Source organism: Euleptes europaea, chromosome 18 (assembly GCF_029931775.1).
Source record: "Euleptes europaea isolate rEulEur1 chromosome 18, rEulEur1.hap1, whole genome shotgun sequence".
In the NCBI taxonomy this organism is placed as follows: domain Eukaryota; kingdom Metazoa; phylum Chordata; class Lepidosauria; order Squamata; family Sphaerodactylidae; genus Euleptes; species Euleptes europaea.
In genome coordinates, this window is record NC_079329.1 from 17,828,741 (window position 1) to 17,955,438 (window position 126,698).

The following is a 126,698-nucleotide window of genomic DNA, read 5'->3' on the forward strand; positions in this document are numbered from 1 at the left end:
GACAGGGGTCCAGTTCCCCGTGCCCTGATAGGCTAAACTGCCAAATTGGAGGAGACAGTGGACTAATGTGGGTTAGATCAGCCTCTGGCCACACTACCAAGCTACAAGAAGTAATGGAAGAACCTCTTCATATAGAATTGTATGTGTCTTTGTATCTATAAAATAATCTACCAGTGTATCATGCATTTCTACCTATTCTGATAGCTCATGACACATTTAATAGGACTGTGGCTCAGTGGTAGAGCATCTGCTTGGCATGCAGAAGGTCCCAGGTTCAATCCCCGGCATCTCCAGTTAAAAGGACTAGGCAAGTAGGCGACGTGAAAGAACTCTACCTGAGACCCCGGAGAGCCGCTGACAGTCTGAGTAGACATTAATTACTTTGATGGACCAAGGGTCGGATTCAGTATAAGGCAGCTTCATGCATTCATGTGTTATGACACAATAGGTTAACTTCAAGTGGAAAGCTGAGTTGAGAAGAAACTGCATCACAAGTTGTCAGAAATGAAGAACTGAGTAAGTGCTGCTTAATTATATTGTTTTATCACAAATGAGCGGACTTTTTTTCTTTCGGCCACTCACTTGACTTTACTGGCCTAAGATCACCCAGCAGGTTTCATGTGGAGGAGTGGGGAATCAAACCTGGTTCTGCAAATTAGAGTCTGCTGCTCTTAACCTCTGCACCACATTGGTTCTCAATAATCCTCTTTAATTCAGTCCCTGTTTCCGTCCATCAGGTCTTAATTATGTCCAGCATAGACTTTTTGAATGGCCAAAGCGGATCCCTTCCTTCCTTTTTCTTCCGCAGAAAAGCTGGAGGATCCCACACCGGGGTGGGGGTGGGATCCCCGTGTTGTATTTGGCTTGGTTTTTATGTATCGCTATTTTTAAAAGGTAATATTACAATTAAGTTTCGGTGCCTTTAAATAGGGAAAGATGTGTGCTAACTTGCAAAACTGCAGTTCAGAAATTCCTACCATAAAAAGCACATCTGCTTTCTTGGATCATTATCCCAAATACTTTTCAGCAAAAGTAGAAATATCCAAGAGTGTAATAAATGGAATGTGCTGTTTATCTTATTTAATAATAATTTCATATTAAAATAAATGCAGAAACATTACATTTTAAAAGTGTAAGGATTAAAAACATTATTACAGCCTAATATTCAGGGATAAAGTTTAGCTTAATAAGCTGACTAAAATGTATTGTGTATGTGTGGTATGTGTATGGGAAGGTTTGAAAAGGATCTACCCTTTTTATTTATTTATTTATTCCAACCAGCTCCTGCCCTCTGTCCACCAGGTTTTGAGAGAGGCAGCCATCCCAATGTTCTTGTTCTATGCCTGGGTGGCAATGCCTTGTTATGGACGAAAAGAACAGTCTTAACATGGAGGATCCTCAGGGACTTAAAAAGGGTAAAGATCTTTTCCTGGTGACCATTATTGCGTGGTGAGGTTTTTAGCAGAGAAGAGTTCTGGAGAGGAGCTAGGAAGCCAGCCTGCATAGAGTTGGCTAGGGCCAACATGAATAAAGCAATCCACACTTTGCTCTTGGAAGATGGAGGATATGTAGACCACATTATTCCATCAAGCACGATATACCCCACCTGTATAGGGATGACAATGTGCATCTTTCTACTGAAGGATGCGATGCCTATTTAGCTGATCTGCGTCAGTGCCTGCAGGACAAGATAGCCTGCAGGTGGGGCAAGGGGTGTTATGCTAGGCTAACCCACCTGCGTGGCAGGGTTTGGTTGGGCTGAGTGATCACAATAAGTAGGGATGATCAGCAAGCACCTGGAGACATCCAAAGTGGTGGATGTCCGGAACAGCACATCACTCACTGTGCAGTGGGATGTGGCTGGAAAGGAGTGGCCCTTGGCGCTAAGAAACATCTTACTGAACCTGGTAGTGGCTGTGCAGGTGAGGGGCTGGAGCTGAATACCTTTTGGCATATTGCGTGCAGGCAATGATACACAAAGCCCACAGAAGACACTGGCTGTGTTTGGAGCCAGAGTGGCTCTGCCGGAAAAGGCAGCCAAGGGCAGGCTGCCTTAGCACAGCCCGCCTATTTGAACATGTTAGAATATTTCAATGATGCAGATCAGTTCAATTCATTAAACCCAAGCTGTTGTATTGTGTCTTCTTTGAACGGGTGCCTGGAGCAAATAGATTCAGGATGGACAAAGGGAAGTACTTCTTGTGTGTGTAAAGGGCCGTCAAGTTGCAGCTGACTTATGGTGACCCCAGCAAGGCAAGTGAGCAGCAGAGGTGGTTTTCCATTGCCTTCCTCTGCAGAGTCTTCCTTGGTGGTCTAACTTCCAAGTATTGACCCTGCTTAGCTTCCAAGAGTTCAGGCTATACCCTGCTCTCTTCCCTCTGGAGTACTTCTTACTCCATGAGGAATTAAAATGTGGAATCCACTCCCAGAAGATGTAGTGATAGCCACAAGCATAGACAGGTTTAAAAGGTGATTAGACATATTCATGGAGGAGAGGTCCCTCAATGGCTACTAGCCATGGCGACTGAAGGGTACCTCCACATTCAGAGGCAGTAAACCTCTGAATACCAGTGCCAGGAAGGCCTTGGCCTCTATCTTCTGTCATTTGCTTTGCTTAGCAACTGGTAGGCCACTGTGTGAGACAAGATTCTACAGTGGATGGACCACTGACCTGACCTGATTGTGTTCTTACTAAACATAATAAATGTATCTCTGTTCCCTAGATATAACTACTGTCAGATGTTTTCAGGAAGCCAAACCTTGAACGACTTCAGTCCAAAACTAATTGTTTTAAGACACTCAAGCTGTGTGCGATCCACAAACTACGTAAACTGTGAAGGTACTTCTGGAATTTTTAATATAATAAATGTACAGTTACTCCTTTGTTACAGGTGAATGAGATATCTTTTTACCAGATAGTGGCTGGTGTGCTTTCCCCAGCAGATACTACAATATTTTATCAGTGGGAAGAGGCAAATTTCCTATCTGTTGTGTTCCCAGATGATATGTATAAAGTGATTGCATGCATGTTATAGCTACTGTCCTATTTTATTTTGAAAGCTTGGTTTAGTTTGCACGGTAGCTAAGAACATACGTTGAAAAAAATCAAAACTTCAAATAACCTCATCTCAGCCCTCAACTCACTAGGCTCATGCTACAATTACTATGGGCCTTCGTCACTTCTAGGGAATATTGCAGTAGGTTAAATTAGTTTGTGGTCTTTTAATTTGAATACGCATGTCCCACCTTTTATTCTCTCATAGATGGATGCAACACATCAAATGCTGCAGAATGCCACTGTTGTCACTGAATTTATACTTCTGGGACTCTCCAGCAACCCTGAAACCCAGCTCATTCTTTTTGGTCTCTTTCTGCTCATCTACTTGGTGGTCCTGATTGGGAACACCCTTCTTCTTCTCATCATCAGTTCCAGCAAGAGACTCCACAAACCCATGTACTTCTTCCTGGGGAATCTCTCTGTGGTAGACATTGGGTATACAACTTCCACTGTCCCCAAGATGCTGATGAATTACTTCTCCCAGGACAAGGCTATCTCCATAGCTGGTTGCTTCTCCCAGATGTACTTCTTCATCTCTTTTGGCGGCATTGAATGCCTCCTGCTGGGTGTCATGGCATACGACAGATATGCTGCCATTTGCCACCCATTGCATTACAGCGTGCTCATGAGACCCAAAGTTTGTGTCAGGTTAGCGGCCGCTGCTTGGATCTTAGGCTTGGCTAACTCGGGTGTGCACAGTGGCATGATGTCTCTTTTGTCCTTCTGTCGGGACAATGTCATCCAGCACTTTTTCTGTGACATCCCACCCCTTTTCAAGCTCTCTTGTTCTGACACCCAGGCCAATCAAATTGCTACCTTTGTGGTGGGCGGAGGGGTAATCATGGGTTCCTTTCTGGCTACCCTGGTGTCTTACATCTACATCATCTCGGCCATCCTCAGGATCCGCACCAAAGAGGGGCGTCTCAAGGCTTTCTCGACCTGTGCTTCTCACCTCACTGTAGTCAGCATCTACTTTGGCACCATAATCTTCACATACATTAAGCCCAACTCCACATATTCCCAGGAGCAGGACCGAGCCTTGCCTGTTCTGTATGGGATCCTTGTACCTATGCTTAATCCAATCATATACAGTTTAAGGAACAAGGATGTGAAAGGGACACTTTGGAAAGCCATGGGTAGGGCTTGACAGGATAAAGCAGTCAATTTGTAAACCACAGTTAGTTGTGGGTAACCTGCTTGACCACTAGAATTGAAGCATGAGTACTGCATGTGTGTACTGAATATATTTTTCAAAAGTCTCATGATACCTTAAAGACTAATTTATTATGATATAAGGTTTCATTAGAAGAAGAAGATTTGGTTTTTATACACTGATTTTCTCTACCTTTTTGAGGAGACTCAAACCTGCTTACAATTGCCTTCCCTTCCCCTCCCACAGCAGACACCTTGTGAGGTAGGTGGGGCTGAGAGAGTTCTGAGAAAACTGGGACTAGCCCAAGGTTGCACAGCAGGCTTCATGTGTAGGAGGGAGGAATCAAACCTGGTTCTCCAGATTAGAGTCTGCTGCTCTTAAACACTACACCACGCTGGCACTGTTCATCTCTGTTTGAAGAAACAGGAAGAGTGGCATTCAACAGAGAGATTTATACCAAGATCTACAAATGAAAGAGAGTGGGAGAGGTGTTAGAATTCTTGATTTTAAGCACTACACAGTTAGTTGTTTCAGGCATGCCCAAGTGTTTCTGCATAGTGGGTGGTACTAAATATATATATATATACAGCAGGGTCCCTCTGCTGTATCATAAATCATTTTTGAATTGCCCTGTTATAGAAATGGTGGTCTGGGTGCTAGTGTTTGAGGCACAATGGGCAGGCTTTGGGATTCCTATAGACTCTGGCCTCTGCCTACAAGTTTAGCTCTAAAGCATTTGGAATGCCTAAAAAGTTGGTCGATGGGAGCAAATACAAATTCCCCACCCATTACCCTGCATATGACAATATTAATTGCTAGGTCTGTTGGGCTAGAGTAATGTAGAACTGCTGCTCAGAATGTCTAGGCTCTGTCCATAGTACTGAAATAGGAACATTGAGTGAACATTCTTGAAGTTTCATCCCCAGTTATAGGATGTGAATAGTCTTTTTGGAATAGATAATTAAAATAAAGGCTAGTAGAATAAGAATTCTGCTTAATAGTTCCCATGTCTGAATTTTGGATAGAAAGTAGGCATTTCTAAAAGGCAGAATTTTTCCCCTCCTGAATTACAAATTTGTGCAACTGTTCATGCCTTCTCTCCCCCCCCCCCCCAATATTGTGTTTAGCACCATAGTTTCCCTGGCTTTAGTGGACTCAAGAAAACATTGAGTGTGATAAGGTGTGACACCACACAACTCATTTAATTAAACAGTGCTTGGATGTATGGGGAGGAGGCATGGAGTAACTGCAGCCGTGCATTTAAAATGATGCAGGATTTATTATTCGTCCAGTCCACACTTCACTGTAACTCTAAGGAACAATTGATGGAACACCTAGCATCACAAACATACATGGCTTTGAAAAGGTATTATTTCTGTTATTTTACCCTCTCCCACCCTAACTGCATCCGAGAGACTGTGTTAATGACCCTAGGGAGTTCTTTTCTTCATGTTAGCAACTTCCTTCACCCCCAGAGAAAAGTATCTGCATACAGATGACTGCAAATATTTGTTCCTGTCTTGTTAAAGGTTCAGTTGCAACAGAGATGACATGGAAGTTCTTAGGTGAGGGATAAAGATTACCCCTAAAAAGCTCCAACTGAGATACACAGAACTTGGACTGTTGATCAGATGGAGATATGAGTGCAGCTCCAAGAAAGAAGATCTCATTGCCAATGATGGGCAATCTCAACAGTGTTCTTGGGTCTTGAATCAATCAATATGCCTAGCATACAACAAATGGGTTCTTAATGGTTTTTGATCACAGAGCTATTGTAATAGTTTTCTGGATAGTCGAAGCTTTTCAGAGGACATCTTGAAGGAGCTTTTCTTCTCTTGTTTCAACTGTCAGGTGAGGCAACAGATGTCCTTAACTGGTATGTAACATGGATGACGGCTGCATGAGGTCCTGTAACTTAACACTCAGTCCTGGTAGCTCTTCCCTACCTCCCTACTACCTTCTTCTGGGCATTCTACTCCAATGCCATATGAATGGCAAGGCAAACCACCCACTGGGTTGGAGCTAGTCATCTTTCTGCTGCTGAACAAGGGAAGGGACGTCCTCATTGACCACCAATGTAGGCTAAACTGGGAATCATGTGACATGGAAGGACCAAAATCCTGTAGGACAGGAGTTTTGAGAACTGGATGCGATTGAAGGAAAAACTGCCTGCATCCAACCCACTGCCAATACTGCAAAACCTTTCAGATGACATCTGTAGCTGTTCATTAGTCTGACTATCCACTGAAAGCAAAGAAGCCACATTTGCTCTTCTAGCTTTTTATGAAATGCAGAAAGCATTATTTCAGCACTGTAGTCTAATAATGTAGATCCTGTAAGTAATAGTGGCTTCATTAATTGTTATTGAGGTTTTATGCTTCCATTTCTAGTTCAAAGCATCTCTGGTACATTAAATACTTTAATTCTCTAGTAATACGGATTATCAACGGCAGTTGTCATGACATATCTTGCAACCAACTTGTCCCCAGCATTTAATCCCCCCCCCTCCTCTCTGATGGGCAAACTTTATTTTTAGGTTCACATAGGTGGTTGTTACATTTGCAATTTTTAAATCTTTTGTTATATGTAATGACATGATCATAGCCTCCACTTCAGTTAGGATTCCTGGTTGGGTTAGGAGGTCATCTTTGTTCATAGACAAGGGTAAGCTAAAATTAGTCTTGCCTGATTTATTTCCAAATACTAGGATTCCTACCAAAGTTCATTTAAATTTACAAAAGCAAGTGTGACTACTCATAAAAATAAAGAGATAATGGCCATTTGTTGAATAAGTCTGAGAATACACTCTTGCTTAAGTACAGAAGAAGTACCTTTTAAAATCTAGTCAAGGCCAATTTGGTCCTTGACTTCCAGCATCAGGAGGACTAAGTGGTCCACTGGAAATAAGACACTGGCCCACCAATAATCTCCCTTCCCCCTCAGCCTACATGATGCTGTCTAAATGTAAAATTGAATTGAAAAAGTGGGCAGACCATGGACAATGAATAATAAAAGCTGACTGCTGACTTTCTCTTATTTGTTGTCTTTATGAAACTGCTGACATTCATAGATCAAACTGCCATGCCCATGTCTGTCAAAGAAGCCCCACTGTCCTGCATGAAGACGGCATTCATCAAGCCTCTGGAAAGACAGAACCAGACCAATATCATGGAATTTGTCCTCTTGGGATTCTCTGTTGACCCAAAGAAACAGACTCTTCTCTTTGTTCTTGGCTTATTAATCTATCTGTTAACGTTGGCAGGGAATTTAGCCATCATTACATTGATCAGGATAGATCAGTGCCTTCAAACTCCCATGTACTTCCTATTGGGCAATCTATCCTTTATTGAGATCTGCTATACTTCCACCACTGTCCCAAAGATGTTGTGGGACCTCTTGCTGGGAGACAAGACCATCTCTTTCATAGGATGTGCACTCCAAATGTATTTCTTTGTCACATTAGGGGGCACGGAGTGTGTGCTTCTCTCAGCTATGGCATATGACCGCTATGCAGCTATCTGTCACCCGCTGCGCTATACCATTCTCATGAGCCAGAAAACACGTTGGGGACTCCTGGCATCTTCTTGGGCTATTGGACATTTCAATTCCATCGTCAACACAGCCTTGGTCTTTTCCCTCGACTTCTGCCACTCCAATGAAATTGACCACTTCTTCTGTGACATTCCTCCCCTCCTGCAACTCTCTTTCTCTGATACCTTGGTTAGCCAGTTGGTGACCTTTACCATCTCTGGGTGTGTCATCATTGTGCCTTTCTGCCTGACCCTTCTCTCCTACATCCTCATTATATCCTCAGTGCTGAAAATCCGTACAGCTCAGGGCAGGATGAAGGCGTTTTCCACCTGTGCTTCCCATCTCACCGTGGTGAGCATCTTCTATGGCACCATCATATACACCTACATACGCCCTTCTTCTAGTCACTCCATGGAGCAGGATCGCTTGGTTGCTGTGCTATATGCCATCATCACTCCAATGCTCAATCCCCTGATCTACAGTTTCAGGAATAAGGAAGTGCAGGGAGCGGTTCGGCGAGCTCTTAGTAAGAGCAGGTAGTAGGTATGGAGTTGGCAACTTCAAGAGAAGAAGACCCCTCAAATAAAATATAATTGATTGAAAAGGCCTCCTAGTTTTTTCTTCTCTTTTAACCTGAATGTGGTTTGCATAAGTTGTAACAAACCTTCTAACATAGGTTTATAAAAATCAGTTTTCATACCATCTAAAGCTGGCATTTTGTGCAATTTAACATTAGTATCAATCAATCAAGTTTTATTTCGATACAATATCAGCTCTGAATAAAAATCAAAATTAGGTTAAAATAATAAAATAAAATAATAAAAGTTTATGATTCTGGGAGGGATGATTTGAAGAAGAGGAGGAAAGATTTTCAATTAGCCATTTACGAATCCCACTAGATGAGCCCTTCATAAGAACAGGTGGTAGTATGGAGCATTTTAAGTTTTTCTTTTGTCAATTCTTTAAATACACAATACTCTGGAAGTCTTTCCCCAGTGAGATTTGCCTGTCACCTTCTGTTGCCGTCTTCTGGTAGTGGGTGATGATTTTCTTGTTTTGTTTGGCATAGTTTCAGTGATCTTTCCTTTCTGATGAATGTTTTTGTTTCAATTATGTGTGTTGGGGGTCATTTTAATGTTTTTAAAATATGATTTTATCATGATTGTTGAGTTAGTCACCTTGGTGGCCATTTTGAGGTCAGAAAGGCAGGATACAGATTTTGTAAACAAATAAAACAATTACGTGTCCCCCATGCTACTTTTCTTATATCAGTTTTAAAGATTTATTTATTTAAACTTCTACTCCACCCTCAATCCCTGGCCAAAGATAAGGATTTTAATTGAGGATTTCCATTTCCCTAGCAAGTATATAAGAATTACCTGTGTAGCGATGAGGTGGAGAGGGGCCCTTTCAATGTACATGAACACAGTACAATACCATTGAACTCTACTTTAGTTTTATTGAGAATAGTTCACAAGGTATTGGCATCAGTTCACCTAATGAAAACTCGCAGGTGAACTTTCAAAGTAAGCTAGAATGGCAGGAACTAAACTGAAGGAGTCCGAGTCGTCTAAAAAAATGTCAAAGCATTAAGTTATATATAAACACACACATATACTGCACTTTCACACATGCTGAATAATGCACTTTCAATGCACTTTAACAATCATTTGCAAGTGGATGTTGCCATTTTACACAGTAACATCCAATTAGAAAGTGGATTGAAAGTGCGTTATTTGGCATGTGTGAAAGCACCCTTACAGAACCAGTGTAGAGTAGGACCCAGAAGACTGACGTCCAAATCCCACTCAATAATGAAGCTGATTGGTTGACACTGGGCAGTCGCTTTCTCTCAACCTAATCTATGTGCTGTTGTTATGGAAGGAAAAAACTGCACTGTGCTTCTATCATTTTATCTCCTCCCGCCCTCACTTCATCCAAGAGACAGTGCTAATGACCCTAGAGAGTTCTTTCCTTCAGGCTAGTTACTTCCATCACCTCCAGAGAAAAGAGGCTGCATTCAGAAAATGACTACAAATATCTGTTCCTGTTAAAGGCTCAGTAACAGCAGAGATGACATGAAGGTTCTCAGGTGGTGGCTAAAGATCACCCCCAAAAGCTCCAGCTGAGAGGCACAGAATGTAGGCTTGTCCCAGATGGAGACATGAGTGCAGCTCCAAGAAAGAAGATCTCATGGCCAGTGACTGGCTGTTCCAACAGCATTCTTAGATCTTGACTCAATCAATAGCAGATAACAAATTGGTTGCCATTGCATTTTAATCACAGAACCATTTTTTCAGGATTGTGAAAGCACTTCAGAGGACCACTTGAAGGAGCTTTTCTTCCTATGTTTCAACTATCAGGTGAGGCAGCAGATGTCCTGAACTGGTATGTAATGTGGATGATGGCTGGATGAGGGCCAAAAAAATCCCTTAGTTTTCAGGCTTCCATTTTTGGTTCAAAGCATCTGTGGTGTTTTTAATAGTTTAATTTTCTAGTAATTCAGATTATCTATGATTGAGGCCAAGACATACCATGCTACCAATTTGTACACAGCATTTAATGTTTTTCTTCCTCTCTGATGGGCAAACTGTATTTTTATGTTCATCTAGGTAGTTGCCACGCTTGAAAATTTTAAGTATTTTGTTATATGTGATCATAGCCTCCACTCCAGTGAGGCTTCCTAGCTGGATTAGGAGTTCATCTTTGTTCTTAGACAAGAGTAGGCTAATACCAGTCTTGGCTGATTTATTTCCTGTTACTAGGATTCCAATGGCCTACCAATGTGTGTTTAAATTTACAAAGCAAGTGTCTACTCATAAACTTGTAAAAATAAAGAGATTGTTACTATTTGTTAAATGAGTCTGTGTCTCTTCCATTTGCTTCCAAAGAAGGAGGAACTGCCTGATCCAGACCCTATAAGTCCCCTTTTTCTTGGGCCCACCTCTCTTCATAGGATGAAGGCCAAAGGATGAAGGGAGACTGGCTCTCTGTTCCCACCACTGGCAGCCAAAATCCACCCCTCCCTTCACTTCTTTGAAAGGGGGATGGGGCGGTCAACTTTCAAGATCCAGGCAATGTTGACTTGGTTCAAAAATTTCACTGTCAGAAGGTCTACGTTTTCCACTGGAAATAGGTCACTGGCCCTCCAATAGACTGTGGTCTAACTTCTTCGTCAGCCTACAGGAGACATGTCTGCTGACTGAATGTAAAATTGAATTTAAAAAAATGTACTGATCATGAAAAGAGAATAGCAAGATAATGACTGCTGACTGTTTCTTATTTGTTGTCTTTATGAAGCTGCCCACATTCACAGATCAGACTGCCATATCCCTTTCTACCAAAGAAGCCCTGTCCTGCATAAAGATGGACTTCATCAAGCCTCTGGGAAGACAGAACAAGACCAGTATCATGGAATTTGTCCTCTTGGGATTCTCTGTTGACCCAAAGATACAGACTGTTCTCTTTGTTCTTGGCTTATTAGTCTATCTGTTAACTTTGTCAGGGAATTTAGCCATCATTACATTAATCTGGATAGATCAGTGCCTCCAAACTCCCATGTACTTCCTGCTGGGCAACCTGTCTTTTATTGAGATCTGCTACACTTCCACTACTGTTCCAAAGATGTTGTGGGACTTCTTGCTGGGAGACAAGACCATCTCTTTTGTAGGATGTAAACTCCAGTTGTATTTCTTTGGCACATTAGGGAGCACAGAGTGTGTGCTTCTCTCAGCTATGGCATACGACCGCTATGCAGCTATCTGCCACCCGCTACGCTACACCATTCTCATGAGCCAGAAAACATGCTGGGGACTCCTGGCATCTTCCTGGGCTATTGGAAATGTCAATTCCATCGTCAACACAGCCTTGGTCTTTTCCCTCGACTTCTGCCACTCCAATGAAATTGACCACTTCTTCTGTGACATTCCTCCCCTCCTGCAACTCTCTTGCTCTGATACCTTGGTTAGCCAGTTGGTGACTTTTACCATTTCTGGTGGTATCATGATTGTGGCTTTCAGCCTGATCCTTCTTTCCTATATCCTCATTGTCTCCTCAGTGCTGAAAATCAGTACAGCTGAGGGTAGGATGAAGGCGTTTTCCACCTGTGCTTCCCATCTCACTGTGGTGAGCATCTTCTATGGCACCCTCATGTACATGTACATACGCCCTTCTTCTAGCCATTCCATGGAACAGGACCGCCTGGTTTCTGTGCTATATGCCATCATCACTCCAATGCTCAATCCCCTGATCTACAGTTTCAGGAATAAGGAAGTGCAGGGAGCGGTTCGGCGAGCTCTTAGTAAGGACAGATGGTAGGTATGCAATTGGCACCTTAAAAAGGTGACTCCCCCCAAATAAAATAAAGTTGATTGAAAAGGGCTACTTGGTTTTTTATCTGTTTTTTCCCCCACCACAATGTGGTTTACACAGGGTGTAACAAAACTTTCACTGCAGAACCATCTAAAGCGGGTGTTTTGTGAGGTTTAAGATTAATACGTCCCCCCCACAACTTTGCCTCAGTATTAAAACAGCTGAACTTTGCTGACATTCTAAAATCTCTGGAGTTTTAACCCGCTTAAGGAAACCTTTAGTCTTAACAATGGCAGGCTGTTACTTTTGATATAGAAGTGTTTTAAATGAACTAATAAAATGATAGGCACTCTCCAGCCAATGTTAATTACAATTGTGTTCCGCTGATGCCAATGAGATCATTTAGCACCTGTTTAACAATACAGTCATAAACAAAGCCCATTGACTTCAATAGATTTAGAAAGATGTAACTGCTTGAACTGTAAATCTTTCACATTTAAATCAATCTGATGTCAAATGCCACAGAAGTGTGTGTGGATCATACCCAGTATTTTAGAAATATGGCTCTGAAATCTCTAGGCATTCTTTGCTCTTGTCATTTTAAATACTCCTCACCAACTTAAAAAAGGAAGTGGTTCACATCCCACTTCATAAGGAGAACCAATAAGAGAGTTGGTGAGAAATAAAGGTCATCAATAAAGAAAATATGGGGTTAGAAGACTACATATAGCAACTATTAGTGAATGGACTGGACATTCTGTAGCCAATAGACAAACTAGTGATTGAAATTCCAATCTGACTTTCTCTGCCCCCCTGCCATTTGCAATAGGTCAATAACAATAATCAGTGTTCTTCAAGAATTTGCAGGTTGTCAGTGTATTAAGCAGCATTTAGAAAAACATTCCAACTCCAAATCTCACAAACAACCAATAAGGTTGACTGAAGACATCGCCAAATCGTGTAGCACATCTTCCACTAGGAACCATTTATTAGGAAAAAGAATTGGTTTTTATGTGCTGATTTTCTCTACTTTTTTTAAAAAAGGAAAATCAAACTGCCTTACAATCTCCTTCCCTTCCTCTCCCCACAACAGACACCCTGTGAGGTAGTTGAGGCTGACAGAGCTCTAACAGAACTGTGACTGGCCCAAGGTCACGTAGCTGGTTTCATATGTAGGAGTGTGGAAACCGACCCGGTTCACCAGATTAGAGTCCGCAGCTCATGTGGAGGAGTGGGTGAATGTGGAATCAAACCCAGTTCTCCAGATTACAGTCCACTGCTCTTAACCACTACACCACACTGGCTCTAGAGTATTTATTATCCCTCCTAAAGTAGAGTTTGAAGCTGCATCTTCCTCAAAGCACACACTAAAGAATTGCCAAGTTTAGTGGGTGATGTTGAAGACATCTTCTTTATCAAGGTCTTTTCCATAACAGAACTACAGAAAAAAAGACAGCTATCAATAAATGATACGGGTAAACTGCATTGCAAAGGAGAGCTTAGCTATTATAAGTGTTTAGGTGGTTAGCATTTATGGGTGTTTTCTTTTCTGTCAGTAACACAAAACTCTGGAAGTCTCTCCCCAGTGAGCTTCATCTGTCCCCTTCTGTTGCAATCTTCTGCGAGAGGGTTAGGACTTCTTTGTTTCATTTGGCCTTCCCGCAGTGATCTCTCTTTCCTGACCAATGTTTTAATTGACGTTTTTCTGTCTTTGTACATATATTAACGCTTTAAAAAGTTGTTTTAATGATGTGTGTTGGGGGATTTAATTTCAATGTTTTTAAAATGTGATTTTATCATTTGTGTTTTAAATTGTTAGCTGCCTTGGTAGCCCTTATGAGGGCAAAAAGGCAGGATACAAGTTTTGTCAATAAATTTTTAAAAAATGATCTGTCCCCCATATCGGTTTTTCAGATAAGGATTATAACAGAGAATTTCCATTTTCTTAGCAAGTAAATGACATTTACCAGTGAAGGGATGAGGTGGGAAGGGCTCTTTATATATGGATGAACACGGTACAATATTATACTGTTCAACATAGATACAGTTTTATTGACAATAGTTCACAAAAATATTGACATCAGTGTAGCTCATGGACTCGAGCAGCCCAATCCTAAGGGGGACGTGTGTGTGGTTAAGTTGCGCCCAGGGAAAGCCCGTGCACGCCGCCTTCAGAGAAGCTTGCTGCTGAGCTCAGCAAGCCGAAAATACAATTTAGAAAGAAACCCTGTGTAACTCTCCATAGAGTTTCATGGGCTATGCCTGCCTTTTTGCAGGTGTAACTCTTTGCATGCAAAAAGGGATGTTACTGGGCTTAAATAGTTGACTAATGTCAGCTCTGCCCCCAGGAACCCTCTGGGAATGCCCCCATCTGTGCCAGCGCAAGACCTTATGCTGGAAGAACGCTGATGGCAAGGCAGTGTAAGCGGCAGAGGTTTGCTATGCTGTGCAGCTCCCCACAGCCAGCGTAAGTGCCCCTGTACCAGCATCTGAGCCCACTTAGCCGGTGCAAGTGGCACATATGCTGGCACAGGGGTGACGCTGGCTCCTGTGCAGCTCCACTTCCCTTCAGGATTGCTCAGTTACAGCAAAACTCAGTTGAAAGTTTTGAAAAGGTATTATTCCTGTTATTTGACCCCCTCCCACCCTCACTTCATCCAAGAGACTGGGCTAATGACCCTAGGGAGTTTTTTTTCTTCATGGTAGTTAGTTTAATCACCTCCAGGGAAAGTGTCTGCATACAGAAGATGACTACAAATATTTGTTCCTGTCTCGTTAAAGGCTCAGTAACAGCAGGCATGACATGGAGGCTCTTAGGTGGTAGATAAAGATCACCCCTAAAAAGCTCCAACTGAGAGACACAGAATGTGGGCGTGTCCCTGATGGAGACATGAGTCCAGCTCCAAGAAAGAAGATCTCATTGCCTGTGACTGGCTGTCCCAACAGCATCCTTAGATCTTGACTCAATCAGTAAGCCTAGCAGATAACAAATTGGTCGTTATTGCATTTTCATCACAGAACCATTGTAATGGTTTTCCGGATTGTGAAAGCACTTCAGAGGACCACTTGAAGGAGCTTTTCTTCTTATGTTTCAACTATCAGGTGAGGCAACAGATGTCCTGAACTGGTGTGTAATATGGATGATGGCTGCATGAGAGCCAACAAATCCATGCTCAGCCCTGGTCACATTGGCATGCCAATTGAGATTTGCAGACTCTTCCTGTTTGTGTTGAGGTTGCTTTCTGATCCAAGGCTACAGATGGAAGCTCAGCTCTGTGTAGCATGGTATCCCTTTAGTCAGCTTTCCCTGGCTTGCCAGATGCAGTGTTTCATTCAGAGGAGTGATTTTGCCAGGTGTCCATTTCTGATTACATCCAGGTTGGACTATTGCAATATATTCTACTTGGTGCTGCTTTTGAAGGCTGTTTGGTAGCATCAATCAGGTCAACATGCAGTAACTGGAATGGTAGCAGGCACTAGTTACAGTGACCCTACCTTGGTAGTTTTAAAAAGCCTACAATGTTTGTCAGTTTGCTTCTTGGTACAATTCAAAGTGCTGCTTGTTTGTTCTAAAGTTTTTCATATTATGAGTCCTGAACACCTGGAGGACTGCGGCATCCTGGATGAACTTGCCCGCCAATTGAGATCATCATAATCAGAGACCCTCCCCTGAATGCCTGCTCCGTTCAGAAGCTAGATGTGTGAACATCAAAGACATGGCCTTCTCAGTAGTGATGCCCAAGGTTTCATACTCTGTCCCAGAAGCAGCTCACACACCTGGTACTGAATTCTCAATCTTAAAGTTGCCAGGCAAGGATAATTTTATTTCCCTACATTTTTTGCTCAGCTTCTTTGTGTGTTAGCAGCTCCCCTATTTTTCGTCCACTATTATATCAGAAGGCTCTTTTTAATTTTTAGGACAACTATTTCTAGCATTTTTGAAATCATCCCAGGCTTAATCTGGTCTGTGATTTACTGACTAAATGTAAAATAGAATTGAAAAAGGGTGCTGATCATGAACACTGAATAATAAAAGCTGGCTGCTAACTCTCTTATTTGTTGCCTTTATGAAACTGCTGACATTCACAGATCAGACAGCCATACTTCTTTCTACCAAAGAAGCCCTACTGTCCTGCATGAAGATGGACTTCATCAAGCCTCTGGGAAGACAGAACCAGACCAGTGTCACTGAATTTGTCCTCTTGGGGTTCTCCATTGACCTAAAGGAGCAGAGTCTTCTCTTTGCTTTTGGCTTATTAGCCTATCTGTTAACTTTGACAGGGAATCTAGCCATCATTACATTGATCCGGATAGATCAGTGCCTCCAAACTCCCATGTACTTCCTGCTGGGCAATCTATCTTTTATTGAGATCTGCTGCATTTCCACTACTATTCCAAAGATGTTGTGGGACCTCTTGCTGAGAGACAAGACCATCTCTTTTGTAGGATGTAAACTCCAGTTGTATTTCTTTGGCACATTAGGGAGCACAGAGTGTGTGCTTCTCTCAGCTATGGCATACGACCGCTATGTAGCTATATGCCACCCGCTACGCTACACCGTTCTCATGAGCCAGAAAACATGCTGGGGACTCCTGGCATCTTCCTGGGCTATTGGAAATGTCAATTCCATCGTCAACACAGCCTTGGTCTTTTCCCTGGACTTCTGCCACTCCAATGAAATTGACCACTTCTTCTGTGACATTCCTCCCCTCCTGCAACTCTCTTGCTCTGATACCTTGGTTAGCCAGATGGTGACTTTTACCGTCTCTGGTGGTATCATGATATTGGCTTTCAGCCTGATCCTTCTTTCCTATATCCTCATAGTCTCCTCAGTGTTGAAAATCCGTACAGCTCAGGGTAGGATGAAGGCGTTTTCCACCTGTGCTTCCCATCTCACTGTAGTCAGCATCTTCTATGGCGCCCTCATGTACATGTACATACGTCCTTCTTCTAGCCATTCCATGGAACAGGACCGCCTGGTTACTTTCCTATATGTCATCATTACTCCAATGCTCAATCCCTTAATCTACAGTTTCAGGAATAAGGAAGTGCAGGGAGCGGTTCGGCGAGTGCTTCGTAAGAACAGGTGGTAGCATGGAGTTGGCAGTTTCTAAAGGGAACCCCATACCAAAATAAATGAAATTGATTGGAAAAGCCTAGTTGTTTCTCCCCCCCACACACACACCTAAATGTTGTTTGCATAGGGGGTAACAAAACTTCCATCACAGCTTTATAAAAATCAGTTGTCAAATCACCTAAAGTTGGTGCCATCATCACTCCAATTCTCAATCCCCTGATCTACAGTTTCAGGAATAAGGAAGTGCAGGGAGCAGTTCGGCCAGCTCTTAGTAAGGACAGACGGTAGGTATGCAGTTGGCACCTTAAAAAAGTGACCCCTTCCCAAATGAAATAAAGTTGATTGAAAAGGGCTACTTATTTTTCCCCTGTGTTTTTTTTTCCAACCTCAATGTGGTTTACATAGGGTGTAGCAAAACCTCCACCACAGAATCATCGAATGCTGGTGTTTTGTGAGGTTTAAGATTAATACGTCCCCCCCAAACTTTGCCTCAGTATTAAAACAGCTGAACTTTGCTGACATTTTAAAATCTCTGGAGTTTTCACCTGCTTAAGGACACCTTTAGTCTTAACAACAGCAGGCTGCTGCTTCTGATATAAAAGTGTTTTGAATGAACCAATAAATGATAGGCCCTGTCCAACCAATGTTAATTACAATTGTGTTCCACTGATGCCAATGAGATCATTTAGCACCTGTTTGACAATATAGTCATAAACAAACCCCATTGACCTCAATAGATTTAGAAAGATGTAACTCTGCCTGAACTGTAAATCTCTCCCCTTTAAATCAATCGGATGTAAAATGCCACATATGTGTGGGTGGATCATCCTCACTATTTTAGAAAGATGGCTTTGAAATCTCTAGGCATTCTTTGCTCATGTCATTTTAAATACTTCACCAACTTAAAAAAGGAAGTGGTTCACATCTCACTTCATAAGAAGAGCCAATAAGAGAGTTGGTGAGAAATAAAGGTCATCAATAAAGAAAATATGGGGTTAGAAGACTACATATAGCAACTATTAGTGAATGGACTAGACATTCTATAGTTGGGTCCAAAAGGTTCGGTGGGATGAAATATATATATATATATAATGAAAATATACAATTTAATAGAAGCGCTATGTGAGAATTAAAATTATTTTTAAACTGTTAAAGTAGAACAATAGCATTTCTTAAGGTTGATGTCTGTCACCACAATCCAAACTCATTTTGGCCTATATAGCCTTCCTCAGTGGTCTATTTAAATCAGCCATAAAACATGCACACACATTACAATACTGTTCAGCTTAACTCTGTGCCTGCAAAAATGGGTGTTCCTAGGCATAAAGGGCTTAGGGAACCCCCCGGGAATGCTCCCATTGGTGTAGGTGCAAGGCTTGGCTTGCTGGGCAGATTCCCACAGCTGGCGTACATACCCCTGTACTGGCATTCGAGCCCACTTAACCGGCGCAAGTGGCTCATGCCGGCGTAGTGGTCACGCCGGCTCCTGACCAGCTCTACCCCCCATTAGAATTGCTCGGTTACAGCAAAACTCAGTTAACGGCTTTGAAAAGGTATTATTTCTGATATTTCACCCTTTCTCACCCTCACTTCATCTAAGAGACTGCGCTAATGACCCTAGGGAGTTCTTTTTACCATGCTAGTTACTTCCATCACCTCCAGGGAAAAGTGTCTGCATATAGAAGATAAATATTTGCTCCTGTCTTATTAAAGGCTCAGTAACAGCAGGGATGACATGAAGGCTCTTAGGTGGTGGATAAAGATCACCCCTAAAAAGCTCCAGCTTTGACACACAGAATGTGGGCTTGTCCCAGATGGAAACATGAGTGCAGCTCCAAGAAAGAAGAGCTCATTGCCAGTGACTGGCTGTCCCAACAGATCTTGACTCAATCAATAAGCCTAGCAGGTAACAAATTGGCTGTTACCGCATTTTAATCACAGAACCATTGTAATGGTTTTCTGGATTGTGAAAGCACTTCAGAGGACCAGTTGAAGGAGCTTTTCTTCTTGTGTGTCAACTGTCAGGTGAGGCAACAGATGTTGTGAATTGATATGCAAGATGGATGAGGGCTGGAAGAGGGCAACAAATCAACACTCAGTCCTGGTAAAACTGGTGTTCCAATTGAGATTGTGGAATCATTCCATTTGGGTTGAGGTTGCTTTCAGATCCAGGGCTACAGATGGAGGCACAGCTCTCTTTAGCATGGTGTCCCTTTAGTCAGCTTTGCCTGGCTTGCCAGATGCATTGTTTCGTTCAGACGGGTGATTTCACCAAGTATCCATTTATGAATACATCCATGTTGGACTACTGCAATACACTCTACTTGGTGCTGCTTTGGAAGGCTGATTTAGGTCAATCATAGCCAGTTCTTCTCCTTACCACATATTTTGTTCATGGGGGGGGATGTCAAAGGGAACATATCCTCCCTTTTTCACAAGCTGAAAAACTAGTTGGAGCTATCCCATGAGATATGAAAGCTTCAAAGTCTGTGGGAAATGTTTGCTCAGTTTTCAAAAGCAGGACTGGAACTGAGCAAGGCTTTTTTTAATGGATCAAGTTTTAAAAAATGGAAGACAGCCTTTTCAAATAATAAAAGGCAGTTTGAAATGATTGATGCTTGTGATAAGTGCATTCTGCTTACTTCCATTTATGAAATTAATAGGGGAGGAGGCACCAATTTGTATTCTGTAGAAGGCAAAGTCTTTCTGATGTTGCTTTAGAGTATTGAAAAAAAGCCCCAGCCAAATAGAACTACTGTCTTCCTTCAGCCATAGGCTCAATGGACGGTATCCTACCAGTCTACTTGGCAGATTTTGAAGCTTTTTCTAGCCTCATGTGCTTTTTTCTGAAGGAAATGGCTCTTCTGATGAAGGAAGGTTGGAGGAAGTCTTCAGCCTTGCTGAGTGCAGAGGTAGGATTCAAACCAATGACCAGCGCCTCGAACATGTCTTTCTCAAGCAGGCAAACCTCAATGTGGGTGACAGGGCAGAGTCAAAGAGAGACACTAAGGGGAAACTGAACTACTGTCTTCCTTCTGATGACATGAGCTTGAATAAAGAGTAAGAATGGGTAAGACTGAAGGAAAAAGCTGTATCCAGCCCACTACTAATACTGCAAAATCTTTTAGGTGCCATTTGTAGTTCTTGAGTAGTCTGACCACCATCCAATGAAAGCAAAAAGCAACGTTTGCTCTTCTACCTACCTGTAAGATGCCAAAATTATTTTAGCATTGTAGCCTTAGATTTCTTAAGTAATATTGGCTTCATTAATTGTTGGGGTTTTAGGCTTCTATTTTTAGCTCAAAGAATCTCTAGTGTTTTTAATATTTGAATTCTCTAATAATGCAGATTATCTATTACTTACGCCATGACATATCTTGCTACCAACTTGAACCTAGCATACAAATGTTTTCCCCCTCTCTCTGATGGACAAATTATTTTTATGTTCAGGTTAGCTGATTCAGAGGGTGGTACTGCCCACTTTGGGAACCGCTGTCCTACATGATGCATTTATGCTATCTGAATGTAAAATTGAATTGAAAAAGTGTGCAGACCATGGACAATGAATTAACAAAGCTGACTGCTGATTGTCTCTTATTTGTTTTCTTTATGAAACTGCTGACATTCATAGATCAAACTGCCATGCCCATGTCCGCCACAGAAGCCCCACTGTCCTGCATGAAGATGGACTTCATCAAGCCTCTGGGAAGACAGAACAAGACCAGTGTCTCAGAGTTTGTCCTCTTGGGATTCTCTGTTGACCCAACAAAACAAACTATCCTCTTTGCTCTTGGCTTATTAATCTTTGTGTTAACTTTGGCAGGGAATCTAACCATCATTACATTGATCTGGATAGATCAGTGCCTCCAAACTCCCATGTATTTCCTCCTGGGCTATCTATCTTTTATTGAGATCTGCTATACTTCCACCACTGTCCCAAAGATGTTGTGGGACCTCTTGCTGGGAGACAAGACCATCTCTTTCATAGGATGTGCACTTCAAATGTATTTCTTTGTCACATTAGGAAGCATGGAATGTGTGCTTCTCTCAGCTATGGCATATGACCGCTATGCAGCTATCTGCCACCCACTGCGCTACACCATTCTCATGAGCCAGAAAACATGTTGGGGATTCCTGGCATCTTCCTGGGCTATTGGAAACATCAATTCCATCGTCAACACAGCCCTGGTCTTTTCTCTTGACTTCTGCCACTCCAATGAAATTGACCACTTCTTCTGTGACATTCCTCCCCTCCTGCAACTCTCTTGCTCTGATACTTTGGATAGCCAGATGATGACCTTTACCATCTCTGGTAGTATCATGATTGTGGCTTTCTGCCTGATCCTTCTTTCCTATATCCTCATTGTCTCTTCAGTGTTGAAAATCCGTACAGCTCAGGGCAGGATAAAGGCATTTTCCACCTATGCTTCCCATCTCACTGTGGTGAGCATCTTCTATGGCACCCTCATGTACATGTACATACGCCCTTCTTCCAGTCATTCCATGGAACAGGACCGCCTGGTTGCTGTGCTATATGTCATCATTACACCAATGCTCAATCCCCTAATCTACAGTTTCAGGAGTAAGGAAGTGCTGGGGGCAGTTCGGCGAGTTCTTAGTAAGAACAGGTGGTAGGTATACAATTGGCAGAATCAAGAGTTGAACACCCCCTCAAATAAAATAAAACAAATTGATTGAAAAGGCCTGCTTGTTTTTATTTCTTCCTTTCCAACTTGAATGTGGTTCACATAATGTGGAACAAAACGTCCGCCACAGATTTATTAAAAAAACACAGTTGATAACCATCTAAGAACATAAGAACATATGAAAAGCCTTGCTGGATCAGACCAAGGCCCATCAAGTCCAGCAGTCTGTTCACACAGAGGCCAACCAGGTGCCTCTAGGAATCCTACAAACAAGACAACTGCAGCAGCATTCTCCTGCCTGTGTTCCACAGTACCTCATATAATAGGCATGTGCCTCTGATCCTGGAGTGAATAGGTATTCATCATGTCTAGTATCCATTTTTACTAGTAGCCAGGAATAACCCTATCCTCCACGAACATGTCTACTCCCCTCTTAAAGCCTCTCAAGTTGGCAGCCGTCACCCCACCCTGGGGCAGGGAGTTCCATCTAAAGCTGGTGTGTTGTGTGGTTTAAGATTAGTAAAGTTTTTCCCCCAACTTTGCCTCAGTATTAAAACATCTGAACTTTGCTTACATTCTGAAATCTCAGAAGGTTTTACCTGCTTAAGGAAATCTTTAGTCTTAACCATAGAAGGCTGTTACATTTGACTTTGAAGTACTTTAAGTGAACCAATAAAATAATAGGCACCATCCAGCCAAAGTAAATTACAATTGTGCCAATGAGACAATTTAGCACCTGTTTGGAAATATAATCCTCAACATATTTACACCCTTTAAAGCCCATTAACTTCAATACTTTGAAAGTTGTAACCCTGCTTGCAGTTGAACTTGAAAACTCTCACATTTAAATCAATTGGATATAAAATGACACATAAGTGTGTGTGGATCATACCCACTATTTTAGGAATATGGCTTTGAAATCTCTAGACATTCTTCACTTATGTCATTTTAAATTATTCAGGGTCACAGAAAGAGAAGTGGTTAACATCCCATTTTATAAAAGGAACCCCTAAGAGAAATAAAGGTAATAAATAAAAAAGAAGTAGTGATTAACAAAATTAGAAGTACACATAGCAACTATTAGTGAATGGATTAGACATCATATAGCCAATAGATATCCAGTCTGACTTTCTCTTCCCCTCTGCCCTTTGCAATTGCTCAGAAACAATAATCAGTATTCTTCAATAACTTGCAATTTGCCAGTCTATTAAACAGTTTTTAGAAAAATATTCCAACTCCAAATCCCATAAGCAACCAATATGGCTGACTAAAGAGAGTGAGAAAACATGTAGCATGTCTTCCGCAAGGAACCCTTTATTAGACTATTATCCCTTGTAAAGTATAGTTTGATTGCTGTATCTTCAGCAAAGGCAGGCTGAAGGGTTGGCAAGTTTAGTGTGAGAGGTTGAAGGCACCTCCTTTACCAAGGTTTTTTTTCCAGAATGGCACAACAGAATAAAAGATTGCTATCAATAAATGAAGCAGGTAAACTGCATTGCAAAGGATAGTTTGGTATTATAAGTTTTTAGGTATTGTTTAGCATTTTAAGTTTTCCTTTTGTCAGCTCTTCAAATACGCAAACTCTGGGTGATACTCGGGCAGTCGCTTTCTCTCAGCCTAGTCTATGTGCTGTTATTATGGCAAAATGGAAAGAACACACTACACAGTGCTCCATGGAGGAGAGACTAAATATACCTCTATACATCATCCCACCTATCTAAAACCTATGGAAGAGGAGGGTCGCTGACCATTTGGACAGCCCCACTCCCCAGTAACACCGATTGTGTTGGAAAGAAATGTTTCACAACATGCCCTCAAATTTGTGTTGGTTTTGGGATGTTCTTGAAAATAGCAGGCATATTAATTCCTCTGTATACTGTGCCAAACTATTACTGGAACTATTTCCTCATGCTACAGAGATGCCCTTTCTCTCACTGTTCTCGGACAACAATTTCATGCTATCCTAACCTTGTGGGCTTTAGATCCATGTGGTCACTCCTTTATAGCCTGGAACTGGTCCAAACCATCTATAAGGCTGATGCTGGGAAAGAAATGTGTGACCTTGGGCTTAAAGCAGGTTCACAGGACTTCATGCAAAACAGTATTCTGGACTATATTGCATCAAATACATATTAAATACCAGATTGGGTAGATGAGGGGTAGGAAAAGTAGAAAGTAGTGTAGTGCTTAGTACTGAGATAATATTTGATTCATGCAGCAATGCTAGGGATGCTTTCCTGGGAGTAAGCCTCATTGGATGAAATTAGCCTTGAAAGTTTCCACCACTTGTCTCCTTGCATTTTGTCATCAAAGCAGGTGGATGAATTCATCACACTCACCATTCTTGCAGAATGTTATAAAGCAGAAGGCAGTGAGGTGGATCAGGGGCAGGGACACTTTGTGTGCGATAAGGGGGTCACTGCACACCATTTAACTAAACATTTCTTGGATGTGTGAGGAATAGACATGGAGCAGCAGCTGCCATGTATTTTGAATGATGTAGGGTTTATTATTTGTCCAGTCTCCAATTCACAGCAGATGCAAGGAACAATTGCTGGAGCACCCAGCATCCTCAAATATACATGGTTTTTAAAAAGTTATTATTCCTGTTGTTTTACCCCATCCTACCCTCACTTCATCCAAGAGACTGTGCTAATGACTCTAAGGAGTTCTTTTCATCATGCTGCTTGCTTCCAGTTCCTCCAGGGGAAAGTATCTGCATATGGAAGATGACTGAAAATGTTTGTTCCTGTCTCGTTGAAGGCTCAGTAACAGCAGAGATCACATGGAGGCTCTTCGGTGGTGGATAAAGATCCCCCGAAAAAAGGCTCTGACCGAGACACACAGAATTTTGGCTTGTCTCAAATGGAGACATGAGTGTAGCTCCAAGAAAGAAGATCTCATTGCTGGTGACTGGCTGTCCCAACAGAATTCTTAGACCTTGACTCAATCAATATGCCAAGCAGGTAACAAATTCATTGTTATTGCATTTTAATCACAGAGCCATTGTAAAGCTTTTCTGGATTGTGAAAGCATTTCAAAGGACCCCTTGAAGGAACTTTTCTTCTTGTGTGTCAACTGTCGGGTGAGGCAACAGATGTCCTGAATTAGTATGTAACGTGGATGATGTCTGTATGAGCACCTATAAATTAACACTCAGTCCTGGACACATTGGCATGCCAATCGAGATCTGGGGAATCTTCTTGTTTGGCTTAAAGTTGCTTTCAGATCCAGGGCCACACAAGGGCCACAGCTCTGTGTAGCATGGTATCCTTTTAGTCAGCTTTCCCTGGCTTGCCAGATGCAGTGTTTCATTCAGAGGGGTGATTTCACCAGGTATCAATTTCTGATCACATCCAGGTTGGACTGCTGCAATACACTCTACTTGGTGCTGCTTATGAAGGCTGTTTGGTAGCATCAGCCTGGTCTACATGCAGCAACTAGAATGCTTGTGGGCACTAGTTTCAGGGACCTTATGTTGGCTGTTTTAAAAAGGCCATGCTGTCTGCTTCTTGGTACAACTCAGAGTGGTGCTTATTGCTTCACAGTTTGAGTCCTGAATACCTGAAGGTGTGTGACATCCTGTATGAACATGCCTGCCAATTGAGATCATCCTCATCAAATACCCTCCCCTACATGCCTGCTCTTTCAGAAGCTAGATGGGTGAGCATCAAAGACATGGCTTCTCAGTAGTGACTCACAAGGTTTTGAACTCTCTCTCCAGAGAAGCTCACCTGGCACCAAATTCTCAGTCTTTTAGTTGCCAGGCAAGGATAATTTTATTTCCTTAAGTTTTTTTAGCTCAACTTCTTTGTGTGGTATCAGCTCCCCTGTTTTTCCTCCACTACTAAGAAGATTCTTTTTAATTTTTAGGACAATTATTTCTAGCATTTTTGAAATCATCCCAGGTTTAATCTGGTCTGTGATTTACTGACGAAATGTAAAATAGAATTGAAAAACTGTGCTGACCATGAACACTGAATAATAAAAACTGGCTGCTGTCTCTTATTTGTTGTCTTTATTAAAATGCTAACATTCGCAGATCAGAAAGCCATACCTCTTTCTACCAAAGAAGCCCCACTGTCCTGCATGAAGATGGACTTCATCAAGCCTCTGGGAAGACAGAACCAGACCAGTGTCACGGAATTTGTCCTCTTGGGGTTCTCTGTTGACCCAAAGGAGCAGACTCTTCTCTTTGCTCTTGGCTTACTAGCCTATCTGTTAACGTTGACAGGGAATCTAGCCATCATTACATTGATCCGGATAGATCAGTGCCTTCAAACTCCCATGTACTTCCTCCTGAGCTATCTGTCTTGTACTGAAATCTGCTGTATATCCACCACTGTCCCAAAGATGTTGTGGGACCTCTTGCTGGGAGACAAGACCATCTCTTTTGTAGGATGTAGACTCCAAATGTATTTCTTTATCACATCAGGGAGCATGGAGTGTGTGCTTCTCTCAGCTATGGCATACGACCGCTATGCAGCTATCTGCCACCCACTACGCTACACCATTCTCATGAGCCGGAAAACATGTTGGGAATTCCTGGCATCTTCTTGGGCTATCGGAAACGTCAATTCCATCGTCAACACAGCCTTGGTCTTTTCCCTCGACTTCTGCCACTCCAATGAAATTGACCACTTCTTCTGTGACATTCCTCCCCTCCTGCAACTCTCTTGCTCTGATACCTTGGTTAGCCAGATGGTGACCTTTACCGTCTCTGGGTGTGTCATCATTGTGCCTTTCTGCCTGATCCTTCTTTCCTATATCCTCATAGTCTCCTCAGTGTTGAAAATCCGTACAGCTCAGGGTAGGATGAAGGCGTTTTCCACCTGTGCTTCACATCTCACTGTGGTGAGCATCTTCTATGGCGCCCTCATGTACATGTACATACGTCCTTCTTCTAGTTATTCCATGGAACAGGACCGCCTGGTTACTTTGTTATATGTCATCATTACTCCAATGCTCAATCCCTTAATCTACAGTTTCAGGAATAAGGAAGTGCAGGGAGCGGTTCGGCGAGCGCTTCGTAAGAACAGGTGGTAGTATGGAGTTGGCAGCTAAAAAAGGTGACCTCCCCTGGCAAAGTAAAATAAAATTGATTGGAAAAGCCTACTTTTTAAATTTCTTTTTCACCTGAATGTTGTTTGCATAGAATGTAACAAAACATCCACCACAGATTTATAAAAATCAGGTGTTAAATCATCTAAAGCTGTTGTTTTGTGATGTTTAACATTAGTAAAGATTCCCCCCCCCCCAAACATTGCCTCAGTATTAAAACATGTAAAATTGGTGTACTTTTTAAAGCTCAGGAGGTTTCTACTGCTTAAGGAAACCCCCAATCTTAATGGTAGAAGGCTGTTGCATTTAACTTAGAAGTATTTTAAATGAACCAATAAAATAATGGGCACCATCCATCCAATGTTAATTACAATTGTGTCCCATTGATGTCAATGTGATAATATAGCCTCTCCTTGGCAATACAGTCCTAAACAGATTTACACCCTTGAATGCCCATGGTCTTAAAGATTTAACTCTGCATGAACTGTAAACCTCTCACATTTCAATCAATCAGATGTAAAATGACACATAAGTGTGTGTGGATCATCCTCACTATTTTAGAAATATGTCTTGGAAATCTTTAGGCATTCTTTGCTCTTGTCATTTTAAATACTTAACCAACTTCAAAAAGGAAGTGGTTCACATCCCACTTCATAAGAAGAGCCAATAAAAGAGTTGGTGAGAAATAAAGATAATCAATAAAGAAAATATGGGGTAATGATTCACAAAATAAGAAGAATACATGCAGCAGTTATTAGTGAATGGACTGGACATTGTATAGCAATAGGCATACTAATGACTGAAAATTCCAATCTGACATTCTCTGCCCCCTGCTATTTGCAATAGGTCTTAGAATCAAGAGTTGGAAGGGACCACCAGGGTCATCTAGTCCCACCCCTGCAAAATTCAGGAAATTCACAACTACCTCCCCACTAATCAGTGACTCCAAAATCTCATGTACGTCCTCCTGAGCTATCTACCTTGTATTGAAATCTGCTGGATATCCACCACTGTCCCAAAGCCACTAATAACAAAGACACTAATAAAACTAATAACAAAGGCACTAATAACAATATTCAGTATTCTTCAAGAATTTGCCGGTTTCCAGTCTGTTAAGCAACTTTTAGAAAAAGATTCCAACTCCAAATCCCACAAGCAACCAATAAGGTTGACTAAAGAGATTGAGAAATCATATAGCATGTCTTCCACTAGGAACTCTTTATTAGGAAGAAGAAGAGTTAGTTTTTATATGCCAATTTTCTCTACCTTTTAAAGCGAATCAGACCGGCTTAAAATCTCCTTCCCTTCCTCTCCCCACTACAGACATCTTGTGAGGTAGGTGAGGCTGAGAAAGCTCTAAGAGAACTGTGACTGGCCCAAGAGCTGGCTTCATGTGAACGAGTGGGTAAACTAACCCCACTGCCGCTCTTGTGGAGGATTGGGGAATCGAACCCTGTTCACCAGATTAGAGTCTGCCGTTCATGTGGAGGAGTGGGGAATCAAACCCAGTTCTCTAGATCAGAATCCACCACTCTTAACCACTACATCATGCTGGCTCTAGACTATTTATTATCCCTCCTATAGTTTGAAGCTGCATCTTTTTCAAAGCACCAGGTGCAGAGCAGCCAAGTTTAGAGGGCGAGGTTGAATGCATCTCCTTTACCAAGGTCTTCTCCATAATGGAACTACAGAAAAAAAAGACAGCTATCAATAAATGATGCAAGTAAACTGCGTAGCAAAGGAGAATTTAGCTATTACAAGTGTTTAGGTTTAGCATTTTATGTGTTTTTTTTCTCAGTAATGCAAAACTCTGGAAGTCTCTCCCCAGTAAGCTACGTCTGTCTCCTTCTGCTGCCATCTTCTGCTAGCGGATGAAGACTTTTTATTCCATTTGGCATTCACTCAGTGATCTCTCTTTCCTGATGAATGTTTCAATGACTGTTTGAATGTCTTTGTAGATATATTAATGCTTTTAAAATTTGTTTGAATGAAGTGTGTTGGGGGGTTAATTTCAATATTTTTAAAATGTGATTTTATCATTTATGTTTTAAATGGCTAGCTGCCTTAGTGGCCTTTGTGAAAGCAGAAAGGCAGGATAAAATTTTGTAAATAAAAAAAATAAAAAATGATTCATCCCCCATATCAGTTTTTAAGATAAGGATTTTAAGGGAGCATTTCCATTTTCTTAGCCAATATATTACCAGTGAAGGGATGAAGTGGGAAGGGCTCTTTATATATGGATGAACACGGTACAATACTGTTCAACTTTACTCTGTGCCTGCAAAAGGGGGGGGTGTTCCTAGCCTTAAAGGGTTTAGGGAACCCCCTGGGAATGTTTCCATTGGTGTTGGTGCAAGGCTCGGGTAGATGGGCGGCTTCCCACTGCCAGCGTAAGTACCCCTGAATTGGCATTCAAGTCCACTTAGCCAGCACAAGTGGCACATGCCAGCATAGGTGTCACGCTGGCTCCTGACCAGCTCCACCCCCCATCAGGATCGCTCAGTTACAGCAAAAATCAGTTAACGGTTTTAAAAAGGTATTATTTCTGATATTTTACCCCATCCCACCCTCATTTCATCCAAGAGACTGTGCTAATGACCCTAGGGAGTTCTTTTTTCATGCTAGTTACTTCCATCACCTCTAGGGAAAAGTGTCTGAGTATAGAAGATGACTACAAACATTTGTTCCTGTCTCGTTAAAGGCTCAGTAACAGCAGAGATGACTTGAAGGCTCTTAGGTGGTGGACAATGATCACTCCTAAAAAGCTCCAGCTGAGAGACACAGAATTTCGGCTTGTCCCAGATGGAGACATGAGTGCAGCTCCAAGAAAGAAGATCTCATGGCCAGTGACTGGCTGTCCCAACAGCATTCTTAGATCTTGATGCAGTCAATAAGCCTGGCAGGTAACAAATTGGTCGTTATTGCATTTTAATCACGGAACCATTGTAATGGTTTTCCGGATTGTGAAAGCACTTCAGAGGACCACTTGAAGGAGCGTTTCTTCTTATGTTTCAACTATCAGGTGAGTCAACAGATGTCCTGAACTGGTGTGTAATATGGATGATGGCTGGATGAGAGCCAACAAATCCCTGTTCAGTCCTGGTCATATTGGCATGCCAATTGAGATTTGTGGACTCTTCCTGTTTGGGTTCAGGTTGCCTTCCAGTCCAGGGCTACAGATGGAAGCTCAGCTCTGTGTAGCATGGTGTCCCTTTAGTCAGCTTTCCCTGGCTTGCCAGATGCAGTGTTTCATTCAGAGGGGGTAATTTTGCCAAGTATCCATTTGTGAATACATCTAGGTTGGACAACTGCAATACAGTCTACTTGGTGCTGCTTTTGAAGGCTATTTTAGGTCAATCATAGCCAGTTCTTCTCCTTATGGTAAGGACCTTACCACATCTTTTGTTCATCAGGGGGGGTTCAAAGGGAACCTCGCCTCCTTTTTTCATAAGCTGAAAAACTAGTTGGATCTATCCCATGGGTTATGAAAGATTCAAAGTCTGTGGGAAATGATTGTTCAGTTTTCAAAAGCAGGACTGGAACTGAGCAAGACTTTTTAATGGATCAAGGTTTTTAAAAAAATGGAAGACAGCCTTTTCAATTAATAAAAGGCAGTTTCAAATGATTGATGCTTGCGATAAGTGCATTCTGCTTACTTCCATTTATGAAATTAAAAGGGGAGGAAACACCAATGTGTATTCTTTAGAAAGCAAAGTCTTTCTGATGTTGCTTTAGAGTATTGGGGAAAAAGCCCAGCCAAACAGAACTACTGCCTTCCTTCAGCCATAGGCTTAATGGACTGTAACCTACCAGTCCACTTGGCAGATTTTGAAGCTTTTTCTAGCCTCATGTGCTTTCTTCTGAAGGAAATGGCTCTTCTGATGAAGGAAGGTTGGAGGAAGTCTTCAGCTTTTGCTGAGTGCAGAGGTAGGATTCAAACAATTGTCCAGCGCCTCGAACATGTCTTTCTCAAGCAGGCAAACCTCAATGTTGGTGACAGAGCAGGTTCAAAGGGAGAAGCTAAGGGGAAACAGGAAGAGAACAGGATTGCATACCGGACAGGATTCTAGGGCAGTCAGCACAGGACAAATGGAACAAAAAAAAATCTGACTTTATTTACAAAAACAAAATTTTAAACAAGAATTCTTGACAGTCCTGCCAGCAGTCACTTCTGCTGAGATCTTGGATTCAAGGATTGTCAAGTTGGAACCAGGTAAGCCTCCATTCAAAACCAAGGTGACCACTAAGAAGGACCAATTCCTTGCTTCCTTGTTCTGAGGGTACAGCTCATTGCTACACTCTTTCCTACAAGACGTTTTTCTGTCCTTTTCACTGAATTATTTAAAAAATGAACCAGAATTCCATTTATCTTATTGCATAAAGTGTGTGTGCCTGTGAGGAGCAACACACACACATTCATTAGTATTCATTAGTATCACCTCTCTTATTGAGGAAACTTTTGTATTTTTCCTGAAGACAGAGAAGGCATGACCCATTCCTTTCTCTGCACCCAGCTTCAAGTGCACAAGGAAGGATCTGCAGGCATTCCATGGAGTTCTTCCCTTCCCCTCTACTGCCTTCTGCTTGGCATTCTATTGCAATGCCATGTAAATGGCAAGACAAACCACCTATTGGATTGGACCCAACCTTGTTTTCTCCTGGTAAAAAAGGGAGGAGAGGTCCCTGTTGACCAGCAAAAAATAGGCTAAGTTGGGGATCATGTGACCCAGAAGGAGAAAAACCTCATGGGGCAGAAGCTTTAATAATGAGTAAGAATAGGTAAGACTGAAAAAAAAGCTGCATCCAACAAACTACCAATACTACAAAATTTTTCAGATGTCATTTGTAGCTCTTGAGTAGTCCGACCACCATCCAGTGAAAGCAAAAGCAACATTTGCTCTTATACCTACCTGTCAGATGCCAAAATTATTTCAGCATTGAAGAAGAAGAAGAAGAGTGGTTTTTATATGCCAACTTTCTCTACCACTTAAGGGAGACTCGAATCGGTTTACAATCACTTCCCCTTCCCCTTTCCACAACAGACACCCTGTGAGGAGGAGGAGGAGGAAGAAGAAAAGAAGAAGAAGAGTTGGTTTTTATATGCAGACTTTCTCTATCACTTAAGACAAAATCAAACCGGTTTACAATCACCTTCCCTTCCCCTCCCCACAACAGACACCCTGTGAGGTAGGTGAGGCTGAGAGAGTGTGACTAGCCCAAGGTCACCCAGCTGACTTCGTGTGTAGGAATGGGGAAACAAACCCAGTTCACCAGATTAGCCTCTGCCGCTCATGTGGAGGAGTGGGGAATTGAACCCGGTTCTCCAGATCAGAGTCCACCGCTCCAAACCACCGCTCTTAACCACTACACCGCATTGGCTCAGGTGGGGCTGGGAGAGCGCTAACAGAGCTCTAACAGAGCTGTGACTTGCCCAAGGTCACCCAGCTGGCTTCTTGTGTAGGAGCAAGGAAACAAATCCAGTTCACCAGATTAGCCTCTACCATTCATGTGGAGGAGTGGGGAATCAAACCTGGTTCTCCAGATCAGAGTCCATATTGTCATATTGGCTTCATTAATTTGTTGGGGTTTTAGACTTCCATTTGTAGTTCAAAGATATTCTGGTGTTTTAAATATTTTAATTCTCTAGTAATACAAATAAATCTATTACTGATGTCATGACATATTTTGCTACTAACTTGTACCGACCATTTAAATGCTTTTTTCCCTCTCTGATGGGAAAACTATTTTTATGTTTGGGTTAGCTGGTTGTTACATTTACCATTTTTCAGTATTTTGTTATATGTAATGACATGATCATAACCTCCACTCCACTGAAACTTCCTGTTTGGGTTAAGCGTTCATATTTGTTATTAGACAAGAGTAACCTAATGTCAGTCTTGCTTGATTTATTTCCTATTACTATCATTCCAATGGCCTACCAATGTGTATTTAAATTTACAATTAAATTTACTCATAAACTTGTAAAAATAAAGTGATCGTTGCCATTTGTTAAATGAGTCTGAGAATATACTCCTGCTTACTAACATAACAAGTACCTTTTAAAATATAGTCAAAGTCGATTTGTTTCTAGAATTTCAGCATAAGAAGGACTAAGTGGTCTATTGGCAATAGGACATTGGCCCACCAATAGTACACCTTCCCCCTTGTCCTACATGATGCATTTATACTGTCTGAATGTAAAATTGAATTGAAATGGTGTGTAGAATGTGGACAATGTATAGTAAAAGCTAACTGCTGACTGTCTCTTGTTTGATGTCTTTATGAAGCTGCTGACATTCATGGATCAAACTGCCATGCCCATGTCCGCCAAAGAAGCCCCACTGGCCCACATGAAGATGGACTTCATCAGGCCTCTGGGAAGACAGAACAAGACCAGTGTCTCAGAGTTTGTCCTCTTGGGATTCTCTGTTGACCCAAAGAAACAGACTCTCCTCTTTGCTCTTGGCTTATTAGCCTATCTGTTAACTTTGACAGGGAATCTAACCATCATTACATTGATCCGGATAGATCAGTGCCTCCAAACTCCCATGTACTTCCTGCTGAGCTATCTGTCTTGTATTGAAATCTGCTGGATATCTAGCACTGTCCCAAAGATGTTGTGGGACCTCTTGCTGGGAGACAAGACCATCTCTTTCATAGGATGTGCATTCCAAATGTATGTCTTTATCACATCAGGGAGCATGGAATGTGTACTTCTCTCAGCTATGGCATATGACCGTTATGCAGCTATCTGCCATCCACTGCGCTACACCATTCTCATGAGCAGGAAAATATGTTGGGGATTCCTGACATCTTCCTGGGCTATTGGAAATGTCAATTCCATCGTCAACACAGCCTTGGTCTTTTCCCTCGACTTTTGCCACTCCAATGAAATTGACCACTTCTTCTGTGACATTCCTCCCCTCCTGCAACTCTCTTGCTCTGATACCTTGGATAGCCAGATGGTGACCTTTACCATCTCTGGTGGTATCATGATAGTGGCTTTCTGCCTGATCCTTCTTTCCTATATCCTCATAGTCTCCTCAGTGCTGAAAATCCGGACAGCTCAGGGTAGGATGAAGGCGTTTTCCACCTGTGCTTCCCATCTCACTGTGGTGAGCATCTTCTATGGCGCCCTCATGTACATGTACATACGCCCTTCCTCTAGTCATTCCATGGAACAGGACCGCCTGGTTGCTTTGCTATATGTCATCATCACTCCAATGCTCAATCCCCTGATCTACAGTTTCAGGAATAAGGAAGTGCAGGGAGCAATTCAGCGAGCTCTTACTAAGAACAGATGGTAGGTATGCAGTTGGCACCTTAAAAAGGTGACTCCCCCCAAATAAAATTAAGTTGATTGAAAAAGCCTACTTGTTTTTTTTCTTTCTTTTCCACCTGAATGTTGTTTGCATAGGGTGAAACAAAATGTCCACCACAGATTTATAAAAAAATCAGTTGTTAAATCATCTACAGCTGGTGATGGAAATGTGTGACCTTGGGTTAAACCATGTTTACCAGGCTTCCTATAATGCCGTCTTCTGGACCATGTTACATCAAATATTTATGTTAAACATCAGATTGATTTGGTGAGAAGTAGACAAGGTAGAAACAGGTGTAGTGCTGGGCACTGAAACACGGTAAATAAGAGGGGAGGGGGAGAGGGGGGAAATGGTGGCAGGGCCAAAGCTGCCTGAACAGTGCCAAAAAAATTGGCATTATTCAGGATCCACATTTTTGGCTCCCCGTTTTTTACTGTTAACCCCTCCCCCCAATACCAGAAAGGTATTTTGTGGGGGTTTTCAGTTTGTCTTTAGCCCAATGTACATCCCTAACAAAGCCATCAATAGGGTTGGCGAGAGATAAATGCAATAAATAAATGAAATATGTATTATTCATATAATAAAGGAGTACATTTAACAACTCAAAACATAGTGGATGGACTGGGGTTTGGATAATAAAGTTTGAGAGAAAATTCCAACTTGGCCATGTTTTCCCTACTGCAACCCAACTCCTTTACAATACGTTAGGCATCATATTCTGTGTTCTTCTAGAATTCACATTCTGTCTGTCTATTAAAATCCCTTTAGAAAATATTACAGTTTGAAATTCCACAATCTAATGAGAACAAGAAGTGATGTAGCACATAGACTCCTGGGAACCTTCCTCTAGAATGTATAGCATGCCTTGTAAAGTATAGTTTGGAGCAGCATGTTTGATAAGGCACAGGCTGAACAGAGGCTGAGTTTGGTGTGCAAGGTCAAAAACATCAACTTTATCAAAGTATTTTCCAGAATGGGGCTACAAAAGGAATGACTTTCAGTAAACAAAGCAGGTAAACTACACTGCAAAGTCTAGCATTATAACGTTTCATTAGTTAACTCTTTAAACATGCAAAATGATGTAATGTGCTTGTCCCACAACTTACCCCGAGCTTCATGTACTAGTTCTGCACATTTTAAAAAAACAAAGGCTTGGGAATTTTTCTGTATTATTGTAATGATATGGCCATTACCAGTGACAGAATGTGAAGGAAAGGGGTCTGTGTGTTCATGCAAGCACTCACACACACACAGTTATGTGAAATATGTACATGTGACTGAATATAGTTTTATATGTTTGAGACAGTTCTGATTTTATTTTATTAAGAATAGTTCATGAATATATCAACATCAGTATAGCTAATGGAGTCTTGCAGGTGACTTCTCAAAGCAAAAGGGGAATGGGGGAACTCAACTGGTAGCGTTCAAAAAATATTCAAAACATCAGATAGATGAACATAAGACAGAAATATTTCCCCAGCCATATGGTTGAGGCGGAGATGATTTCCTAGATCCACTGGCCTCCCTGCCCCTCCTTCATCTTCCCTAGTTCCTCCTTTGTTTCTGTGGCCCCTGCCTACAATCATTTTGGGCTTCCCTACCTTTAGGATGGAATTTTATTATAGCAGTAGGTTTAAATGAAATAGCCATCTGCATTTGATGTGGTAAATTATATTTAAAATGAAGTTTTCATGGATATTGTACAGTATGAAATTGTTGGAAGCCATCCTGAGCCCAGTGTTCAAATCCCACTCAGCGGTGAAGTTAATCCATTCACTTTTTGTTGGGAATTAGACAGTGAGTTTTGTCTATGTCAGGACAACAAAAATAGTTAAATGCTTGCATGTTAACAAAAATAGTTAAATTTGTTTGCATGATCTCGGGGAACAGTGCTGGCCACTTAGCCAGTGTTAATTGGTCAGTTAAGCTGGTATTGGTCATGTGATGGTCAGTCGCATTGCAAGAAGCTGGAGTTAAAACTGCCGTTTTGTTGTTAAGAGAGACTTGCTATGCTTAAATGCTTCTTCCTCAAGTTATGAGCCACATGACCGCAAGAGTTAAAGAGAAATGAATTGCAGTTAGAAGTTATTATTCTATATCCCAAGTTTACCCTCCCTTTAATATAGTAAACATAAGTTTTGTTAAATAAAGCAATGTGTTTAGAGTCTTTGTGAGTGTTTGTGATCCATAATCCACAAGATCACAATCTTTTCGCATTTAATCTCAACACTTTTGGCCAGTTGGTCTCTCTCAGCCAAACTGATCTCAAATGCTGTTGTGAGAATAAAATGGAAGACCCGGGTATGTTGCTCTGAGCTCCTTGGAGGAAGGCTAATAATGTATATAGAGATGCACTATTCAACCTATCTAACAGTTATGAAGGAGGTCTCTAAGCCTCTGAATTCCCAGCAATCCAACTAATCAAATGGGAAAAAATGTTTCACAAAATAATCTCTAATTTGTGTAAGTTCTGGGTTGTTATGGAAACAAGTGAACATATTAATTCCACAAGGCAACTCTGCATGCAATGATTTTTCTATTTCACACTGGAACCATTTCCTCATGTCACTGAGATCTAGTCCATTATCTCACTGGTCTCAGACAACCAGTTGATATTTTTGTGCCATTCGTTTTATCTTGAGAAGCTGGGCTTCAGAGCCACAAGATTACCCCTTTATGCCCTAATGGCTCAGGACAGAGCTCAACATCCATAAGACGGATGGCTTGATGGAAATGGCTGAGCTTGGTCTTAAAGCTGGTTCACAGATCATGAAATAATCCAGTCCTCAGGATGAGATTACGTCTAATGCTTAATAAGGATCTGATCAGAGTGAACTAAGGAGAGGTAGAAGATGCTCATGTATTCTTGCTTATGTTTTATACTTTTGCCATTGTTACTGAAGATTTGTTTTATTGTAAACCACCCTGAACCCTGCTTTGGCAGGGAGAGGATGGATTATTATTATTATTATTATTAATAATAATAATAATAATAATAATAATAATAGTAGTAGTAGTAGTAGTAGTAGTATTGGGTGAAGACAGCTGTAGTGTAAAATGGACATTTTTTATCCCAACCTTTCGCTAGAATATAAGTGTGAGACACTGAAATCATGAATGATGCATATTTATATGGGAATGCTATTGAACATAGTGGGTCTTTCTTCTGAGTAGACATTCATATGCTTGCACTTACTGTAAATAGTGGGATTTAAACCAAGGAAAAGTAAGAAGGGATAGTGGAGGATGCTCTAATTCTGTGAATTGAAGTCTTTCTTCTCATCCATTCAGCTTGTTTTATGAATGTGCTTATTTAACACCCTCATGGTCACCCCTCCGATGACTTTGGGTCTTTGGATTATGCATGCCATTTCCGACTGTCAGAGGTCACCTCGCTCTCCCTCTGCATTGCCCCACGTTTTGCCACGTTTTCAAATTTGAGATAAAACACGTCCCTCAAAACACAGGCAAAATGAGTGGAAACGCAGGGGGAGAGTGAGGTGACCTCTGACGGTCAGAAACGGCATTCATAATCGAAACAAAGACCCCAGGTTGTTGGAGGGGTGACCACTAGTGAAACAGTCATGCATAAAAGACCTTGGCCTTCTTTTTCAGTTTCTTGCAAAGACAAACCATGCTGAAGTGATTGTGTTAAGAATTATCACCTGATACTGCCTTGGGAACTCTGCAGCTTAGTTTAGGAGGGGGGGAAAAATCAGGCAACCACAATGAAGTTATAACAGACCTTTCAGAACTGCTCTTTGTTTTCTTTTTCAGAAATGTTGAACCTTAGACCTCACCACTACATATTTAAAACAACTGGAGAAAAACATTTAACAGGGCATTTTTACTCTGTACCATATGTTCAAAACATGGTTGATAATCAAATCAAGCATTACATGATATAACTGTCCCTTCACAGATGGAGCCTCCCCACCAAATATTGCAGAATGTCACAGCAGTCACTGAATTTATACTCCTGGGACTCTCCAGCAACCCTAAAACACAACTGATTCTCTTTGCTGTCTTTCTCCTTATCTACTTGATGGCACTGACCGGGAATATTCTTATCCTTCTTGCCATCAGCTTGGACAACAAACTTCATAGCCCCATGTACTTCTTCCTGGGCAACCTTTCTGTGGTAGACATTGGATATACAACATCCACTGTTCCCAAGATGATGATGAATTATCTGTCTCATGAGAGAACTATCTCTCTATCTGGTTGCTTATCCCAACTATACTTCTTCATCTCCTTTGGCGGCATTGAATGCCTCCTGCTGGCTGTCATGGCATACGACCGATACGTTGCCATTTGCCATCCCCTGCATTACAGTGGGTTCATGAGCCACAAAGTCTGTGCCTCTTTAGCAGCCACTGCTTGGATTCTGGGCTTGGCTAATTCAGGTGTACACTCTGGCCTGATATCCCTTTTGTCTTTCTGCCAGGACAACGTCATCCATCACTTTTTCTGTGACATCCCGTCCCTTTTGCAGCTTTCTTGCTCCAACACACAAGTCAATCACACTGTTCTCTTTGTGGTGGGTGGGAGTGTGGGCATTGGTTCCTTTGTGTTTACACTAGTGTCTTATGTCTACATAGTTGCATCCATCCTCAGGATCCAAACAAAAGATGGGCGTCTCAAAACCTTCTCCACCTGTGCTTCTCACCTGACTGTAGTCAACATATTTTATGGCACTGGAATCTTTACATACTTTATCCCCAGCTCTGCTTCTTCTCATAAAAAGAATCAGGCCCTGTCTGTTATGTATGGGATTGTTGCACCTATGCTTAATCCAATAATATACTGCTTGAGGAACAAGGATGTACAAAACGCCCTTCAGAAAGCTATAGGCAAGGTGCAGTAGAAAAAAAAAAACCTGATGTGTTTTCAGGGCTCAAGTAAATGTGTGTTTTAAGCAGCATTAACATTCTGAAACTGACTCTCCTTAAAAGAACCCCTAAGTCTGGTAAAGATTGGATCAGGAGATCTGATTTTATTGGCTCGCAAATGGAGAAAAAAAATAGGGCCAATAAAATTGGACCCCCTGATCCAATCTTTACCAACTTCAGGGTTCTTGTAAGGACAGTCACCATCAGCTCTGCTGCAAATTTTGTGCCAGTACCTTTAAAAACTGCCCCCCGCAGAGCCCTCAAAGATTCCCCATGAAGTATAATGGAGCCTACATTTTCAGCTATCCAAAAAAAGCTGGGGGGAAATCCCATACCAGTATGGGGATTCAGCTTTTTTTCAGAAATGCCGAAAATGTTCAGGTCTACCATACCCAATGGTGCACACCACTAGATATCAGTAACTACTTAGAGATGCCTTCAGATGGGTAGCCATATTAGTCTGTAGCATCAGACTCATAGAAGCATATACCTTGGCACATTTTGTTGGTCTCCACAGGACTTGAATTTTGTTCTTCTTAGAGGTGTATAGAAAATGAAGATCTGGTACCTTTCTTTGCCCAAAATTCAGTTTCTCTTTATGGAATACTTTGGAATAAGTAAACAATGTAAGATCATTTAAGCACAGTCCCTGGATCAACTTCACACAATTAAGGTAATGAAAAGTGACTCTTCATTGGATTCTGCATGGTGAACCCACTTTCTGAGTACAACAATATGTATGCAGGGGTTGGATGCAGCCAACCTTTTCCCTGAGTCTCACACAAATCTACTCCTTAATGCAGCCCCCGTGTGAAATGGATTTTGTCCCTGCAGGCCCCATGATTTCACACGTAGTCATTTTCATGGTCAAAAGAGACTCACTCGTCCTTTTCAATACCAGAAAACCCAGTTGGATCCAACTCCAAGTTATGACTGGCTCTGGCTGCAAAGTTCCTTGAAACTCATATTCAGCCCAAAAAAATGGTGAAATGTCATTCCAAGATGTAAGGGCAACCCCAAGGTTTGACCATCAATAGTTGACCATCAATAGTTGTCATAAGATAAAAATGCTGATCTCTCTGTTCACTAAGAGACAATTATCATGTTTTTGTAATGTCATGCTAAGCACATGACATTAAACATGCCATGAAAAACTCTTCATGGATCACACATGTTTCTGATATTTTCTTCCATAATCTTGACATGCTTTTAAGTTAAAGATGTGGATGGTCAAGTTCTGCTGTCATTGGGTCGGAGTCCAGGGCTGTCTCACCCTCCAACTCCAAGGTTGCTTTTAGTTGGGCAAGTGCCCCAGGACAGAGCCTCAGAAAGAGCCAGAGGAGGGGCTTCCCTTCACCCAATTGCCCCACAGTTCAGCCATTTACTTATTCCCTGCTGCCTTGGAATGACTCTATATCTTCCTCCCTGGTGGCTCCTGGGCAGGCCCTTTAAATACTTCCCCAAGAACGGGCCAATCCTAGCCTCAGCCAACCCTCCCTCCCCAATCCAGCCCTGGGAAGTGACAAGCCCCTGGACCAATGGATATTTGCCTTGGAGTGGTGAGCTTACCGGCCCTTCCCTTTGGACTTTAACTAGCTGACTGCCCCACCTGGTCTCCTCTAAAAAGGTTAGTGCTGCTGAGAACTGGCTGACTCCTGCATAGACTCTACCAAGGCCAGACGCTGCTAATACTTGACAGGCACCTTCCCCAGCTGTGGGGCTTGCTGGAACAGTGCACCTTTAGTGGGGCTTGCAGTCTCTTAGGGCAAGTGCAGGGGTGGAGGTGATGCCCCCATACATAGAGTAAGAATAGCACACAACCATTGTCTCATATCTATTGATTTACTCTCATTGCTATAGTTCCCTCAACTATTTTTGCTTCTCCCACCTGAGACCATGTTGATGGGTTGAGTGCATTTGTAACATTCCTCAAAGGGACTCATTCTAACTATCCCCCAGAGAAATAATGTAAACTATGCATAGCTACATCATTTCAGCAGCAGCATGCTATAGGGTATACCAACATCAAGAAGCAATAACACATAAAAGGGCCCTGCTAATGAAAGGAAATCTAATCTTGACTTCAGAATTGCAGCTTGAAAATGGCAGTGGGATAAACAAGGTTAGTCTTTGTGTCTTGCAAAAAAATCAGGGGAAATTGTGTTTGTGATGTTTCCGAATGTGAGGGCAAAGTTACAAGGATGGTGGCAGACCCATTCTTTAAATGTGGGTTCACAGAGGAGGGATCTGTTTTCAAAACAAGATGATGCTCCTTATGGGCTTTGTGCTAACTTCTCCCTATACCTTGCAGTATGTCCCTCAATGTAATTTTTTTTCTCACCAAGGTTCCTACCCCTTAGGAGAGGAAGGACGCAGTGGCAGAGTGAGTAAGAGGATATTGCACAGCTGGGGGGGAAAAAGTAAAGAAGAGAGCAACCAAGATGATTAAGGGTTTGGGGTATCTTTCATATGAGGAAAGGCTGAAGGATTTCAGACTTTTCAGTCTAGGAAAAAACACAGATAAGGGAGGACATGACAGAGGTTTATAAAATTATGCTTGGGGCCCAGAAAGTAGATAATCAAATCACAGCTGACTTGTGTACCATCAAGTTACAGCTGACTTATGGCGACCCCACAGGGTTTTCAAGACAAGAGACGTTCAGAGGTGGTTTTCCAGTGCCTGCCTCTGCGTGACCTGAGAGAGTTCTGAGAGGACAATGACTGGCCTAAAGTCACCCAGCAGGCTTCATGGGGAGGAGTAGGGAATTGAACCCAGTTCTCCAGATTAGAGTCTGCCACTTTTAACCACTATACCATGCTGGCTCTCTGAGAAAGTAGATGGCGGGTGTTTCCCCCCATTCTATAATACTAGAATTTGGCACCCAATGACGTTGTTGGGCCACAGGTTTAAGACAGACAAAAAGAAACACTTTTAAGCTCAATGAGCAATTAACTTGTGCAAGATTTCTTTATTTACTAGGGCTTTTAATGGGGAGAGGGGCATGGCTCAATGGTAGAACATCTGTTTAGCATGCAGAAGGTCCCAGGTTCAATCCCTGGCATCTCCAGTGAAAAGGTTCATGTAGTAGGTGATGTGAAAGACCTCCATCTGAGACACTGGAGAGACACTGCCTGACTGAGTAGACAATACTGACCTTGATGAATCGATGGTGTGATTCAGTATAAGGAAGCTTCATTTAATAGAATAAAATCATAGAGTTGGAAGGGCCACCAGGGTCATCTAGTCCAATCCCCTGCACAATGCAGGAAATTCACAACTACCTCCCCCAACACCCCCAGTGACCCCTACTCAATTCCCAGAAGATGGCCAAGATGCCCACCCTCTCATGTGTTCATGTGTTGAGCCACAGACCTGTGGGGGACTATTAAGGCTTTAGATTTGAAAGCCATGGATGATTTCACTTTAGACTTGAAAGCCCTCTTATGCCACAAGGGAAAGGTGGGGTATACATATTTAAACAAATAGAATCTTCACAATGCAGATTTTGTTGAGGAATAAATCAGTGTCACTCAATAGTTCTTCAAGGCTTTTGAGCCCTAGTTAAGATGTGGTAGTAATGTATTATCTATATTAAATGTGGTACCTTTCTCCTGAATGTACAGCTCTTCATGGAATCCCTCTGCAGTCGTCCTGGTCTCTACTTTGCAGATACATAATTCACTGGCAAAATGGAAAGAAAGAACCAAACACATCTGACAGAGTTTATTCTCTTGGGACTGTCGGATGACCCTACCATCCAACCTCTCCTTTTTGCTACAGGGCTATTGATATACGTGCTCACATTAGCAGGGAATCTGGCCATCATTATTTTAATACAGATTGACCAACACCTCCACACTCCAATGTACTTTTTGCTGGGCAATCTGTCCTTTACCGAGATCTGCTACATCACCACCACCATGCCAAAGATGCTGTGGGACCTCCTGTCGGGGGACAAGACCATCTCTTTTGTGGGCTGTGCGCTCCAAATGTTTTTCTTTCTAACCACAGCAGCTACAGAAGGCGTCCTACTCTCCGTCATGGCGTACGATCGTTATGTTGCCATCTGCCATCCATTGCAGTACACATTGCTCATGAGCCAGCCTGTGCTCAGATGGCTCCTGGCAACTTCGTGGGCCATTGGAAGTCTTAATGCTACTGTCAACACAGCCTTTGTTTTCTCCCTGAATTTCTGCGGCCCTAATAAGATAGTGCACTTCTTCTGCGATATCCCACCTGTCTTGCACCTCTCCTGCTCTGATACTTCCCATGCTGAACTCGTGACTTTCATGATCTCTGGAAGCATCATGTCAGTAACTGTCTCCTTAATTGTCCTCTCCTATGTGCTCATTGTCTTATCGGTGCTCAAAATCAGTACGGCTCAGGGCAGGATCAAGACATTCTCCACCTGTGCCTCCCACCTTACTGTGGTGAGTATCTTCTACAGCACGGCCATCTTTACTTACATGCGACCTTCCTCCAGTCACTCTGTGGAAGACGACCGTGTGATCTCTGTGTTGTACACCATCGTTACGCCTTTGTTGAACCCTCTGATCTACACCCTCAGAAACAAAGAAATGCAGGCGGCACTTCTGAATGTTCTTGGAAAGAAACAGCATTGTCAGCTGTGAAAGTGCATAATTTATTGTTGTAGGCAACCATGGAATTGCCTTATGTTGTACCATGTTGCAAGAATCCATTTGTGATGACCTCTCATTGATAATTTGGTTTATGCACCATAGTTACAGTGCTGAATTGGCCAAAGCAATCACAGTGACTAGCCTCTTTCTCCTACCCTACCCCCATTTTCTTGGCTGAAAACTGAAGATATTGTTGAACATTCAAATGGGGAGGGAAAGAGAAGGAGAGGAACAGCTGGATCATTATGATGCTACAGAGCTAGCGTGGTGTAATGGTTAAGAGTGGTGGTTTGGAGTGGTGTATTCTGATCTGGATCACTGGGTTTGACTCCCCACTCCTCTACGTGAGCGGCGGAGGCTGATCTGGTGAACTGGATTTGTTTCCCCACTCCTACACATGAAGCCAGCTGGGTGGCCTTGGGCCAGTAACACTCTCTCAGCCCCACCCACCTCACAGGGTGTCTGTTGTGGCGAGGGTGGTGGAGGAAGGTGATTGTAACCTGGTTTGAGTCTCCCTTAAGTGGTAGAGAAAGTTGGCATATAAAAACCCACTCTTCTTCTTAATTATCTTTCATAATTGTCAAGCACATCAGTTGCTGAAGCCCTGGTCACATGTTACACTGAATGCATGTACAATCCATGTCCAGGGTACAGTTCATTGTTCTTTGCATGTGCGCTGAGTAATTCTCATGATACAGTCAGCAAACATACAGTTGAAAATGTGATATGAACCCTACATTTGTTCAGGTACTGGTCCCCATTTTCATTTGCAAAGTGAACACTTTGGTTCTTTCTACAAACAAATGCATGCACATACATCCAAGATGTACATGCATTCACTGTTACTTGTGAACAAGGCTTGAGATGAATGCTGATTTATAATAAATATATATTGATTTTCAAGATAAATAGGTCTCAGATAGGAAGGAATCAGAATACACTAATAAATGTTAACAATGAACACATTGAAAACAATGTATTTTATAAAGCAAAAGCATTTTGAATTAGGCCACACACAAACCTTAATGGAATTGTTTAGCCAGAATCCTAAGGAAAGAAAACAAGGATTTTTTTAAAATAAAGATTCTTAATAAATGGTCAAGGACAGCATCAAGTAACATCAACAACAAAAAATGTGTGGTGTAGTGGTTAGGAAAGGCAGACTCTAATCTGGAAAACTGGGTTGGTTTCCCCACTCCTACATATGAAGCCTGCTGGGTGACCTTGGGCTAGTCACAGTTCTCCAAACTCTCTCAGCCCCACCTACCTCACAAGGTATCTGTTGTGAAGAGAGCAAAGGATTGTGACTGTAAGCCGCTTTGAGACTCCTTAAAGGTAGAGAAAAGGGTATAAAAACCAACTCTTCTTCTTTTATGAGAAGATTGTCTTCCTGGGCAGGAGCCAGTACAAGACAAAGACAATTAAAAATAGGTGTGTTCTGTAACTGAGTATTCCACAGGTGGGCTTGGCAGGAACAAGGTGGCTTCCTAGAACACAGAGAGGGATAACTGGTGAGCAGCCTGAGGCATCTAAGGATGGACTATTGCTAAAACAGTCAATAATTTACTAGAGCAGGGCACAGGGGGTTGTGTAGGGAATGCCTTTGGTGCTGAGCAGCATTGACCAAACTATTACCTGCTTGAATGGAATGCGGGGAGAAGTGGATAAAACAAGGCACCTCTTGGCATTGGGAATGTGCAAGCTGTGATAAGCAAGGCCAACCGAAACCCTGAGTAAATCTGGAGCCAGAGTGGAGATGCCCAAGCACAGTTAGCCTGTTGGCTATTGAGTTACAGTCTGATCTCAAAAAGAAACACATAGTTTATAATGCTAATCAGCCTCTCAATTTATAACATTCCAGTTTAAGTCACAAATACCTGTGTTTTATGTCTTTATTTTGGGAGGGGTGCTAGTATGATCTGCATTTGGACTATGCTCTAGTGAGCCCCTGTTAAGGATGGTGCAGAAACAGAAAGGAACATAGTTTACAGTGTACAGGATGGGACATCAGAACTGGGGATGGAACAGAGTTTCCAACTTCCAGGTGGGATCTGGAGTTCTTTCAGAATTATAACTGATGTCCAGGTTACATTGATCAGTTCCCTGGATGAAATGGAAGATTCCGAGGGCAGAGTCTATGGCATTACAGCTTCCCCCCTCTCAAACTCCTAGCCAGACATCATGCCAGATCTCCAAGAATTTCCCAAGCCGGAATTAGCAAACTCATGCCAAAGAAAAGGAAGTATCTTTCCCATCAAATTGATTGTTTTCAAACTAATATTGTATAGATCTAATTCAATAACTAAATTTAGATGGTGGGGAAAATTCCTAATACTTTGAATTCCAAAACATATAATTTCACAATCCTTGAAGGATAACTGTACCATGACCACCAGAGGGCACTCAAGTATGTTATCATTATGACAGCTGTGTTCCCTTCTCTAACTCCTAATAATGTTAGCCTTTCAAACCTGATCATTATACAAACTAAAACTTAAGACATTGTCGAAGGCTTTCACAGTCAGAGTTCATTGGTTCTTGTAGGTTATCCTACAAGACCAAGACCACGGTCACACAGCCCGGATAACCTACAAGAACCAATAAAATTTAAGACATTTCTGTGTTATGTGCCCTGTAGTGACAAGGCTCATTGTTCCTTCCATATTTGAAATGTAGAACTGAGGACAAGAGATGGTGGTTTGCTCAAGGTCATTGGATGAGCCCCTCTGGCAGAAAGGCGGTCTGAATCCAGGTCACAAAGCCGCCGCCCTTTCAATTTCACCATAGCGCCTCTGAAAATGGCAACATTAAATGTATTTGCTTGCTTTAGGAGAGATGAAAATACATCTGTGATTCATGGGTCTCAAGTGGAACCTCCCAATGGAGCATGATGCCTTCAAACAAATTCTCTTAATTAGAATGGTTTTTCTAAGATAAACGAATGTACTAATTACTACAATGCGTAAGAGATGAAGAATCTATCACATATTTCACAAGAATCATCCTGGGTCATATACCTTAAAATAAGCATCCTTATAGTATAGCCATGGCAGAAGATATTTTTCCATGGACATGACCTAGGAGGATGCTTCTTTATTTGTGAGAAATCCATGGTAGGCACAACCAGAGGGGAAGAAGAGGACATCCATTTCAGTAATTCAAAGCAAGCAACTAGAGAACTGGACCTTCTGCCTTTGAATGGAAACTCACTAGGAAAAGGAGAATTGTAAGTATATAAAATTGCTGCCAGAAACAGTTACTTGGATCCAGTGACACACAAGTGGAGGCCTAAACCGACTTAGCACAGTTTGCTTGTGCAAATTCTTGTTCAAAACCTAAAGCCTTCGTTGCTATATGTTATAGGGTCCAAACATTGCTTCTACAAGGTGTTACAGAAGCAGAGATGCAAAGGGATACAAGGACTCTAGTGCAAGAAGAAACTTTGCGCTGGATCCAAGCTCATGTTTGTATGGTGCTGGAGAAAAGCAGATGGAAAGGGAGAATACTGATCTTGATGGGCCAAGGGGCTGATTCAGTGTAAGGCAGCAAGGAAGCTTCAGCAAGGAAGCTTACCTACAAAAAGTAAGGAGCAGCTTTGTAATTAAGTACAAACCGCCAGCTAACCAGAAACATGACATTCTATCCTTATTTTATGTCTTGCTTCCACCATCCACCCACCCATCATACAAGCATTCTTCGGAGATATTGCGGGTTTGGTTCCATACCACTGCAATAAAGCAGTAAGGCAATTCATAAGGCAGTGATCAAAATGAGCAGTGTGGAATGAAGGAAAGAAGAGAGCAATGTGGAATGAAGGAAGAGAGGAAACAGATTCAGCGAGCAAGCTGCTCTGTCTCTTTTGTAAGATCTTACGAGCCACTGAATATTAAACTTGAGCTCAGCCATTTAAATGCATTATTTGCGGTCTTCCCCGAAACAAAAACATAGGTGATAGATCACCATGTGTGTGAGAGAAAGTGATCTCCAGGCAGGTTTTCTGACTCTTTTTTTTTGAGGGGAGGGGTCTCCCCATCCCAGTAGCTTGTATCACTTAACATGGGCAAAAATAGGGGCACAATTTGACCAATTTTTGTTAGATCTTCCATGGAAATCGTGCAGTGGATTCCCTTCATCAGATGCAGGATAGGTTGGAGATCACATACTATTGAGAGGGATGTAAAATTTGTTTGGAAAACACTCACATGAAGGAAAATTGATATCATGCCTCTGAAGTAATAAACTCAATCCAGAGTCAATGGATACTTGGATCCAAACCTATCAGTGGCAATCACAGCCCTCCAAGTTTAGATAATGATGTCAAAGGCAAAGTATATACACATGAACCTGATGTATCACAGGGAAGGGGAAGGTAACGAAAAATACTATGCCAATAGTCTCTTCCAAACATGTCTACAGAGACTAGGTACGGGTTATGTTCCATTTTTTTAAAAGATTATATATGTTAAAAAAAGACTTATCAGCTCAGAGGAAGAGAACTTGCCAGCACATATCTAGGGATAATTCAGTTATTTACTGGGATGGAGGCTCTGGTTAAAGTAAATGAAGCACCTTTTATTATTTAAAAGACTTAAAAATAAACACAGCTTCCTATTCCAGCTGGTCTCCTGACTGAAGTTTGGATATGTTTTAGGCATGGTTTTAACACAGGTGTGTGCTAGCTATTTCATAACAGACCAAATACCACAAATGATGCTGAATGCGTAGTAATTATACAGGAAAAGAAAACAAGGTCAAATTGCTTTCCCAAGTTTCCTGCTTATGGATTTTTAAAATAATAATATCTTGATTACTTTTTAGTGCTTTAGGTTCACAGTACTTCGAGTTTGTTCTGAGGGAACATGTATCAGTAGGATGAGTTAACCCACGATCAACATGCGCTTAAGAAACCTTTCCCAACCTATCATCACTGAAGTTATTCTCCTTGGCTTCTCAAATCTCCACCAGTTTCAGATATCACTCTTCCTCCTGTTCCTTGTCATGTACATGTTGACTTTGCTTGGGAATGGGGTGGTCATTCTTCTGATCGAGATGGATCACCGTCTCAAAGCACCCATGTACTACTTTCTCAAGAACCTCTCCTGGCTGGAGATCATCATCACGACAACTGTCACACCCAAGATGCTCAGCCTGCTAATCTTACCAGACCACACCATGTCTTTCTTTGCCTGCGCACTGCAAGGATACCTCTACTTTGTGGCTGGTACTTCTGAAGTTCTCTTGTTAGCCGCCATGTCAGTGGATCGCTATGTGGCCATCTGTAACCCACTGAGATACACTTCTGTAATGAGAACCCAGGTCTGCCAGCTGATGGTACTGTCTTGTTGGTTGTGCAGTTTCTTTTCTATAACAATGTCTATGGTGCCGAAGGCCGGACTGCCTTTCTGTGGCTCCAACGTTATCGATCATTTTTTCTGTGACAGTGGTCCTATGCTGGAGATGATCTGTGCTGACATCCACTTTCTCCAAGCCTTAGACTTGGCAGTCTCCTGCTTTACTCTTCTGAGCTCTGTCTCTGTGACGGCTGTCTCCTACGTCTGCATCATTGTTACTGTGATGAGGATCCCCTCTGCCAAAGGCCGAAAGAAAGCCTTTAGCACTTGCAGCTCTCACATCACTGTGACATCACTCTATTATGGTAGCTCCATGTTCATCTACATCAAGCCAGCAGGCAAATCCTCTATGGATTTTAACAAGTTGGCCACAGTCCTTAACACAGTGGTCACCCCTTTGCTGAACCCCTTCATTTATACCTTCAGGAATAAGGTTGTGAAGGAGGCTATGAAAGACGCCATGGGGAAAGTGTGGGTTGGTTTTCGGAAATGAAGCCCCAGATTACTGCCACAATGCCCAAGTAGACCAAATATACTGCAAATGTTGCAAAGTTATGGTAATATTTTTTAAAGATGCCAATATCACAGTCATAGAACAGGCGACCAAACATGTTCCAGTCATTGTTTAATTAGCAATCAACCCAACCATCTTAACTGTTCAAAATACAATTTTCTTCCATATGAATGGCAAATTAAATATATACACATTTCATATACAGGTTGAGTAACCCTTATCCAGACTGCTTGGGACCAGAAGTGGTCCCTATTTCAGATCTTTCCACATACTGCAATATTTTAGAATTTTTGCCTATACATAAGGAGATATCTTGGGGGATGGGACCCAAATTCATTTTATGTTTTATATATGCCTTATACACATAGCCTGAATGTAATTTTAAACAATTTTTTAAATCATTTTATGTACATTGAACCATCAGAAAGCAAAGGCGTAACTGTGTGCGTGTGTGTTAAGTGCAGTCAAGTCGCTTCCGACTCATGGCGACCCTATGAAAGGCATAACTATCTCACCAGAATACCTGATCCAGCTGTTAAACAAGAGCAACAAACAAAACAACAATGGCAGGCTTTCAGTCTCCACCTATGATACAGTGGACACTGTATTTGATTTTTTTAGGTGAGAGGAAACATTGAAAACAAGCAACACGGATCTGCCTGCATGCCGGCTCGAATGGTCCAGTTTACGGATCACTCTGGATCTGGGATGTCTGGATAAAGGATGCTCTACCTGTAAAACTCCTGAAAAGGTTCATTAAAATCTTATTGCTTCTCGGCCTTTTGGCTAAGATCAAGTGTAGTATCTGTTCTTATCAGTTTAATATCTGATACATCCTCTATCTGTGGACTATATATTAAATGGATTTTTGGAACTGGGAGATGGAATAGGGGTTTGCGCCATCCACTCCACGCATTGACCTGGTATTGCAGTACCTCCAGGAATGGTGCACAAAAGGGGGGGAAAAACCTTCATTAATGCTCTCATTTTTGGCTGCATAAATCCTATAAGAATGGTAATAATTCCTGAAATTACTTTCCTTTTAAGCAATGTGATAATTTTTATTCCTTAGCACATACTAAAAGAGTGGGAAAATGATAAATACATTTATATGGGAAGGCAAAATATCTAGGGTTAGAGCAAACATCATGTATAAGAGTAAACAAAATGGTAGGTGCGGCTTACCAAATTTATTAACCTATTATAGAACAACCAAGCTTCAAATGATTACAGAGTGGCTAAGGTATCAGGAGAACATAATAATTTTATCAATAGAACAGGAATTTGTAAATATACCTTCATATACTTTACTATGGATGAATAAAAATGATCAAAACGTTTTACAGGTTTAATAGTATGAATATTAATACTATGATAGAGGTGTGGAGCAGATTTAGTAAATACCTGTCCCCTGAAAATTCTGTTAGTGTCTGCTATTAGAAATAGGGAATGCACCTAAATTATTGACATTAAAAAAAATTAAAGGATTGGGAAAATGCCAAAACTAGAAGAGATTTAGATTTCTTATGCAGCAATAGGGTTATTCACTACGATATGATTTCTACAAACCAGAGCCTTAAAATTTCAATTTTATTTTCCAGTATGCAGTTTTGTATCCTTACAAATCTTCAGTCTCTTTCTCATGTCTTAATGTTTCCCATTTCCATACAAGCTGTAGGTATCTCTGAAAACGACAGTCTAGGAATTCCCCATATTTTTCTTCTCTAAGGATGTGCTGGGGAAGATTGCCTGAATGTCAATATAGTGTGTTGCTTTTCTGTGCTTCTTTGACTATATTAGAGTGTACCCTGGAGAATCTGGTGATTTATAACTGATGTACAGGGGTGAAAACACATGGTCATTTTAGCCTCCTTTATTTCCTGTTTCAGCCAGGATCGAACGCACGTTCAGCGAAATGCATGTGTTCAATCCTGACTGAATCCTGGCTGATTCTGTATTTGTGAGAAATCCATGGTAGGCACAACCTGAGGGGAAGAAGAGGACATCCATTTTAGTGATCCAAAGCAAGCAACTAGAGAACTGTATCTTCTGCCTTTGAATGGAAACACACTAAGAAAAGGAGAATAGTATATAAAAATTGCTACCACAAACAATGACTTGGGTCCAGTAACGCACAAGTAGAGACCTAAACGCACAAGTAGAGACCTAAACTGACTTAGCATATTGTCGAAGGCTTTCACGGTCAGAGTTCATTGGTTCTTGTAGGTTAACCTACAAGAACCAATGACTTAGCATAGTTTGCTTGTGCCAATTCTTGCTCAAAACCTAAAGCATTCTTTGCTATATGTTATAGGGTCCAGAAATTGGTTCTACAAGATATTATATAAGCAAAGATGCAAAGGGATACATGAACTACAGAGCAAGCAGAAATTTTGTGTTGGATCTAAGCTAATGTCTGTACAGTGCTGGAGAAAAGTAGGCGGAAAGGGAGAATATTGACCTGGGAACTGATTCAGTGTAAGGCATCACAGAAGCATATCTACAAAAAGTAAGGAGCAGATTTGTAATTAAGCACCAACCACTAGAAACATGACATTCTATCCTGACATTATGTCTTGCTTCAACCATCCACCTACCCATCATACAAGCATTACCTTGGAGATATTGCTGGTGAATATTGCAATAAAGCGAATCACAAGTATTTTTTGGTTTCCCAGTGCATATGAAAGTTATGTTTACACTATGCTGTAGTCTAAGTGTGCAGTAGCATTATGTCTAAAAAACAATGTACTAATAATAAACAATGTAATAATAGTGGAAAAGTTTAAAATATTGCGAGAATTACTGTACCAAAATGTGACACAGAGACACAAAGTGAGCACACGCTGTTGGAAGAAAGGCGCAGATAGACTTGTTCGAAATCACAATATCTGTGAAACACAATAAAAACAAAGCACAATAAAACGAGGTGTTCCTTTCCTGATGGTCCAAATGATGGGTAGTGGAGTAAGGCATTTCATAAGGCACTGATCAAATCAAGCAATGCGTTTATGAAGGAGGAAACGGCTTCCATGGGCAAGCCGTTCTGTCTCTTTCATAAGATCTTATTAACCACTGAATATTAAACTTGAGCTCAGACATTAAAATGCATTATTTGTGTTCTTCCCCAAAAAAACAATGTAGGTGATGGATCACCATGTGTGTGGGAGAAAGTGATCTCCAGGCAGCGTTTCTGAAACATTTGAGGGGGGGGGTGTCCCCTCATCCCAGTAACTTGTATCACTTAACATCGGCAAAAATAATAGGCACAATGTGACAAACTTTATTAGACCGTCCATGGAAATCATGTAGCAGATCCCGTTCAACAACTGCAGGATAGGATATAGGATGGAGAGGAGACTACATACTATTGAAAAGGATGTAAAATTTGTTTGGAAAATGCTTACATAAACGAAACCTGAGACCATGTCTCTGAAGCAATAACCTCAATCCAGAGTCTATGGATACTTGAACTCAAACCTATCAGTGGCAATCACAGCCCTCCAAGTTTAGATAATGATGTCACAGGTGCAGTAAACATGTCAACCTGATGTATCGCATGGAAGGGGAACATAAGGAAAAGTATCTGATTGATCCCTATGCCAATCGTCTCTTCCAAACAAGTATACAGAGCCTGGGTATGCATTATGTCCCATGTGTGTGTGCGTTTTTTTAAACTATGTAAAAAGGAGAAATCGGCTCAGAGGAAGAGAACTTGCCAGCACATATCTAGGAATAATTCTGTTATCACAGTCATAGAACAGGAGACTAGATGTGTTCCAGTCATTGTTTTAATTAGCAAACATCCCAACAGTCTAATTGTTCAAAATACAATTTTCTTCTATATGAATGACAAATTACATACATACACATTTCATACACAGGTTGAGTAACCCTTATCCGGACTGCTTGGGAACAGAAATGGTCTGAATTTCGGATCTTTCTGTATATTGGAATATTTTGGAGTTTTTGCATATAGATAATGAGATATCTTGGGGGATGGATGGGACCCAAATGTATTCATGTTTTATATACACTTTACACACATAGCCTGAAGGTAATTTTAAACAATATTTTTAATCATTTTGTGAACCATCAGAAAGCGAAGGTGTAACTATCTTACCAGTATACATGTTCCAGCTGTTAAACAAGAGCAACAACAAACTAACAATGGCAGGCAGTGTACACTGTATGTGTTTTTTTTTTTTTTTAGGTGAGAGGAAACATTGAAAGCAGGCAGCACAGATTTGTCTGCATGCCAGCTCGAAGAGTCCGGTTTTTGGATCAGTCTGCATATGGAATGTCTGGATAAAGGATACTCTACCTGTACAGAAATCGTATAAACTTCTGAAAAAGTTCATTAAAATCTTCATTAAAGCTCTCATTTTTGGCTGCATGAGAGCTATATGAATGGTAATACTTCCTAAAATTACTTTCCTTTTAAGCAATGTGTTAATTTTTATTTCTGAACACATACTAAAAGAGTGGCAAAAATGATAAACACATTTATATGGGAAGGCAAAAATAACTGGGGTTATAGCAAGGCCATGTATAAGAGTAAATAAAAAGGTGGATGCTGGTTACCTGTATTAACCCATGATAGAACAGCCAGGCTTCAAATGATTACAGAGTGGCTAAGGCATCAGGAGGACATAATGATTTTATTCATGGTACACCAATAAATCAGTGCAGTACATTTTAATACTTGGGAGTCACTTTCAGTGAGACCTTAAATTGGAATTCATATTTGGTATCCATCAAATCCTCAGCTTTAAGGTTTGTTGGAGCTACTCTGAAATTTTACTGTAGCAAGGGGGTTGTTTAATTGATCCAGTTTTCAAATTATTTGTAAGTAAGCCTGTCCCCCACTTGCTATATGGTGTTGAAGTGTTGGGATGGAAGGAACATATTATGTCTAGTCTGGTGACGCTCTGATTGATAGCTCATTAATTCATCAATCTAAGTCTTCTCCATGGTTCAATTAATAAAAAAGACCACCTCAGAACCAAATATCTAGTTAACATCTCAATTCAAAAGCTCAGAATGGCTTTCTCGTATCTACGCTTTCAAACAATGCAAACTGCAATACTGGATGGACTATATAATAAAGTACCACTAGCACAATGTATTCACATTTGTTGTTCTGCTGTAGAGGATTTATTCCGTTATGTTTTAGCTTGTCCTTTTTATGCAATACCTAGGGAAATATTCCTTCATACCATATTAACTGGGTAAAACCTGTTTCCTAATTCCAATAAATTAATATTCTTATTGTCAGATAAAGGTAAAGGTAAAGGTCCCCTGTGCAAGCACCGGGTCATTCCTGACCCATGGGGCGACGTCACATCCTGATGTTTTCTAGGCAGACTTTGTTTTGCGGGGTGGTTTGCCAGTGCCTTCCCCAGTCATCTTCCCTTTACCCCCAGCGAGCTGGGTACTCATTTTACCGACCTCGGAAGGATGGAAGGCTGAGTCAACCTTGATACTGGCTCATTTATAACTTACATGCTGTCACTTTTTTCTCTAGCTGCTAGAAAGATAAGAGCCAGACTAGTGCCAATGAATGTAACATGGCCAGGTAGGATATATTTTAATTATATTGTATTTTATCATTGAAAGTTTTTATGCCAGTGTTCAGGAAGAAATTGATCACACACCTAAACAAGATATGCTGATAATCATAGGTGATTGGAACGCAAAAGTAGGAAACAAAGCAGAATCAAATGTTGTTGGCAGATTTGGGCTAGGAGCACGGAATGAAGCAGGAGAAAGCCTCATAAAATTCTGTGAAGACAACAATCTGTTCATTGCAAACACATGTTTCAGGCAACCAAATAGACGATTGTATACATGGACATCACCAGACGGCCAGTATAGAAATCAAATAGATTATATAATTGGAAGCAGAAGATGGAGAAGCTCTATTCTTTCGGCCAAAACAAGACCAGGAGCCGACTGCGGTACAGATCATGAATTGGTAATATCGAAAATCAAGATAAAGCTTAAGAAAAACACCAAAACATTCATGGCACCAAAATACAATCTAAGCAATATTCCGGAAGAGTTTAAAGACCATGTAAGGAACAGATTTGCATTAATAAGTTCAAGTGAATGTAAACCTGAAGAACTATGGGTGGAAACTAGAAATATTATCAAGGAAGAATGTGCAAAGACTATTCCTGTAGCCAAAAGAAAAGAAAAACCTCGATGGATGTCTGAGGAAACTCTTAAAATTGCCAGAGATAGACGAGAAGCAAAAGTAGAAGGTGACAGAAATAGAATCAAAAGTCTAAGTGCAACGTTCCAGCGACTAGCACGTAGAGACAAAGAGACCTATTATAATAACCAGTGTAAAGAAATAGAAGAGAACAACAAAAAAGGAAGAACAAGAGATCTGTTCCACAAGATCCAAGAAATCAAAGGGAAATTTAAAGCACGGTTAGGCATGCTGAAAGATCAGCAAGGAAATACATTAACTGAACAGGACAAAATAAAGAAAAGGTGGGAACAATACACTGAAGAACTATACAGAAGAGATGAAAGGATAAAAGATTCTTTCCAAGAAGAATCTTTTGAAGAAGAACCTACAGTTTTAGAAAGTGAAGTGAAAGCTGCATTGAGAGCAATCGGGAGAAACAAATCACCAGGAGCAGATGGGATATCAATAGAGCTATTTCAAGCCACAGAAACGGAGTCCATCAAAATCTTGACAAGAATATGCCAAAAGATATGGAAAACAAAACAATGGCCCACAGACTGGGAACGATCCATTTACATTCCAATTCCCAAGAAAGGAGACATCAAAGATTGCAACAACTATCGGACCATTGCATTAATTTATCATGCAAGTAAAGTGATGCTCAAAATCTTACAGCAAAGGCTGTTACCATATATGGAACGAGAAATGCCTGATGTTCAAGCTGGTTTCAGAAAAGGAAGAGGCACTAGAGATCATATTGCAAATATACGCTGGTTACTGGAGCGTACGAGAGAATTTCAGAAGAAAATCAGCTTGTGTTTCATAGATTACAGCAAAGCTTTTGACTGTGTGGATCATGAAAAGCTATGGCTGGTTTTAAAGGAAATGGGTGTGCCACTACATCTGATTGTTTTGATGCGCAACCTGTACTCTGGACAAGAGGCCACAGTTAGAACAGAATATGGAGAAACGGAATGGTTTCCAATTGGCAAAGGTGTCAGACAAGGATGTATTTTATCTCCCTATCTCTTCAATCTATATGCAGAACATATAATTAGGAAAGCAGGATTAGATTTAGATGAAGGTGGAGTGAAAATTGGAGGGAGGAACATTAATAATTTGAGATATGCTGATGACACTACATTATTGGCAGAAAATAGTGAAGATTTGAAACAACTACTGCTGAAAGTTAAAAGAGAAAGTGCCAAAGCAGGACTGCAGCTGAACATCAAGAAAACAAAAGTAATGACTACAGGAGAATTACACAACTTTAAGGTTGACAATGAGGAAATTGAAATTGTTCAAGACTTTCTATTCCTTGGTTCCACCATCAACCAAAAGGGAGACTGCAGCCAAGAAATTAGAAGGAGATTGAGACTGGGAAGGGCAGCCATGAAGGAGCTAGAAAAGATTTTGAAGTGTAAGGATGTGACTCTGGCCACCAAGACTAGAGTAATTCATGCCATCATATTCCCTATTACTATGTATGGGTGTGAAAGCTGGACAATGAAGAAAGCTGATAGGAAGAAAATAGATTCCTTTGAAATGTGGTGTTGGAGGAGAGTGTTGCGGATTCCGTGGACTGCCAAAAAAACAAATCAGTGGGTTATAGATCAAATCAAGCCTGAACTGACCCTAGAAGCTAAAATGACTAAACTGAGGCTGTCGTATTTTGGTCACGTCATGAGACGACAAGAGTCACTGGAAAAGACCGTCATGATAGGAAAAGTTGAGGGCAGCAGGAAAAGAGGAAGACCCAACAAGAGATGGATTGACTCAATAAAGGAAGCCACAGGCTTCAATTTGCAAGATCTGAGCAAGGCTGTCAAAGAAAGGACATTTTGGAGGACTTTCATTCATAGGGTCGCCATGAGTCGGAAGCGACTTGACGGCACTTAACACACACACACACACACACACATTTTATCATAATTTATATGGCATTTTGTATTTTATCTTTATTGTATAATTTTATTGTTTTATAGTTTAATTTACCTTGTAATGGCCTTTGGATATCTACAAATAAAATATTTACTTACTTACTTACATAATGATTTTATCAATTTTTGAAATGATTAATCAATGATATATGACACCTTTGAGGTTTTTAAAATGAGTATTAGATTAAGTAATAAATGTTGGCTTTTTTTTTTTAAGCTGACTTCCTGCATGTGTAGTGGGGGAGTTGCAGAGTGCAAATTTTTGGGAACATGGTTCAAAAAGTTATTCATGATATTTGGAACATTTCCTCAGTAATAATAACCACATATATTTAAAAAGACTAACTGTGGTTAACAAATCAAATTCGGAGTCTGGTTTGATGGACTGTAGCTAAACATAGACAATGGAATGGCCTGCATAACAACCTATAGTTAGATTATACTGTGATTTTGCACAATGTCAGAACTGAGCCTCAGTTATTTTCTGCTGAGACTCAAGATAACCTGTGGGGAGCTTGTCAGTTTCTCAGAATACCATTGCCACCTGGTATCCCAAATATGTCAAGCATCTCTGCTTTCATCCTGACACCTCAGGGTTCTGCGGTTATATATATTTTTTATCTGGGTCAGATTTAGCCATTCATGTCCCTGATGTTCAACTATTTCCCAAAGAAACATATTTTCTTCTCTTTTTTGATGCAACTGATGTCTCGCACAGCATACTCCTCCAGAGGGACAATCTTGGAGGTGTCATTATCTCTAATTATTAGGATTCACCCTCCATATTGCCAGTTGTTGCATGCATACTCCGAGGTGAATTTAATTCCCATCATACATGGAAAAAGGAACACTTGCATAAAATGTCCCTCTGCCCTTCAAAGTCAGGGCTATGGCAGGGGATGAAAGAGAGAAACACATTCTGCAATAAGAAAACACATTCTGCAATTTGCTCCTCGATGGCGAGCATATTTCTGTTCGGACTGCTTTTTCTGTGGCTGCAGCTACCCGCAGCTGTGGGGATGGTGCGCACTATGTGCACCATGACTGATCTCTTCCAGATTCCATATAAATATCATCAGAGAGGTGACCTAATCATTGGAGACATTGTCGCTCAGTATGGATGTGTTTATGATGAAACCACTTATACTGAAAATCCTAGAACGATGGTGGCAAGTGCACTTTTGTAAGGAAATCACTCTATTTTTTATGTAACAAGCAAGCTAGACTTCATTCAGATAGTGATTAGAAGTTGTCAGGCTCAATTTACTTGGAAACATAGCCTCTTTCTTGGGATCTTTTTCATCCAAATTGTTCCTTGTTGCAGACAGGATCCAAGAGCATAAGAAGTAGTAATTGCCACCTGCAGCAGCTGATGTCGGAGGAGAAGATACCTGCTTGCTGCTGTCTTCAGCGATGCAGATATCAGGACATTTTTTTATTGGGCACTAGGGTCTCCCAGGTACAGGCTGTGTTGCTAGATGGACACAATACATGTCACCGTACTGAGATCTTAAACAGGGGAAGGTGGTCATGTAATATGGTGGACACGGACCCATAACTAATGCCCACTTCAGCCACAAAAAGGGCGTCCTGATTCAACAGGTCGCCCCGTTGTGGGCTTACCGGGCGGCGCAGAGGAGGGGGGGGGAGGTCTCCTGTTGCCAGACGGCGCGTGGGGACTTCTCGCGAGGCTACGCTGGCCTCACGGTTTCTCCCCTCTCCTCATGGGGTTGGATAGGGTGCGGGGGGGGGGAAGGTGACGTCAGGCACCCTGCCCCCGCGCCTATTTAATGGGTCCCAGCCCGGCAGCAGTCCTCTTTGCCGGGGGAAGGCGAGGATCCCGCCCACCCACCCTATGTTATGTTGTTGTGTTGTTAGTTCTTTTGTCACAGTTTTTGGGCGGTTTTTGCATGGGGTCTGATCCAAGAAGGGAAGATGGGCGTTTCCTTCCCGTTTGTGGGGACCCCCATAAGGGGTCTTGGGATGGAGCTCAACAGCGTTGCCCGGCTCGGGGACCTGTTTGGGAGCTACAATCCCAGGTGGCGCTGGCTCCACATAGAGATGTGCGTCCGGTGGGGCCACCTAAGCGCTACTCCGGTGTGGTACCTCCCACGGGTGTTGGGGGGTGTTTATCGAGTGGTTCGATACTATCGGGTTACAGGGTGGTGACCCGATATCTTGGATCCGCCCCCATGATTTTCCGTCAACGCTCCATTCTGGTTTGATCAATAAAACTGTGGCCATTTATTTCCCAAAGAATACAGTGTATGTGTGTTTATTTGATTTTCTTACTCCCCTACTTCCTTGGAGCCACTTGCCCGTGGGTCCACAATAGAATGGGTAGAAATTTGTCTGTCCTCTATGACTAGTCTTTCGACCTCCTTCACCATGTCAGCATCAACTGCAGAACAGGGTCTCCCTTCTCTGGGTTCATCTTCCAGCCTCTTGTGTGTACAGATTTCAGATATCTTTCCCATGTTTTTATGGGGCTTAGGGATGGACATTGTTCCCCATAAACACTTTAAATTTCCTCATAGTTCTCTGTGGCTCCTGTGCCTTTTAAATGGAGGAACTTGATTTCTGCCCTGTATTCAAGTTTCAGTAGTCTACCAACTTCGGTCCTTCTGGCAGGTCTAATTCATAAACACTTCAACCCTAAAAGCTAAAAATTGGAACAAGACATGGGACAAAATACTGAGCAAGTTTCATGATTCCACCTCAACTCCTTTTATGTGAGGGCAAAAACCTTTTGATAGAACATATCATACAACCATAGTTAAGCACAGGATTGTCTCCCGTCTATTAAAATCAATGGATCAAAAAAAGGGGATTAATGCTTCTATTGAAACCAGTGGGATTTATGTGAATTTCAGCTCTATCATGCCCATACATTTAATCGAGAACTGGCAGAGTCCTACAGTTAGACTCGTCATATCTTGTAGGACACTGCAGGAAAAAAATGAAACCTCTATATTTAAGTGCTCACAATATTTGCAATAAATAATTATGATTCTCCTGTCAGCTCTTGCTCTCTGTGTCAACAATCAGAGAAGCCCGCTCATCCTCTGCTCAGATGTTGCTCTTCTTGGGCCCAAACATAGATCTTCTATTCCAATTTTGCAGCTGTTGATTTGATTCTGCTGGTGGCTGTGTTTGTTGTTGAATAATGAAATTGATTCTATTGGGGGGGACTTTTTAGTATTGCATTGTTTTATTTGTGTGTCTTCCAGTCATTTTTTTTCTTGAGCCTCTTTTGGGAAAGGCATTACAAAATATTTGATTACAAAATGATCAGATGAATAAGATATACAGATTTCTGATTTTCATATTTTTCTATGAATGTGAAGATATGTACACCTCAAAAAATTCACCTAAGACTTCAATGTATGACTCTTGAAGCACTGAATATCTTTTTTATCCATAATATAAACCTAACCTTAGTGCAACCCCAAAGAGCTACCAGCATGTCCTGTCCCTTGTATTTGCTGTGAAGGAGGTCAATGAGAACCCCAGCATCTTACCCAATGTCAGCATGGGGTTCCAGATCTATGACAGCTATTTCAATGCGAGGATGACCCATCAGAACACCCTGAAATTTCTATCTTCCTGGGAAAGGATTGTCCCCAACTATGACTGTAACAAGACAAAAACATTGACAGCTGTCATTGGAGGACTTAATTCTGAAATATCTCTTCAAATGGCTACTATTTTAGGCATCTATAAGATCCCCCAGGTAAAATGAGCTTTTGAATGTGTTCTGCCCTACTATACTTTCAGATCTTTTGAAAAGAGGTACAAAGGCCTGAATTTCATGTGAAGTAGAGTGAGGAGGTAGAACCTTGAGGGCGTAGAATGGGTTATACACTACATACTGCGAAAAAGGATATTTAGTCCACATATTTAGTCCTCCCCCATGTAAAAAAAATCTCTGCAAAGTAAAGGTAGCACATCACGGACAAAGGTTCTACCATAGCGTTATTAATTTTGAAGAATATAACCCCTTCCTCTGCAGTCTGGGAAAGACTATTGTGCCACCTCAGCAGCCTTCCACATCATTATCACTTCATTCTGCTGCGTGGTCTACATGGGGTCAACGAAAGTGGAAGTTCAAGGCACAGTTGTGACACCAAAAGGACAGGCTTTTCTACACATTCATGAAATGAGGCTGAGGAAAGAGAATTCTCTGCTCCCAGATCATTTGCAGTATACCTTATGGATGGGTTAGTGAGGGAGTAGGAGTGTTGTGTGGCTTCATACCTGGTGGCAGCAACACATATGAGCACAAATAATCTCTAAAATATTTCATTCTTTTGAAAGAGATGACCTGCTCTGTGAAGATTGCAGGAGGGATTCTCACATATTTTTACACGGTTGTTTAATGCATATTTGCTTCCGATTAGGATGGTTCATGCCAGCCTTCAGGGAAAGCTCTGGGCATGATACTTCAGAGTTTTCAAAAAATGTTAAGGGCTAGTCCTTTCACTGCCTTGGCCATAACTGTTTCTGCTTCCTACTCTGCCAACCAACATTGATACAGATGAAATCTTGTGGGCATATGAATTAGTAATTTCCAAAACAACATGCCTAAGTCTGATATAGTTGAATAAGGAATTCAGCAAGAGAGCTGTAACCTGCATGCATAAAAGCCATGCATGTTGCAGTAACTGAAACTGAGTGAAAAAGCTGATTGAATCCATAGCTGTGTTCTTTATTATACATATATATATTATACATATTCCCTATTAATTGTCCCTCATTCCTAACACGTTATCTTCATGAGCATTTGTTCGTTTTTAATCAGATTGCCTACTGTGTCTTTGCTCCAGTGAGGGATGTTAAAACTCAACTCCCTATCTTCTATCGTATGGTTTCCAATGAAGAATTTCAGTATAGTGGCATCGTCCGGCTCCTTTTGCATTTCCAATGGACGTGGGTTGGGATCATAGCAACGGATGATAACCAAGGAGAAAAATTTGTCCAAACTTTGACTCCTATGCTTTTCCAGCATGGCATCTGTGCAGCCCACATTGAAAAGACACCAACAATATATCAGGTGTCACATACTTTCAATTCATTAGAATCGATAAAACCTGTGACCGTTTCCCTTGCCAATTCCAATGTCAGGCTGTTTGTTGTAAATGCAGATCGTCAGGCCATTTATGGTTTGAAATGGCTGATATATTTTAATGAAATATTAGGAGGTATGACTGACACTTTCATGGGAATTGTATGGATTATGACAGCCCACTGGGATTTCTCATCACAGACGGAGCTCAGGGAATTTGACATGAACATCTTCCACGGTGCCTTGTCCTTTACAATTCATTCAAATGAAGTCTTGGGTTTCACAAAGTTCCTTCAGAGTATACAGCCTGACTTACAACATGAAGATGGTTTTCTCAGGGTCTTCTGGGAACAGGCCTTCAACTGTACATTGTCTGATTCTGATGAAAAGAAGGAAAGGAATAATGCTTGCACAGGAGAAGAGAGGCTGGATAGCCTACCTGGAGTTGTTTTTGAAATGACCATGACTGGCCAGAGCTATAGCATCTACAATGCAGTCTATGCCATAGCACATGCTTTACATAAGATGTACACGTCCAGATTGAAAAGCAGAGCAATGGTGGACAGAAGTAGATGGGATCCTTTAAATCTACAGCCTTGGAAGGTAATGTTTCATGACTTTCAGAGTAGACCCTTTGTCTTGGTTTGTCTTCTAATGTGTGAAGGTTCTGATGCAGGGAGTGTAGCATGTCATCCAAATTTACAAACAACATTTCCCTTTGGTTAAAATCTTCAATCTCTCCCTCATGTCTAAATGTTTTCCATTTCCATAGAAGTTGTAGGTATTTCTGAAACGTACAATGTAGATGTTCCCCGTATTTTTCCCCTATGGATGTGTTCGGGAAGACTGCCTGAATGTCAATGTAGTGTGTTCCTTTTCTGTGCTTATGAGATAACCTGGTGAGATAGTGGTGGTATCAAATATCTCATTTTTGCTGGTTCAACTAAAAAACCTCTCTTTTAATTGCACTTCTTTATGCAACTCAAACCCACAACTCTTTGCTTGTATTCCATTTCTTTTAACCCATTTTCTGGATGGAAGGCTGGAAACCAAAGAATGGATGTAAAAAGAGAATATGGGTTGAACTAGGTTTAATCATGCATTGCTGATGTACATCGTTAATAAAACATCACCTGAATTTGTAGGGAGGGTCACTAAATTTTAGTGAATTTCAGTGAGGCATTTTTCCTTCAGAAGAAGAATACGAAATAACTCAAAGCCTTTTGCTTGTAAATATGAGTGATTACTTAAAAAAATGTTCATCTTTTAAAAAAAATCAACGGATGCATTTTTCAATCTAGCTTCACCCTTTCCTGAGAAGCATCTCATTCAACAATAGTGCTGAAGACGTGGTGTTTTTTAATGAGAATGGGGAAATAGCCGCTGGCTTTGATATCATAAACTGGGTTATTTTACCAAACAAATCCTTCATAAGAGAGAAAGTTGGAAGGATGAACCCACAGGCTTCACCAGGCAGAGAATTCACCATTAATGAAGAGGCCATTACATGGCATAGTATGGTTCATCAGGTGGGATCCAAATTGTATATCTAATTCCAAACTTGTGACAGATAAAGATTTGAAACATGGGGCTACAAACAGATAGGAAAGATATTTTTGAAATCTTTAAAAAACTTAATGGGGGCATTAAAAATGTAAATTATAGAAGCAATTTCTGTGCAAATGCACACATCACAACTTACAAAAAAAGATTTTGTCTGGTTATGTGGCAAGAACTTCTTTTGACATTTTTGGGTTGCTAGGCAACCCAAACCATTTTATCGAGGCTTGCATGCCTTCATCAGTGTCAGGAGGAGGGCAGAGTCTGATGATGTTTGGTAGGTGGTCCAGAAGAAAGAAGCAGGCACAGGATAGGCTGTGGGGGCAGTCAGGGAGAGGAAAGACCAGAGGAGGAAAGTGTGACCCTTACCATGTCTTTGCATGTCCCCTGCTCACAATAAATAATTGGGATACTTTCCAATATTAAGCAGTTCAACAAGTTGTATTCAGATGTGTTTGATCAAAAGTAGAAGCCCTGAAGCCAAACCAAAAAAAATTCCATGCAATACCTTTATTGGGTTCAATTGTCTGATATGAAACAGTTGCAAGCCTTAAGTTTCTCCGTATTCTTAATAAGGTCATACATTACAAATAAAAAAGAGGGGGGGAAGAATATGTCAAGCAATTTTTTAGGTCACGGTGTTAAGAAGAACTCACGCTAGATTTACTGACCAGCAAATTAGAAGGATGTTTCCGGTCACTTAAGGCTAAGGGCCATAAAAGCAAGAGCTAAGAAAATATTTAAACTTCGTAGCACATATTTCTGTCTGGGGGAAATGTTGTTATGGAATTCCAGGGAGGGAATTGTTGCCAAGGATTTTTATTAGGTGTTTCAATATTAAACCCTTGTGATACTCTTTACCCTATTGTACACATTCCACTGAATATTAGGGAGTTTCCCAGTCATTTTGATCACATAGGGAAGTTTAGAAATTCACCAGTTCATTAACTTCCTAATTATTTTCTCACGTTTGAATGCATTGTTTTGCAATACAAGTCGAACTCCTGTTGACTTTCCGGACCTCCATTAATTCTGCCTGGAACTGAATTGCTGAAACCAACAGGATTTTCATCATCTCAGTGACAGTAGACTCCCTACCCACCCCTTCTTTCAAAAAAAGCAGTTTAGCTCTTTAGAGTATATTGTTGATAAACCTGAAATGCCGTATATTTTCCTCATCTTTTGGTGGCAGGTGCCTCCTGTTGCTGTGTGCAATGACAACTGTCAACCTGGTTATAGCAGAAAGAAGACGGAAGGGGCACCATTTTGTTGCTATAGTTGTGCTCCATGTCCAGATGAGAGGATTTCCGATCAGAAGGGTAGGTGACATGATGCACAAAATGGAAAAAAAAAAGATAATATGAAAGACTAGAGTTGCCAGCTCTGTGTGGGAAAATACTTGGAGATTTTGGGGGGTGAAGTCTGAGGTGGGCAAGGTTTGGAGGGGAGAACTTGAATGCCATAGAGTCCAATTGCCAAAGCAGCCATTTTCTCCATGGGAACTGATTTCTATCGCCTGGAGATCAGTTGTAATAGCAGGAGATCTCCAGCTACTACCTGGCAAGGATATGAAAGACCCACATCCAAACGCTATCTACCTCATATATATTCATTTGGTTGGATCCAGACAACTTTTCTAATGGAAAAAAGAAGAGAGAAGAGTGTCTTCTTTTACCATGGTAAAGGCTATGCTAAAGATTATTGGAGGAGCCCCGTGGCGCAGAATGGTAAGCTGAAGTACTGCAGTCCAAGCTCTGCTCGTGACCTGAGTTCGATCCCGACAGAAGGTGGGTTCAGGAAGCCAGTTCGAGGTCGGTAAAATGAGTACCCATCTTGCTGGGGGTAAAGGGAAGATGACTGGGGAAGGCACTGGCAAACCACTCCACAAACAAAGTCTGCCTAGTAAGATTAGGGTCAGGAAGGACCCAGTGCTTGCACAGGGGACCTTTACCTTTAAAGATTATTGGATCTTAAAGGACAAAATTCGAGCACTATAAGTACATGGTATAAGTACATGGTATACAGGGCCTATAGTCAAGAGGAGAATTGTGCAAGGTTGATGGAAAAGCTGGCTGGATCCATCCCTTTCCATCCATCACCAAATATAACTCAGAGGAAATGGTGCCATTCAAGCTTTGCTTCTTTCTTCATCATCCAATCTCCGTTGTAGCCACAGCCCTTAGCTGTCATGCAGGAAGGTTCCCCCTCCAGTATAATTCCCGTGTTTCACGAAGCTCAAATTAAGAGTCTTGCCATTCAGGCACAGACTTCTTATTTCATGTGTCACTGAGGCTGACAAACAGCTGAGGGACTCAACAGTATCTCATCTTCATCTGGGGAGTAGGGTGACACCAGAGAACTAATCTAGTAACACTGGCTTGTTGAAAACTTGCAGCTCTTCTTCCTTCCCTCAGACTAACTGCTAATGGAGACTGTCATGTTCTCCCTCAGCAATCTCAGAAAACTTGTTGCCTGGGGTCACAGATGCTCCTACCCACAACTGGTGAATCTAAAGCAAGGGCATCTCCCCAGCTGAACAACTCACAAGGGGAAGGCAGACTGACACAGTGGCAGGTATAGAGGAGGAGACTGATGTCTTATGAAATCAGAAGCTCTCATAAGAGGCTGGGACCCTCCATGAAATATGCATGGCATGTGACACACTGTGAAAGGGCCCAGGATGCTTGAACTACCCAACAACTCGCATTTGTAGATGGAGTTGGATACAGAAAGGATGTGGGTAAGCAAAACCCCTCCTCTTCTGGCTGAGGCCACCAAGGGTATAAGCAGAGCAGGCTGATGCTGAAACCCGTGGCTTAGAGATCAAAGCGAGACCACCAACCCACCATCCCCTGTGTGTTGCAGCATTGTCTGCCCAAGGTAGTTGCCCTTTGGTTTGAGCACCAGATGACAGTGATTACGTGGAAAAATACAATCCTGAGTCGGTGTATACCTACATGCATGTGGACACAGGAAGGGGTCCCCCCATCCGCCCATTGGAATAAAGCTATTTAAAGCACATTTGTGGCTTTCCACAACTCCGGGAGGGTCATTTTTAGAGGTAGAGGTCCCAAACCTTCAGGGTAGCTTGGAGGGACCCAACTTGCAAGAACTCCCATGTTTTGGGAAGATTGGATTAGGGGGTCCCGGGTTAGGGGGTCTGTAAGGGGTCCCCCCATCCGCCCATTGGAATATAGCCATTTAAAGCACATTCACGGCTTTCCGTGGCTCCGGGGGTGAGCATTTTTGGATATAGAGGTCCCAAATCTTCAGGGTAGCTTGGAGGGACCCTACTGGCAAGAACCCCCAAGTTTTGTTAAGATTGGGTCAGGGGGTCCCGAGTTACGGTTTCTGGAAGGGGTCCCCCCTCCACCCATTGGAATAAAGCCATTTAAAGCACATTCACGGCTTTCCGCGTCTCCGGGAGGGCCATTTTTGGAGGTAGAGGTCCCAAACCTTCAGCGTAGCTTAGAGGGACCCTACTTGAAAGAACCCCCAAGCTGACCTACTGCTAGAAGCGTATTGGATTACTCCTGAGTCCTGACTCCCATTCCCTGCTCCTGATGGAAGAGAAGGCATCCACAGTTTGACCCATTTTTGGGCTCTTCTCTATAATTTTTTTTCTGTATGTGGGGGGGGGAATTCTCTCTCTCTCTGTGTGTGTGTGTGTGTGGGTGAGGGGGGAAGCCAAAGGGGGGTGGATTTACCTGTTCTCCTGGGAGGTGGGCTTGATTGCCTCTGTGTGGGACTGTGCTTTCTACTGTTTTCACCGGTTGCCAACTTTGACTGGAGTTAACTGTGGGTCAGTGAGTCTCTCGCTGGCTGGCTCCTATTGTTTCCAATGGGCTGTGCAGCCGCTCCTGTTGTTTCTAATGGGCTAGCCTGTCATTCGTTTTAGTACATCCCATGTCAGTGAATCTCTCTCTGTCTGGCCCGTTCTTCTCCTTCATTAGAAATTTGCGTCTTCTGGTTTGGGGGGCTGTTCTTCTGGGTGGGGTTGATTGCCTCTGTGGAGTGTGATTGGGGGGGTTACCTGTCCTGGGGGGGGGCTTGATCTCCTCTTTGTGAATGTGATTGTTGGTATGGAAGATTTGAATCCAGCAGCATGAAATCTATCAATACTGAAGAAACGCAATTTGCGCAGGTCGCACTTACGCTATTATGAGATGCACTTATGAGATGCACTTTGGCTGTGTTGAAATGAAAAGATACATTACCCTGCTAGTTATGCTGTTTACTTACAATTTGAGCATTGTTGAATGCACTTTTGGCGTAGTTCCAATGGGTGGATTGCGGGGGACCCCATAACTCGGGACCCCCTGACCCAATCTTCACAAAACCTGGGGGTTCTTGCAAGTAGGGTTCCTCCAAGCTACCCTGAAGGTTTGGGACCTCTACCTCCAAAAATGCCCACCCGGAGCTGTGGAACGCAGTGAATGTGCTTTAAATGGCTTTATTCCAAATGGGGGATGGGGGACCCCTTCCAGACCCCATAATTCGGGACCCCCTGGCCTAATCTTAACAAAACCTGGGGGTTCTTGCAAGAAAGGTCGCCTCAAGCTACCCTGAAGGTTTGGGACCTCTACCTCCAAAAATGCCCACCCGGAGCTGTGGAACGCAGTGAATGTGCTTTAAATGGCTTTATTCCAATGGGGGGACCCCTTCCAGATCTCATAACTTGGGACCCCCTGACCCAATCTTTACAGAAACTGGAGGTTCTTGCAAGAAGGGTCCCCTCAAGCTTCACTGAAAGTTTGGGACCTCTACCTCCAAACTTACCTCCAAACTTGCCCCAGAGCCATGGAAAGCTGCAAATGTGCACACTAACCCCCCACAGGGATCTCTCTCACACACAAACAGACACTCTCTCTTTCTTTCTTCAAGCCATGCAGCAGCTAGGCTCATGTACTCATCCCTGATTGGCCAGAAGAAGAGCCATATTGGCCACTGATTGGCCGTGGGAGAATGCTGCTTTGGGGGTTCTTGCAAGAAGGGGGTTCTTGGGGGTCCCCTCAAGCTACCCTGAAGGTTTGGGACCTCTACCTCAAAATATGCCCACCCCCGGAGCCACGGAAAGGTGCGAATATGTTTTTAATGGCTTTAAATGGCCGAATATATTTGCGAACTCTGAATTTCATGCCGAATTCCACGGATCCGTATCGGGGGAGTTCGGATTTTGGCATTTCCTGAATAAAAACGGGACAAATTTTGCTGGATCTGAATTTTACTGAATTTTTTTTTCACCAGCCCTACATGTGTGTATCAAGTTCAACATAGAGAAAAATTACTTTCTAGAGTTATGTAACCACCCAGTCTTTACTGACATCAATCTCGCTAGGGCCAAATCTTTACATGAACTCAACAGCTTCATGCTGGAGTCTCCTTTGGAATCTTTTTTTGTGTTAAAAATTTGAACATTTCAAGTCTCTGAACGAAAATCTCTGATAGATCTGTTTTATGCTTTTAGACTATGGCAACATTTTAAAGAAAGACAGCATATGGACAGAATATCAAGTATTGGAGAGGGATTTATTCCTTCTCCCCTCAGTTTATGAGACAGCATGAGGTATATTAAAAGAAAAAAAAAGATAGCATGATTGAGAATTTGAATCCAGTATTTTTTTTTTTCAGACATGGATGACTGTTTTAAATGTCCACAACACCAATATCCAAACAAGAACCAAGATCAATGCATTCCCAAGGACCTAAACTTCCTCTCTTTCACAGGGTGTTTGGGGATCAGCTTAGCTTCCTTGGCTCTCTTCCTTTCTTTGATCACAGCTTTGGTGCTAGGAATTTTCATCAAGAACCAAAACACCCCAATCGTCAAAGCCAATAATCGGGACCTCACCTATTCTCTCCTCGTCTCCCTGTTGCTCTGTTTCCTTTGCTCCTTGCTCTTCATTGGCCAGCCTCAGACAGTGACTTGCTACTTACGGCATACTGCTTTCGGCATCATCTTCGCAGTGGCTGTTTCATGTATGTTGGCCAAAACCATCACTGTGGTTGTGGCTTTCGCAGCTACCAAGCCAGGCACCAAGATGAGGAAATGGGTGGGGAAAAGACTGGCAAACTCCATTCTCATCTGTTGCTCCCTCATTCAAGCCACTATTTGTGTGGTGTGGCTCTACACTGCTCCTCCATTCCCTCATTTTGATACGGACACTCTGGCTGAAGAAATCATAGTGGAATGCAATGAAGGCTCAGTCACAATGTTTTATTTGGTGCTGGGGTATCTGGGATTCCTGGCCATTGTCGGCTTCACTGTGGCTTTCCCAGCCAGGAAGTTGCCCGACAGTTTCAATGAAGCCAAATTTATCACTTTCAGCATGCTGGTGTTTTGTGGTGTTTGGCTGTCCTTTGTTCCATCTTATCTGAGCACCAAGGGGAAATATATGGTAGCCATGGAGATCTTCTCTATCTTGGCCTCTAGTGCTGGATTGCTGGTTTGTATCTTCTTTCCTAAATGCTACATAATTATCATGAGGCCTGAGCTGAATAATAGACACCAGCTAATAAGGGCAACTTAATTTGTGATTTTATCTAAGATATCTACAGAAAGAAACTCAAGGAACATATTTAAATATGCTCCTATGAAGATGTATAGATCTCTCCTGGTCCAATCACTCTTCTTTGAATTCCACTTCCACTTGAAGCTTTTTCAATATTATTCCAGAATTGGTGCATGGGCATCTCTTTGTGGCTTTCAGTTTTAACGTTAGTATTATCAAACATTGTCAAAGAGAAATCCAGGTACGACCATTCCTAGGTATGCACCTTCCAACTGCCATCGATGAAGCCATCAGAGAATAGGCAGGAAACATCCCAGTCTTCATTGTGGCTGAACCCAACTGCTGAGGGAGCACAGGAACTGCCAGGCACCCATCCAGCATTCTGTAACAAGCTCCAGTTAAGAGCCCCTTCATTCAGTTTCCAAGTTTAATTGTAAAAATTATGAAAGGGTGAGGAGACAGACAGCTGGCACCCCTCTCTTGTGCTTGGATCTGATTCCATTCACCGAATCTCATAGTTGCTGTTGAATGCTAGTCTTTATATGTTACAAACCTGAAATTGTATTAAGTAAATACATTAAAAAACAAGAATGTTCGACGTATTCTTTCTCCCAGCAGCTCAAAGTAGCATGCACTCTTGTTGTTCTCTACTGTCCCGTTTGACACTCATGACAACCCAGGAAAGTTAGGCTTTTTGGTCCAAGTGATCTGGTGAGCTTAATTCATTCACATCAATTTGAAGTCAGGTCTCCTCAGTCTAAATTCTAGACATGACATGGTGCAGGTTTCTCCTGGGTCTCCTATTACGTTAATCTTCCTGATGCATAGGGTTGCCAACCTCCAGGTACTAGCTTGAATACATGAGCTAGTGAATCGATGGAAACAAAAGAGCATGGACAAGTCCTTTCCGAAAATGGTAGGTTAAAAAATTCTATCTTGCAAAAAAAGGTAACCCAGCTATTTTTTTTTAAATTTTATTGGTTTTTATAATAGAAATTTTCCATAGTAACTAAGAACATATAAACATTACAGAAAAAGAGAAAAGATAAAGGAAATTTCTTTGACTTCCCCATCACCTCTGTCCGCCTCTTAATAAAGTATTTTATCCCAACGTGATATAGTCTGATCTCGATTATTCTTAACTTCATTTAAGTTTCATGTAAATTTCATATAACATACTCTATTGATATAAATGATTATAATTCTTAATATTAATAATGTCATTTAGATCAGATTAAAAGGTATTCTTGCATTTTTCCCAGTTTTAATTCATATTCACAATATTTCATCCAAGCCTCCCATTCCCCCATAAATCGAACATTGTCTTTTTGATTTATAGTAGCTGTAAGTTTTGCCATTTCCACCAGGTCAAACATTTTCATAATCCAGTCTTTTTTCCCAGGAGTATCTGCCGCTTCAGCATAGAGTTGAAAATTGGGTAATGCTAAACCTCCTCTAACTTTAAGATCCACCAAATATTTATAAGCAATCCTCGGTTTTTTCCCTTGCCAGATGTAATTTAATATGTCTTTTCTCCAGGTATCAAAGTATTTGACATGTGATATTATAGGTAAATTTTGGAATAAGAAAAGTATCCTTGGTAAAATGTTCATTTGGACTGTTGATATACGTCCCAATAATGATAACTTTTTATTTGACCAAATGATCGTATCAATTTTTATTTTACTCCATAGTTTAAGATAGTTGTTGTTTATCAGTTCTTTATTCTTCACAGAGATCCAGATACCCAAGTATTTGACTTTGTTAACTTTCTCCCAACCTGTATATGAAGTAAATTCCTGCTGCTGTGTTTCTGGTAGATTCTTAAATATTGTCTTCGTCTTTTCTTGATTGACTTTAAATCCCGATATTCTTCCAAAGTCATCCAGAGTCTCCAATAGTATCTTCATTGATTGTGTTGGGTTTTCTAAAATTAACAAGAGGTCATCCGCGAATGCTCTCAATTTAAATTCATGTTTTTTAATTTTTAATCCGCGAATGTCCTCCATGTTCCTCAGTTTACAACATAGTGATTCCAACACCAACAAAAACAATAACGGAGATAGAGGGCTATTTTTTTCTTTAGGTCAAACTTAGTTGTTAATGTCCCTGATTTTCAACTCAGTTATGTTGATTACAAAGAAGCATATTTTCTTCTCTTTTTCTGATGCAAGTGATGTCTCACACAGCACACTCCTCTGGAGGGATGATCTTGGAGGTGTCATTATCTCTAATTATTAGGATTCACTTTCCGTAATGTCAGCTGTCACATGCGTGTTTTGAGGCTCAATGAATTCTCACTATCAACCTGAAAAGATGAACGCTTAAATAAAATTCTCCTCTGCCTTTCAAAGCTTGGATTATGGACAGCTAATACCGTCAAGTGGCAGACAAAAGAGAGAAACATATTATGCAACGATTTGCTCTCAGATGGCAGGCAGATTTCTGTTCCTAGTGCTCTTTCTCTGGCTACAGCTACCAGGAGCTCTGGGCAAGGTCCCCTCTTTGTGCACCATGACTGATCCCTTCCAGCTCCCACATGAGTATTCTCAGAGAGGTGATGTAATCATTGGAGACATCGTGGCTCAGTATGGATGTGTTTTTGATAAAACTGCTTACACTGAAAATCCTAGGGCTATGGTGCTTGATGGACTTTTGTAAGGAAATCACTTTGTTTTCAATATGTCTTTCAGATTGTGCTTTACCCAGAAACATAGCCTTGTTGCTGATTACAGACAGGACCTAAGACCATAAGAAATAGTCACAGTCAAGTTGCACACAGCAGTAGATGCAGGAAGAGATACTGGAGCAGAAGACATCAGCTTGCTGCTCTCTTCAGCAACCCAGGACAAAGTTTTCACTTCCAGGAGTGAATGGGCTCTGGATTTTATGTACCCTTCCTAAAGAAGGCTGGGCACAATCCAGGTACAGTTAAGCACAGGATGCTCAATCTGCCACAGAAATAAGTAGGTCAAAAATAGCTTAACACTTCTATTGTAATCAGTGGGATTTATATATGCTGGCCTTGACTGTATCATGCCCGTGAGTCTCATCTTAAAACTGGCAGAGCCAGTTAGACTCATCCTGTCTGTTGAAAAAAGGAAAGAAAGAATTTGTACAAAATGCTAAACTAACGTTTTTTATACTGCATCAGAATTAATGACTGTACTCCATCCTTTGCTCAGATGCAGGGCTTCTCTGTTAAGGATCCAACATGAAGCTGCTTTTTGTCCTCAGCTGGTTCTGTTCATTCTATGCAGCTGGTGGATGTGTTTGTTCTTGTGTTCTTCTTTGCTTCCCATGGTGGATGGGGGATGTTTAAGCATTTTCTTGTATTATTCCTATGCTTTGCCATCATATTTTCCTTTTGAGCCTCTTTGGAGAAACACAGGATAAAAATATTTCAATACTTAAGATTTGAGAGCCAATGTGGTATAGTGTTTAAGAGTGGTGGACTCTAATGTGCAGAACCAGGTTTGATTCCCCACTCCACCACATAAAGCCTGATGAGTGACCTTGGGCTAGTCACAGTTCTCTCAGAACTCTCTCAGCCTCACCTACGTCATAAGGTGTCTGTTGTGGGGAAGGGAAGGTGAACGTAAGCCACTTTGAGACTCCTTAATGTTAAGAAAAGTGGGGTATAAAAACCAACTCTTTCTTCTTCATTTCTGATTTTCATATTTTTATATGGAGTTGAAGATATGTACAACAAAATACAACTAAAACTTCAACGGATGATTTCTTAAATGCTGAATATCCTGATTGTTTAAAATTTCTCTCTTTAAAAGAAGCAGAAGAAAGAACAAGGAGAAAAAAACTCAATGCCCAATAACTAGATATAATTAAAAACATGAGGAAAAAAAAGGAATACATAGAGACAAAAATGTAACAACAGTAGTGGCAGATTTGCACATACGTTTCTCTAAAAATATTAAATGTTGATAGAGTTCTAAGGTCCTCAGTCCACTGATTTACCAGAGGTGGACATTTATGTTTCCAATGTTGTAATATGAGTCTTTTAGCTGTAGTAATGGCATGGAGGTTCCGTTTTCATTGACCATCAGTTAGTTTTCATTGACCATTGTTTAGTTTTCATTGACCATCAGTTAGTCAGATCTAGTAGCTTAAAAGTACAAAAGCATCCTCAAAAATAAGTGAACATTCTGATACAAAATTGAGACGAGTAACACTTCAAAAGGTGACTCCTGAAATGCTAACTTTTTAATTATATAAACCTGTCTTTAGTGTATCACTGAAGAACTACCAGCATGTCCTGTCATTTGTATTTGCTGTGAAGGAGATTAATGAAAACTCCAAGATCTTACCCAATATCAGCCTGGGGTTCCAGATCTTTGACGGCTATTTCAATGCAAGGATGACTCATCAGAACACCCTGAAGCTTCTGTCTTCCTGGGAAAGAATTGTCCCCAGCTTCAACTGCAACAAGACAAAACGTCTGATCGCTGTGGTCGGGGGACTTAACTCTGAAATGGCCCTTCACATAATTACCCTTTTAAACATCTACAAGATCCCACAGGTAAAACAAGCTTTTACATCAGTACTGTCCTGATATTGTTATCCTAAGTAGGCAGTCTCCACTTTGGTTCAGGGAATTAGCTGGAGACAGAGCGCAAGAGAGGGTAACTGGGATTGATAACCTATGCATACCAGGATGGTCCTGGGTGAAAACTCTGAGCAGGTAGTTGTACTGTTGAAATGGGTTTTAATAAAGAATTAAGAAGTAAAAACAAAAAGTGTATCTCAAGCAATGAACATGCACACCCAAAGCATACATGTGCTCACTAAGAGAAAAGGGAGGGCGTTGGAAAGGTTTTCAGGGATAGGTGATAGTTACCAGTCTTGAAGGGACATCCAGGGAAAGCAGCACTGAAGAGGAAAATGACCAGCATTTCCAGGAGCAAAGGAAAGAGCCCCCACACAAGTGGGGGGGGGGGTGCGCAAGGTTCCAGAATACACACACACTTAAAAATGGCCAAAGGACCGATATTTATGCCCCAAAATGGGTCCTGAGGCGGTATGTGGTAAACTGGTAGGAAAGCCAGAGACAAAGAATTGATTGCCTTTCAAGGGCTCCAACAAAAAGATAAGAGAGGTTTAATGAGTTGTCAAGACCCAAATTGAATGCCTGAACTATTCTCTTGAATACTGATTGATTACTGGGATAGGTGCAGATATGGTAAGTATTTGCCTGCTCAGAATGCTGATTAAATCACCTCAGGGTGACACAATGGAGATTAGCTAGCCCCACTGTCCAGCCAGGCAGATCTTAGGGACAGAGGAAACATTCAGTGGCCAACCACCTTCCTGCCCAGGCTTGACACACAAGATGGACCCCAAAATTCTCTGATGGAGAGCAGTGTTGTGCTCTTATGCCAGTCTTTGGCCCCTGTGCCACCATGGCACCCCTTAGCGGGAGAAGAGGTCAGATTGCTTACATATCCACTTCATGAAATGATGTGCAATTTCCCCTTAATATTGCTGAAACGGTTGCTCTTACCATATAATTGAATGTAGGGCAAGTGATGTGAAGAGGGGGGAAAATGAGGATGATCTTCCAAACTTCCCCTCCAGTCTTGCCAACTCCAGTTTAGGAAACTCCTGGAGATTTGGGGGTAGAGCCTGGGGGGCAGGGTTTGGTGAGGGGAGGGACCTCAGAGGGATATAATGCCATGAAGTCTACCCCCCAAAGCAGCCACTTTCTCCAATGGAATTGATCTCTCCCATGTGGAGGTGTATTGTAATTCCTGGACATCTCTGGATCGCACCAGTTTGTTTGTTTGTTTGTGTGTTTGTTGATTAATTTATTAATCCACATTTCCCTGTGGTTCAAGACAGCTTACAATAATAGTTACAAACATTTCCAGTTTAAAGTTTAAAAAAATAAAATAGCAAACCTAATGGGTTTCCTTAATAATAACAACGCAACCATAATATTAACAATAACTACAACAATAATGATGATTTACTGTTGTCAGCAAACCAACTTCAGATTCTGTTTGGATCAATTGTAGCTAACCATAGACAATGGCCTGCATAACTACAGTCACATTAAACCATGATTTTATGTAATGTCAGAACTGAGCCTCAAATGTTCTTTTTTCTTTTCAAACTGAGCATCTCAATAAAGTATGTGGAGCTTGCCCAGCACTGGGAATAGCATTGCCACTAGGTATCTCACATATGGCAATGTACTCTGCTTCCACTCTGAGGACATTCTGTTATGCAGCAAGGTTTTTCCTCTGGGTCAGATTTAGTCATACGTATCCCTGATGTTCAACTGAGTTATGCTGATTACAAAGGAACTTGTTTTCTTCTTCGTCTTCTTCTCACTTTTTTTTTTTTTTTTAATGCAAGTGATGTCTCACACAGCATACTCCTCGGGAGGGATGATCTTGGAGTTGTAATTATCTCTAATTATTAGGATTCACCCTCCTTATTGCCAGTTGTCACATGCATGTTTGGAGTCCCAATGAATTCTCACTATAATCTGAAAAGTTGATTGTTTGTATAAAAATTTCCTCTCCCCTTCAAAGTCGGGATTATGGTCAGGGAATATCATCAGAGAGAAGCACATTCTGCAATAAGATTTGTTGCCAGATGGCACACATATTTAGGTTCCTACTGTTCTTTATGTGGCTACAGTTACCTGGAGCTGGGGGCAAGGGGCTCACCATGTGCACCATGACTGATCCCTTCCAGCTCCCACATGAGTATTCTCAGAGAGGTGACGTAATCATTGGAGACATTGTGACTCAGTATGGATGCGTTTTTGATAAAGCCACTTACACTGAAAACCCTAGAACTGTGGTGTTTGATGGACTTCTGTAAGGGAACCCCTTTATTTTCCTTATTAGGCTAGATGTCTTTCAGATAGTGTTTAAGTGAGACTGGCCAGGTTGTGCTTTGCCTGGAAACATAGCCTCGTTGGGGATTACAGACAGGACCTAAGAGCATAAGAAATAGTCACAGTCAAGTGGCACACAGCAGAAGATGCAGGAGGAGATGTTGGAGCAGAAGACATCAGCTTGCTGGTCTCTTCAGCAACCCAGTATATTTTCAGTGCCAGGTGTGACTGGGCTCTGAGTTTTATGTACCCCTCCCTAAAAAGTCTGGGCACAATCCAGGTACAGTGAAGCACAGGATGCTCAATATTCCACTGAAATAAGTGGGTCAAAAATAACATTTCTATTGAAATCAGTGGGATTTATGTATGCTGGTCTTGACTGTATCATGCCCATGAGTCACATATTAAAACCGGCAGAGCCAGTTAGACTCATCCTGTCTGTTGAAAAAAGGAAAGAAACAATTTGCACTCAATGCTTGACTAACAAGCTAACAATGTTTGTACAGTGTCAGAATTACTTATTGCACTCCTTCATTCAGCTCTCACTCTCTGTGCCCTCCATCAGAGAGACACATTCATCCTCTGCTCAGATGCAGGACTTCTCTGTTAAGGCCCCAACTTGAAGCTGCTGACTTTAGTCCTTAGCTGGTTCTGTTCATTCGATGTAGCTGGTGGCTGTGTTTCTCGTTGGAGGGTGGGGTATGAGTTTAAAGAGTTTTGTTGTTTTATTCCTATGCTTTGCCATCATATTTTCCTTTGGAACTTCTTCAGAGAAACACAGGATACAAACAATATTTTAATATATAAGATATCTATGTTTCTGATCTCCATATTTCTATATGGAATTGAAGATATATACAACTAAAAATACACCTAGGACTTCAATAGATTATTCTTGAAACCCTGAATATCTTTCCCCCCCCATAATATTAAACCACCTACAGCGTTTCACCGAAGAGCTACCAGCATGTCATTTCATTTGTGTTTGCTGTGAAGGAGATTAATGAAAACTCCAAGATCTTACCCAACATCAGCCTGGGGTTCCAGATCTTTGATGGCTATTTGAATGTGAGGATGACCCATCAAAACACCCTGAAACTTCTATCTTCTTGGGAAAGAATTGTCCCCAACTACAACTGTAACAAGACAAAACATCTGATAGCTGTGGTTGGGGGACTTAACTCTGAAATGGCCCTTCACATAATTACTATTTTAAGCATCTACAAGATCCCACAGGTAAAACACGCTTTTATATCTGAACTATATCCTACTATATCTTCAGGACTATCATTTTCTACAAGAGAGAAAGAGAGAGATACATACTTCATATACAAGAGAGTGAGGTGGTGGAATCTTTAGGTAGAATTCTTAGCTGTACCACTTCACACTATGAGAGAAGAGGAAATAAAATATTTAACGCTCCTCAAGGGAAAAAATCCCTGTAAATTAAAAGTAGCCCATCAGGGATAAAGCTTTGATCTTAGCCTTTTGCCTGGTGTGCTGGTTTTCCACTTACAGGGAAGTATTAATCTGAGGGAATTTTGAAAAAATGTAATCTCCTTCCCTGTAGTCTGAAGTGCTACGGTCCATTTTACTGCTTCAGTAATGTGCTGTCTCAGTATCTCCTCATCCTGCTTCAATTCTTTTCCATGTCAGAGGGAGCAGGAATTTAGGTCATAGACAAAAAAAGATGAGCTTTCCTACTCATCCTGGAACCGAGGCTGAGGACAGATGCATCTCCCTCAATTAACACCTCCATCATACATAAATATATTAGGGTGGGTTAGTTGGAAGGTTGTGATATTTCATTTCTGAGAGCAATAACAAACCTGGCATGTAAATAATATTGTAAATGTCCCAGTCTTTTGACGAAGATGCCCTGCTCAACAAAGGGGACAAGAGCCATGCCCATGTCTTTCCCCCTAACTGCTTGATACATATTTGTGACTAATCAGGATGGTTCATGCCAATCAAAGAGTAACTAAAAATAATAAAAAAGGACAGTGTGTTTCATTTGCCCAGGTAATGGGAATAAAAACATACAAGCTTGGCTCAGTGGAAGAGCTTCTTTTTGGCATACAGAAGGTCCCCGGTTCAATCCCCAGCATATTTACATGGATCAGGCAGTAAGTGATGTGAAAGTCCTCTGCCTGAGACCCTGCAGAGCAGCAGCCATAGTAGACAACACTGACCTTGAGGGACCAGTGCTCTGAGTCAGTATAAGGCAGCTTCATGTATTTGATAACATTCCTAATCTTATAGACGTTTCATGCCATCAGAGGTATAAGTTATGCATATTTCCCACTAAAGTTTTCTACATTCTCAGTATTTAAATACACTTGCTTACGATACAATCTTAAACAGTGTTAAAAAGGTAAAGGTCCCCTGTGCAAGCACCGGGTCATTCCTGACCCATGGGGTGAGGTCACATCCCGACTTTTCCAAGGCAGACTTTTTGTTTGCGGGGTGGTTTGCCAGTGCCTTCCCCAGTCATCTTCCCTTTACCGCCAGAAATACTGGGTAACTATTACACCTTTATAAATTCATTGAAATCAACCGTCTTAGAAAGTTGTGACTCAATTTAGTAATTTTTTTTTTTTTTGAGATTTAACCCTGGATTTTATCTCAAACTGTAACTGGGATGACACATTGTAATTCAGCACAAGTGCCACCACTCATCATGAGCATTCATTTGTTTTTATTCAGATTGCCTACTGTGTTTTTGCTCCAGTGAGGGATGTTAAAACTCAGCTCCCTTCCTTCTATCGCATGGTGTCTAATGAAGAAATTCAGTATAATGGCATCGTCCGGCTCCTTTTGCATTTCCAATGGACGTGGGTTGGGATCATGGCAACGGATGATGAACAAGGAGACAAATTTGTCCAGACCTTGACTCCTATGCTTTTCCTGTATGGAATCTGTGCAGCCCACATTGAAAAGACACCAGCAATATATCAGGTATCACACATGTTTGGATCATTGGTATCGATTCTACCTGTTGCCTTTTCCCTTGCCAGTTCCGGTGTCAGACTATTTGTTGTAAATGCGGACCTTCAGACCATAAACGCTTTGAAATGGTTGATATATTTTAATGAAATATTAGGAGGTATGACCAACACTTTCATGGGAATTGTATGGATTATGACAGCCCACTGGGATTTCTCATCACAGACGGAGCTCAGGGAATTTGACATGAACATCTTCCATGGTGCCTTGTCCTTTACAATTCACTCAAATGAGGTATTGCATTTTACAAAGTTCCTTCAGAGTATACAGCCTGACTTACAACAAGAAGATGGTTTTCTCAGGGTCTTCTGGGAACAGGCATTCAACTGTACATTGTCTGATTCTGATGAAAAGAAAGAAAGGAATAATGCTTGCACAGGAGAAGAGAGGCTGGATAGCCTACCTGGAGTTGTTTTTGAAATGACCATGACTGGCCAGAGCTATAGCATCTACAATGCAGTCTATGCCGTAGCACATGCTTTACAGAGGATGTATACATCAAGATTGAAACTGAGAGTAATGGGGGACAAATGTAAATGGGATTCTTCAAATCTACAACCATGGAAGGTAATGTTTCATGACTTTCAGAGCAGACGCCTTGTCTAAGATTGTAGTCTAATATGTGAAGGTATCTGATGCAGGGAGTGCAGCATCGCCTCCAGATTTCCACACAGCATTTCCACATGATTAAAATCTGTAGTCTCCCTCATGTCTTAACTTCCCTTCCTTTCATATTGCATGGCTCAAGATCTCTGGTCAAAGGAGCTTTGTTAATAAGATTTGGTAGGTACCACTGAAGCCCCAAATCATTATGTTCCCCATAATATTCTTTCCTATGGACCAGTTAGGCAAGTTTGGACTAGTGTTCAGTTTCTTCACTGTCAACCTTAAAATTGTGTAATTCCTCAGTAATCATTTTTAATGAAGTCTCCTTGATGTTATAGATCTAAATGTTCCTTTTGGCAACTAAGTCTCTTGTTTAGCCATATTTATTATATGGCTTTCCCCCCTTTAACCAAATATATGAAACAACGGGAATCCTTTGATTTGTGAACATTAGTGTGATGTATATTTTTAACGGATCATTTTGTTAACATCTGTGTTTTCCACCTAGCTTCACCGTTTCCTGAGAAGCATCTCATTCAACAACAGTGCTGGAGACCTGGTCTTTTTTAATGAGGATGGTGAAATAGCAGCCGGATTTGATATTATAAACTGGGTTATTTTGCCAAACAAATCCTTCGTAAGAGTGAAAGTTGGAAGGATGGACCCAAAGGAGTCGCCTGGCAGAGAGTTCACCATTAATGAAGAGGCCATCATATGGCATAATATGGTTAATCAGGTGGGATACAAATCATGTATCTAATTCTGAACTTGGCTTCTGGTATGAATAAAAAATATGAGGCCATGTACAGATAGAGCAGATGTTTCTGAAAACGAAAAATGGTGTGTGTGTGTGTGTGTGTGTGTGTTAACAAATATCCAAACTGTAGAAGCAAAGTATGTATCTATGCAGACATTGCAACATTAAAAAGAACTCATCAGATTATGCTGTGAGATCTTAGCTGCTATTTAGGGTTACTTAGCAACAACAAAAAATATTGTTGAGGATTAGTGTCTGCTGGAGGGAGGAAGAATATGAGAAAGCTTGGCATTTAAGCTGTGTTTGAATGGTGTTTATAGCTTATTCATGCATTTGGACGAGTTTTTATGTTATTTACTTATGACATATTCTTCTGTGGGTCTATATCTAATGTTCATGTTATGTTATGATCTAAGGTTACAACATAAAATTTGATTTGATTCGATAAAGTTTGCTGGGGGGAAAGGAGAAAGAAGGCTGTGGGGACTTCTGAAGGAGGAAAGGCTAAAAGTGAAAATAGTTTGGGGGAAGAGGAAGAGGGAAATGTGACCCCTCATATGTTTTTGCATGTCCTCTGGTTATAATAATAATATCTGGGATCATGTTCCAATAGCCTCAGTAGTCCTTCTCCTATTGCATGAATTCCATTAAACATCAGTGAGCTTCTCAGTCATTTTACTCACATATGAAAGACTGTGAAATTCACTGTCATTAATTTGCAAAATATTTTCTCATCTTTGAATGCATGACTTCTAAATCAATTTTAACGACCAGTTTTCTGCCCTCAATTGAATTTCTGAAATCAACAGGCTTTTAAGAGAAAATAGTCAATAAACTAGGAACATATTACATTTTCCTTCTATTTTTTGGGGTAGGTCCCTCCCCTTTCTGTGTGTAATGACAACTGTCAACCTGGTTATAGCAGGAAGAAGAAGGAGGGGGCACCATTTTGTTGCTACAGTTGTGCTCCGTGTCCAGAGGAGAAGATTTCAGATCAGAAAGGTAGGAAACATTACGTGAAATGTTAAAATACGATCCAAAAGACCCACATCCAATATTTCTCCACCTCATTGGATTGGATCTAAACTTGTAGTTGGGAGTTTTTTTTAATCTTTTCTTTAATGCTTGTAATGCATTCCAAAAGTGACTGTTTCATTACTGGGGGTTCCTCTTTTGAGGCAAAGGAACCCATTTTAACATTAAAGTCTATGAGAACATTTATAGGAAAGCTTCCAAACAGCTACATAGATAGCACTGCAGCTGCGTTGCTTGAAAAAGAGTAGCAAAAGGAAGAGGAAGACTGACAAAGCATGGAATTTGGTGGCCAAAAGAAGGGCAACGCATCGAAGCAGGGAGGCAGTAGCAAGAAGACCTTGAAGTAGATTTGATTTGGAGTGCTACAGCCAAGCAGGGGAGTGTAGAAAGGGAAGGGAAATTGGCATAGCCAATTGGAACAGTCATTGGAAGAAGAGCAAAAGGCAGAGTCCTATACCACATCCTTCAAATTTAGAATACCTCAAAAGATAAATGATCCAGTAAGAGTATATATATGTATGGTTCATGTGTGTATGCACGTATATTTCTACAGACAGAATACTACTTTGTGGAGCGATGTAATGACCCAGAATTTATTGACACCAAGCTTGACAATGTTAAACTAGCATAGGAACTCAGTAACTTGATGCTGCTGTCTCCCTTGGAACTTTTTTGTATGGGGGGGGGGATTGAATATAGCAGCATTTCTTCTTTAGTTCTGAACATCTCCAATAGATCAGTTTCATAATTATGGAATATAACAACTTTTCTAAGAAAGGAACGTCATATATTAGAAAGGGATCCATACCCTTAACCTGTTGTTGAGACAGTGTTATAATGAAAAGCAAAAAGAAAATGATGGCATGATTAAGAACTTGAACCTAGATTGTTTTCTCTTTTGCAGACATGGATGACTGTTTTAAATGTCCACAAGACCAATATCCAAACAAGAACCAAGATCAATGCTTTCCCAAGGACTTAAACTTCCTCTCTTTCACAGAGTCTTTGGGAATTATATTAGCTTCCTTGGCTCTCTTCTTTTCTTTGATCACAGCTTTGGTGCTAGGAATTTTCATCAAGAACCAAAACACCCCAATCGTCAAAGCCAATAATCGGGACCTCACCTATTCTCTCCTCGTCTCCCTGTTGCTCTGTTTCCTTTGCTCCTTGCTCTTTGTTGGCCAGCCTCAGACAGTGACCTGCTACTTACGGCAAACTGCTTTCGGCATCATCTTCTCAGTGGCTGTTTCGTGTATGTTGGCCAAAACTATCACTGTGGTTGTGGCTTTTGCAGCTACCAAACCAGGCACCAAGATGAGGAAATGGGTGGGGAAAAGAATGGCAAGCTCCATTCTCATCTGTTGCTCCCTCATTCAAGCCAGTATTTGTACGGTATGGCTCTGTACTGCTCCTCCATTCCCACATGTTGACCCGGACTCTCTGGCTGAAGAAATCATAGTGGAATGCAATGAAGGGTCGGTCACAATGTTTTATTTGGTGCTGGGGTATCTGGGATTCCTGGCTATTGTCAGCTTTACTGTAGCTTTCCTAGCCAGGAAGTTGCCTGACACTTTCAATGAAGCCAAATTTATCACTTTCAGCATGTTGGTGTTTTGCGGTGTTTGGCTGTCCTTTGTTCCATCTTATCTCAGCACCAAGGGGAAACATATGGTAGCCGTGGAGATCTTCTCTATCTTGGCCTCTAGCGCTGGGCTGCTGGCTTGTATCTTCTTCCCTAAATGTTACATAATTATCCTGAGGCCTGCACTGAATATTAGACAACAGCTAATAAGGAAATAAGAACAGAAGTGCAATCTCATCTGTGATTTTATCTAAGACATATACGTACAGGAACTCAAGGAACATATTTACATATTCCCCTGTGGGAGGGGTAGATCTCTCCTGGTCCATTCACTCTTCCATTTAAAGCCTTTTCAATATTATTCTACAATTGGTTCATGGGCAGATCTTTGTAGCTTTCATTTTTATCATTCGTTATCTTCAAACATTGTCAACAAGAAATCTAGGAGTGGCCATTCCTAGGTATGCACCTTCCAACTGCCATCCATGACGCCATCAGAGGAAAGGCAGGAAACATCCCTGTCTTCATTGTGCCTGAACCCATCTGCGCAGGGAGAGCAGGAACTGTCAGGCACCCATCCACCATTTTGTAACAAGCCCCAGTTAGAGCTCCTCCTTCCATTGGTTCTTGTAGGTTATCCGGGCTGTGTAACCATGGTCTTGGAATTTTCTTTCGTGACGTTTCGCCAGCAGCTGTCTCATAGTTGCTTTTGTATGCTAGCCTTTATGTGTTACAAACCTTAAATTGTAATTAAATAAGTAAGAAGAAGACAAGAATTGGTTTTTATACCCCAATTTCCGCTATCTTTTTAAGGAGACTCAAACCGACTTACAATCACCTTCCCTTCCTCTCCCCACAACAGAAACCTTGTGAGGTAGGTGAGGCTGAGAGAGTTCGGGGAGAACTGTGACTAGCCCAAGGTCACCCAGCAGGCTTCCCATGTAGGAGTCGGGAAACCAATCTGGTTCTTCAGATTAGAGCCCACCACTCTTAACCACCACACCACAATAAGCAAGAATGTTCGACATATTCTTTCTCTCAGCAGCTCCAAGTAGCATACACTATTGTTGTTTCCAACTCTCCTGTTTGACCCTCATGACAACTCAGGAAAGTTAGGTTGAGGGATGACGATTGGTCCAAGTTATCTGGTGAGCTGCATTGTTGCACAGCAATTTGAAGTCACGTCTCCTCAGTCTAAATTCTACACATGGTGCAGGTTTCTCCTGGGTTCCCTTATTACTTTACTCTTCCTGATGCAGAATTGGGCCACATCCAGATTTCATTGGTTTTATTTGTGCCATTGCAGGAATTTGTAACTTGTTTTTCCTTTGTAGATGAGAGCATTCAGTTGTAAATGTTGTTATACTACCGTGATAGCTCACGGGGCAGACTGGGAGCAAATGGGGATGAGTTGCCCTGTGGTACCCGAAGCCAGTGATGTGGGGCCTTGCCAGTGGTTCTGGTCATGGGTTCACTCCCACTCTCTTCCTGGCTAAACCCAGGCTCAGAGCGGCTCACTTCCACTAAAAACACAAAAAAAGTCAATGGATGAATCACGGAAGAAATGGGAATGCTATTGTGAATATGTCATATGGAAAGAATGGATTAATAATTGATAAACAGAGTTAATGTAGAAATTGTTACTGAATGTATTAAGCAACTTGTAAAACTTTGAAATAATTTACAAGATTTATGAGATGTAAGGTGAAACTTATTACCCGAAGGACTATAGTCTGGGTGATTGTAACTGTATATATGTTTAATTTCTTTTTCTTTCTTTTTTTGTTTAAAATACTAATAAATTATCTTTAAAAAAAACCCACAATATATTAGAAATGAATACAATAAGTCCATTGTCCAATTTAAAACCGATATCCATTATTAAAATCAGGTTGGTGCTGGTTTATCAGAGCCCAGGTCCAGGGAGAGCCTGGGAAACAAACGGAGTCCCCACTGAATAGGGTTGCTGGTGCCTCTTCTCCTCCGGCGGGAGGCTCTTCCTTGTAAGTGTGTGTGAGCACACGGACGCGATGACACGCGCACGGCACTTCCAATTTAGAACCGGAAGTGCCGCCTCGCAAGGGGCCTTTACCTCTTAGTTTGAGTGGTAAAGCAGCCCTTTACCACTCAAACCTAAGAGCTAAAGGCCCCTCGCGAGGCAGCACTTCTAGTTCTAAACCGGAAGTGCTGCAAGCGGTATGCACGTGCGCATTCACATTTGCCTGCCGACCCTCAGGTGGTTGGCGGGCAGAGGGGGCAAATGGCCGGGGGTTTGCCCGCCACCAGCAGGCACCTGGCAACCTTACCACTTAAACTTAAGATGGAAAAAGAAAGGTATGGAGGGAGGTCAGCTGAGATGGAGACCGTCGCTGCCCTCAACCGTAGGCCTGGCAGAACATCTCGGTCTTACAGGCCTTACAGAATTGAAGGTTGGGAAATTCCTGGAGATTTGGGGGTGGAGCCTGGGTAGGGTTGACAGGTCCCTCTTCGCCACTGGCGGGAGGTTTTTGGGGTGGAGCCTGAGGAGGGTGGGGTTTGGGAAGGGGAGGGACTTCAATGCCATTGAGTCCAATTGCCAGTGCGGCCATTTTCTCCAGGTGTACTGATTACAACTGGCTGGAGATCAGTTGTAGTAGCAGGAGATCTCCAGCTAGTACCTGGAGGATGGCAACCCTAAGCCTGGGGTATAATGCCATAAAGCTTACCTTCCAAAGAAGACATTTCTCAAAGAGAATTAATCTCTGCCATCTGGAGATCCATTGTAATTCCAGGAGATATCCAGGCCCCACCTGGAGGTTTATTTATGTATTTATTAAAACATCTATTCTATAACAACCTTTCCTTGTGTTTCAAGCTGGTTTAAAATATTAGTTACAAGCATTTCCAATAAAAAATAAAAAATATATAATATTAAATTTAATAAGTTTCCTTAATAATGACAAAAATAATAACCGTCATATTAACAACAACAACAATAAAGATTAAATGTGGTTAACAAACCAACTTCATATTTTAGTTGGATCAGTTGTAGCTAACCATAGACAAAGGAATGGCCTGCATAACTACAGCTATATTAAACCATGATTTTACACACAATGTCAGAAGTGAGCCTCAGGGTTTTTTCAAGGTGAGATTCTCAGTAGGCTATGTGGAGCTTGTGCGTCTCTGGGAATAGTATTTATGCCTAATATCTCAAAGACGTCAATTCACTCTGCTTCCATCCTGAGGACTTTTTGTCATCCAGCTCTTTTTTTCTTGGGTCAAACAGGGCAGCCCATTCCGGGGGTGGGGGTGGATCTGTGGTGGTTGGGAGCAGCGCACCCCACCTCCTCCTCAGAGGCTTCCCGGCCGCCACGGAGGAATAAAAAAACTATTTCTTAAAAAAATAAAAAAGGACCAAAATGAAGGAAAACAGCAGGGCTGCGACACCAAAAAAAGGTGCTGTAGCTCCGCCGCAGCAGTGAGGGACATTCCCGGGCTGGAAGGGGTTAGGAAGCTGTGATAAGTGAGCACTTACTGATGTGGAATTGCGCCACCTCCAAATGACTCCCACCCCCCAGGAATGTGCTCTTAGTCGTACATGTCCCTGATTTTCAACGAAGTCACGCTGAGTACAAAGAAACTTGTTTTCTTCTCTTTTTCTGATGGAAGTGATGTCTCACACAGCACACTCCTCTGGATGGATTATCTTAAAGGTGTCATTATCTCTAATTATTAGGATCCACTCTCCGCATTGCCAGCTGTCACATGCGTGTTTTGAGGCCCAGCGAATTCCCACTATAAATCTGAAAAGATGAACGCTTAAATAAAATTCCGCTCTTCCCTTCAAAGTCAAGATTATGGACAGGGAATGCTGTCAAGCGGCAGACAAAAGAGAGAAACACATTCTGCAATGATTTGCTCTCAGATGGCAGGCGGATTTCTGTTCCTCGTGCTCTTTTTGTGGCTACAGCTACCTGGAGCTCTGGGCAACGTCCCCGCTTTGTGCACCATGACTGATCCCCTCCAGCTCCCACATGAGTATTCTCAGAGAGGTGACATAATCATTGGAGACATTGTGGCTCAGTATGGATGTGTTTTTGATCAAACCACTTACACTGAAAACCCTAGAACTATGGTGGTAGATGGACTTATGTAAGGAAATTCCCTTGTTTTCAGTATGTCTTTCAGATTGTGCTTAAGTGAGAGGGGCCAGGTTGTGCTTTATCTGGAGAGATAGCCTGGTGGCCGATTACAGACAGGACCTAAGAAACAGTCACAGCAGCAAGTGCTGGAGGAGATGTTGGAGTAGAAGACTTGCTGCTCTGTTCAGCAGCCCAGGACAAAGTTTTCATTGCCAGGAGTGACTGGGCTCTGTATTTTATGTACTCCTCCCTAAGAAAGACTGGGCACAATCAAGGTACAGTTAAGCACAGGATGCTCAATCTTCCACTGAAATAAGTGGGTCAAAAATAGCTTAAAACGTCTATTTAAACCAGTGGGACTTATATATGCTGGTCTTGACTGTATTGTGCCCATGAAACTCATCTTAAAACCAGCAGAGCCAGGTAGACTCATCAGAGTGGTCCGTTCATACTCTGCTCAGATGCAGGCCCCAATATGAAGCTGATGTCTTTAGTCCTCAGCTGGTTCTGTTGATTCTATGTAGCAGGTGGCTGTGTTTGTCCTTGTGTTCTTCTGTGCTTTCCATGGTGGGTGGGGGATGTTTAAGCATTTTCTTGTATTATTCCTATGCTTTGCCATTATATTTTCTTTTGAGCCTCTTCTGAGAAACACAGGATAAAAATATTTTAATACTTAAGATTTGAAAGCCAGCATGGTGTAGTGGTTTAGAGTGGTGGACTCTAATCTGGAGAACCGGGTTTGATTCCCCACTCCTCCACATGAAGCGTGCTGAGTGATCTCGGGCTAGTGACAGTTCTCTCAGAACTCTCTCAGCCCCATCTACTTCACAAGGTTTCTGTTGTGGGGAAGGGAAGATGATTGTAAGCCACTTTGAGACTCCTTAAGGTTTAAAAAAGTAGGGTATAAAAACCAACTCTTCTTCTTCTTCTTCATTTCTGATTTTCATATTTTTATATGGAGTTGAAGATATGTACCACTGAAATACACCTATAACTTCAACAGATTAATCCTAAATGCTGAATATCATCTGGGTTGTTTAAAATTTCTTGCTTTAAAAGAAAAAGAAGAACAACATGGAGAAAAAACTCAGAGTCCAGTAACTAGAAAAAGGACTACATAGAGACTAAAATGTAACAACAGTGGTGCCACATTTACACATAAATTTCTATAAAAATTGAAAAATATGTCCATACGCAATTGTCTATAGACCATGCATTAAATAGTGATAAAATTCTAAGGTCCCCAGTCCATTGATTTACCAGAAGTGGAAATCCATCAATCCAATGTTATAATATGAGTCTTTTAGCTGTAGTAAGGCCATGGAGGTTCTGTTTTCATTTACCATTCATCAGCCCTAAGAGAAGGGCAAATAGTTTAAAAGTACATAAGCATCCTCAAAAATAAGAGAACGTTCTAATACAAAATTCATATGAGTAGTAACATTTTTTTTTCGTGTTATAAACCTGCCTTTAGTGTATCACCAAAGAACTACCAGCATGTCCTGTCATTTGTATTTGCTGTGAAGGAGATTAATGAACACTCCAAGATCTTACCCAATATCAGCCTGGGGTTCCAGATCTTTGACGGCTATTTCAATGCAAGGATGACTCATCAAAACACCCTGAAACTTCTATCTTCCTGGGAAAGAATTGTCCCCAACTACAACTGCAACAAGACAAAAAGTTTGATCGCTGTGGTCGGGGGACTTAACTCTGAAATGGCCTTTCACATAATAACTATTTTAAACAACTATAAGATCCCACAGGTAAAAAGAGCTGTTACATCTGTACTGTCCTACTATATCTTCAGGACTATCATTTTCAATGAGACAGAGAGAGAGATATGCAAACTGTATATGCAGGAAAGTGAAATGCTACAATTTTCAGGTGGAATTCTTAGCTGCTTCACTTCATACTGTGAGAGAGGAGGAAATCACATATTTAAGGTTCCTCCTGATGAAAAAATCTTGCAAATGAAAACTAGGTCTTCAGGATGAGAGGTCTGATCTTAGCTTTTTGCTTTCTGTGCTGCTTTTCCAATTACATGGGAGTATTAATATGGTGGAATTTTGAAAAAAAATGTAACCTCTTCCACTGTAGGCTGAAGTGCTACCGTCCATTCTACCATCTCAGCAATGTGCTGCCCCAATATTACTTCATCCTGCTGCAATTCTAGGCCAGGCTAAAGGCAGCTGGAATTCAGGACACAGACAGAAAAGAGACAGGCTTTTCTACTCATTCAGGAACTGAAGTATCTCCCTCAACCTAAGCCCTCCACATTATATATATTTGCCTGAGTTCATGGGAGGGTTGTGAGACTTCATACTTGAGGGCAGGAACGAGTATGAAATGTAAACAATCTCAAAAATATCCTAGTCCTTCAACTAAGTTCCTCTGCTCAAGGAGGATAACAAAAGTGATTCTCATGTATTTCCCCCTAACTGCTTGATACACACTTGTGACTGATCAGGATGGTTCATACCAACCATTAGAGCAAAATCATGGCATGATATATCACAGTGTTCAGGGGGAAGCTGTTGTTCAGCTTAATTTGTTCAGATAATTGAATAGCTGGTTCAGCTGGCAACCCTAGTGCTCGGCTGGCAACCCTAACATTTTGTGTCCTGACACAAGGAAAAAAGCCAAAATAATATTTAATAAACTTCTAACATTCAGTCTCAAGTAAGCAGAAATAGTCTGGTAAAACGTGATGACAGAGATACATAAGAATAGCATTATATCAACTGCTCGAGACCACGTCATAGAGCTCATAAATGGATAAACATGTCGTTTTCATTTATTTTTTGGTTCTCTGTGTTGTCACTCTGAATGGTTTCAGTCCAGACATTTTTATTGCTGGTATTTTATTATTTGTTTCTTTCTGTTATGCATTTTAAGCAATTTATATGGTACTTATACATAAAATGCATGTTGTTTTCCTCTATAATAGCCAATGTACAATGCTGATTTTTCAACACAAATATCATTTTGAAAAATATGTAAATGTTATGGCAAAATTTGGCACAAGGGGCCAACTGAAAAGAAAAAAGGCCAACTACAGAAAAGACTAACTAAAGATACATTTGTTCAATTTCTACATTTAAAAGCAAACTTGAAATGGGAATATTCAAACATGCAAACTTATTGACATTTAGTTACATCCCTAGTATTAAAGAAATTTCATGCAATGAGAGCTGTAATATATGAATACTTCCCACATCCATTCTACATTCCAAATATATAAACACACTTTTAAGAATTTTTGTTTTGCCTCTAATGTACCCCTAGATTTCATCTCAACTGCTAAGCAGGATGACTCACTGTAATTCAGTACAAGTGCTACCTATCATCATGAGAATTCATTCATTTTTTTCCCCAGATTGCCTACTGTGTCTTTGCTCCAGTAAGGGATGTTAAAACTCAGCTCCCTTCCTTTTATCGCATGGTCTCCAACGAAGAATTTCAGTACACAGGCATCGTCCGGCTCCTTTTGCATTTCCAATGGACGTGGGTTGGGATCATGGCAACGGATGATGATCAAGGAGACAAATTTGTCCAGACTTTGACTCCTATGCTTTTTCAGTATGGCATCTGTGCAGCCCATATTGAAAAGACACCAGCACTATATCAGGCATCATACACATTCAGATCCTTACAGTCTGTTCTACCTTTGGCCATTTCCCTTGCCAGTTCCAGTGTTAGGCTATTTGTTGTAAATGCAGACCTTCAGACCATAAATGCTTTGAAATGGTTGATATACATTAATGAAATATTGGGAGGTATTACCAATACTTTCATGGGAATTGTATGGATTATGACAGCCCACTGGGATTTCTCATCACAGACAGAGCTCAGGGAATTTGACATGAACATCTTCCATGGTGCCTTGTCCTTTACAATTCACTCAAATGAGGTCTTGGGTTTCACAAAGTTCCTTCAGAGTATACAGCCTGACTTACAACAAGAAGATGGTTTTCTCAGGGTCTTCTGGGAACAGGCCTTCAACTGTACATTGTCTGATTCTGATGAAAAGAAGGAAAGGAATAATGCTTGCACAGGAGAAGAGAGGCTGGATAGCCTACCTGGAGTTGTTTTTGAAATGACCATGACTGGCCAGAGCTATAGCATCTACAATGCAGTCTACGCCATAGTACAAGCTTTGCATAAGATGTACAAGTCAAGCTTGAAATTCAGAGCAATGGGGGACAGATATAAATGGGATCCTTCAAATTTACAACCGTGGAAGGTAATGTTTCATGCTATTTAGAGAAGAATCCTTGCCTTGGGTTTTCTATTTGTGAAGGTATCTGATGCAGGTAATGCTGCATTGCACCCACATTCCCACAGAACGTTCCTTTTCCTTTGAAATCTTGAATCTCTCTCATTTCTTAACACCTTCCATTTCCATAGAAGCTCTTGGTATCACTGAAGCCCAAAATCATTCTGTTTCTTATACTTCTCTTCCATGTGTACGACTTGGGGAAGTTTGCCTGAGTGTCCATATAGTGTGTGTCTTTTCTGTGGTTGTCTGACAATATTAGGGCATACATTGGAGAACCTGGTGAATTAGGGATGGTGTCCAGTTTCTCATTCCTTGTAGTTCCATTCAAAAACCATTTTGTTTCATTTATTTTTGTCTAAATAAACCCATGACCTCTTTTGCTCCATTGTCTCTTTGCTCTCATTTTCTAGAATAAAGGCAGGAAACACTAGTGCATGTGTGATGTGCTGTGAAGTCATTTCTAACATCTAGTGACCCTATCAATGAGACCTCCAAAATGTTCTTTCATTAACAGCCTTGTTCAGGTGTTGCAGACTGAAGGCCATGGCTTCCTTTATTGTCAATCCATCCCATGTTGAGTCTTCCTCATTTCCTACTGCCTACAACTTCTCCAATCATTATTGTTTTTTGCAGTGACTCTTGTCTTCTGTTAATGTGACCAAAGTGGGCATCCCAATCCTTAAGGGGGGGGGCAGGTCCATGGTGACTGGGAGCGGCGCAGCTGCACCATCTCCTCCAAAGCTTCCTGGCTGCTGCAGAGCCAAAAAGAGAGCATTTTTCAAAATAAAAATAGAGGTGTGCCAATCTCGGCACTTCCCCGAGAGGAGACGAGCAGAAGCAACCTGCTGGTTGTCAGACGAATCACTCCCGGGGGGAGGGGGAAGGAGGGGAAGTACAGCAGGAGAAGCTAGATGGAGACAGAGAGGGGGACCAGGGAGGCAGAGAAGAGAGGCCCAAGAGGGAGACAGAGGAACTGAAGGGTTACAGATGAGGAAAGGCACAGGTAGAAGCTTACAAAGGGCCGGGAGATATCTGGAGAGAAGCCAGTAAAGAAGGAAGAGGGAGACAAGTGAAACTTGGCCAGGAGGGTGTGACAAGACAACACGCGGAGTCCAAGCAGAAAGCAATTAAGGTTAATTGGTGGGCAGAACAAATAATGCAGGGAAAGGGATGATTAAAAAGGGAAGGCAGAAGCACAAGCCGAGGAGGAGACGGGTCTGAGAAGAAGTTACATTGAGAGACTTCTTCTCGGAGTAAACGAGTGAAGGCTGAAGTGGACGAGCGGTCCCTCACAAACTCATGCATCTGAGGCAGCACTGACTTCCCTTGGGAAGAGAAAAAGGAGGACTTTTTGGGCCTCAAGAATCTCTAAAGGTAGTGGGGGGGGAAGGGGGAGAAAAATCACTTAAGCCCCAAACCCGCAAGACAAAGATGCTCACAAGAGGGAATGCGGAAAATCCCCCATTACCTCCAACAGGGCTGCCACTTGAGGGGGTGTTCCCAGGGCAAAAGGGCTGTGGAAGCTGCCTAAAGGCAGCTCCACCCTTGGCAATGGCCCCCACACTGGTGAGGGCTATCCCTTTTGGGAAAGTCCTGCTGGCATGACTGTACTGGCGGAGAGGGGCAGTGGTGCCAGGATGCTGGCGTGTTTGCCCCCACACCAGCATAGGTGCCACCTTATTCCATGATAAGGTGGCACCTATGCTGGTGCAGGGTCACACCAGCTCCTACGGTGCTGTTGACCCCACTTCAGGAATGGGCTCTTTGTCATTTTATCTTCTAGGGAGAATTCAGGCTGGATTAGATCTAGAACCCACTTGTTTATCTTTTTGGTGGTCCATGGCAGTGCCAGATTTATGTATAAGCTAAACAAGCTATAGCTTAGGGCCCCACTGTGTTGAGGCCCCCCAAAAAATTTAAAGGAAAAAAAACTGGATGTACATTTCCAAAATATAAGATTAAAAACCAATAAAATAAAACCTACATACAGCAACAGTGTTTTGTGTTGTGTAGGCTCCTATGATGTAAGTAATGGGCCCCGTCTGCATATTTTGTTATGTGCAAATGGCTTTAGATACCTATTAGGTCCATAAATTACCATATAGCATATATTCAACACAAAAAACAGCGACAATTTGTTGTTGACAAAGCATAGCTGGACATATAAAGGGCCCCATTACCTTCAATAGCTTAGGGCTTCATCAAACCTAAATCCGGCCCTGGTCCATGGTATCTGTAAAACTCTCGTCCAACTCCATATTTCAAATTAATTAATTTTCTTCATGTCAGCTTTCTCCATTGTACAACATTCACATCCATACATAGAAAGGGGAAATTAATACATTAGTATGAATTGTCTTGACCTTGGTCTCCAGCAATGCTCTCTTACACTTAAGGATCTTTTCTAATTTCCTCATGGCTGCACTTCCAAGATACAGTTTCCTTTTGATTTCTTGGTTGCAGCTTCCCTTTTGGTTGACAACTTAACAATTGAGCCAAGGAACAGAATCTTTACCAATTCCAATTTCTTTATTGACAGCCTTAAAATGGTGTAATTCCTCTTTGATCATTCCTAATGTAGTCTTCCTGATGTTCAGCTGTAACCATTATTTTGCTCTTTCGCGTTTCTCCTTTAACCTTCGTCACTAGGTCTATTGTACACATGATCACATGAAGCTGCCGTATGCTAAATCAGACCCTTGGTCCATCAAAGTCAGTATTGTCTACTCAGACTGGCAGCGGCTGTCCAGGGCCTCAGGCAGGGGTCTTTCACATCACCTACTTACTTAGTCCCTTTAATTGGAGATGCTGGGGATTGAACCTGGGACCTTCTGCATGCCAAGTAGATGCTCTACCACTGAGCCAAAACCTCTCCCCAATTGTAGGAAACACTAGACTGGTTGTAAAAAGAGAATGCAGGTTAAACTAGGTTTATTCATTTTTAGTTCGGTTTATTCCTGCCAGGGAGCCTCCTCTGGCTGTCAGCATTTGGTCACGGGCTTTATTTAACCAAATTACTTCGCTCAACCACTCACAGAAAGTCTTCCTGCCAGAGCAAAGAAATATCTTTAGATCCAATGTCATGGTTTAGGTCCAAATGTTCCTTTTGACAACTTGGTCTTTTGATTAGTCATATTCTCTGGAATTCTCTCCCCCCCTCCCCGGTTAAAAAAATATGAAATAACTCAAAGTCTTTTGTTTGTGAATATTAGAGTGGCTTAATTTTTTCCCATCTTTTTGTTAATATATTGCTATTATTATTCCACCTAGCTTCACCCTTTCCTGAGAAGCATCTCATTCAACAACAGTGCTGACGACTTGGTATTTTTTAATGAGAATGGTGAAATAGGAGCTGGATTTGATATTATAAACTGGGTGACTTTGCCAAACAAATCCTTCATAAAAGTGAAAGTTGGAAGGATGGAGCCACAGGTGTCACCTCACAGAGAATTCACCATTGATGAAGAGGCCATCACATGGCATAATATGGTTAATCAGGTGGGATCCAAATCACGTCTAATTCCAAACTTGGATCAATAAATGAGGCCATGTACAGATAGGGGATGCTTCTGAAACCTTAAAAAAAAAGTGTGTGTATGCGTTAAAAATCCTGTAGAAACTGTAGAAACAATGCCTGTATCCATGCAGATAGCACAACTTTAAAAAGTTATCAGATTATAGGCTTTTCCAACCTATTATATCCTTGCTTGATGCTTGTATTGCATCATTTCCCTCGTGTGTTTGTTCCCTCTAGTGGTGGTCACCTCTTAAATTGCTGTATCTCAAGCTTATTTACCAGCACAAGTAGGGGTGTGCATATTGGGTTTAACAAACCAAAAATAAACCTGAAAAAAGCCATTTTGGGTTTGTTGGCCAACGAGCAAAACTGGGAATTCAGCCTAAGCCAGACAGCTGAAAAAGCCAAATAGGTATTCGGCTTTTTGTTGGCTTCAGCTTTTCCAAGGCTTTCCCCTATGAAAATTTTTTATGAGCTCTTGTGGGGGGGGAAGGGCTTTTTTGAGGTAGAGTCACCAAATTCACAGCATTGTTGTGAGAGACTCCTTGCATGAATGCTGAAGTTTGGTAAACTTTGGGTCAGGGGGTCCAATTTTAGGGCCCCCCGAAGGGGTCGCCCCCACCGTCCTTTGGAAACCTTTGGAAACTTTACAATGGAATTCTGTTCCAACACTAACCCTTAGTGATCCTTCTCACCCTACTGTACAGATTCCATTAAATATCCATGAGCTTCTCAGTCATTTTACTCTCCTAGGAAAGTTTGTGAAATTCACTGTCATTAATTTGTAAATTATTTTTTCATATTTGAATGCATTACTTTTAAATTGAATTTGAAGGCCCATTTTTCTGCTCTCAACTGAATTTCTGAAATCAATAGACTTTTAATCATTTCAGTTATGCTGTACTCCCCAATATCTCCCCCTTTCAAAAGAATAATTTAGCTGTTTATAGCACATGGTCTATAAACTTACAAAGCATTACATTTTCTTATCTTTTTGGGGTAGGTCCCTCCCCTTGCTGTGTGTAATGACAACTGTCAACCTGGTTATAGCAGAAAGAAGAAGGAGGGGGCACCATTTTGTTGCTACTCTTGTGCTCCATGTCCAGATGAGAAGATTTCAGATCAGAAAGGTACAAGGCATGATGTGCAATGTTAAAATGTGATAGGAAAGACTCACATCCAAAATAACTCCAGCTCTGATATGTTCATTGGGTTGAATTTAAACTTTTGCTCGGTAGTTTTGCTAATTTCTTTGATGTTTGTTATTCATTCCAAAAGCGACTGTTTCATTATTGGAAGTCCCTCTTTTGAGGCAAAAGCACCCATGTTTAACATTAAAGTCTATGAGAAAATTGATAGGAAAGCTTCCAAACAATAACACAGATACCACTGCAGCCACTTAGCTTGAAAAAGAGTAGCACAAGGAAGAGGCACACTGACAAGGCAAGGGCATTTGGCGACCAAAGTGGGTGAAAAGCATCTGGACAGAGAGGCAGTAGGAGGAGGACCTTGAGGTGGATTTGGTTTTAAGAGCTACAGGCAAGCAAGGGAGTGTGGAAAGGAAGGGGAACTTTGGCACAGCAGGGCAGATGTTAGAAGGAGAGTGGAAGGCAAAGTCTTATCCTATATCCTTCAAGTTTAGAATACCGCACACATGAATGTAATCCTAGTGGCTACAATTTGCAGTCAATCAAGAAGGCCTAGACCCTCTCTCTCCTCCCTTCCCTTCATGAACACAGTTTATGCCATTAGGATAATTCTGGTTGCCTCATAAAAGTGAAATTAGTCAAGTGAGAGAAAGGCAAGAACATAATAAAGAAAGAAAGAAAGCAAAAGGAAAGACATGGTGTTTTTTGTTATGGGCTGTTTGGAGGGGGGATTTGTTTTGTTTTCGTATTAATTACTATAGTTATGAAACACCCAGCACAGGCACTGCTCTCAAGAATGCACTGTCTGAGCATCTTACTGTCTCCATGGAAGGCCATGTTGACAATGTGTCATTATAGAGGAGGATCTCAATGTCTTTTAAAAGCAGGAACTCTCATGAGAGGCTTTGACCCTCCATGTGCACTGTATTCTATGAAAGGGCCAAGAGAGGCCAAGTTTATTCCACAAAGTTATTCCATACGTGAAAGTGAGAGCTATCCTAAAGAGAAAGCAGGAGGTCCAGTAAGATATGGGTATGTTGTGTGGCAATAAAAATGGGGGAAATCAGCTCAAAAGACAAATGAGCCAGTAAGGGTATATATATATGTATGGCTCATGTGTGTGCATGTACAGATGTATACTGCACATACATTTCTACAGACAGAAAACTACTTTGTGAAGAGATGTTACCACCCAGAACGTATAGATACCAAGTTGGAAGTGCAAGTTGGAAGTAGGGTTGCCAGGTCCTTCTTCGCCACCGGCGGGAGGCTTTGGGGTGGAGCTTGAGGAGGGTGGGGTATGGGGAGGCGAGGGACTTCAATGCCATAGAGTCCAATTGCCAAAGCGGCCATTTTCTCCAGGTGAACTGATCTCTATCAGCTGGATATCAGTTGTAATAGCGGGAGATCTCCAGCTAGTACCTGGAGGTTGGCAACCTAGTTGGAAGTGTAAAGTCTGCTTATGAACTTCGTGGCTTCATGAGGAGTCTCCCTTTGAACGTTTTATTTGGGTCAACTATTGCAGCATTTCTGTTTTCTTACTGAACATCTCTAATAGATCAGTTTCATAATTATAGAATATACCAACTTTTTGAAGAAAGGAAGCTTACAGACGGAATATCACATGTTTGAAAGGGATCCATTCCCTTCCCCTGTTGTTGAGTTAGCATTATATATATTTTTTTGGAGGGAGGATGATGGCATGGTTACAAACAGGCACCCAGATTTTCCCCTTGTTTTTCAGACATGGATGACTGTTTTAAATGTCCACAAGACCAATATCCAAACAAGAAGCAGGATCAATGCTTTCCCAAGGACCTAAACTTCCTCTCTTTCACAGAGTCTTTGGGGATCACCTTAGCTTCCTTGGCTCTCTTCCTTTCTTTGATCACAGCTGTGGTGCTAGGAATTTTCGTAAAGAACCAAAACACCCCAATTGTGAGAGCCAATAATCGGGACCTCACCTATTCTCTCCTTGTCTCCCTGCTGCTCTGTTTCCTTTGCTCCTTGCTTTTCATTGGTCAGCCTCAGACAGTGACCTGCTATTTACGGCAAACTGCTTTTGGCATCATCTTCTCAGTGGCTGTTTCGGGCATGTTGGCCAAAACCACCACTGTGGTTTTGGCTTTCGCAGCTACCAGGCCAGGCACCAAGATGAGGAAATGGGTGGGGAAAAGACTGGCAAACGCCATTCTCATCTGTTGCTCCCTCATTCAAGCCACTATTTGTGTGGTGTGGCTCTGCACTGCTCCTCCATTCCCACATTTTGACATGGACACTCTGGCTGAAGAAATCATAGTGGAATGCAATGAAGGGTCAGTCACAATGTTTTATTTGGTGCTGGGGTATCTGGGATTTCTGGCCATTGTCAGCTTCATCATGGCGTTCCTAGCCAGGAAGTTGCCCGACAGTTTCAATGAAGCCAAATTTATCACTTTCAGCATGTTGGTGTTTTGTGGTGTTTGGCTGTCCTTTGTTCCATCTTATCTTAGCACCAAGGGGAAATATATGGTAGCCGTGGAGATCTTCTCTATCTTGGCCTCTAGTGCTGGGCTGCTGGTTTGTATTTTCTTCCCTAAATTTTACATAATTATCCTGAGGCCAGCGCTGAACAATAGACAACAGCTAATGAAGAAGTAAGAACTGAAGTGCAATCTAAACTTTGGTTTTATTTAAGAATTATATGGAAAGAAATTCAAGGAACATATTTACATCTTCCTTCATGCTGATGAATAGATCTCTCCTGGTCCATTCTCAGATCCCTGAATTCCACTTTCATTTGAAGCTTTTTCAATATTATTCCAGAATTGGTGCATGGGCAGTTTTTTGTAGATTTCATTTTTAACGTTAGTATCATCAAATATTGTCAACAAGAAATCTGGGAGTGACCATTCATAAGTATCTTTAAACACCACCAAGATAAATGGATTACCCCCATATTGGCGAGAATTCCTGGCACCATAACAAGAGACAAAATAGCCCGCTTTTTGCTGATGGATAGAGATCCAAACATAACTTTGATTATGGCCAAATATCTCTCCATCATATTTTCCAGTCAGAAATAACCGCTCAGGACCTATGGGTCATAGGAGCAAAGAAGTGGGGGAGGAAATAGGTATGCACCTTCCAACTGGTATCAATGAAGCCGTAACAGGAAAGGCAGGAAACATCCCAGTCTTCATTGTGCCAAACCAGCTGCAGAGGGAGAGCAGGAACTGCCAGGCACCCATCCACCATTCTGTGGTGTAGTGTAGTGCCAGCATGGTGTAGCAGTTAAGAGCAGTGGAGTCTGATCTGGAGAACAGGGTTTGTTTCCCCACTCCTCTGCAGGAAGCCAGCTTGGTTACCTTGGGCAAGTCACACTCTCTCTTCCTCACCTACCTCACAAGGTGTCTGTTGTAGGGAGGGGGAGGGAAGGTTTGAGCCGGTTTGAGTCTCCCTTAAGTGGTAGAGAAAACCGGCATATAAAAACCAACTCTTCTTCTTCTTCTTTTGTTAAGAGCTCCTCCTTCCAATTTCCAATTCTCATTGTTAAAATTATCAGAGGGTGAGGAGATAGACAGCTGGCACCCCTCTCTTGTGCCTGGATCTGATTCCATTCACCAAGAATCTCATAGTTGCTTTTGTATCATAGCTTTTATGTGTTACAAACCTGAAATTGTATTAAGTAAGTAAATAAATAAGCAAGAACATTTAAAAAATATATTACATTTAATGAGTTTCCTTAATGATAACAATAATAACCATAATATTAACAACAACAACAACAATAAAGATTAAGTGTGGTTAACAAACCAGCTTAATATTTTAGTTGGATCGATTGTAGTTAGCCATAGACAAAGGAAAGGCCTGCATAACTACACTTATATTAAACTGTGATTTCACACTATATCAGAACTGAGCTTCATGTTTTCTTCAAAGTGAGGTTCTCAGTAAGCTATGTGGAGCTTGTGCATCTCTAGGAATAGCCTTGCTGCCTGGTATCTCAAATATGTCAATTTACTCTGCTTCCACCCTGAGGACTTTCTGTTATCCAGCTATTTTTTTCTTGGGTCAAATGGGCAGCCCAATCCAGGGGTGGGAGGGGGATCCATGGAGGCAGGAAGCGGTGTAGCCACACCTCCTTCTCAAAGGCTTCCTAGCTGCTGTGGAGAATAAAAAAGCCTTTTTTTTTAATAAAAAAGGTGAAAATGGGGGGAAATTCCTCCAATTGAAAACAGCGGGGCTGTGACACACACACACACAAAAAAAAAGGCGCTGTAGCTCCACAGCAGCAGCAAGGGGTGTTCCTGGGCTGGAAGGGGTTAGGAAGCTGAGTAAAGTCAGCTCTGCCCCTGGGAACGCACCAGGACTGCCCCTCCCTACGCGGACGCTGCTGTTCTTTTCCAGAATTTTGTTCCCGGAGAGGCTGCGCGGTGTGGGGGCCATGCACAGCTCCACAGTGCCCAGGTGCTGATGGGAATGCCCACCGTGCCAGTGTAAGTGCCCAGTATACTGTGATAAGTGGGCACTTATGCTGGCATGGGATCACACCACCTCCCAAATGACTCCCCCACCCCCAGGAATGCACTCTGAGTCATACACGTCCCTGATTTTCAATGAAGTTATGTGGATTACAAAGAAATTTGTTTTCTTCTCTTTTTCTGATGGAAGTGATGTCTAACACGGCATACTCCCCTGGAGGTATGATATTGGAGGTGTCATTATCTCGAATTATTAGGATTAACTCTCCGCATTGCCAGCTGTCACAAGCGTGTTTTGAGGCCCAATAAATTCCCACTATAAATCTAAAAAGACAAATGCTTAAATAAAATTCCGCTCTTCCCTTCAAAGTCAAGATTATGGACAGGGAATACCATCAAGCGGCAGACAAAAGAGAGAAACACATTCTGAAATGATTTGCTCTCAGATGGCAGGCGGATTTCTGTTCCTAGTGCTCTTTCTGTGGCTACAGCTACCTGGAGCTCTGGGCAACGTCCCCGCTTTGTGCACCATGACTGATCCCTTCCAGCTCCCACATGAGTATTCTCAGAGAGGTGACATAATCATTGGAGACATTGTGGCTCAGTATGGATGCATTTTTGATAAAACTCCTTACACTGAAAACCCTAGAGCTATGGTGGTAGATGGACTTCTGTAAGGAAATCACTTTGTTTTCAGTATGTCTTTGAGATCACGCTTAAGTGAGAGTGGTCAGGTTGTGCTTTACCTGAGAACATAGCCTAAGAGCATAAGAAACAGTCACAGTGAAGTGACTCAGAGCAGCAAATGCTGGAGGAGATGTTGGAGCAGAAGACATCAGCTTGCTGCTCTCTCCAGCAACCCAGGACAATGTTTTCAGTTCTGGGAGTGAGTGGGCTCTGTATTTTATGTACTCCTCCCTGAAAAAGACTGGGCACAATCAAGGAACAGTTATGCACAGGATGCTTAATCTTCCACTGAAAAACGGGGGTCAAAAATAGCTTAACACTTCTGTTGAAATCAGTGGGATTTATATATGGTGGTCTTGACTGTATCGTGCCCATGAGTCTCGTCTTAAAACCGGCAGAGCCAGTTAGACTCATCCTGTCTGTTGAAAAAAGGAAACAAAGAATTTGTACTTGAAGCTTACCTAACAAGCTAGCAATGTTTGTACTGCTCCCATCAACTCCTCCCATCAACTCTCGCTATTTGTGAAATTCCATCAGAGAGGCACGTTCATCCTCTGCTCAGATACAGGGCTTCTCACTTAAGGCCTCAACATGAAGCTTCTGTCTTTAGTCCTCAGCTGGTTCTGTTGATTCAATATAGCTGGTGGCTGTGTTTGTTGTTGAGTTCTTCTTTGCTTCCCATGGGTGGGGGATAAGTTTAAGCGTTTTATTGTATTTTCCCTATGCCTGCCATCATATTTTCCTTTTAAGCCTCTTCTGAGAAACACAGGATAAACATATTTTAATACTTAAGATTTGAGAGCCAGCATGGTGTAGTGGTTAAGAACGGTAGACTCTAAACTGGTGTACCGGGTTGGTTCCCCACTCCTGCACATGAAGCCTGCTGGGTGACCTTGGGCTAGTCACAGTTCTCTCAGAACTCTCTCAGCCCCACCTACCTCACAAGATGTCTGTTGTGGGGAGGGAAAGGAAGGTGATAGTTAGCCACTTTGAGACTCCTTAAAGGTAGTTAAAATTGGTGTACAAAAACCAACTATTCTTCTTTTTCTTCTTCTATATTCCTGATTTTCATATTTTTATATGGAGTTGAAGACACATACAACTAAAATACAACTAAAATTTCAAGGATAAAAAAACCTCAAAGCCCAGTAACTAGATAGAATTTTTAAAAATGGCAAAACGGAATACATAGAGACAAAAATGTAACAACAGTGGTGGCAGATTTACACACAAGTTTCTATAAAAACTTGTGTCCATACACAATTGTCTATATACCATGCATTAAATACTGATAGAGTTCTAAGGTCCTCATTCCATTGATTTACCATCGGTTAGCCTTTAAGCAAAGGGCTAATAGCTTTAAAGTTTTTAAGCATCCTCAAAAATAAGCAAACATTCTAATACAAAATCAATATGAGTAATAACATCTAAAATTTCAATAGGTGATTCTTGAAATGTTTTTTTTCCATAATATACACCTGCCTTTAGTGTATCACCAAAGAACTACCAGCATGTCCTGTCATTTGTATTTGCTGTGATTAATGAAAACTCCAAGATCTTACCCAATATCAGCATGGGTTTCCAGATCTTTGACGGCTACTTGAATGTGAGGATGACTCATCAAAACACCCTGAAACTTCTATCTTCCTGGGAAAGAATTGTCCCCAACTATAACTGCAACAAGACAAAAAGTCTGATCACTGTGGTCGGAGGACTTAACTCTGAAATGGCTCTGCACATAATTACTCTTTTAAGCATCTACAAGATCCCACAGGTAAAGCAAGCTTCTACATCTGTAGAAGTACAGTACAGCCAAAGGTTAATCCTACTATTGTTACCCTAAGTAGGCAGTCTCCACTTTGGTTCTGGGAATTAGCTGGAAACCGAGAATGAGAGAGGGTAACTGGGATTGATAACCTATGTATACCAGGATAGTCCTGGTAGAAAACTCTCAAATGAGCAGGTAGCTGTACCCTTGACATGGGTTTTATTAAAGAAGTAGTAAAAACAAGAAATTTATCTCAAGTAATGGACATGCACACACAAAGCATACATAAGCTGACTGAGAGAAAAAGGAGGAAGTAGGATAGGGTTTCAAGGATTGGTGATAGTTACCGGTCTTGAAGGGACATCCAGGGAAAGCTCACTGCAGAGGAAACTAACTAGCATTTCCATGAGCAAAGAAAAGAGCCCACACACGTGGGGGTGCATGCACGGATCAGGAACACACCCACATCATGAATGGCCGAAGGACCAATATTTATACCCCAAAATGGGTCCTGAGGCAGTATGAGCTAAGCTGGCAGGAAAGCCAGAGACAAATAATTGATTGCTTTTCTGGGGTTCCAACAAAAAGATAGGAAAGGCTTGATGAATTGTCAGGGCCCAAGAGAATGCCTGGGCCATTCTCTTGAATACTGATTGATTGCTTGGATGGGTGCAGATAGGGTAAGTAATGGTCTGCTCAGTGTGCTGATTAAAATACCTTAGGGTGAAACAAAGCAATAATGAGCTAGCCCCATTGTATAGCCAGGCACACCTTAAGGCCAAGGGAAAAGTTCAGTGGCCAACTGCCTTACTGTCCAGGCTTTACACAAAAGATGGTTCCCAAAACTCTCTGAAAGGTATCCATTTTATGAGGAGCAGTGTCTTACACTTATACCAGTCTTTGGCCCCTGTGTCATCATGGTACTTCTTAGTGGGGGGAGGAGTCTGACAGCTTATACTGTATATAGGCTTCATGAAATGATGTGAATTTTATTTCCTTAATAATGGTTCCCCAAGTGTTGTTGAAATGGCTGCTCTTGCAATATAATAGAATGTAGGGCAAGTGACGAGAAGGGTGGGAAAGTTGAGGGAGAACAAGGTCAGTTGATGAGAAAGAGAAAGAAGAAGCCAATGAGTGACCTGGAGAAAGAGAAGGGCAAGAAGGAAGTCAATGGAAAGAAATGGAGAAACTGGCATGGGGTAAGAGAACTGATACTGAAATGAACTTTAAGTGACAGTGACTTCTCTTGACCTATGTTCAGAGAGTATCTACAGAGACTGTGGTTTAGAGTTGAATTTACTTATATTCATTGTGAATAATGTTCTAATGTTGCTAATGATATATGTTCTAATGTTGATACTATGATACAAAGTGCAAAGACTTTAGTAAGATGGGATGGTTTACCACTCTACCTTTTCAGAACTGAAGTTTAGAACCATGGGCAACTAGAATAGCATATATACAAGTAGTAGAAAAATGGCACCTAGTGTTGGCTTTGGGGTATTATCCTTGATCCTGCTACTTTTTACAATTACCAAAGAGGCAGCCAGAAAAATAAAGCAATGTAGCTAATTTATCCACTGTCTTTTATTCAGTTAACAGATTAATGAAATTTAAATGCATTGTCACATCACTAGCATCTTAGCATAGGTGCCTTTTGAAAGAACTTAAGTCATTTCAAATAATTTACACTTGAATAAGGCCTATTAGTTAGTGATCAGAATTGCCTTCTTTTTTATCCCACATATAGTTTGAATAAATAAATTTTTATTTGGTCTAATCTATGATTAGGTGAAAATAATTACTATTTACTATTTAAATATAATTCTACAAGCATTTTTAATATGTTAGCAGTCTGATAAAATTCCCTATTGAATATATGCCCTGCATGTCAGCCAGTGACCCAAAGTTATGTTCCTTTTGAATCTTTATCTGCAATCTGAGACAATCCTCCAAATTCCATCCATTCTTAGGATACTTGATATATGGGGCAAGAACATTGAGAATGGCATTTTAGCTCTTTGGGTGAAAGTAGAATCTGAGCTTTCTGCTTAAACCCAACTGCTAAAATGGTTTGAGGGGAATGCAGAATCTATATAAATAAAAGGATATGTCTGTCCATCCATCCATCCATCTGCCAGGCTTTGGCATGCATAATTCATCCACAAATAAAGCTAGAAACCTCAAAATTGTCTACTGGCTAATGAGGATGATTGTGGGAGTTTACAACGGAGGCGATGGTTGTCTGTGGCAGGTGGTAACTCATCCAAAATTAAAGCTAGGAGTCTCAAAATTTGCCTCTGGCTTCAGGTTGAAGACAGGAACCCATAATGAAAGGAAACAGAACCCGGCCCAGGTTATTTCCCGAACAACTTGCCCTTTTGTACTGGAAGCTGCAGTTAACTTTTACAGGCATAACTAATCCAAAATTAAAGCCAGGAGCCTCAAAATCTGCTTGTAGGTTCTGGATTTTGATGAAAGATGCTGTGTCCACAATGAAGGGGAATGGAACATCCTGCTCCAGATTCTCTCTCACCCCAACCCCAGGGTTGCCAGCTTCAGGTTGGTAAATTCCTGGAGATTTGGGGATGAAGCCTGGGGAGGGCAGGGTTTGGTGAGGGTAAGACCTCAGAGGGATATAATGCCATAAAGTCTACCCTCCGAAACAGCCATTCCCCCCCACCCAAGGGAATTAATCTCTGCCATCTGGAGAGCCACTGTGTTTCCAAGAGATCTCCAGGACCCAACTGGATGTTTATTTAATCCCTTTTTCTTGTGGTTCAAGGTGGCTTAAAATAATAGTTACAAACATTTCCAGTTAAAAATTAATGGGTTCCCTTTAATAATAATAACAATAAAGGTAAAGGTAGTCCCCTGTGCAAGCACCAGGTCATTCATGACCCATGGGGTGACATCACATCCTGACGTTTACTAGGCAGACTTTGTTTACGGAGTGGGTTGCCAGTGCCTTCCCCAGTCGTCTTCCCTTTCCCCCAGCAAGCTGGGTACTCATTTTACCGACCTCGGAAGAATGGAAGGCTGAGTCAACCTTGAGCCGGATACCTGAAACCAACTTCTGTTTGGATCGAACTCAGGTTGTGAGCAGAGCTTGGACTGCAGTACTGCAGCTTACCACTCTGCGCCACAGGGCTCTTAATAATAGCAATAACAACCATAATATTAACAACAACAACAATAATAAGCTGTGGTTATCAAGCCAACTTGAGGTTCTAGTTGTATCAGTTGTAGCAAACCATAGACAATGGAATGACTTGCATAACTACAGTTACACTAAATCATGATTTTACACAATATCAGAACTTAGCCTCAGGGTTTTTGTTTTTTTTCAAACAGTGACTCTCAATCAGCTAGGTGGTGCTTGCCCAACCCTAGGAATAGCATTGCTGCCTGATATCTCAAATACGCCAATTCACTCTGCTTCCACCCTGAGGACTTTCTGTGATGTAGCAATTTCCCCCCTCTTGATCAGATTAAGTCATACATGTCCCTGATGTTCACCTAAATTATGCTGATTACAGAGAAACTTGTTTTCGTCTCTTTTTCTGAAGCAAGTGATGTCTCACACCGCACACTCCTCTGGAGGAATGGTTTGGGTGGTGTCATTATCTCTAATTATTAGGATTTACCCTTTATATTGCCAGTTGTCACATGCATGTTCTGAGGCCCAACAAATTCCCACTATAAATCTGAAAAAGATGAACTCTCATATAAAATTTCCCTCTGCTCTTCATAGTCGGGATTATGGACAGGGAAAACCATCAGGGGGCAGACAAAAGAGAAACACATTCTGTAATAATTTGCTCCCAGATGCCAGACATAGTTCTGTTCCTCATGTTCTTTCTGTGGCTACAGCTACCTGCAGTTGTTGGCAAGGTACACCCTATGTGTACCATGATTGAACTCTTCCAGCTCCCACATGAGTATTCTCAGAGAGGTGATGTAATCATTGGAGACATTGTGACTCAGTATGGATGCATTTTTGATAAAACTACTTACACTGAAAACCCTAGAACTATGGTGGTAGATGGACTTTTGTAAGGAACTCATTTTGTTTTCTGTATTAGGCTAGATGTCTTCCAGATAGCATTTGAGTGAGAGCCGCCAGGCTCTCCTTTACTTGGAAACATTGCCTTGTTGCCGATTACACACATGACCTGAGAACATAAGAAACAGTCGAGGTCAAGTGCCACATGGCAGCAGATGCTGGAGGAAAAGAATTCAGCATGCTGCTTTCTTTAGCAACTCAGGACAAATTGTTCAGTGCCAGGAGTGACTGGGCTCTGGGTCTGATGAGACTGCGCACAGTCGAGACCCAGTTGAGCACAGGATGCTCAATCTTGCACTAAAATAAGTGGGTCAAAAATGGCTGAACACTTATCTCGAAATCCATGGGATTTATATATGCTTATTTTTGACAGTAGTGTGCCCATGAATTTCACCTTAAAACTGGCAGAGCCCAACAGTTGGTGTCATCCTGTCTGCTGAAAAAAAGCTCTCGCTCTCTCTGTTATCCATCAAAGAGGAATAGTCATTCTCTGCTCAGATGTGGGGTGTTTCAGCTAAGGCCCCAACATGAAGCTGCTATCTTGAGCCTTCAGCTGGTTCTGTTGATTCTATGCAACTAGTGGCTCTGTTTGATGTTGGGTTCTTCTTTTCCTTCCGACTGGGGTGGGAGGGTGGGGGGTGAGTTTAAGTATGTGTGTGTGTGTGTGTGTGTGTGTGTGATTGCTGTGTTTTGCCATCATATTTACCTTTTGAGCCTCTTCTGAGAAACATAGGTTAAATATATTTTAAAAGTTTCTGATTTCCATATGTTATATGGAGTTGAAACTATGTGCAACTTTTTATATGCAAAATGTACAGATATATTGAGAAATGTACATTATTGTTACACAAATAAATAAATAGCAAAATGAACATGCAAAAAAACTATATACAACTAAAAATACATCTGAAACTTCAATGGGTTGTTTTTGAAATTCTGAATATATATTTTTCATAACATAAAACTACCTTCAGTGTATCACCAAAGATCTACCAGCAAGTCTTGTCATTTGTATTTGCTGTGAAGCAGATTAATGAAAACCCCAAGATCTTACCTAATATCAGCCTGGGGTTCCAGATCTTTGATGGCTATTTGAATGTGAGGATGACTCAGCAAAATACCCTGAAACTTCTATCTTCCTGGGAAAGAATTGTCCCCAACTACAACTGCAACAAGACAAAAAGTTTAATTGCTGTGGTTGGGGGATTTAACTCTGAAATGGCCCTTCACATAATTACTATTTTAAGCATCTATAAGATCTCACAGGTAAAACAAGTTTTTACATCTGTACTGTCCTACTATACCTTCAGGACTGTCATTTTCTACGAGAGAGAGAGAGAGAGAGAGAGAGAGAGAGAGAGAGAGAGAGAGAGAGAGAGAGAGAGAGAGAGAGAGAGAGAGAGAGAGATGTCTATGCATATGCATACTCAGGAGACTGTGGTGGTAGAATATTTAGGTGGAATTCTTAGCTGTACCATACTGCTCTCAAGGGGAAAATTCCACTAAATTAAAAGTAGCCCATCAGGGATAAAGGTCTGATCCTAGCCCTTTGCCTGCTATTGTATGCTGGTATTTCACTTACAGGGGAGTATTAATCTCATAGAAGTTTGAAAAATGTAACCGCCTCCTCAGTAGTCTGAAGCGCTACAGCCCATTCTACAATCTCAGCAATGTGCTGCTTCAATATTAACTCATCCTGCTGCAATTCTGGGCCAGGCCAAAGGGGTCAAAAATTCAGGTAAAAGGTAAAGTTCCCCTGTGCAAGCACCAGGTCATTCCTGACCCATGGGGTGACGTCACATCCCGACGTTTTCTAGGCAGACTTTGTTTACAGGGTGGCTTGCCAGTGCCTTCCCCAGTCATCTTCCCTTTACCCCCAGCAAGATGGGTCCTCATTTTACCGACCTCGGAAGGATAGAAGGCTGAGTCAACCTTGAGCCGGCTACCTGAAACCAACTTCCATTGGGATTGAACTCAGGTCGTGAGCAGAGCTTAGACTGCAGTACTGCAGGTTACCACTCTGCACCACGAGGCCAATGAGTTCAATTTGCACATGTAATAGCAAAATGGAAATGAGAATATTCAAAATCTGCAAACTTGGCTCAGGGGAAGAGCTTCTGCTTGGCATGCAGAAGGTCCCAGGTTCAGTTCCCGGCATCTCCAGTTAAAAGGAGCAGGCAGTAGGTCATGTGAAAGACCTCTGACTGAAACCTTGGAGGGCAGCTGCCAGTCTGCCTAGACCACACTGACCTTGAGGGACCAGTGGTCTGAGACAGTATAAGGCGGCTTCATGTCTTTGATAACATCTCTAATTTTGTTGTTGGTATAGTAGTGGTTAAGAGCGGTGGTTTGGAGCGGTGGACTCTAATCTGGAGAACTGTATTTGATTCCCCACTCCTCCACATGAGCAGCGGAGGCTAATCTGGTGAACTGGATTTGTTCCCCACTCCTACACACAAATCCAGCTGAGTGACCTTGGGAACGTTAGAGCTGTCAGAGCTCTCTCAGCCCCACCTACCGCACAGGATGTCTGCGGTGGGGAGAGGAAGGGAAGGTGATTGTAAGCCGGTTTGAGTCTCCCTTAAGAGGTAGAGAAAGTTGGCATACAAAAAAGGATCTCTTCTTCTTCTTCTTCTTCTTCTTCTTCTTCTTCTTCTTCTTCTTCTTCTTCTTCATGTCACGAGAGCTGTATGCATATTTCCCAGTGAAATCTTCCACATTCCCAACTTACTATGCAATCCTAAACAGTGTTACACCTTTCCAGATCCATTGAAGTAAAAAAATACTCAATTTAGTATTTTTTGTTTGTTTTGAGATTTCTCCCTCGGTTTCATTGCAAATGCTAATTGGTACGAGCACATAAACGCATGAAGCTTCCTTATACTGAATCAGACCCTTGGTCCATCAAAGTCAGTATTGTCTGCTCAGACCAGCAGTGGCTCTCCAGGGTCTCAGGCAGGGGTCTTTCACATCACCTACTTGCCCTAGACCCTTTAACTGGAGATGCCGAGGATTGAACCTGGGACCTTCTGCATGCCAAGCAGAGGCTCTACCACTGAGCCACAGCCCCTCCCTAAATGACTCATTGTAATTCATCATAAGTGAGAACTGTGATCGTGAACATATTTTTTTTTCAGATGGCCTACTGTGTCTTTGCTCCAGTGACAGATGTTAAAACTCAGCTCCCTTCCTTCTATCGCATGGTCTCCAATGAAGAATTTCAGTACAGTGGCATCATCCAGCTCCTTTTGCATTTCCAATGGACATGGGTGGGGATCATGGCAACGGATGATGATCAAGGAGAAAAATTTGTCCAAACTTTGACCTCTATGCTTTTCCAGCATGGAATCTGTGCAGCCCACATTGAAAAGACACCAGCAATATATCAGGTATCACACACATTTGGATCATTAGAATCAATTGTACCTGTGGCTGTTTCCCTTGCCAGTTCCAATGTCAGACTATTTGTTGTAAATGCAGACCCTCAGACCATAAATGCTTTAAAATGGTTGATATATATTAATGAAATATTAAGAGGTATTACCGACACTTTCAAGGGAATTGTATGGATTATGACAGCCCACTGGGATTTCTCATCACAGACAGAGCACAGGGAATTTGACATGAACATCTTCCATGGTGCTTTGTCCTTTACAATTCACTCAAATGAGGTACTGGATTTTACAAAATTCCTTCAGAGAATACACCCTGACTTACAACAAGAAGATGGTTTTCTCATGGTCTTCTGGGAACAGGCCTTCAACTGTACATTGTCTGATTCTGATGAAAAGAAGGAAAGGAATAATGCTTGCACAGGAGAAGAGAGGCTGGATAGTCTACCTGGAGTTGTTTTTGAAATGACCATGACTGGCCAGAGCTATAGCATCTACAATGCAGTCTATGCCATTGCACATGCTTTACATAAGATGTACGCATCCAGAATGAAAAATGGAGCAATTGTCGACAGAAGTAGATGGAATCCTTTAAATCTACAGCCTTGGAAGGTAATTTTTTCTGATATTCAGAGCAGATCCCTTGGGTTGTTTTCTAATGTGTGAAAGTATCTGATGCAGGGAGTGCAGCATCATGTCCAAATATCCACACAGCGTTTCTCTATGGTAAAAAGCTTTAACCTCTCTCATGTCTTAATGTTTTCCCCTTTCATAGATGCTGAAGTACCACTGAAGCATCAAATCATGATGTTCCCCATAATTTTCTTTCCTATGGACCAGTTAAACAACTTTGTGTGTCACTGCAATTCGACTCATTTATGTACTTCTCTGACAAATATTAGAGTATTCATTGGAGAATTTGTCTAATTAGAAATGGGATCAGATATCTGATTTTTGCTGGTTCATCCTTTCAGATTTACTTTTTTGTGCAAATCAAACCCATTACACTTTGCTCCACTTTCTCTTTGCTCTCATGTTCTGGAATAAAGGCAGGGAACACTAGTGTGTGGGTCATGTGTCCAATGTCCTATCATTAACAGACTTGTTTCAGGTGTTGCAAATTGAAGTCCATGAATTCCTTGACTGAGTCAATCCATCTCACATTGGGTCTTCCTCATTTCCTACTGCCTACAACTTCTCGAAGCATTATTGTCTTTACCAGTGACTCTTGTCTTTTCACAAACCAACCCAAGTACAATAGCTTCATTTCAGTTATTTTAACTTCTAGGGAGAATTCAGGCTTGATTTGATTTAGAACCCACTCAATTATCTTTTTGGTGGTCCATGGTATCCCTCAAACTTTCTTCCAACACCACTTTTCAAATGAAACAATTTCTTCCTGTCATCTTTTTGTTGTTCAATTTCCACATCCAAACATAGCAATCAGAAATACCATAGTATGAATTATCTTGATCTTGGTCTCCAGAAACACTTCCTTACACTATGGGACTTTTTCTAATTATCTCATAGCTGACCTTGCATGTCACAATCGTCTTCTGATTTCTTGGTTGCATTCTCCCTTTTGGTTGACAATTGAGGCAAGGAATAGAATATCTTTAACAATTCCAACATCATGGTTTAGATCCAAAAGTTCCTTTTGAAAACTTGGTCTCTTGTTTAGCCATATTTATTCTATGGCTCCCCCCCTTTAAACAAATATGAAATAATTCAAATCCTATGACTTGTGAATATTAGTGTGGTTTTTTTTTAAATGATCATTTTGTTAACATCCACATTTTTCACCTAGCTTCACCCTTTCCTGAGAAGCATCTCATTCAACAACAGTGCTGGAGACCTGATCTTTTTTAATGAGGATGGTGAAATAGCAGCCGGATTTGATATTATAAACTGGGTTACTTTGCCGAACAAAACCTTCGTAAGAGTGAAAGTTGGAAGGATGGACCCAGAGGGGTCACCTGGCAGAGAGTTCAACATTAATGAAGAGGCCATCACATGGCATAATATGGTTAATCAGGTGGGATCCAAATCACGTATCTAATTCTGAACTTGGCTCCAAGTATGAATCAGAAAATGAGGCCATGCACAGGTAGAGCAGATGTTTCTGAGACTGAAAAATGGTGTGTGTGTGTGAGTGTGTGTGTGTGAAAAATCCTCAAACTGTAGAAACAATGTCTGTGTCAAGGCAGACATTGTAACTTAAAAAAAGATCTCAACAGATTGTTGAGGATTAGTGTCTGCTGGAGGGAGGAAGAGTATGATAAAACTTGGTATTTAAGCTGTATTTGAATGGGATTTTTGTATTTGGACACATTTTTATGTTATTTACTTATGGCATGTGTCTATATCTTATGGCATGTGTCTATATCTAATATTTATGTTATGATCTAATGTTGCATTAATCAATTTGATTTAATTTGCTAAATCTTGATAGGTGGGAAGGAAGAACAAAGTAGTCAAAGAAGTGAGACTGTGGGGACTGCTGAGGGAGGAAAGAGGAAAAGTAGAAAGAGTGTGAGGGGAGAGGAGGACTGAAATGTGACCCCCTTATATGCCTTGCATGTCCTCTGGTTATAATAATAGTAACTGGGATTGTGTTCCAATAGCCTAAGTGGTCCTTCTCCTCCTACTGTATAAATTCCATTACATATCTGTGAGCTTCCCAGTCATTTACTCACTTAGGAAAATTGTGAAATTCAGTATCACTAATTTTCAAATTGTTTTCTTGTCTTTGGATTACTTTTTAATCCATTTTTGTGCCCTCAATTGAATTGCTGAAACCTACAGCCTTTGAAAAGAACATAGTTGATAAACTAGAAAAGTTTCACATTTTCCTTACATTTTTCAAGGTAGGTCCCTCCCCTTTCTCTGTGTAATGACAACTGTCAACCTGGTTATAGCAGAAAAAAGAAGGAGGGGGCACCATTTTGTTGCTACAGTTGTGCTCCATGTCCAGAGGAGAAGATTTCAGATCAGAAGGGTATGTGACATAATGTGTAATGTTAAAATATGATATGAAAGTCTCACATCCAAAATCTCTCCACCTCTAATATATTCATCAGGTTGGATCTAAACTTGTGCTTGGTAGTTTTGATCATTTCTTTGTTTTTTTATTATTCATTCCAAAAGTGACTGTTTCATTATTGGGGGTCCCCCTTTTGAGGCAAAGGCACCCATGTTTAACATTAAAGTCTATGAGAAAATTGATAGGAACACTTCCAAACAACAACAACACAGATAGCACTGCAGCCACATGGCTTGAAAAAGAGAGTAGCACAAGGAAGAGGAAGACTGACAAAGGATGGAATTTGGTGGCCAAAAGAAGGGCAAAGCATCAGAGCAGGGAGGCAGTAGAAGGAGGACCTTGAGGTAGATTTGATTTGGAGTGCCACAGGCAAGCAGGGGAGTGTAGAAAGGAAGGGGAAATTTGGCACAACTGGGCAGGCATTGGGAGGAGAAAGGAAGGCAAAGTCATATACCATATCCTTCAAGATTGGAATACCTCACAGATGAATGTGACTACAGTTTTCAGGCAATCAAAAAATCCCAAAGAACCTCCCTCCCTCCCTTCCTTTAATGAGCACAGATTATGATGTTAGGATAATTTTGGTTGCCTTGTAAAAGTGAAACTAGCAGAGTCAGAGAAAACCAAGACTGTAATAATGAAAGAAAGAAAGCAAAAGAAAAAAAAAAAGGTGTGGTGGTTTTTGTTATGGGCTGTTTAGAGGAGTATATATGAACTACCAAGGATGTACAAACTACCCAGCAGCTCCCAGCAGCAAGGATGGTAGTTGGGCAGGTGGAGGAAGACGTCAGTGAGAAAAGAAGAAGGAGGAGGAGGAGGAGGAGGAGGAGGAGGAGTTGGCTTTTATTTGCCGACTTTCTCTACCACTTAAGGCAGAATCAAACCGGCTTACAATCACCTTCCCTTCCCCTCCCACAACAGACAGTTTGTGAGGAGGGTGGGGCTGAGAGAGCTTTTAATAGAACTGTGACTAGTCCAAGGTCATCCAGCTGGCTTCATGTGTACGAGTGGGGAAACCAACCCGATTCACCAGATTAGCGTCTGCTGCTCTTGTGGAGGAGTGGGGAAATCAAACCCGGTTCCCCAGATCCAAGTCCAACTTTCCCTTGCAGCTGAGGCCATAGAGAGCACAGGTGGAACAGGCTGATGCTGAGACCAAGGGCTGGTGGAACAGGAAAAGCAAAACCACCACCCCAACACCTGTAGGGTTGCCAACCTCCAGGTGGTGTGTTAAAGAATAGTAAGGGACGCTCAATGGTTCTACAAAATCACAAGTATTCAATTTCACGTATAACAATTTACTGTGTCAACATTACCACACTAAAACAACAAAGTGCACTGTGAATCTATCTATGTGTCACTAACATGTAACATACAAGAACATACAAAACAATATTACAATGGTTTGAAACCCAAAATTTGTTTAAGTCATCAGACTTTCATTTTTCTATATATTCTTAAACATTTGGATATGTAGAATCTTTTTCTCTTACTCTCTTATTATTTTAGCTATACAAAGTCACTCTTTTTAACAGTATAGCAAAACAGTTTTCTTGTGCCACAAAACAAGGATTCTGTGTAGCCAGGAGTCTTAAAGCTGACAATGTACTGTAGCATTATATCCTGTTAAGCTACATTGTCCTCTGTTTCATTGCTATTTTTGCACAGTAGCAATATATTTTGCAGAGTTACATTGTCAACTTTAAGACTACTTTAATATTATTTTGTATAATCTTGTATGCTACATGTTAGTGACACATAGATAGATTCACATTGCACTTCGTTGTTTTAGTGTGGTAATGTTGACACAGTAAATTGTTATACATGAAACTGAATACTTGTGATTTTGTAGAACCATTGAGAGCCCCTTACTATTCTTTACTACAGCTTTAATTCATAGTATAGGTGAATTTATTTTGTTTAACCTCCAGGTGGTGGGTGGAGATTTCCCGCTATTACAACTGATCACCAGGCGACAGAGATCATTGCCCCTGGAGAAAATAGCCACTTTGGCAATTGCACTCTATGGTATTGAAGTCTCTCCCCTCCCCAAACCCTGCCCTCCTCAGGCTCCACCCCCCAAATCTCCAAGTATTTCCCAACCTGGAGCTGGCAACCCTAAACACCTGTCATCAGGTAATTCCTTGGGTGGTGTATTTTTGTCTGGCCAAGGTTGTCACTCTTCACTCTGAGCACCAGACAGCAGCAACTAGAAATGCAAAAGTGTAATCCTCACTGACTTATATACACACGTACAGATTATTCCACAAAGTTATTCCAAATGTGGAAGTGGTGTGGGATCTATCACAAAGAAAAGGTGGAAGGTCCAGCAGGACCTGTGTGTGTTATGTTACTATGAAATGGAGGGGGGGGGAATCTGATCAACGATATATGATCCAATAAGGGTATGTGTATGTGTGGTGTATGTGTATGAGCAGATATATACTGTACATACAGTTCAACAGAGGGAAAAGTATTTTCTGGAGAAATGTAAACACCCAGTCTTGGCAGTATTAAGTCTGTATGCGAACTCAATAGCTTCATACTGGAGTCTCTCTTGAATTCCCTCCCATTTCTGGTCTCTTATTGAACATTATTACAAAAAGTTTGCTAATTATGGTATACACCTTTTCTAAGAAAGATAGTTTATGGAGGAAACATCAGGGAAAAAATGTGGGCATGATTGAGAACTTGAAACCAAGTATTTCTTTATTTTTTTTCAGATATGGATGACTGTTTTAAATGTCCACAACACCAATATCCAAACAAGAATCAAGATCAATGCATTGCCAAGGATCTAAACTTCCTCCCTTTCACAAAATCTTTGGGGATCATTTTAGCTTCTTTGGCTCTCTTCCTTTCTTTGATCACAGCTGTGGTGCTAGGAATTTTCATCAAGAACCAAAACACGCCGATCGTCAAAGCCAATAATCGGGACCTCACCTATTCTCTCCTCCTCTCCCTGCTGCTCTGTTTCCTTTGCTCCTTGCTCTTCATTGGCCAGCCTCAGACAGTGACCTGCTATTTACGGCAAACTGCTTTCGGCATCATCTTCTCAGCGGCTGTTTCGTGTATGTTGGCCAAAACCACCACTGTGGTCGTGGCTTTCGCAGCTACTAAGCCAGGCACCAAGATGAGGAAATGGGTGGGGAAAAGAATGGCAAGCTCCATTCTCATCTGTTGCTCCCTCATTCAAGCCATTATTTGTACAGTGTGGCTCTGCACTGCTCCTCCATTCCCACATTTTGACACTGACAGTCTGGCTGAAGAAATCATAGTGGAATGCAATGAAGGGTCAGTCACAATGTTTTATTTGGTGCTGGGGTATCTGGGAATTCTGGCCATTGTCAGCTTCATTGTGGCATTCCTAGCCAGGAAGTTGCCCGACACTTTCAATGAAGCCAGATTTATCACTTTCAGCATGTTGGTTTTTTGCGGTGTTTGGCTGTCCTTTGTTCCATCTTACCTCAGCACCAAGGGGAAATATATGGTAGCCGTGGAGATCTTCTCTATCTTGGCCTCTAGTGCTGGGCTGCTGGTTTGTATCTTCTTCCCGAAATGCTACATAATTATCCTGAGGCCTGAGTTGAATAGTAGGCACCAACTAGTACGGAAGTAAGAATATAAGTGCAATCTAAAACCTTTAATTTTATTTTAGACATATGCAGGGAAAAAAACCCCTTAAGGAACATATTTACATACTCATTTACATACTCATCCAGGCTGGTAACTCTGAAGCAGTAATACTTTATTAGGAGCAAAAAGACAGATTTAAGAACTGACTGTCTTCAAACAGATAAGTCTGTTAATGGCGAAACATAGGCAGGTTACATGTTTAAAAGCACTCAAGCCTGTGAAAGTAAAACAAAGCTAAGCAATCCCGAGATAAGCGATTCCCAGGAAGGGCAGACTAAATATTAGCACAGCTGCGGAAAACAGGACGAGCAAAACTGTACACAGAGTTTACAGGCATGAGAACCAAAAACTTGACATGAATCCAGAGACTGGCCTACTTATGTCAAGAGCCTTTACTTCAGCTAACTGCAAAGGACTGACACATACTCCCCTATAAAGATGAATAGATCTCCCCTGGTCCGTTCGCTCATCCCTGAATTCCAGTTTCACTTCAAGCTTTTCCCATATTCATTCCAGAGTCTGTTCGTGGGCATGTTTTGTTTAGCCCACAAATATTCATCAAACATTGTCAACCTCAAATTTTGGTGTGATCTTTCATAGGAATGCATCAAATTTTATTTCCGCTGTCACTGATTAACCCATTAGGGGAAAGGCCGGAAACATCTCAATCTTCATCATGCCTTATGCAAATGCCAGAGGGAGAACAGGAACTGCGAGGCATCTACCCACCATTTTGCAGCAAGCTCCATTGAGAGCCCCTCCCTCCAGTTTCCAGTTCTCATTGTTGAAATTATCATAGACAGCAACCAGGTGCCCCTCTCTCATGCCTGGATCTGATTCCATTTATCAAGAATGTCATAGTTGCTTTTGTATGCTAGCCTTTATGTGTTACAAACCGTTAATTTCAATAAATCAATAAACAACCAAGTTTCCCCTGATCTTTCTCCCAGCAGTTCAAGATAGTGTGTGATGTTGTCATCCCTACCTCTCCCGTTTGACTCTTATGACAACTCAGGAAAGTTAGTCAGAGGGATAACGATTGGTCCAAATTATCTAGTGAGCTTCATGGTTGAATAGTAATTTGAAGCCAGGTCTCCCCAGTCTAAATGCAACATATGACATCAAACAGATTTCTGCTGGCTTTGCTATTACCTTATTCTTCCTGATGAAGAGTTGGGCGACATCCACCCATTTTTGTGGTGGCAGTACTCACCAGTACTGAGTACCAGTATTTTTTTTGGGGGGGGAGGAGGGGGTCTCCCAAGTCCTGAGGGGGGAATTGGTCTTAAATCAGTGCAACCTTATATGTGGATACTGAAACTTTTAAAGCAGACAAAAAAGCACTATATCCACACACATATATGTGTAAAGTGCCATCAATTGGCAGCTGACTTATGGCAACCCAGTAGAGTTTTCAAGGCTAGAGACTGACAGGGGTGGTTTGCCATTGCCTTCCTCTGCATAGCCACCCTGGTATTCTTTGGTGATCTCCCATCCAAGTACTAACCAGGGCCACCCCTGCTTAGCTTCTGAGATCTCATGAGATCAGGCTATCCTGGGCCATCCAGGTCAAGGCCTGAACCCACATACGATTGAATATTTAACGATCCTCTCACCATTACCAATTCGTAATGATTTGTCCAGTCCCATCAACAACCTGAACTCATTTTCAAAAGCCTAACTATATTTGGATGAGTTTTGACTTCCAGAGAGAAGATGACTTTCAGTACAAAAAACAGGGTGGTGAGGTGTTTCTGGAGATTACATTGGGAAGGTTGCCAGTTTGGGTAGGGAAATACCTGGAGATTTTGGGGGTGGAGCCTGAGGAGGGAGGTGTTTGGGAAGGGGAGGGACTTCGATCCCATAGAGTCCAATTGCCAAAGCGGCCATTTTCTCCAGGAGAACTGATCTCTATCAGCTGGGGATCAGTTGTAATAGCAGGAGATCTCCAGCCAGTACCTGAAAGTTGCCAACCCTATACATTGGCCAGGATATTCCTATTCCTTTCATATTTGGCACTGCAACACCCATAATTATCCTGATGCTCAGGACCAGTTTTGAGGGTCCTAGTGGCAAAAATGAAAACCAACATTGTATTTTCTGATGCATTTCCCCTACTTTTTGCTAGGCCTTTCTTACTGATCAAAGCATAGCCATTTTAGAACCCTTTATGTTTCTCTATGTTTCTAAGAAACCCAAGCTTGCCTCTCTCTCTCAGAAAGGTGTATCTTTTTACACTGGCTGGGGATACAGAGAGGCAGCCAACACCCCCACCCCACCCCCGCTGCCACTCTCGATCTGGGCTGGCGAGGCCTGGTCCAGCCCGACCAAATGACATTTATTTCATATCCAGCCCTCACAACAATTGAGTTTGACACCCCTAAATAAAAGTTAGGGTTGCCTGGTCCCTCTTCAGCACTGGCAGGAAGTTTTTGGGGTGGCGTCTGAGGTGGGTGGGGTTTGGGGAGGGGAGGGACTTCATTGCCATAGAATCCAATTGCTAAAGCGGGCATTTTCTCCAGGTGAACTGATCTCTATTAGCTGGAGATCAGTTGTAATTAGGGTTGCCAGGTCCCTCTTCGCTATCGGCGGGAGATTTTGGGGGCGGAGCCTGAGGAGGGCGGGGTTGGGAGGGGAGGGACTTAAATGCCATAGAGTCTAATGACCAAAACGGCCATTTTCTCCAGGTGAACTGATCTCTATCAGCTGGAGATCAGTTGTAATAGCAGGAGATCTTCTGCTATTATCTGGAGGTTAACAGCACACACAAGCAAACACGAAGTGTATTTATATAGAAATAACAAGAATAAAGGAACTACCTAACTAACTATCTAATAACATGGAATATGTGAACAAACACACAATGGTGCTGAACAAAAATATTTAAAACTATATACAACGAGCAAAATAAGCAAAATTGTCCCACAGCACGCTAATAGGGGTCGTAGGTACAAAAGATAATAAGCCGTGTATGGACTATGTAAGCCTTCAAAGCATGGTAAATATCTTCAACTCCACTCGTAGTATCGAAGCCAACATGGATCCCTTAAAGGGTAATGTCGAGCGTCTGGTGGGACCCACAGAAGAGATTTGTTCTGGACCACATAAAGGACGCAAATCCCAGGTATTTAATTGCATTTCACCAAGTGAGGCTTCATCAGCTTAACTCCTTGGGGATGATAGTGCTCCAGAAGCTACTCAGAAGTTTGCAGGTCTTCTTTGAAGCCAACCTCGCATTGCTGATATGGAAACATTGTTGCACAAGCCAAAGGGCCCTGCTTCATGAGGAGTGTGCCTCTCTGTTGCTTTGCGGATGGCTGCGAAGCTTCATCAGGTACTATGTATATCATTATTTGAAGCAGAGTCATGACAGTGAGCCTGGAAAGGCCTAGCTCTGCTGAGGATTGTCCTGCAAATTTGCTAAGAAATCAAAGCGGAGGGTAATCCCCCCCTCAGCTAGATTGGACTCTTGGGAAACCATTTCCCAGAAGTGCGACCAAACATTAATAAACCACCTTCCTTGAAAAAAAAAATAGTCTTCTACTGGCAATTGAAATAAAAATCAGCTGCCCTCATAGTAGGCAGCTTCAAAAAGAAGCTGAAAGTTCTCAGATGACAGATGCATACTGAGCGAGAATGGTATTTAACAGTGGAAGCCACCTATGGAAAAAGTAAGATTTTGAAATGCTCCACTTTCCATTCATCATTCTTCTACTCTCTCCCCAACAGCTACTCCAATCATACTTTATTCTCTTTCTTCCAGCATTGACTCAATGATGAAACTCAATGGGATTCTTCAGATATAAAACGAGGACTTGAATGTCACCGGTTTGGAGAGAGCGGTTGGATTCCCAACTGGAACTAGGAAAATACTGACCCTACTTAGCTTCCGAGATCTGATGCAATAAGCCTGTATCATGCTGCCTCTCTCCCGAGATCTTTATATAAGGAGGGAATATTTGGAATTACTTATTTCGGGCCTTCCTCTTTGGATGGGGATTCGTGTTTTGCAAGGCTATGCTTTCAAGAGCATTGCAGAAAAGAATGCTCCTTTTGTCAGTGTCAGTACGTGCCTCACAATATTTTAACTCATTCCACTTTATCGCAGATTTAGAGAAAAATCTGTTGATTTATTTCACACTTTTTATTTACGTTTATTAACTAATTTTTTATTATAAACTGTGGGTAGCATAAATTTAGTGCTTTTATTCATTATTGCCCAATACTACTCCTTACTACTGCCTCCCATCCTATATGGCTTCTGTTCAGTGTTTCCTAGCGGAGAATTTCAGGATGGTCAAAGTGGACCCCTCCTCTATTTTCCCCCAGCAGAAAATATGATTGGATAGTTTAAACTAATAATCTATATTTCTGGAGGAAGTGATATTGCTGCTGCTTCTTCTCACAGGTAGAATGAAAGGAAGCATTAGGGAAGAAAATGTCTAATCTCTCCTTCAAGTCTGAATTTTTGCTGCTGGAATTCTCAGAGGTCCGGGAACTGCAGATCTTACACTCCCTGGTATTCCTGGTGTTGTACTTGGCAACCATGATGGAGAATCTTCTCATCATTGCCGCAATAGCTGTTGACCATCACCTGCACACTCCCATGTACTTCTTCCTCATGAATTTGGCCATTCTGGACATTGCTTCTATTTCTGTCATCATACCCAAATCGATCGCCAATTCCATCACAGGCAGCAGGTCGATCTCTTATTCTGGATGTGCCGCTCAGGTTTTCCTTTATTTCTTATTTGAAACCACAGATTTTGTCATTCTGACTGTGATGGCGCGTGATCGCTATGTCGCTATCTGCAACCCACTGCAATATGAGACAATTATGCACAAAGCAGCCTGTGTTCAAATGGCTGGCAGCGCGTGGATTGCTGGTTTTCTCAATGCTGCGATGCATACGGGTAGCACGTTTTCTCTGCATTTCTGCTCTAATGTTGTGAATCAGTTCTTCTGTGAAATTCCTTCACTGCTGAGTATTTCCTGTTCAGACCTGTACCTAGTTGGAGTGGGACTTCTTGCATTTACTTCTGGCTTGTCATTAGGCTGTTTCATTTTTATCATTGTAACCTATGTACAAATCTTCACTGCAGTACTTAAAATCCCTTCAGTACATGGTCAGAGAAAGGCCCTTTCTACTTGCATCCCCCACCTCACTGTTTTCTGCCTGTTTGAGACCACTGCTGTCTTAGCCTATACAAGGTCCCCAACTAATTCTTCATCAGGCCAAGACCTAGTCATTGCTATTATATATACCATGGTCCCACCCTTAATGAATCCAGTGATCTACAGCATGAGGAACAAGAGCATAAAGGCTGCACTATGGAAACTATTGGGTATCGGGCATTCTTTAGATAGTATTTCCAGAATTGCCCTGTGAAGATGTTCCACATTGTATAAAGTACATGTGAAAGGATTTATGGAGGAATGGAGAAAATTCAGTGGATCATTTCTCGTTCCTGAGGGGAGGGCTACTAAAAGGTTAACATCAGTTTTTTCTCACTTTCTCAGTTACACAATCCAAGCCAGTGGGTCTTAGAAATCTGCTGATAGTTTGCATGAAAAAGACTTTCCAAACGCACATTTAAGTGATACTGAGTGGCAATCCAAAGAAGGCCGTGTTGGAATTCCCATGCTAGAGATATTTCAGAAAAAAATATTTTCTTCTAAAGCAAACATTTTTTTAGATCTTCTTTATTCTATAAATTGGTAAGTGTGAAATGAAAAGTTCTATAGAACTGCTCTCTTTTCATTGTGTTTTATTGTCTCATTTTAGTAAAACTATTTAGGGACTTTTTTGCTAGAAAAGGAGGTTATAAATTTTATCATCCAATCAATCTAAGCATTTGATATCATTATTAAATTTTCTCTTTGTTCATCTCAACCCAAACCAGTGTATTTCATGTCTTCCCCTTTCCACAAATGTCTTGAGATACATACTCAAAGTTTTCTCTGTTGCTAATGTCACTTTACATTTCACGGTCATTAAAATATACTTGAGACCAAATTCAGAACTTCCATTTCCACCTTTTGATCAGTGGTTTCCTGCATGATTCATGGAAACTGCTCATGAGTTCTAGCCCAAGATACCATGGGAGCAGAAGTCTGTAAAAAGCCTCCAAATGTAAAGATGGGGATCTGTGCTTTCAAAATCTATTGGTGAGATCATGAAGACACTGATTTGCTCCCTGTCAATGCACCCTGATATCAACACTTTTATTTGCAGGCAGGTATACATAGCAGATCCACTGATTATCTTACAGGGCCAGAGTTCTTGATACACATCTATTATTGTTGGAGGGGGCTCTAAGCTCAGAAAAACCAGCCTTGAGTTGGTGACTTTGGTCTCCTATATGATGCAAATAGAATTGTTTGCCTGTGTATCTTCACCACTAAATCTGTGGACAATAATCTCCTGTTCATTCAGGTCATGAGTACTATAGCATTCTTTCCAGTCTGCCTTAAGTCTGGTAACAATAAAGATTCCACCTCAGTTTAAAAACCATTTTTATCCCCCCCCCCCATCCAACAGCATTTGATCACCTCCTTCACAACTCCATGTACTTCTTCCTAATAAATTTGGCCATATTGGACATTGGCTTCATTTCTGGCATACTACCCAATGCAATGGCCAGTTCACTGATGAGCACAAGGTCAATTTCTTATTCTGGTGCACCCTTTTGCAATTACTTTCTGCTTAATATTATCAATCAGTTATTCTGTGAAATCCATTATTTACTAAAGCTTGCCTGTTCTGCCTAGTTCTTAGTTGAAGTTTGGCTTCTTGTTTTTGGCTGTTGCCAGGAATCATAGTTTTATATTTTAGCATAAGAATATGAAGCTTTCCCTGCACAAAACTCTTCAAAGGGAAAACTTTGAATAGTGCCCGAAGTTCCTTGGCAGAAGGGTGAGATAATATTAAGAAAGTTATTCCAGCTCTATAATGACCCTTGGGGCTAATTCTGTATGCTGGAACTGAGTGGGAGGTGAGATAATAAAGTATTAGGCAGATGATGCGAAGATAATCTGAAAGTTTAGGTGTAATGGTGTGATGTTGTGGTATATACTTCTATGTAAGAAATAGCTGTTCGATCTTCCTGCTCTTGGAACGGAGTCATCTAAATAAAGCAAACCAGTTCTACCGTTTGAAGTATTTGTGTATTGGTCTTCCCTAAGGATGGAATCTCGTGGTGGCAGGTCAGACAGCCTCAGCCTGCCAGTAATAATCAGCAATATGTATGCACACATAGCATGACCTACAGAAGAAGACCCCTTTCATTAAATGAGTCACCAAAAGGCAGTAGCATGCAATTTGTTCAGAAAGTGTTACTCAGCCCTCTCTTAAGCCCGCTTGTTGAGTGGAGAGAGTGTCATAGGATGGCTTGAGCAAAGCGGCCTGAACATTTAAAAGCCCTAGTCTTCTGCTTTCTAGGCGTTTTTTTTAATGGTTTCATGGAACCAGGTTACATCGAACTATTTCACTATTCTACTTTTATTGCTTATTCTGAATCATCTGTTCCCCACTTGCAATGAACTACGTAACAAACAAACACAAGGAAAATTACAGGGGAAATGTATTGTATGAGTCACCCTTCCAGCACACAGAATATGCCTTTGAAAGTTCTCCGGTTGTTTTACCTACACCATATATTTCCATTCCCTTATTCCATTGCCTTCTGATAGAACTCTATTACTTTTGGGGTCCCTCTGATACTACCTGTTTCTGATTTTAATGGAGAATAAGATTCCGAGGTGCTTGCCAGAAAGGAAACACTTTATCTGACCAGATAATAATACAGAGATAATACAGAGTGAGGGAGAATATAAACAGGAATGTATGAACATTGGTTATATTGAGTCAGAACACTGATCCATCTAG

At 41.5% G+C, this 126,698-nt stretch overlaps 15 protein-coding genes and 1 non-coding gene across 16 annotated transcripts; all 16 read left to right on the forward strand.

The window, feature by feature from the left end:
• The first annotated feature begins 3,263 nt into the window (after nucleotides 1–3,263).
• LOC130489470 (olfactory receptor 1020-like) lies at nucleotides 3,264–4,205 on the forward strand. The gene has a single exon (XM_056863198.1). It carries the CDS (start codon nucleotides 3,264–3,266, stop codon nucleotides 4,203–4,205), a length of 942 nt encoding a protein of 313 aa, XP_056719176.1.
• A 3,087-nt stretch (nucleotides 4,206–7,292) lies between these two features.
• On the forward strand, nucleotides 7,293–8,282 carry LOC130490587 (olfactory receptor 5F1-like). The gene has a single exon (XM_056864407.1). It carries the CDS (start codon nucleotides 7,293–7,295, stop codon nucleotides 8,280–8,282), a length of 990 nt encoding a protein of 329 aa, XP_056720385.1.
• Nucleotides 8,283–11,099: 2,817 nt separating this feature from the next.
• Nucleotides 11,100–12,059, forward strand: LOC130489361 (olfactory receptor 5A2-like). The gene has a single exon (XM_056863057.1). The coding sequence runs from the start codon at nucleotides 11,109–11,111 to the stop codon at nucleotides 12,057–12,059; it is 951 nt and encodes a 316-aa protein (XP_056719035.1). The 5' UTR covers nucleotides 11,100–11,108.
• Nucleotides 12,060–16,195: 4,136 nt separating this feature from the next.
• Nucleotides 16,196–17,146, forward strand: LOC130490588 (olfactory receptor 5F1-like). Its single transcript, XM_056864408.1, has one exon. The coding sequence runs from the start codon at nucleotides 16,196–16,198 to the stop codon at nucleotides 17,144–17,146; it is 951 nt and encodes a 316-aa protein (XP_056720386.1).
• A 3,539-nt stretch (nucleotides 17,147–20,685) lies between these two features.
• LOC130490589 (olfactory receptor 5F1-like) lies at nucleotides 20,686–24,714 on the forward strand. Its single transcript, XM_056864409.1, has 2 exons — nucleotides 20,686–21,761; nucleotides 24,540–24,714. The coding sequence occupies exons 1-2, from the start codon at nucleotides 20,686–20,688 to the stop codon at nucleotides 24,712–24,714; spliced, it is 1,251 nt and encodes a 416-aa protein (XP_056720387.1).
• A 1,157-nt stretch (nucleotides 24,715–25,871) lies between these two features.
• On the forward strand, nucleotides 25,872–26,822 carry LOC130490591 (olfactory receptor 5F1-like). The gene has a single exon (XM_056864410.1). The coding sequence runs from the start codon at nucleotides 25,872–25,874 to the stop codon at nucleotides 26,820–26,822; it is 951 nt and encodes a 316-aa protein (XP_056720388.1).
• A 6,314-nt stretch (nucleotides 26,823–33,136) lies between these two features.
• LOC130490592 (olfactory receptor 5A2-like) lies at nucleotides 33,137–34,144 on the forward strand. The gene has a single exon (XM_056864411.1). The coding sequence runs from the start codon at nucleotides 33,137–33,139 to the stop codon at nucleotides 34,142–34,144; it is 1,008 nt and encodes a 335-aa protein (XP_056720389.1).
• Nucleotides 34,145–38,081: 3,937 nt separating this feature from the next.
• Nucleotides 38,082–39,026, forward strand: LOC130489678 (olfactory receptor 5V1-like). Its single transcript, XM_056863449.1, has one exon. It carries the CDS (start codon nucleotides 38,082–38,084, stop codon nucleotides 39,024–39,026), a length of 945 nt encoding a protein of 314 aa, XP_056719427.1.
• Nucleotides 39,027–42,741: 3,715 nt separating this feature from the next.
• LOC130489628 (olfactory receptor 5F1-like) lies at nucleotides 42,742–43,683 on the forward strand. Its single transcript, XM_056863389.1, has one exon. It carries the CDS (start codon nucleotides 42,742–42,744, stop codon nucleotides 43,681–43,683), a length of 942 nt encoding a protein of 313 aa, XP_056719367.1.
• A 4,902-nt stretch (nucleotides 43,684–48,585) lies between these two features.
• Nucleotides 48,586–49,536, forward strand: LOC130490593 (olfactory receptor 6M1-like). The gene has a single exon (XM_056864412.1). The coding sequence runs from the start codon at nucleotides 48,586–48,588 to the stop codon at nucleotides 49,534–49,536; it is 951 nt and encodes a 316-aa protein (XP_056720390.1).
• A 787-nt stretch (nucleotides 49,537–50,323) lies between these two features.
• Nucleotides 50,324–50,514, forward strand: LOC130491003 (U2 spliceosomal RNA). Its single transcript, XR_008933843.1, has one exon. It is a non-coding gene; the product is annotated as a U2 spliceosomal RNA (small nuclear RNA).
• An 8,213-nt stretch (nucleotides 50,515–58,727) lies between these two features.
• LOC130490595 (vomeronasal type-2 receptor 26-like) lies at nucleotides 58,728–70,851 on the forward strand. The gene is made up of 6 exons (XM_056864414.1): nucleotides 58,728–58,879; nucleotides 61,138–61,429; nucleotides 62,498–63,364; nucleotides 64,063–64,290; nucleotides 65,514–65,640; nucleotides 69,953–70,851. Exons 1-6 carry the CDS (start codon nucleotides 58,728–58,730, stop codon nucleotides 70,849–70,851), a joined length of 2,565 nt encoding a protein of 854 aa, XP_056720392.1.
• A 2,496-nt stretch (nucleotides 70,852–73,347) lies between these two features.
• On the forward strand, nucleotides 73,348–84,902 carry LOC130490596 (vomeronasal type-2 receptor 26-like). The gene is made up of 7 exons (XM_056864415.1): nucleotides 73,348–73,490; nucleotides 75,079–75,370; nucleotides 77,497–77,678; nucleotides 78,643–78,934; nucleotides 81,819–82,046; nucleotides 82,943–83,069; nucleotides 84,007–84,902. The coding sequence occupies exons 1-7, from the start codon at nucleotides 73,348–73,350 to the stop codon at nucleotides 84,900–84,902; spliced, it is 2,160 nt and encodes a 719-aa protein (XP_056720393.1).
• Nucleotides 84,903–88,675: 3,773 nt separating this feature from the next.
• Nucleotides 88,676–100,395, forward strand: LOC130490597 (vomeronasal type-2 receptor 26-like). Its single transcript, XM_056864416.1, has 6 exons — nucleotides 88,676–88,818; nucleotides 90,283–90,574; nucleotides 92,188–93,054; nucleotides 96,361–96,588; nucleotides 97,611–97,737; nucleotides 99,500–100,395. The coding sequence occupies exons 1-6, from the start codon at nucleotides 88,676–88,678 to the stop codon at nucleotides 100,393–100,395; spliced, it is 2,553 nt and encodes an 850-aa protein (XP_056720394.1).
• Nucleotides 100,396–102,748: 2,353 nt separating this feature from the next.
• On the forward strand, nucleotides 102,749–118,793 carry LOC130490598 (vomeronasal type-2 receptor 26-like). The gene is made up of 8 exons (XM_056864417.1): nucleotides 102,749–102,891; nucleotides 104,394–104,679; nucleotides 108,547–108,728; nucleotides 109,714–110,005; nucleotides 111,877–112,743; nucleotides 113,939–114,166; nucleotides 115,003–115,129; nucleotides 117,898–118,793. Exons 1-8 carry the CDS (start codon nucleotides 102,749–102,751, stop codon nucleotides 118,791–118,793), a joined length of 3,021 nt encoding a protein of 1,006 aa, XP_056720395.1.
• Nucleotides 118,794–123,248: 4,455 nt separating this feature from the next.
• On the forward strand, nucleotides 123,249–124,199 carry LOC130490599 (olfactory receptor 14I1-like). The gene has a single exon (XM_056864418.1). The coding sequence runs from the start codon at nucleotides 123,249–123,251 to the stop codon at nucleotides 124,197–124,199; it is 951 nt and encodes a 316-aa protein (XP_056720396.1).
• The last annotated feature ends 2,499 nt before the right edge of the window (nucleotides 124,200–126,698 follow it).

Bases quoted from the DNA above. Each gene is read 5' to 3' on its own strand.
- LOC130489470 (XM_056863198.1), top strand. From the start codon at position 3,264: ATGGATGCAACACATCAAATGCTGCAGAATGCCACTGTTGTCACTGAA.
- LOC130489678 (XM_056863449.1), top strand. From the start codon at position 38,082: ATGGAGCCTCCCCACCAAATATTGCAGAATGTCACAGCAGTCACTGAA.
- LOC130490587 (XM_056864407.1), top strand. From the start codon at position 7,293: ATGCCCATGTCTGTCAAAGAAGCCCCACTGTCCTGCATGAAGACGGCA.
- LOC130490588 (XM_056864408.1), top strand. From the start codon at position 16,196: ATGGACTTCATCAAGCCTCTGGGAAGACAGAACCAGACCAGTGTCACT.
- LOC130489361 (XM_056863057.1), top strand. From the start codon at position 11,109: ATGGACTTCATCAAGCCTCTGGGAAGACAGAACAAGACCAGTATCATG.
- LOC130490591 (XM_056864410.1), top strand. From the start codon at position 25,872: ATGGACTTCATCAAGCCTCTGGGAAGACAGAACCAGACCAGTGTCACG.
- LOC130490589 (XM_056864409.1), top strand. From the start codon at position 20,686: ATGGACAATGAATTAACAAAGCTGACTGCTGATTGTCTCTTATTTGTT. The intron at 21,762-24,539 runs GTAGGTATACAA...GTCTCGTTGAAG, and splicing joins GTTCTTAGTAAGAACAGGTG to GCTCAGTAACAGCAGAGATC.
- LOC130490595 (XM_056864414.1), top strand. From the start codon at position 58,728: ATGTGCACCATGACTGATCTCTTCCAGATTCCATATAAATATCATCAG. The intron at 61,430-62,497 runs GTAAAATGAGCT...GTTTTTAATCAG, and splicing joins GCATCTATAAGATCCCCCAG to ATTGCCTACTGTGTCTTTGC. The intron at 65,641-69,952 runs GTAGGTGACATG...TTTTTTTTTCAG, and splicing joins GAGGATTTCCGATCAGAAGG to ACATGGATGACTGTTTTAAA.
- LOC130489628 (XM_056863389.1), top strand. From the start codon at position 42,742: ATGGAAAGAAAGAACCAAACACATCTGACAGAGTTTATTCTCTTGGGA.
- LOC130490593 (XM_056864412.1), top strand. From the start codon at position 48,586: ATGCGCTTAAGAAACCTTTCCCAACCTATCATCACTGAAGTTATTCTC.
- LOC130490596 (XM_056864415.1), top strand. From the start codon at position 73,348: ATGACTGATCCCTTCCAGCTCCCACATGAGTATTCTCAGAGAGGTGAT. The intron at 73,491-75,078 runs GTAAGGAAATCA...ACCTGTCTTTAG, and splicing joins ATGGTGCTTGATGGACTTTT to TGTATCACTGAAGAACTACC. The intron at 83,070-84,006 runs GTAGGAAACATT...TCTCTTTTGCAG, and splicing joins GAAGATTTCAGATCAGAAAG to ACATGGATGACTGTTTTAAA.
- LOC130490598 (XM_056864417.1), top strand. From the start codon at position 102,749: ATGACTGATCCCTTCCAGCTCCCACATGAGTATTCTCAGAGAGGTGAC. The intron at 114,167-115,002 runs GTGGGATCCAAA...TTTTCAAGGTAG, and splicing joins GGCATAATATGGTTAATCAG to GTCCCTCCCCTTTCTCTGTG. The intron at 115,130-117,897 runs GTATGTGACATA...ATTTTTTTTCAG, and splicing joins GAAGATTTCAGATCAGAAGG to ATATGGATGACTGTTTTAAA.
- LOC130490592 (XM_056864411.1), top strand. From the start codon at position 33,137: ATGGATCAAACTGCCATGCCCATGTCCGCCAAAGAAGCCCCACTGGCC.
- LOC130490597 (XM_056864416.1), top strand. From the start codon at position 88,676: ATGACTGATCCCCTCCAGCTCCCACATGAGTATTCTCAGAGAGGTGAC. The intron at 90,575-92,187 runs GTAAAAAGAGCT...TTTTTTCCCCAG, and splicing joins ACAACTATAAGATCCCACAG to ATTGCCTACTGTGTCTTTGC. The intron at 97,738-99,499 runs GTACAAGGCATG...CTTGTTTTTCAG, and splicing joins GAAGATTTCAGATCAGAAAG to ACATGGATGACTGTTTTAAA.
- LOC130490599 (XM_056864418.1), top strand. From the start codon at position 123,249: ATGTCTAATCTCTCCTTCAAGTCTGAATTTTTGCTGCTGGAATTCTCA.